Here is a 144,179-nt window from a genome sequence, read left to right as displayed (position 1 = left end):
TTCTTATCCCTGCTATATCCTTAGAGCCTAGAGCAGTATCTTCAATGTAGGAGTCACTGAGTAAATGGTTAAAAGTAGTAAGTCAATGACTTAAGAATGGGACCTTCTGAGCATTGGAATATATGCATTTGTGTATTTTTTGTTTTTGTTAATCCTGAGGATTATTTTTTCCTTTGTGTTTTTTTTGTTTGTTTGTTTGTTTTTAGAGGGAGTGGAAGAGAGGGAGGGAGGGAAGGCGGAAGAAACATCTTTGTGAGAGAGACACATGGATTGGTTGCCTCCCGCATACACCCCAACCAGGGATCAAACTTGCAACCCTGCAGTGTGCTGGCCAGTGCTCTAACCACTGTACACATCGGCCAAGGCTACATTTGTGTTTTAAAAATGGTAGATTCTGAATAGTGCCAACAAAGTAAATAATGGCAGTAGAAAATATTTGTACATTTTGATTGGGTTGTAAAGGAAGAAGCAGAGAAGTGTTGTAGAAGTGGCAGCTTTGGCTCATTTCCAGGCATGGTAGCACCTATACCTGTAAGTGAATGGTCCTGGTAGTTGCCAATGGTGGAAGGTGGGTGAAGAGGGCTAAGGAATGCCCTCCTGGGATCCTAACAGTATGTGAAATGCCTGGATTGTCTGGGTCTCAGTAAGAGGGAAGGTGCTGTGAGTCTAGAAGTGTAGGGGTAAGGAAGAACACTGTTCTATGAAGACATGATGGAGACTCAACCTGGTAAGTTCTGCAGTATTTGATTACTCAGAAAAGTATGCCGGTCATTCGTCATGTAATCTGATTGTTTATAATTACAATTTTATTTTATAATACCTCATCATTTATTTACTTGAATTCTGATAACCCCCAAAAGTGAACATTGATTTAATGAAATTTAATCACAGTAAATTGGGAGTATGCTAAAATATATGTAAACACTTTTGTGAACTAAAAAGCCACCGAAAGATGATAATGGAGGTTTAATCACCTACCACTCGTGCCTTTGAAATCACACTAGTTTGAGGAGATGTTGACTTTGGCTGCACTCTCAATTTGGCTGAACTTATAAAGAAAATTCTCACTAGTGATTAGATATTGTTCTTGTTTTCTAAATTAACACCATTGCCCAATCTTCCACGCAAGCAAAGAAGGCAGAAATGACCTGGAGTAACCGATTTCCAAATAACCTTTTAAACAGACAAGGATATCTGCAAACATCTATGAGTTTCAATGTTCTTATTTTTCAGAAACGTAATGATGTTATATAGTTCTCCTAATTTTGATATTCCTTAATAGCAATCTTTTATGTATGTTAACATACTCAACTAGTACTTCTTTAATTTGCATAGATTTCATTTTTAAAACATAAGCACAAATCTTAAGTACATTTGACATTGAAAATGGCACCAGAGCTTACAATTATAAATGACCAGTTCTCTATGTGCAGTCCTCCAAGTAAGAAGTTACTTTAATACAGAATGATATCCTGAGACACCGCAATCCTTTTGTTTTAGATATAAGGAAAATAGCAGAGAAGCTAGATTAAATTGCGTGCCACGCCTTGCCTCAGTGAGTGCTTGGCATGCATTCATTTGATCTCACCTCAGATGCACAGGACCACCGATGATTCACAAACTGTATGTATTTTTTTTCTAAATTTTTTAAAACAAGATTTTTTAAATGTAATCTCTTAGTGAAAATAAAATTATAAAAGGTGTTTGCATTTCTAGGTTTTTAAATTTTATCACTTAAGTTTTTTATTTCATACCTGAAAATAGGTCCCCTAATTCCACTTTTATGGGTGATTCTCCAATCAAAGTTAAGATTTTACTTAAATAATTAAGTACATAAAAGTTCATTGGGTTATTTTCTCATTATTCTTTCTGTTATAAATAATGGTACTTACTTTTACTCATAGACTATCTGCCAAGTTACCATTTTTGTACTATATGTATGTGGGGGTTGGGGGTAATGGTGGGATAGGTTTGTTATCTAACCAACACAGCCTCCAACCAATACATAAACTTTTACTTCCATTCTTCTTCCTTTCTTTTCTTTCTTTTCTCTTTGTTCTCTATGTATTTCTAAATATTACTTCCCAAACTTTCTGATTTACTGGGAACTTTTCTCGAAACAATAAGTTCTCCTTCCTAAAATATGTAGGGAGAAGGGCCACGTGTGAACAGGATGAGGTAGGGCAAGGCCTTGAGAAACCTGGGAGATAAACAGGTAAATGTTATCCCCATGATCTTCATGAGGAACAAAGGTAAATGCCTTGGAACAATCACATTTTGAGTAGAGTGGACGCCAGTGTCTCCTTCTTCGTGGGTGTTTCCGTTCCCATCACCTTGCAGTGCTTGGGTAACCAGCATCTCGTTTCTTATTGCTCATTTGATGTGTACACACAGAAATATCTGGATACTGGTTTCATAGATTACCACTGAAAGGTTAAGTCCTAAAAATGGATAGTCAGCAAATATGGTAACTCTTAGCTTCACCACCAAAAACATCCTCAGGTGAAATGTTAACTTACGATGATTTGATAATATTGGTCCTATGTAACATTTTTGTATGGATTACTCTAATGCAGTTCAATGTTTTGTTACATTTTTCCTCAATGTTTGCTGTCTTCCTTGCAATTTTAATACATCCGAAATGATGTGGCAGAAAAATCAGTGTTTGAAAGGGTCTGGCACTCTCTATAAGAATATTATGTCCTTGCCCTGACTGGTTTGGCTCAGTGGATAGAGCGTCAGGCTGTGGACTGAAGGGTCCCAGGTTTGATTCCAGTCAAGGGCATGTACCTGGGTTGCGGGCACATCCCCAGTAGGAGGTGTGCAGGAGGCAGCTGATCAATGTTTCTCTCTCTTCGATGTTTCTAACTCTCTATCCCTCTCCCTTCCTCTCTGTAAAAAAATCAATAAAATATATTTTAAAAAAAAGAATATTATGTCCTTTTTTAAAAAAAAAACTGGAGATATGAATATCAGATTCTTTTTACATTGATTTAGTGCAAAAATCTGGCATTCTTAATCAACTGTAAGCCAGAAAGTTTATTAATAAACCTAGAAATCTGAAAAGTTCTTAATACAACCTTTTAAAAATCATATATTAAAACATTGGGGTGGGAGGAGATGGTTATTTTTAATATAAGAAAAGAGATTACTATAGCAAATATCACTGCTTGGGAGCAATTAACAATATAAAAAATGCTATTTTTGATTATTATTTAACTTCTTTCATAAAAGGACTCCAATCTTATACAACAGTCTAGGGTGTAATATGACAAAAACTGCATTTTCACTTGCCAAAATGTATATATGGAGGGGAGGCACGTGAGGGAACAGCAATGATTTTTTTCAGATGTCATCATCTGGAAATAAATGCTGAAGGCCACAGGCCCTGTTAATCTTTACGAAGATGAAGAAGCTCCTGATAGTAAAACAAAATCTGGAGTTACCAAGTTAACAATTAGGACAGCGGTGTGTGGGAATTTGATTACTTATCATCTCCACCAGAGGGTGTGTGGGCCCTGGGAAAGGATGTCCATCGTTAGCTTCTCCTTAGCAGGTTTAATAAAATAAAGGAAGAGAATAAAAGTTACTTGTTCCGATAGAGCAAGGAATTACCTAGACATCAGTATCAGTTAGCCCTGCTTTTTCCTGACCTCCTGCAGTATAGATAAGGAACACTAGGCTAAATGTAATTAGCATTTTCTTACAGGAAACAGACTGACCACTGTCAGAGCGGAAGGCAGTTGGGGGCTGGGTGAAATATGTAAAGGGATTAAGCAAAGAAAAAAAAATACTCTTAGACACAGACAACAGTATGGTGATTACCAGAGGGGCAGGGGTGGGAGAGGTAGAAGAGGGTAAAAGGGGGACAAATTGTAATAAAATGAGACTTGGGGTGGTGAAAACAATATACAGAGGATGTATTAGAATTGTATACGTGAAACCGGTGTAATTTTATTAATGTCACCCCAATAAATTCAATTAAAAATAAATAAAACTAGCATTTTCAGAAATGTAATCATGTTTAATTGTAAAAGTATTGATAGTGTCAGTGTACTATAGGCCTTAGGGTTTTTTCAGTGTGATACTACCCATTAAACATTGCCCAGATGTTTATCACTTCGGTGTATTGCCCACTGATGATAATTTTCCCTGGAAATTATTTAAATCACCCCACTAGTGTTTCAGCTCCTTCAATTATGTGTTCTTCATTTTTATGCACTGCCAAAAATTACTCCTGAACTCTTCCCTCCACCCGTTTTTTCTTGTTTTGGCTAAATTCTGATTACTCAGATTTTAATTCTTGGATCTTTTATATCTTTGCAGTCACCACTTCTCACCACAGTGAATTCTGTTTTGATCTTTACTTTTCCCTCTTTCAAAATTGTGCATGCAACTTTACAATCATCAGGTCCACTAATAGAGACATGAGTGGCCGATTGTAAAATGAAAAGGGAGCACCTGCATAAAAGTTGGATCCCCTAAGTTCTTCATCATTCCTCTAGGACAGGGGTGGGCAAACTTTTTGACTCGAGGGCCACAATGGATTCTTAAACTGGACCGGAGGGCCGGAACAAAAGCATGGATGGAGTGTTTGTGTGAACTAATATAAATTCAAAGTAAACATCATTACATAAAAGGGTACGGTCTTTTTTTTCAATAGTTGTATTCATTTCAAACGGGCCAGATCTGGCCCGCGGGCCGCCGTAGTTTGCCCACGGCTGCTCTAGGACCAACTCTGCAGGTCCCAATTTTCTCATCTCCAGAGCAAGATTAGAACATGGTCCTTCAGTTCTTAATTCTGATTCTTTGTCAGAAAATTAAGCACTGATCAACACAACATGCCTGAAGATATTATGATGGAGTTAAAGATGGACGAATGATACAACAGAAACCAATAAAAAAAATCCAGAGAAAAATATAACTTTTGTTGCTTGTTCTCTTCCCATTGAGTTGGCTTTCTGGGGCTATCTACTAGTAAGAGAATTTGAGAATTCTTATTAAAAATATTTCCCCCTAAGCCCAGCATGCATGGCTCAGTGGTTGAGCATTGACCTATGAACCAGGAGGTCACAGTTCGATTTCTGGTCAGGGCACATGGCCTGGTTGCAGGCTCGATCCCCAGTAGGGGACATGCAGGAGGCAGCTGATCAATTGTTCTTTCTCATCACTAATGTTTTTATCTCTCCCTTCCTCTCTGAAATCAATAAAAATATAGTTTAAAAAAGATGTCCCCCTGAAACCTATATAATTTTATTAACTGATGCCTACCCAATAAATTAATAAATACATATTTTCAATCTAATATATGTGGAATAGCTGGTAAAGGATAGCATTAACAAATAGAATAGTCAATGAAAGTTTTGCAGGCCAATACAATTTTCTTAGGCCAAATTTTTAGTAGCTTTAAAAAATTTTATTAGAGTCCTTCATATGACACTATTCAGTTTAAAATGTTTAGTAGAATATTTAATGATGTGAAAGAAATTCACAATAACAGGTTAGAAAAGATTCACCATAGGATTAAAAGTCTAGTTTTAAAAAACAACAACAACAAAAACCTGCTTATCATTTCTAGCCAGAATTATGGTCTTTTATAATTCCTCACTCAAAGTAGCCAGGACTCCTGGAAGAAATGACTGATTCCAGATTTGGGAAAGGGAAATACAAGATGAGCACAGATTATCTTGGGACTGAAAGTACAGATGGTTTTAAAGACCAGTGGAGTCATGCAAAAGGGCACAGAAGCCAGGTTGAGGTCCCCACTGGCCTAATTTAATACCACTTCGGCATCAAGATGATAGTTACTGAAATCAAGTCTGTAAAAATTCGTAAGTTCTTCATGATTTACTTCTTTGTCACTGTTGAGGTAGCCATTAAATCACTTCTTTGAAATGGGTAGAGAAAAGTATGTATTTATCCTGTCTTTCTAGTAAGACCTGTATTTCTGAGCAACCAGTAGCCCTAGTTGATAAGTGAAAGCTATACTTTACAAAAAAATGGCAGCTACTATAGATAATGAAAAATAGAAATATAACATTCCCTAATGAACCACACTTTGATCATGAAACGGCCAGAATGAGCCAGAAAACACGGCAAAGTAATTTTGCTTCATGATAACGCACCATCACACACTTCAAAACCAGTTAAAGACACTTTAAAAGATCTTGCCTGGGAAGTATTAACCCACCCGCCGTTTTCACCAGACCTTGCTCCTTCAGATTAGCACTTGTTCCAATCGATGGCACACACACTTTCTGAGCAGCACTTAAAAACGTATGAAGTGGAAAATTGGGTCTCTTAATGGTTTGCCTCAAAACAAGAAAAGTTCTATTGGGTATCCACAAATTACCTGAAAGATGGGGGAAATGTGTAGCTAGCGATGGACATTACTTTGAATAAAGCATTTCTGATGTTTCTCTTGAAATTAGAGTGTTTTCTTTGACTACAAAATCCGCATTATTAACCGGTACACCGCACTATTAACCTGGCACATTGACACAGATGTCGAACTTGAAAACTCTCGGTGGTTTCCTCCCCTCCCAAAAAATGCAAAGCCCAGCAAAAACAAAACTTCACACACAAGGCCTTCTTCCTTTCGGCTGCTGATTTTATTGCATAGGAAGAGAAAGAAATATTTCAGCAAAAAAACAAAATACAACTATAATAGGACACTACACATTTCTACTTTCAAAAGCCCTGCTGTTCGGCCCTAGAGAGCTTTCCTTGACCTTTTTCCGCTGCTCCCCCAGGTTATGTCATTGCACCAACTCCATGCTCTGTGCTTGGAGGTTGGTGCTTCCTAGAATTCCAAATTCTTCCTATTAAGTAGAGCTCTTTTCTGACTCTAGTCATAAACTTAGGCCCTTAGTCAAACCAACTGAGGGCTTCAGTAGAAAAAGGTGCGGAGTTCACTCAATAGGATTTGCCTACCTTAGAAGTTGTAAATAGCATTTTCCCCATCCATTACATCATGGTTTGGATTTTTAGTGACAGTGTGGTAATGGTATTGCAATTTGTGTTGTTGTTTTTTTAACGTCATTTATTCTAGAGCTTAGAGATCTAAGACAGGAGAACTACCTCAGCCTAAACATAAAGAGCAGGACACCCAAAAAACCAAGGCTTTATGCAAGTGTAGTTTGGTTTCAATGTTCCAAACAGCTGTGGTGCCTTAAAAAAATAAAAAAGACCTTGATAAATCCTGTTCAAGGTCTGTTCTTACCAGTAAATGGCCTTGATCTTGGCTATTGGGTCCAGAGCTGAGCAGGCTCTGTATGAACCTACTGGCGCATGTTGACTTTGGAGGGTTTACAGCTTTTCAGTGAGGAAACGCTTGCCATTTCTAAGCTTCCCAATATGCACACAAATGCACACTTCATTTCTGCTGATATCTCCTTGTCCTATTGATACAGTTATGAGTTTGATACCTTTTTGTATAAATCTGTTATTTATAAGTTTTGAAAAATATGCCATTTAAAGGTAAGCAGAGCAAAAGGTGGGAAATAAATTTAACTCATCTCAGTAGAACGAATTTTGATTCCTCCTGCTTTTATTTGAGATTTTTTTTTTTTAAAGTCATAGAACTTAATGTGTGGCCAATATAACATGAACCAAGGTGAACTGGAGGCTGGAGTGTAGAGAAAGTTCTTGCTATCTGTCTTTGAGCTTCAGTTAACCAACCAACAAAAACAGCATGGCCCATCATGTCACATGCTTGAACCAGTTTTTCAATTAAGTTTTAGTAGATTAAAATCATGGTAATGAGCCCTGGCAGGTGTGGTTCTGATGGTTGAACGTTGTCACATATACCAAAAGGTTGTTGGTTTTATTCCCCATCAGGGCACATGCCTGGGTTGTGGACTCAATCCCCGTAGAGGCATGCAGGAGGCAGCCGATCAATGTTTCTTTTCTCTCCCTCTCCCTTCTTTTCTCTCTCCAAAATCAGTAAAAACACATTTTTAAAAAATCATGGCAATGAGCTAATCAGGTTACATCTTTGAAGTGGTTTATTTCTCAAATGTCTGTGTCCCCTATAGATTTCTCTAGGAGCAAGGTAGTACTAGTATATAAATGCAGCATGGCTTAGGCCAGTGATAGCGAACCTATGACACGCGCGTCAGAGGTGACATGCGAACTCATTTTTTTGGTTGATTTTTCTTTGTTAAATGGCATTTAAATATATAAAATAAAAATCAAAATATAAATCTTTGTTTTATTATGGTTGCAAATATCAAAAAATTTCTATATGTGACACGGCACCAGAGTTAAGTTAGGGTTTTTCAAAATGCTGACACACTGAGCTCAAAAGGTTCGCCATCACTGGCTTAGGCACAGGGGTGGGGAACGTCTGGCCCATGGGCCGTATAAAACCCACAAAATCATTGGGTCTGGCTCTGCCAAGGCATCAGGGGTGAGTTAATTAAATGTGTGATCAAATGTAGCAGGCTAATTTTTAAGTTGAAAATTTTGTATGGACCTCGAACGATGTTATAAATATCCAAATGGCCCTTGGCAGAAAACGGTTCCCCACCCCTAGTTGGGGAAAGAAAATGACTCTAACCTGGATCTTATTCCTTACGCCACCATTTAGCATCAGTGAGACCTTAGACAAGTCACCTCACCTCTAAAATGTTACAGAACAAAATAAATGATTATGCACCTCTCACCGATTGATTTAAGGCAATCCTTGCATGACCCACTACTGACTGTGAAATAGCGATCATTTCTTTTAGTTCTAAAATTTGTTTACATCTTAAAAGGTATAGATAGTACTTACTACAAAATTTGAAATGTGATGAAAAATAAAGTCACTATTGTTCTTAGAATCATCTCCCAAAACTCCTCTCAACATTTAATCGTAATGATAATATGCTCCTTGAGAAGCCTATTATTTCAACCAAAACAGGAACTCAATGTTGATGGGTCCTTGTGAAGATTGTTTCAATTTTGGAATGCTTTGAAGATTTCTGGGGGCTTGTGACCAGAATGCCAAGAGGTAAAACAAGTATAGATGCAGCATATTAGTCATTTATATTCTTAGTTAAGTATTACTTGAATTTTTCATTGGATGAATTATCTGTCTTATATTTAGCTAAGGTTAACTCCATCTATGCTTTTCTCCCCATTTTCCTCACTTTGTGAGAGATGTCTAAAATGTGTTTTTTCTGTTTCAATTTTTATCTCTAGACGAAATTCTTAGTCTCCGGAAGTCAGTACTGTTTAAGCTGGACTTAACCCGTTTTACTCAGAAAGCTGAATTCTGTGAGGCCAGGCTTTGCTAACCTACCCTTTGTTGTTGTTGTTGTTGTTGTTGTTAATCCTCACCTGAGGATATTTTTCCATTGATTTTTTTAAAGTAATTTTTTATGTATTACATATTTCCCTCCCCTCATCCCCCATTTATTCCTTCTAGCCCATCTCCATCCCCTGCCCCAGGCCTTCACCACCTTGTCTTTTTAGAGAGAGTGGGAGGGAGGGAGACAGAGAGAGAAACATCTATGTGAGAGAGACACATCAATTTGTTGCCTCCTGCATGCACCCTGACTAGGGCCAGGGATTGAGCCTACAACTGAGGTACATGCCATTGAGGGAATCAAAACTGGGACCCTTCAGTCCTCAGGCCAGTACTCTATCCACTGAGCCAAACCAGCTAGGGCAGTGGTTCTCAACCTTCCTAATGCCACAACCCTTTAATACAGTTCTTCATGTTGTGGTGACCCCCAATCATAAAATTATTTTCATTGCTACTTCATAACTGTAATTTAGCTACTGTTATAAATCGTAATGTAAATATCTGATATGCAGGATATATTTTCATTGTTACAAATTGAACATAATTAAAGCATAGTGATTAATCACAAAAACAATATGTAATATATTGAATATGTGTTTTCCGATGGTCTTAGGCAACCCCTGTGAAAGGGTCATTCGACCCCCAAAAGGGTCGCGACCCACAGGTTGAGAACCGCTGAGCTAGGGCTAACCTAGCCTTTTATAATGCAGCATCATTCACAATCAGACAAGTCACAGCGTCCAGGCGGACTCAAGGGGAGGGGAAATCAAAAAAAGAGAAGACTATCTTTCACCTTTAGTCTGCTTCAGTCTCATTTTCCAGAAACATCACTCTCATTTTTACCTAAAATGACATTTCAAAAAGCCAACATAGAGTCTAATAACAACATAGGCAGTGTTTGATCTAAGATACAGGAAGATTCTTGTTTTATTTTGGAATTAAGGGTACCCAGACATAATATGTAATGATGTAGCACAATGGTAATGTCTTATATGGGGGATCTATTTTCCTAATGATATGTCTTTAGAAAATACCCTCTCCAGGTTAGGATAAGTTATGTCATTAGAAGTCGTGGGTGGTTGGATAGGGAGAAAAATTAACCCTATCAAGAGTGGTTAATATTTGTATTCATATCCAAAAGTAATACTGAATGCTACAAATAATCTCTCAGGGTCTGGTAGTGGTGCTTTATCTGCATTAATAAACAACTAGTGCTTATTTTTATTTTCAACCTAGTCTCTTAACTAACATCTGAGGACCATCTAATAGCAGTTAAACAGCTGCATCGCCTGTAATGTTTAGGCTTTGCAGGTAAAAGCAGCAAGTTCCAGAACAACCTGAACAGAACTGCTCCATCTTTTTAGAGCTGCAGGTTACATAAACTTGCTTTGCCAGCTTTGACTGACGTCACTATCACGTGAACAGATGCCTAGTGGGAGCTTCCCAGCAGGTGTGCCAGGAATGGATGACGAGAGTGCAGATAGTCAGCACTTGGCAAGGCAGTTGGATGCTAGAACAGCCAGAGGCCATGGACCAATGTCCTCCAGCCTCAAGCAGGCCCTCCAGTTAATCCACATGTGCCTAAAATAGAATTATTTTCTATGTGTACCTTGACGGGGAAAATTTAAGAACCACTCACCTGGCTAACAGCCATCATCAAAATTTTAAGTATCCAGGTTGGACGGTCATCTATTCTAATAGCTAGACCAGCCGTGGGCAAACTACGGCCCGCGGGCCGGATCTGGCCCATTTGAAATGAATAAAACTAAAAAAAAAAAAGACCTTACCCTTTTATGTAATGATGTTTACTTTGAATTTATATTAGTTCACACAAACACTCTATCCATGCTTTTGTTCCGGCCCTCCGGTCCAGTTTAAGAACCTATTGTGGCCCTGGAGTCAAAAAGTTTGCCCACCCCTGAGCTAGACTAATTTATAACTAATATATGTGTTTTCTAACAACAGCAAGGTTCCAAACATTTTATCTAACCTGTTTATATTTTTGAATTGTGATAAAATGTGCATAACATAAAATTTCCCTTTTTAACAATTTTTTAAAATTTATCTTTAACAATAAGTATTACAGATGTCCGCCTTTTTCCTCCATTGTTCCCTTCTAGCCTGCACTCACCCTCACCCCCGCCCCCACCTTGCCCTCTGCCTCAGGCCTTCACCACACTATTGTCTGTGTCCAGGGGTCATGCATGTCCTATCTAATAATAGATAAACATGGTAATTAACCGTACCTCCGACATGCTTCCCATTGGCTAATCAGGGTGATATGCAAATTAACTGCCAACCAAGATGGCAGCCAGCAGCCAGGCAGCTGAAGCGAACAGGAGGCTTGCTTGCTCCAGTGATGGAGGAAGCCAAGGTTCCCCGCCTGCCACCGCCCAACTCTGAGCTGCACTCTAAGCAACTATGTTGCAATGATAGAAGCTAAACAATCCCCAGAAACCTGCTTTCAGCCATCTGGGCCTCAGAGCTGGAGTTGCAACAGTGTTTCAATTATAGAAGCTAAACAAAGCCCAAATACCTGCTTTCAGCAGCCGAGGTCTCAGAGCTGGAGCTGAGCCTCAGAGCTAAAGCCAGCTCTCAGCTCCAGTGACAGCCATAGAGGGTAAATAAATCCCAGAATAAAAAAAAAGAAGAAAGAAAGAAAAGAGAGGTTGGGAGCTTCAGTCACCCGCCAGCCTGAAAATGGCCCTCAGCCCCTCACCCAGACTGGCCAGGCATCCCAGTGGGGACCCCCACCCTGAAGGGGGTGTGACCAGCTGCAAACAGCCATCATCCCCTCATCCAGGCTGGCCAGGCACCCAAGCGGGACCCCCACCCTGATCCGGGACACCCTTCAGGGCAAACCAGCCGGCCCCCACCCATGCACCAGGCCTCTATCCTATATAGTAACGGTAATATGCAAACTGACCCTAACAACAGAAGGACTGGGAATGACTGGTCACTATGACATACACTGACCACCAGGGCCAGACGCTCAATGCAGGAGCTGCCCTCTGGTGATTAGGGCGCTCTCACATGGGAGGAGCTCTGCTCAGCCACAAGCCAGGCTGATGCCAGTACAGCGGTGGTGGTGGGAGCCTCTCCTGCCTTCTCAGCAGTGCTAAGGATGTCTGACTGCAATTTAGGCGTGCTCCCCGCTGGCAAGTGGACATCCCCCAAGGACTGCCAGGCTGCCAGAGGGATATCTGATTGCCATCTTAGGCCCAATCCCCCGGGGAGCGGGCCTAAGCCAGCAGGTGGTCATCCCCTGAGGGGGTCCCAGACTGCGAGAGGGCACAGGCCAAACTGAGGGACCCCCCTTCCCCCCGAGTGCACAAAATTTTGTGCACCAGGCCTCTAGTCCTATATAATAAAAGCCTAACATGCGAATCTACCAAACAGCAGAACAACTGGTCGCTGTGACATGCACTGACCACCAGGGGGCAGACGCTTAACACAGGAGCTGCCCCCTGGTGGTCAGTGCGCTCCCACAGCCAACCTCCCATGGTCCCTCCCCCCAGTCTGTGGGCCCCAATATAGACTGGGCAAGATGGCCCCAATTGGCCCCAATTGCCAACCAGGCCCAGGGACCCCACCCATGCACAAATTCATGCACCAGGCCTCTAGTATGCATATAAGTTCTTTGCCATGTTAACCATTTTTAGTGTACAGTTCAACAGTGTTAAGTACATTCACATTGTGCAACCAATTTCCAGAACTCTCTTCATGTTACAAAATTGAAATTCTTTACCCTTTAAACAGCTCCCAATTACCTTGGCAACCACCAGTCTGTTTTCTGTCTCTATAAATTTGACTAAGTATCTCATATAAGTGGAATTATACAGGATTTAGCATAATGTACTTAAGGTTCATATGTGTTATAATATATGTCAAAATTTTCTTCCTTTTAAAGGCTGAATAATATTTCATTGCATGTATCTACCACATTTTGTTTAACTCATTGATGTTTTGCGGATGTTTTTATTATTGATACAAACTTACTTGACCATCTGGAGTAAGATCAGGGTATGCAAAAGCCACTATATTATGATTCATTTTTATTGACTAGCCCTCTTAAGTAAATGCATCAGTTCATAAGTCGGCCACAATATTTGATTTATCTGCCTTGGCAATGTGTAATGGATGTCATATACTGAAAAGAGGCAAAAATTATTAGAACTCTAGTCCAGGCCAAAGCACTTGAGTGCCTGTGAATGAAATACCTTTGATGGTTGGATTCAGTACAGGATTAGATTAGTGAAGGCTCTGAGTTCCCAAGGATTCAATTGGTATCTTATAGCATCTAAAGAGAATCTAAGGAGTAGGAGGGAGGATTTATTAGAACCACATGAATAGCTGGACCTGTGAGCTCAAATGTCATCAGGATTTTCTCTCTCATATCTATCTGTCTCTTCTCGGTCAGCCTCAGCCTTCTCTCTATGTGTGTAGTACCTGCTCTCTGTGATTCCATCTTCACTGTGGAGCAGTGGCTGCTGGGCTTCCTCTTTTCTGAATGGGAGTTTTTATTGCAATCATCCCCAAGCCTTGTTTCACCATGTCCTCAGCAGGAAGTTAGCACAAGCAGAACCTCTGCGTGGTCTCAACTTCTTATGTGTCTTTAATCATGCAGCTCTACACAAGATGCTCCTCGGCTTAAATTGGGACACTTACAATGTTGCCGGGAGCCGGTCCATGCTTGCTGTTTCAAGGGACCTGGCATATATAGCATACAGTTCTTAATATGTTTGCTCACCTTCTTGGCGCTGTGTTTTAACCAAGGTCACCTCTCCGAGAAAGGTTGAATCCCCAGGTAGGGATTTTCCCCTGAAGTTAGGGAGGGAATAAAACCCCTCAACTAAGTGCCAGGCAGGTAATTAATCACTTTAACTATGAACAATCATGCTTAAGCTACATGATCTTTACTCCCTGGAATGGAGATAAGAAACGCCCTAACCTTTGTAATAGAGATTGATAGGATTGAATCAACTGGTATAAATACAGATGTAACAAGACAGCAACACACAGAAGTTAGAAGTCAGAACTCAGGGCTTGGAAGACAGGACCAAGAGAGACAGAGCCTAGGCACAGAACCTACACAGAACGTTCTCTAGAGACAGAACTTCGCTGGAGAGAGCATGCCGGAGGATCCTGGACAGGGACTGGCCTCGGAGCCTGGAGGCAGAGCCTGGTGAGAGAGCAAGGCAGGGGATCCTGGACTGAACCTGACTGCGGAGATTGGCAGGAGAGTCTGACTAGAACCTGGTGACTGAACCTGACTAGAGAACCTGGACAGAACCTGGCTGGAGATCCTAAGCAGAACCTCTCTGGAGATCGAGACCAGAACTTGGCTGGAGATCCTGGCTAGGCTGCTGATCAACTGAACGCTGTCTCCGTGTCATTCCTTCTTCGCCAACTCCGTCTACGCCTTTGGGAACCCCTGGACCTGCTGGGGTTGGACCCCGGCACAATGTGTCCCAATAAACCAGTGGTTCTCAACCTTCCTAATGCCGCGACCCTTTAATACAGCTCCTCATGTTGTGGTGACCCCCAATTTCATTGTTACAAATTGAACATAATTAAAGCATAGTGATTAATCACAAAAACAATATGTAATTATATATGTGTTTTCCGATGGCCTTAGGGTGACCCCTGTGAAAGGGTCATTCGATCCCCAAAGGAGTCGCGACCCACAGGTTGAGAACCGCTGCAATAAACACATCGTAAGTTTAAAATATCTTAAGTTGAATATGCATTTAATTAACCTACCAAACAGCATGGCTTAGCCTAGCCTACCTTAATCATGCTCAGAGCACACATTAGCGTACAGTTGGGCAAAATCATCCAACATAACAGATACACTGTAGCAGGAGTGGGAACCTTTTTTCTGCCAAGGGCCACTTGGATATTTATAACATCACTAGGGGCCTGGTGCACGAAATTCATACACTGGGTGTGTGTGTGGGTGGGGAGTGTCCCTCAGCCCAGCCTGCCCCCTGTCACATGCTGGGAGCCCTCAGGTGTTGACCCCCATCACCCTCCAATCGCAGGATCAGCCCCTTGCCCAGGCCTGACGCCTCTGACAGAGGCGTCAGGCCTGGGCAGGGGACCCTCATTTCCCCCCATCACTGGTTCTGCCCCCAGCCCAGGCCTGATGCCTCTGGCCCAGGCGTCAGGCCTGGGCAGGGGACCTCCATCACCCTCCGATCGCCTGATCGGCCCTTTGCCCAGGCCTGACGCCTCCGCCAGAGGTGTCAGGATTGGACAGGGGACTCCCATCTCCCCCCGATCACTGGCTCTGACCCCCACCCAGGCCTGAGGCCTCTGGCCCAGGAATCATGCCTGGGCAGGGGACCCCCATCTCGTTCTGATCGCTTGCTCCACCCCCCGCCCAAGCCTGATGCCTCTGACCCAGGCTTCAGGCCTGGGCAAGGGGACCATCATATCCCCCCAATCCCTGGCTCCGCCCCCCACCCAGGCCTGATGCCTCGGCCAGAGGAGTTGACCCTCATCCCCCTCCAATCACCAATCACTGGATCGGCCCCTTGACCAGGCCTGAGGCCTCCGGCAGATGTGTCAGGCCTGGGCAGGGGACCCCCAGCTCCCCGCGGTTGCAGGCTCCGCCCCTGCCCAGGCCTAATGTCTCTGGCTGAGGCGTCCAGCCCGGGCAGCGGGGACCCGCAGCTGCAGTGGCCCCGCGATCATGGGCTCTGCTTTAGGCCCAGGCAAGGGACCCCTAGCTCCCGGGACTGCCAGCTTCGACCGTGCCCAGCTCCCATCTCTGGCTCCACCCCTACTTCCTGCTATCACTGGCCAGGGCGGCAAAGGCGCCTGATTCTCTGATCATTTTGCCCTGCCCCCCAGCTCTTAGCTCCCCCCTGGGTTTCCAATCACTGTCAGTGGCAGGGGGCTTCTTCCTGCTTTCCCTTTCGCCTCCCTGCATTGTGCCTACATATGCAAATTAACTGCCATCTTGTTGGCAGTTAACTGCCAATCTTAGTTGGCAGTTAATTTGCATATAGCCCTGATTAGCCAATGAAAAGGGTATCGTCGTACGCCAATTACCATTTTTCTCTTTTATTAGTGTAGATTCATGGGCCATACAAAATTATCAACTTAAAAAATTTGCCTTCTATATTCAGTCAAACAATTAACTCACCCCTAATGCCTTGGCAGAAAATAGGGCCAGACCAAATGATTTTGAGAGCCTTAAAGGGCCCACAGGCTGGAGGCTGTTGCCAACACCTGCTAGAGTGTGGCTTGGTTACTGTGTAATCACTTGGCTGACTGGGAGCTGCAGCAACTGCCGATGTCCAACATCAGCAGAGCACACCTTACCGAATATCGACTATAGCTGTCTCAGGTGAAAATCAAAATTCAAAATTTAAAGTAAGGTTTACAGTGACTGCATATTACTTTCCCACTATCCTAAAGTCATACAGTGAACCACTGTAAGTGGGGGACCATCTGCATTGACCCCTTTGTCCCAATCTCCCTCCCCTGTCCTTCTTCCCCAGTTGTTTTCATGGATGGCTTAGGACGGGAACAAAAGACAGCATCCCCCCCTTTCTTCCTGTATGTTTTGTCGAGCCAGCTGGTGTACACCTCAGATCTTTCCTCAGAAAGAATTCCTTCATTTAATCAATGGCTAGTGACTTGAGATGTAGCCTTTGGCTTTCCAACATCTTTAGCATATTAATGCTGGTCTTTAGGCATCTGGTCCTGCTGAGACTCCACACATTCCAAAATTAATAGTATGTCTTCAGCACAGGCCCTGCCTCAGAGAGAAAACTGCTCCCATCCCACAACCAACTGTTACTAAACAGCTTCTGCTCTTCCTTTCAAACCAACAACAATAGAAGGTGTTTAGGGCTTAGCATTGGGGCCTGCAGGGTTCAGGTCATTACTTGGCCATGCATTACTTAACTTCTCTAAGTCTCAGTTTCCTCATCTGTAAAAAGAAAGAATAATACAAATGTTATAAGGTGGTTATGAGGATGAAATGAGACAAAACATGAAAACCCTCAACACAGTGTCTAACACACAACAAGCATGCAATCAGTTTACTACTATTAGTAATCACAGTTCAAAATATTAAATGGGATTAGACACCTGAGGCTTCCATCTGATTCAATAAATCAAGAGGTCTAATCTATGAAAATCAGCAGAATTCCTGTGTCACTTGCCATCACAAAACTTCATTAATTACAATAACTTCTAGGTGATTTATATATACCCTAGAGGCCTGGTGCATGAAATTCATGCACAGGTGCAGCCCCTATGCCTGGATGGGGATCGAAGCATGAGCATCTGGCCTGGAAGGGCAGGTCCCAGCTGACCTTTGGGCTCTGGCAGCACCTGGGCACCCCCCCCACCTGAGCCACTGGGACCCTACCCAGCTCCCTCAGTGCCTGAGAGCCAGGCAACGGCCCCATCCCCTGCCACCACTGTTAGTCGCTGTCTGCGGGGCAGTCGGTGGGGTGCTCGCGCCTGCCTTGACCTGGTGCCACCTGCTCACCTGCTCCACCATCCCATTGCAGTCCCGCTCTTGTAAGGGCCCATCGGGGCCAGGAGTGCCTCCACTGCTGCCCGCTGCCAGTGCCGCGTGGCCAATGCCCACCATGTTCCGCACCGCCCCCTGGTGGTCAGCGCACATCATAGTGAGCTGTCAAACTCCCAGTCAAGGGGACAATTTGCATATTAAGCTTTTATTATGTAGGATTCTCCAGAACACATGGATTGATGGATGAAGTGAAGGTCTTAAAGTCTTTAACATTCTCATACTGCAATGATTTGAAGAAGTCGTGTTTTGGGGACTGTACCTCTGTGCCTTCTGTGATGATTGTCTTTAAGAAGCTGGAGGTGGGTCTCTGGCTTCTTCTCTTCCTACACTGTCTAGCCTCACAGGTAAATCATGAGGGCGCTCTCCATGTTTTCTTTGCTGGCAATTGCATGGTTTTCTGGCTGGGAGGGAGGCATAGCCGTACCCTAAAGTCAATAATGACTTGCAAAGATATATTTACTTTGGCTTCAGTTCTAGCAGAATTCTGTAACCTTGGGCTAAAATGGACAGTTCTTAAATATATTTTTTCTGAAGGGCAAAGTCAAGAGGTTCCCCACCCCCTATTTTCTCCTTAGGAAGAGAGAGAGGGAACCATCAGAAACAGGACAAAGCTTCTGCTTCTCAGTTTCTGAGAAGTTAAACCTGAAGGACTTTGCACAGTGAGATTGTTGGTTCATCCAGTCCAGTGTTTCCTTCATCTGAGGATAAGGAACTCTGACTGCGCTCTGCTTGGGCAGCGATTTAGAGTTCTGCCATTCTTTCCTTATTATTTTTTTTTTTGAGGAAAGCTATCTCAATCATTTTTATTTTTTAATGTTTTTATTGGTTTGAGAGAGAGAGAAAGAGAGAGAGAGAGATCAATTGGTTACCTCCCACATACACCCCAATCAGGGATCAATTTGAAATCTGGGTTTGTGTCCTAACCAGGAATCAAACTGGTGACCTTTTGGTGTACTGGATGATGCTCATCCAACTGAGTCATACTGGCTAGGGCAGTGGTTGGCAAACTGCGGCTCGGCAAACCATGGCTCGCGAGCCACATGCAGCTCTTTGGCCCCTTGAGTGTGGCTCTCCACAAAATACCGGCTCTTCCACAAAATACCGACTTCTGCACATGGGCCACGAAGTTTCAATCGCACTGTACGTATGCGCCTGCATGTGGTATTTTATGGAAGAGCCACACTCAAGGGGCCAGAGAGCCGCATGTGGCTCGCGAGCCGCAGTTTGCCGACCACGGGGCTAGGGCAGTTCTGTCACTCTTGATGTTCAACCATTTCCTTTTTCCTTCAGTCCTAACTCTCCATGGATAATGCATTTAACAAACATATTGCCAACTATGTAAACTAGAACTGAAAGTTCTCATCTTTATCCCCATAACATTCTGAAATCTAAAGCATAAAGTAAACACTTGTAATCATAACTAAAACTTCTATAAAGATAACTTAATATTATGCAACATTTTAAACACTCATTTACTCCTAACAGCTCCATGAGGTCAGTGCTTTAATATTACCTTTTTAAAGGTAAGGAAATCAAGGCACAGAGAAATCAAGATCATGAGGCTCATATGTGGGCCAGCAGAGAAGTGAGCGCTAGCGTTTCAGTTCCAGAATCCAGACTCCTAGCCAGTGTGTTAGGCAGCCTCTAAGATGACCCCTATGGTCCCTGCCTTCTGGTGCTCATGGCCTCGTGCAGGAGCTAAAACTGTTGACTTGCTTCTAACAACTCGAATACAGCAGGAGTGATGGGATAGTACTTCTGAGGTTAGGTTATAAAAAGACTGCAGGGTCCATTTTGGAAACTCCCTCTTGCTGTGTCCTGGATGACTCACCTGGGGGTAGCTAGTGGCCATGGTGTGAAGCAGCCCGGAGCAGATGCCCACCCAGCTGATCTTGCAGATTTCTAAGGTCTGCCCACAACCGCAGAGTGAGCCTGGAAGCAGAGTCCTCAGCCCCAATCTGGCCTTGAGATGACTGCAGCCCCAGGAGAGACCTGGGGCCACAGGAACCCAGCTCAGTATGTCTGGACGCCTGGCCCACAGAAACCACAAGTTAATGTTTTTCCTTTTAAGCCACTAAGTTTTCGGGTATTTTCTTATAAAGCAACAGTACAACCACTAAACTATACCGCTAGGTTTCTGTTTATTTGTTTTAAAGTATGCATTATATTACAGTGAAAAGTTGCATTTCTTAAGAAGGCCTATAGTTTGTGAGGGTACTTCGCTGTTCGTGGTACGTGTGCTGATTGCTTACTTCAAGCAGAATTATTTCTGTAACAATTTCCTGATGGTTAATTTTTTAAAACTTATCAAAGACTTTCTGAAATTCTAAATCTCTTTACTGCTTCTGTTATCTGTTTCCTCTCCAAAAGAAATGCATGTGTCATGCATACCTTACTGGAATTATGTGGACAACTTGTGTTTAATGGGGAGCAATCATGCCCTATAGCATAGGCTCCCACCTACACCCCAGCGTGGACAGTATGGAAGTATTAGCCATAATTACCCTTTCCTACCTTCCCTAATTGGTCCTTTCACTATCTTTATTTCACTCTCTTTTTACTTTAACTTCTTCTTTATCTGTGTGTGAGTGTGTAAGTGCATGAGTATTTCTGTGTGTATCTTGTATAGGAAATCCTTTTGTAGTCTTCTCATCTGGCACAAGTGAACATGTTCTGACCATGATTATTTTTTCCTCTAGATTTCTATAAAAATATAAAATTCTTTTCATCTGGGTTCAGTCATTTTTTTCAAATACTTATCAGTTTAGCTTAGAAATACTGAACTGCTAGCATATGATCTTGTCCATCTAATTTGTACATTTTATGAATAAATTTGAGCATAAGAACCTCTTTAACATCTTCTTCAATAAAAGTAGAGGTCAAGGGTGTATTTATTCTGAGTCATCACCCTTTCTTCCTCAAGTCTTTGCCCCATAATCATGAGAGGACCCATAGAATCCTCCTTTAAGGATTTGCCAGCACAATTTTGGACGTTTAGAAAGGTCTCCCCACCATGCATAACACTTAGTACTCTGTGGGTTTGCCAACTGCCAGTTGTGTACAGGAGCATGGCATTTACCTAGTGAGTTAACACCTGGCCATCAGCCCAACATCAACATCTTAATTATTTGTGGCAGGTGTATTTTGTAGAGGAATTATATGTTACGGTTGTAGTTATCTCTAAGTGCCCAGGGCTACTTAATCTTTTGCTGTTATTGCCCTCTCGTTACTTCTTCTCAGAGTCCTTTGACTTGCATCATTTTTTAGTTTGCCAACTAGTCTGAAGATTTTTCATTATTTGAAAATACTGTTTCCCTCTTATTTTATACTAGAGGCCCGATGCACGAAATTGGTGCAAGGGGCTCGGCCCCCCGCCACGGCCCCCACCCACCACTGCCATCTTTGCCTTGGCCCCTGCCCGCCTCTGCCACCTTTGCCTTGGCCCCTGCCCGCCTCTGCTGCCTTTGCCTCAGCCCCGACCCGCCTCTGCCGCCTCTGCCTCAGCCCCTGCCGCCGTGACTTCATCCAGAAGTTTGTCCAGAAGTGCATCTGGTCTAATTAGCATATTACACTTTTATTATTATAGATGAATGCAAAGTAGTGTGTGTGTGTGTGTGTGTGTGTGTGTGTGTGTTAAACATGCCACATTTGGGCAACCACATCAGGGTGTGTGGGTTTTTTTACATTCTTACTGATTAGCCTTACCACTGCCCTTAAGTGACTTTAGAGTCAAAGACTACCTGACTTATAGAGACACACTGATGGGTACACCATTTCACCAGAGGTAACCAAGGTACCAAGGTGAATGCTTTGCAAACAACTATTGACTCTAGTTCTCCTGCCAAAATTTCAAACACCGTGAGACAGCATTGGAAGACATCCAATGCGAGTTTATAGCTTGGAGCACTGAGCACTAGGGTTGTTTTGCAGGATTCATATGGCACACAAGGGTTGATAAGGGCAAGAGTTTTGAAAATAAGGCAAACAGTTTCAGAAAAACAACCCTTGGTGTTTTGTAGGTGAGCAGTCAGGTAGAAGGGGCAGCCATCGAATCCCTGAAACAGGGCTAGCCTCTAAAGTGCATTTGTCCTCAGACCTGACTGCAGTGTCTTAGGAAGACATCCTCACCCTCTATTACCACCTGCCACTTGAAATCCTCTAATACAGGATGACGTCTGTTTATTCTGCACTTAGAGTTTACATTTTGAATACCCACCCCACCCCACAAAAAGGTATCATGTTATTTAGATCTGCCCTTCGGTATGTGAGGTATTGGAATTAGATCTTCCTGGGATTTCAAATTGTTGAACTTGAATCTTGAATCACCATGTACCATGGCTAGTGCAGCCTGAGCACTCAGCAGCCCTTAACTCCTTTGTGAATGAAGATGGACACTGTGCCCTAGCCTGTTTCACTCAGTGGATATTGTTGGCCTGTGGACTGAATGGTTGCAGGTTAGATTCCAGTCAAGGGCACATATCTTGGTTGCAGGCTCAATCCTGGCCCTGGTCGGGGTGCGTGCAGGATGTGTGCAGAAGGCAGCCATTCAATGTGTCTTTCTCGCTTTGATGTGTCTCTCTGTGTGCCTCTCCCCCTCCCTTCCACTCTCTAAAAATCAATGGAAAAATATCCTCCTCAGGTAAGGATTAAAAAAAGAAAAAGAAAGAAAGATGGACACTGTGAGATGAGGAAGGGGCCACCAAAAATAAGCCTCGCTTCATGATTGTGCCTTGCCTTGCTCTGGAGTCAGACTAAAATGATGTTGGGTTAGTCCTGCAGTTCAGTGGGGGTCGTACTGGATGCGTGAATGCTTTAGGATCTGGGGAGTTACAGCATTTACCTGTTAGGTTCTAAGGGGCCCACTGCTACATGTAAATACAAAGTACCAAAGGAGGCTGAGATTTGCTCTATGGTCCCTATAGTCCTGCACTCACCTGCTTACTCGGTGGAAAACAGGAGTGGGGTAGATATGTATAGATATTTACGCTATCTTATTCTGGGATTAGAGTGAACAAATAAGTTGACCACAAAGCAACAAGGGTCAGGATCAGACCAAGCCAAGTTGTTGCCTATGTTCTCAGAGGAGAGCTGAGCACTGAGTGGGAGAAAGGGCTCTTAGCCTCTCCTTCCTAGTTCTGAGCGGACACCAGCCATTCTCGGAATGTGCCCCTGAGGGCCTCACTCCTACCTCCACCACAAACAATTGATCAAAGAATGCTGGAGATGGATTTTGGTAAATGCACTTGTCCTCACGTTGTTGCATTTCAGTGTTTGGGGTGACTCTCCTGGACTGGCTACCGGTTTGACTTTGATTTTTATTCCAATGGAGCTGGAGTACAACACGGAGAAGGAGGCTGAGAACTGGGAAGCAAACCTTAGGTAATCCACTTGTGAAGTTGCTCCAAAGTTTTGGAGAATGAGCTATGTAGTGGACTATTGGGGTTGAGTTAGCACATGGAACCTGCTAGGATGTAAAAAAAAAAAATCTTTATAAAAGTAAATGTCAAGGACAATCAGAAAAGAAATAGAGAAGGAAAGAATCATTTAAAAAGTGAGGCAGTTTCAATATTAGAAAAAGGCTGAGGTATGCTAACATTTCAGTGACAACATAGTGCAGATTTATGTCTCATTGATGCAACATCCGGTGCGAGTCAGAAGGCCCTTCTGCTTGTCTCCAATATATGATCTGAGGTGATCATGGCAAGGGAAAAGAGAACTGGCGGATCTAGAAGGAGGTTTTTAAAGGCAAGCTGGGAGCCTCGCCGGTGTGGCTAGGCTGATTGAGCATCATCCCCGGCACCAGGAGGTCACCAGTTTGATTGCCAGTTAGGACTCATGACCAAGTTGCAGGCTCGATCACTGGTAGGGGGTGTGCGGGAGGCAGTCCATCGATGTTTCTATCTCTCTCTCCCTCTCCCTTTCTCTCTCTGAAATCAATAAAAACATTAAAATAAATAAATAAAGACCCACTGGGAGTGGCTTCTAGCACTTGTGACCTCATCCTGTTAGGCAGAACCCAGTCATTTGGCTGCAACCTAACTGCACAATAAGCCAGGATGTAGTTTTCCCAGGTTTCTAGAAAGAGGCTGTAGAGATGGAATTCACTGAACCCACAGCATTGTCTCTACAACAATCCACTCTCTCATCGCCTCACAATGATTCCTTTCTTCTCAGTGACAGAACACACCCCTTTCCAAGGGATACTCCTCGGGGCCATGAGTCCCGTATCCTGCAGAAAGTATGGGGGCTCCCTGGCATAGACTCCATCAAGTCAGAGGCACCTGCTCTTGATCTGGAGATACAGGAACACACTCAGCTGATGAACCAGGGTGGAGTAGGGGTAGGATAAGGCAAGAAAATACTCCCGTTTAGAACACGAAAGACTGGGAGACACACAGTGATCACTGCCCTGCCGCCATTCTGAAATTCTCTGTGAGACACAGGGAAGACCTTCTGTAGGTTGGGGAAGCTCTTTGACTGGTCCTGGGTCACACTGTCTGGGAGGGAATCCCTTGACCATTGCTCTCTGCTTGCCATGTCTGAAATGGGCACTAGGAAGTGTGCCCTCACTGGGGGCTGCACAGCCATCTCAGCCAGCTTCCTGTTTAATGCTTGTGAAAAAAATAGGATAAAAGTGCGCTTCACGGAGCCTGTGTGTGATGGCATTGGGATTTAAGGCCCTCAGCCCTAGAAAAAGTAAAATTCAAGGCCATGAAAATTGAGCCTCTTTAGTCACCCCCCACCGACACACACAGAAGGCCAAGTTCCATACCCCACTCCACCGTCTACCCCATGCATAAGCTCCCAGTTCTCTTCTTCCCAGCCATCGCTCTGTGCACTCTGCCCTGTTTGCTTGGCTCGTTGGCAGGACTGCAGCCTCCTTAACGTTCTTCTTGTTGCCTTTCACTTGTATAGACCAAATTGTGCCCCACCCCCAACTCCTGTGTTGAAACCCTAACCCCCAGCACCTCAGAATGTGGTGATATTTGAGATAGGGACTTTAGAGAGGTAATTAAGCTTAAATGAAGTCATATGGTTGGGCCATGATCCTATTTGACTGATTCATTATAAGAAGGGACATACATGCACGGAGGAGGTCCATGTGAGGACTCATTGTGAAGATGGCTATCAGCAAGCTGAGGGAGGCCTGAGGAAACACCGGGCCTGCCCACACCTTGATCTTGGACAGTAAATTTCTATGGTTGAAGTGACCCAGTCTGTGGTATTTAGCCCTAAAAAACTAATACTCGGATCTGTCCCATTTTCTCAAATTCTTCTCTACATGCCATTAGCCTTCTCCCTGGCAGCATCTCACCTTTAGTGAGTGACACAGCTGTGAGAAAGTAAATAAAGTGAATAAGCTTTAAGGTACAATTAGAAATAACCTGCTGCTTGTTTTTTCTCAGCTGCAAAATAAGTAAGTATTCATAACTTGGAGACTCTAGGATTCTAAGCCATCTCCTTTGAAAGTACCTAGATAACCCCAGAATCTTGATGTTCCATCTTCCATCTCTTTTGAGACATCTGTTTTCAAGGTGAATTATTTCTTAGTTGATTTAAAATATTCATATTCCACCATGTGATCTTATAGATTAAATTAGCTTTTGTTTGTTTCTCTGGACATTTAAATCCCACTTATAAAATGTAGTTTCTTAAGTAAAATATGTTCTGAGTTCTAAATATTTTATTCACAAGAGAATCTTTGGAACATCTATATATATAAAAGCCTAATATGCTAAGTGTCTGACCATTCGGTTGACGGTTCTACCAGTCACTATGATGCACACTGACCACCAGGAGGCAGATGCTCCAACTGGTATGTTAGCTTGCTGCTGGGGTCTGGCCAATTGGGACTGGGTGAGACAATCCAGACTGGGCAAGCTGGGCTGGACACTCCCTGGAGCCAATCTCCTGTGGTCCCTCCCTGGCCTCTAAAATATTTCTTCTAATTAATTTCTTTTTAATGTGCAGGAATTCGTGCACCGGGCCTCTAGTATTACTTATAAATTGGGACTTTCTAAACATGGTATAATTGAAAGAAGTCATAAATCTTGATGCTATTTGGCAATCAGCTTTAGTTATTATGAGACAAGTAGCTTGATCTGATTATAATAGGAGCAGAAATCTAAGAGGTGGCTGACATCACAGCTCCATCCTCTAGCCCTAGAAAACTACTATGAATCGGTGACTTCATCATGCCACAAGCCAAGGCTTGATTATAACCAAAAATAGGCCTAGACCCTCAGCAGGCTGAACATTTCTGAAATTTACTTCATAACCAAATAGAGTGTAAATATAGGGTATTCAGTAAATTAACGACTGAACAGAAGGACAAAGAGTTCTGTCTGAAGCTTGCTTAGCCTCAGCTCCATTTCCTGTGTCTGACACTGCCCACCTCACTGGTCTCTCTGAGATCTGTCAGCAGTTTGCTCAGCTGTGCTCTGAGCTGAGACCCTCTGCACCTCCACTTTATTTTAGCAAATAGTAAACTGCCCTATCATGCAGTGTGGGCCTGGGCTCCGGCTAGCTGTGTTCTCAATTCTGAGTGTAACTCTTTCTCAATATTTTAATAGCGTGGGAGATCAATAGAGAGAAGCAAAAAAGGTTTGCTAGCAAAGCAGCCAAATAAAACATGGACAACCTGTTGGAGCTTGGACTAAGAGAAACAGAGACCCCAGAGTGCAAAACGCCTCCACACAGATCATTGATTTACTTCATTGCTCTCTTCAGGAGTCTGAGCTCCTACTATGTGTCAGACACCGAGTAGGAGCTTTGGTGGGCCATAGCGTTGACTAAACCACTAACAATCTGCTTTTGGAGCTGCCATTCCCTGGAATCGCTCCAGGAAAGTGAAGTAAAAGCACTTCCAGCCAAATTTCTGAGAAACTGACTGCTGACTCTGCTTGATTGTCATGTTTTCGTGGCCAAAGCACACCCAGGGACACCTGCTGTCACGCCTCAAATTACTCAGGTATCTCCAGGACAGCCAGCTTGGCAGACACACTGTGTTACTTGGAGTGCTGAGTGCCTCGGTGCGCGTTTTCACCAGGCTCCCTGGAACTTCTCGGTAACCACACTCTCACCAGCACTCTCTCTCTCTCACATGCACCAGGCCCTTCTGGGACTCCTGTTGCAGGGGATGCGCTCTCCAGTGCCCACATGGCTCACGGTCCTGTGGAGCTCCACATATGAACTAATGGACTTGCATTAGCTTGGACGTTGAACTACTTCTGGCTGCAACATGAGACAGAAACTCTGGACACTGACCTTACTTTTGACTTTGCTAAACTCCCAGCTGCCCCTCTTTCAGGATTGGCTTGGGGTAAAGGGGACTTGGGAACACAAAAATGTAACTTCATGCAAAGAAAGCCTTTTTCTACACCCCACCCTCCCGTGGGGGCTTCTAAAAATGTCTATTTCAGTGGTCATGTAAGAACCACATTCCTACTTCTGTCTGGCAAATCTGGCCCATTAATTCCTCCTGCAACATAACCTTATAGATAAAGATATGGACTTCCTGGAATCTGTGAAACCTAATGCCCCTGGCTTGGAAGATGAAGTTCTTAATGTTAAATGTACCCCAGTTCATTCAGTGGTTATAGTATTTGCCATGCAAATAGGAAGTTTCTAGAGCCAGGCCTGTCCTGGAACTTAAAGTGCAACCTTTCTAACACAATCATTTCTCTTTCACCAAATGTCAGTTTGTAATTCAAATGACGGCTTAGACTAGATGACTTTGAGTGACCTATGATCCTCCATGAAGCCTCAGTGCTGTGGAGTAACTTGATGTCACTCTCTACATCCAAGTGTCTGAATTGGTATCAGCCAAGGTGGTGTGGGGAAGGGGCTGGTGAGGATGGTATTGGTGTTCTGTTATCTGTTAATGAGACCAATCCCAATGAGCCATAATCCCAACTATCTCAAACACATCCAACACTGCCCTAACTGGTTTGGCTCAGTGGATAGAGCATTCGACTGTGGACTGAAGGATCCCAGGTTCAATTCCAGTCAAGGGAACATGCCCATGTTGTAGACTAGATCCCCAGTTGGAGGCATGCAGGAGACAGCTGATCAATGATTCTCTCTCATCATTCATGTTTCTATCTCTCCCTCTCCCTTCCTCTCTGAAATAAATAAAAATATATTTAAAAACAAAACATCAAACACTGATCCTAGAAGGACAAGACTTATTAATTCCACAGTTACAAGTCCAAATTATTGGTGAGTTAGAGGAGTATCTTCCTGTGTGTGTGTGCAGGGGTGGATTATAGTTTAACATTGCAATATTGTATTTGATTATGTGTTCGTTCCTCACCGGCTCACAGTCATTGCAAGGCAGGAGTCCTCAGCTTCTTGGCAACTGGGAGCAACTGAGTGTGGCAGCTATGGTGTCCTCGCCCTCTGGCCAGATGACGCTCCCAAGCAGTGGAGACCATAGGACAGAAATGACATCATGGATTTTTATCTCATTGACGGGAGTCAAGATAGTGTGTCACTTGGACTTTCTACAGAGTGAAGAATGCTGGCTCTGGAATCAGAACAGCCTGGATCCCAATACTCCCAGCTCTGCCACTTGCCAACACTGTAACCTTAGGTCAGTGACTGACTTAACCTTTCTGGCGTTCCCTCTCTCCCCTCAGTAATACGTGATAATAGTGACAGGCGCCACCAAGGACTCATAAGGAGCAAATGAGATGACACATGCAAAATGTTTACTAGTAAGCCTGGGCCTGGATCACAGTAACCCTGAGTAAATTTATTTATATATATATGATCTTTGAGGCCTAGTTGATCCTACAACAGGTTATTACCATTTTTTCTTAATTTTAGGACCTGGTTTCAAATGGAGATCTCTTGCCTAAATAAAATGGTTCAGCCTTCAGTAAAGTTCTAAGTTGTTTACAAGAAAATCGTGTGTTGTACTTTTTTAATGTCATTTTCTCACATGTGTTTTTAAAAGGTGGAAAAGAGATCTCACGCACTAATGCATTTTTTTAAGTTGATAAAATGATAGCATCGAATAGGCTTTGAGATTGCTATACCACGGGGGTTGGCAAACATTTCCTGTAAAGGACCAGATAGTAAATATTTCAAAAGGCTTTGCAACCTCATGGTCTCCACTGTGATTGCATTGCAAGAACAGCCCTAGACAAGAGCACAAACAAATGGGTGAGCTTGTGAGAACCAAGATGGTGGCATAAGGTACAAACCTGTACGTGCTGCCCCCCACAACAACATTAAAACCACAACTATAAGACAAAACAGCTATCATCCAGAACCACGGGAAAGCTGATCAAGTGGAAGTTCTACAACTAGAAGGAAAGAAAACAGCGCATTGAGACCAAGTAGGAGGGGAGAGGCACCAAGAACAGAGGTACGGGGAGCGGGCGAGGCTGCTGCACCTGGGTGCGCAGTTTTTTTCAATCAGAAGGGGACAAGCTCTGAACTCATATATGGCGAGACACTGGGGTCCAGGCTCCTATGGGGAGAAATGGGACTGTCTTGCAGCAGGTCGGAAAGCGAAGGTGACTTTCTCACAGAGCTGCTCACAGGGATCATTGTTGCTGTAGGGGAGCACAGCACTCGGAGAGTGGCGGAGTCGGAGTTTGGGGGGGGGGGGTCTCTGACAACACCATTGCTGTTTGCCCCACCCTGGGAACTCGCTGAGACCCCGCCCCACTACATCCCCTCCCAAGCTGTGCTCAGCGGCACAAAGGAGGCACCTGTGCTTTTGCAGCCTAACAAACTGCAGTGAATCAGAGAGCTCCAAAACTTCCAAACTCCAAACAAAGAGGAGAAATCTGTTGATATTGCTGTAGTCCCTGCTGGGTGGACCCACACAGTGGTTGACTTGGAGATCCAGGAGCCAGGATACTCCGGGTCAGATACTAGATTTTAACTCCTCACACCTATAAGGGACACACTCAAGAAGCAGACTCAGTGAGCACCAAAGCCCCACTGAAGGCAGTGCTACCGCGTAAGGGTGTCTCCAGCACAGCAGTTCTTCTTATAGACACAGTGGCTCCTCGCAGTCAGCCAACAATGCGAAGACAAAGAAACATGTCACAAATGAAAGAAATGGAGGAAGCAAACAAATGGAGGACAGAGTTCAGAACCACAGCTATAAGGTCACTCAAGAATCTCCTACGAACCTCCGAGGAACTTAGTGAGACCTTCGAGGATCTTAATGAGAATGCCAAAAAAATGGAAAAGGACCAGTCAGAAATTAAACATACACTGACTGAAATAAAGAATAATATACAGAGATCCAACAGCAGACGAGAGGATCCCAAGAATCAAGTCAAAGATCTGAAATACAAAGAAGCAAAAGACACCTATCCAGAAAAGCAAAACGAAAAAAGAATCCAAAAATATGAAGATAGTGTAAGGAGCCTCTGGGACAACTTCAAACATACCAACATCCGAATTATCGGGGTGCCAGAAGAAGAGAGAGAGCAAGATACTGAAAGCCTATTTGAAGAAATAATGACAGAAAACTTCCCCTACCTGGTGAAAGAAATAGACTTACAAGTCCAGGAAATGCAGAGAACCCCAAACAAACGAAATCCAAAGAGGACCACACCAAGACCCATCATAATTAAAATGCCAAGGACTAAAGACAAAGAAAGAATCTTAAAAGCAGCAAGAGAAAAACAGTTAGTTACCTACAAGGGAGTACCCATACGACTGTCAGCTGATTTCTCAACAGAAACCATGCAGGCCAGAAGGGAGTGGCAAGAAATATTCAAAGTGATGAATGCCAAGAACCTACAACCAAGATTACTTTATCCAGCAAAGCTATCATTCAGAATTAAAGATCAGATAAAGAGCTTCACAGATAAGGAAAAGCTAAAGGAGTTCATCACCACCAAACCAGGATTATATGAAATGCTGAAGGATATTCTTTAAGGGATAAATACCACATGATCTCACTCATTTGTGGAATATAATGAACAACATAAACTGATGAACAAGGACTCATCCAGAGACGGAGAGGCATTGATTGGACTCTCGGGCCCTGGAGGGAAGGTAGGGGAGGGTGGGGGTAAGGGGGAAAGATCAACCAAAGGACTTATATGCAAGCATTTAGGCCTAACCAGTGGACATGGACAACGGGGGCGGGGCGGTGGTGGTGGTGGTAAGGGATAATGTGGGGATAAGGACACAGATGTAATATCTTAATCAATAAAAAATAATTTTAAAAAAATGGGTGAGCTTGTGTCCCCACAAAACTTTACTTCTGGATGTGGAAATCTGAATTTCATACAATTTGCATACGTCAAGACATATTCTTCTTTTGATTCCCCTCCCCGCCCCCCCCCCCCCCGATAATTTTAAAATGTGAAAACTATAGTTGGCTTTCCATCTACACAAAAACAGGTGGGAGGGGCACCTTTGGCCCATAGTTCTATCACTGGCCAAACCCTAGTCCACAAGAATAAATATATGCAAAGATGGCCCTGGCCAGTGTGGCTCAGTTGGTTCAGAGTTGTCCTATGCACTGAAAGGTTGCCTGTTTTATTCCCAATTGGGGCACATGCCTGGATTTCGAACTCAATCCCTGGTAGGGCGTGTAGGGGAGGCAGCTGATCCATGCTTCGCTCTCACGGTGATCTCTCTCTCTCTCTCTCTCTCTCTCTCTCTCTCTCTCTTCCTCTCACTCTAAAAATCAAAAAATCTTTTTAAAAAAAGATATGTATGGGTGCCTCCAGCAAGTTATGAAATAGACTAGAAAACCACATCAGAAATTTAGTTCCAAACCATCCTATATAATAAAAGCATAATATGCAAATCGACCGAACTGCAGAATGACCAGTAGGCAGGGGGTGGGACCAGCAAGCAGGCAGGTCCAGGCCAGCCAAGTCACATGCCAGCGGGCAAAGGGAGGGAATGGCGATGGGTGGGTGTGGGGGGCCAATGACCAACAGCGGTGGAGGGGCAATTGGGTGGGCTGGCACCGTCCCCTGATTGGTCCATCTGGTTGCCTCCCAGGGGAAGCGGGCCTAAGCCATCAGTAGAACATCCCCTGAGGACTTCCAGACTGTGAGAGGGTGCAGGCCGGGCTGGGAGACCCCCCTCAGTACACGAATTTTTGTGCACCAGGCCTCTATTTTACTATAAGACAGAATTTTGTTACTCTTAAACCACATCTAAATGAGTTTAATTTTCTTGATGTAAAAACCTGTGTAAGCGATAATTCCATGGTAATATGAAATAGCAAGGTTACAAACCTTTAATGAATTTTATGAGGTACGATGGGGATTTTTGAGTGAGTGATTATTTTGCTTTTTCTAAGAGATGAATAATGAACCAAATTGTTGCAGTTTATTGGAGGTGAATGTTTTAAACATTCTGAATATTTAACCACTTAAGAGCAAGGCCAGTCCTTTCCTCAGTGGCAATCAGCTATTGCAGGCCTTTCACGCCTGCAGCTCCTCCTCTATCACAGCCTGTAGTGCCCCAATCCTCCTGTGCTGCAGTGAGGGAGAGGGTACGTGGGGGTGGGGAAGGCTGCTCAAGCCCAGACAGAGCTTTGGGTACTGGACCGAGTGACCAGGACCCACCCAGCTCCACCAACCATCACATGACTTCACCCAATGGTCCTCCACCCCAAGGCACAGTGACTACCTTCTGAGGCTTGGAGTCCTGTGCCCTCACTCAAGTACCCTCCCCAAGAAAAGATGGTCAGTACAGGGCTGAGTGTCATGACTCAGAGAAATATACTGAAATCCAGGGACCTGAGGCAGGCACGTGGGTGTGGGGGTGATGGGACATTAAACAGAGGCAGAGAGACAAGAGCGAGAAGAGCCATGATGTGCTGGCTCCAAGGACTGGAGACTCCAGAGCCATCTTCACCCTTTGCACAGGTGAAGACAGACTGGGCTCTTCTCTGCATGGCCCACAGGCCAGATCTTATCTCCACAGGGGGAAGAAACGAGGAGGTAGGTCCAGTACAATGAAGATTTTCTGCAAGTCATTATAGGAGAGAAACTTTCTCAAATGCATCACCTCCTTTTTGCCACTGAGAGTAGGTACTCCAAGAGAACACACTAAAAGGCCCTACTGCAATGAGAAGACACGAAAGAGCAAAGGAGAGAGATATCAATCCGTTGCCTCCCATATGCGCCCCAACCAGGGATCAAACACACAACCTAGGTATGTGCCCTGATGGGGAATCCACCTTTTGGTGTATGGAATGACACTACAACCAACTAACCCACCTGGCCAGAGTCCTACTGGGCCTTTTTTAGTTCTTATACATACTTTTAATAAAGTCCCCCCCTACCGTCCCTTACTGCTGTAATTCTGACTGGAACAAACTTTGGTTACTCCAAAAAAATGTTTAAGCATGCACATTCACACTTTTATTTCTGAGTGATGAATCATTTCAAAATTATCAAATGTTACAATATTTTCTTAATGTTTGTAGTATAAGAGAAAGGTAAATATAATTGATATATAAATACATACAGGAATATCAATAAAAATATTACAGCTGATAATTCCCATACTTAAACTATTTTACCAAAGCATTGTTGTACACAGTAGTTAAACACTATCATATGGATTTAAATTATTTTTCTTTCAATTAAAAGTCATTTAAAGATTTAAAAAAGTAATTTATTTAAATAGAATACAATGTGAAGTCACAAACTCTTCTGATGTTTCATATCCAAAGCTTTTAAATGGTCATTTTCATCCAGTTTTAATTTTAAAAACATCACATGAGAGCTTCACTCTTTTCACTGATGCATGTTTAGTAATTCCAGAAAACCTCCCTTCTCTGGAAAATAAAATCTTCTCATTAAGATGGAATCAAATGAAAGTATAAATAAAATAACTGAAACCTGACATAGACATTAGATTTTCTAGAAAGAGTAGCTGAAATAAAAAGGGAAAACATTAAAGCCATTTTAATGTTATCAGGACAACAGATCATTATTTTAAAATTCCTGAATACTGGATCTAAGGAAACTTAAAAACATGTTCTTTTCATTAAAAAACATAACCCTTTAAAATATCCTTTATAATACACATCTACACCCGAAGAGTTCCACATCTAGTCAAAAAATGATGCAGTTTCACTAAAACGTGAATTTATAACTTTTTCACAATTGTTGGGTGGTTTTTATAAAAGCACTTTCCTTAGGAAAAAAATTCTGCCAATTGGAAAATCTTCATTTGGGAAAACAAAAGACTTTTTCCTCTGAAAATAATGAAGTTTAGTCCTTGGCTACATGAGCTTTCATTAACTTATTCAAATGAAAACACATCAGTGTGCTTCTGGAAACTAGATTCTTTCATTAACACAGTCTGAGATAGCTTCTGGAAACCACCACCAAAATGTTAGGATTCACAAGCAAGCACCGATGACCAGCACGACACCACTACATGCATCTGTCCAAGTGGACGGGGAAGTGGTGGCATTGCACACGCTGTCGTATCAGCTTATTTCCTCTTGCTCCCAGCCGTGTATTCACAAATGTTTGAATTTATATTTAAACTCTACGTCATTTAATGGTGGTAAAACGCCCAAGCCTGCACGGGACTGGTCCAAAGGGGGACATTTAACATTGCTGTCCACAAACTCTAGTTCAAAATAGGAAAGCATCAGAATCAAAAATTGCTTGATTTCCTGGACAGCAAATAATCTTCCAGGACATATCGTCGCTCCTGACCCAAAAGGCATGTAGTAATATTTTAATTTGAGTCCATTGCTGTAGAAGGTGGTCTTTGTCTTCCCATTTTCATCAAGATAGCGATCATACTTAAATGTCTGCAATGAGAATACAAAGAAAACAAACCGATAAGCTAGTTTTAAATAAATGTATCTCTTTCTTGATCTGGAAACTCCAAAGGATAATTTTCTTTTTTAAATCCAATTTATTAGTAATTTAAGAAAAACCCCACCATGAATCAGAAAGCCACAAAGAACCGGAGCTTCACAAGAACTGATGGGAACAAGAAAGCTTTATGATGCCTCCTGCCCTGCCTCGGTGACTAGTTCCTCAGTGAGGCAGAACTAGAAAGGAGAGTTCAGCTCAAAAACTAGAAGAGTCTGTATATTTATTAGTAGTCTCTAAGCCTCTAATTTCCTCAATTTGGGAGCAGGCATTTTTTAAGGAAAAGCAGAGTGTGTGTGTGTGTGTGTGTGTGTGTGTGTGTGTGTGTGTGTGTATAGATAGATAGATAGATATTCATACATATCCATATATATTTTAATTGATTTCAGAGAGGAAAGAAGAGAGAGAGGGACAGAAACATCAATGATGAGAGAATCATTGATTGGCTGCCTCCTGCACACCCTCTACTGGGGATCATGTGCCCTGACCTGGAATTGAACCATGACCTCCTGGTTCATAGGTCAACGCTCAACCACTGAGCCACACCAGCCTAGTGGCAGCAGCTTTATTATCATGGCTGCATATGTAATCTAGCAGAGATTATGTGATGACAAATATCAGAAAAAATGAAGAATTCAGGCCATTGTCTAGGCTTTTCAAAATATATGAATATTTGACATAATAAAGGAGACCTAGGGTTTCCATGATTACATCAATTCTGTAATGGTAATTTCCTCTTGATTTCCATCTGGGAGATATCACCTGGCTACTGTACTTTGATGAGCAGGCACTTACCAAAGGGTCTGGGTAGATTTCTGGATCTAAATGCATTAACTGAGGATACAGAGCTATGATGTCATCTTTGCGGATATTATAGGAACCGTCCTGGAGGTGCAAAGTGAAATCCTCTTTAGCAGTCCGGATGTTCAGGGAGGCACTGGAAAGCCTCAGCGACTCCTTGATGATACTATCTAAATAGTTTTAAAGGAAGAAAGGAGGCGAGGAAAAGAGGAAAAGTCGGGGGAGGAAGGAGGGAGAGAGGGAAGAAGGGAGAACAAATTAAGTATTTAAAGGCCGCATAATATAGAGTCTGAAATACTTCTAGCAGCTAAACCGACTGTGGGAACCTGGCCAGACACAAATTTCCCACTTTTTTCTGTTACCACTATGCTGTGATCAACAACTCAGTTTTGTCTGCATGTATCTTTTAATCTGATAATCTGCGTTAATAATCTTTTGAGAAGATATCTTGATGAATAGAAACTAGACTTTCATAATTTTATAGAAAAAAATATTCTTATTTATACATGTCACTAGACATCTAATACAATTGGGAAAATCGACAAATCACTTTTCTGTGAATTATTCAAAGTTCATCACTTTGGGGATTTAATCTACTGATAATACTTTAATATAGAAATGTTTTTCCATATGGTTAATGCAGCTTCAATTCAATGTTTACAAGAACCCATTTTTAGCTTCACACTAGTTGATGATGTGTGACAATGCCCTGCTCCCTGGTAAAGACGTCAGGGACAAACAGGACCACCCTGTCAGCAGCTGAAACATACCAACCGACTGAGAAGGTCCAACCTGGCCTTCCAGCCTCTGTCCTTTTAATTGACATGTTTTGGGTGCTCCTCACAGGATTGTGTATAAAATAATAGCTTACTAGCCATTTCTTTTACAAATGAGGAAAGTGAGGGCCCCAGAAGGGAAGTGACATGTCTGAGGTCTCCCCTGGGGAGCCCACTGTGAACCTGTGCTTCTTGCCCCCCCCACCCCTTCCACTGACACACACGGCCCCTAAAAGATAGCTTGGTTTCTTTCCTATAGACAAAAAGAACACAAAGAAAAGTCTTTCTTACTATAAAAGCATATTCTTTGTGTTTCTTTAAAATATGGAAGCAAAAATAAGAAAAATAAACTTCAGTCCCATTACTTAACCCATGCATCTATTTGTAGTTTCTTGATGGTGCTTTTTTCCTCTTGATATCATGAAAATGAGTGATATGCTCCCAATTAACTGTAAAATTAGTGTAAAAGCAATTACAAAAGAGCGAGTACAGGAGTGCAGAGAAATGGTTGCGAGTGTGAGGTCAAGAGTCCCACCCACAATAATGTTGTGATTGGTCCCACCATTCCATCCTAGACAGCAGCTTAGCCTCCAAGTGTCGGTCTCCTTATTTGTTATATGGAAGTAGTAACAGTCCCTAAGCCTAGGATTAAAAGAGACAACACATGGGAACTACTTAGCACAATGCCTAGAACAGGCAAGTGCATAACCTATACTGACTATTACTGTTAGTAGGGGCAGTAAGTGAACGTAACAGTAAGCGTACCTAGCACCGGCATGTCATTCAGTTGCATCTGATTCAAACAAATAGGTTGGTCTTCTAAGCTGATTTTTTGACCAGCACTCTCTAGTGTTTTATTCACTTCTTCAGTAGCTGCTTTCATTGCTTCAGGGCTCCTATTAAAAGTTAAGAGAAAAGAAATGTACATAAAATAAATTTTTTCTAGACCAAAAACTCTGCTTTTCCCCTATCTTTTAAATGGGTGAAACTACCAGAGAAGGTGGGAAATGGATATTTCCTTAAAAGGACCTTGCTATGTAGAAGTAAAACTTTGGCCAGATTTTTATGAATAAATCATTTTAGTAAAGATTAAATGATCAAATTAGTCACTGACATAGCAACTGAGTAGACAGATTGCATCTAGCATAGCAATTTAAAGTACTGGCTAAATTGTAAATGCAAATTTAAATTTACTCCTAAAATCTGTACCACAGCTTCAGGCAGAACAACAGCTTTTCCATTTATAACTATTCTAGCACTTTGACTTGTGAAATGAATGCTGCTTCATTTTCATGCACGGAAATTGACTGGCTCCTCAGAGCCCCGGTAAGGAATTTACATGACATGATTGCAGCAAATGACTCTCAGAAATGCTTGACTGATAAGTATTTGTGAGGTTGCCATACAATGGCTGCCATTACCCACATGACATATTGATGTTGTGTCCATATTTACAGTAAGGACAGAGCCCTCTCAAGTAAAAACTCTGGAAGACATTTAGCACTTGAGACAGATTGGTAATGGGTTTTTAAATCTGAAATTGTTTTGAGAATATTTTTTTATTACACACATAAAAATATCAGCCATCAATGGAATTTGGCATTTCCGATCCTAGGGAGTAATAATTTTGTATCTACATGATACTAAACATCCAATTTAACTGAAATAATTCAATAAACCATTTGAATGCCAAAATTCCAAAACAAAGACTTTGGAGGGAAATCATCTTTGTGTAAAATAAAGTGTTACATACAGTTGTTTTTTCTTTTTTTTGCTACATACAGTTTTAAAAGGCAAAATCTAGCTAAATCCCATCAAGAATAATTGATCCACAGCTATTTTAGTTGGTCAAATAAATAATAAGACGGAAATGACTGAGTGAAAAAAAAACTGGCCTTTTGTCCGGAAGTCAGTAATCACTTAAATATACTTTTATGATTATGAAGAAGGAACAGCTTAGGGTTAAGAGCAAGGGCTCTGGGCCCAGGTGGCCTCAGTGGACCCTGCACCAGCCCATTCCTTTCCCTGGGAGACTCTGCTTCTATAAGGCACATTTACCAGTCACAGCTGCTTATGTCTTTTTAATAGGTGACCTTCTGCCTCCTACTGAAAGAAATAAAGAACGGGAGAAGTTGCTAGTTACCTCATCATTTGAAATAAGCTCCAGAAGGTGGCCGGAATGGTGTTTGCTTGTGAGGCCCACAGGACAGCGAGTTGCGTCTTGGCCTTTTCCATGTCGTCTAAGGTGGAGAGCATGTCATTCAGAAACCTGACCAGTTCTGACATGTGGTCTCTCTTTCCCAGGTTCTCGTGCCTTAAGCCCTCAGCCAGTCTTTCCCGGGCGTGGTGTGCGGTCTTGAACACATGAATGGGGAGGCCTGCTACCAGGGCCGGGAAGATTTTGTCAAATTCCTTGAAGTTGTCGAGTTTTTTTAGAATAAGTGCCTTTTGTGCGTCTTGTCCCATAAGATCTCTGCCAAAGAGCGTTAAGTACCCAGCTTCGAACATCACTCGGTAGCAGAAGGCATACATCCCTTCTGTCACCCAGGTAGGCATCTTTGACTCAGGTGCAGCCGGAGTTCTCATGATAAGTTGCAGGTTTTCCATCATGGCTTCTGTGAGGGAATTCAAGGCATCACCCTGCAGAGTTCTGATGAAAGCTTTGTTTATGTTATCAGTGGTATTTCCGTCACTCGGGTCAATGCTTTTGTGCCCAAATGCCTGGCGATAAACAAAATGTGTCGGAAAAAAAGAAATTAAACCTGACCTAGTGCTAGTAAATGGCTGAAAAGCAAATTAGGTACTTTTATAATTGGGAAAGTTTCATTTTTTAAAAAGGGGGCATGGATATTGGCCTCTCCACATAATAAGTTTCATAACATTTTACCAGTAAATGGCCAAATCGTACCCTTTCTTTATGGCCAAGTTTAAACCCCAGCTCCTCAGTGAAACTTCCCTCCACTACTCTGTCTATTTCTTGTTTTTATTATCTAGCCCAGTGGTCGGCAAACTCATTAGTCAACAGAGCCAAATATCAACAGTACAAAGACTGAAATTTCTTTTGAGAGCCAATTTTTTTAAACTTAAACTATATATATATATATATATAGGTAGGTACATTGTTATTAACTTAATTAGGGTACGCCTAAGCTGGCCTTTGCTAAAAATGTTCTCAATCTGATTGAGGTATGTTCGCTGAGGTCAACCCCTTCCAACCCTCCCGTCCACACTCATCTTGTATACTTGTTTCGTCTATCTCCTTTCGTTCATCCTCTCTATATGTCCACCCCCCCCACTTTTTCCACCCCCACTTCTTCAAAATAGACTTGCCCAGGCCGAAAACCGACTTCTGCGCATGGGCCACGAAGTTTCAATCAAACTGTACGTTTGCGCCCGCACATGGTATTTTGTGGAAGAGCCACACTCAAGGGGCCAAAGAGCCGCATGTGGCTCGCGAGCTGCTGTTTGCCGACCACTGATCTAGGGCAGGGGACCTCAAACTACGGTCCGCGGGCCACATGCAAATACAAATATTGTATTTGTTCCCGTTTTGGTTTTTTACTTCAAAATAAGATATGTGCAGTGTGCATAGGAATTTGTTCATAGTTTTTTTTTTAAACTATAGTCCGGCCCTCCAACTTTCTGAGGGACAGTGAACTGGCCCCCTGTTTAAAAAGCTTGAGGACCCCTGAAAGGGCATTTATTTGCATATTAATTTGATACTAATCAATAATGGTTTTTAATCATTCTCTTTTATATTCTTTGTAGATGAGTTTTAACCAGACTTCAAGTTACTTACAGGCAGACACCATGTCTAATAGTTCTTTGCAGGGACTCAGTTAATGTTTGTAAATTGTTTTCTCTATAAAAAAAGCCTCTTACATTACATCTAAATGATGCCAATATATCTGGCCAATTCCTTAATAAGATTAAACAAAGGTATGGCATGAGTGTGGCAAAACTATTGTTCCATGTTCAGTTCTCACCACATGCATTCTGGGAGTTGTATAGACATGGTTGATATGAGTGAGTTTGCAATATCTTACTTATACAGTGTCATCTGTCTCAGTAAAATATTTAATGTTTATTTCACTCTCATTAGCTGGTTAAGAAATTACAAATCTATACCTATTTCAACTTTTTAAATGATTAGCACCAAGAGGTCCTATCTAATTTGATTATAAGACTCTCCTTGTTCCTCAAAATGACTAAGTAGAGTGACATATTAAAGAGTAGAAAATAAACAGAATGTTGTATAAATGCGGTATAAATGCAAAAGTGGTTACCTTTGCAGAAGTAGTGAAATGAAATTTTTTCCAATCAAAGTATTTCCCATGGCACAGAACTTTCTGGTATGACAGGGGGTTTGTGATGAAGTGGACATAGTTTCCCATCAGTTTGCAGGTGAAAACAGGACCATGTTTCCTTTGGTTTGCTCTGAGGAACTCAAGAGGGTTGGCACCAAATTGCAGAGCACACCCCAGGTAAGGGATCAGCCCATTCTCCAGAGGAGGTTCACCCATTTTTCTGTAAGGCACAACAGTGTGATGGTTATGGAAAAGTACACAGCTTTATGTTTATACCAGGTTTTTTAAATTTATACTACTGACTTGAAACTTCAAAACTACAGTTTATAGCTATGTTTTAGTGTTGATGGGGTCCTGCTCTTCCTCTAAAATAATGAGTTTATATTAACCTAGTAAGATGACATGTTGGTGAAAATGGTTACCAAATCCACCCATCCATCCATGCTTACATTCCACAACACTTACTGAATACCCACTCCATGCTAGTCACTTTCCCAGCACTGAGGATCAAAGGCTAAACAAGGCCAACAAGATGATTGCTCTCAGTACAGAGATCAACCTACATTCTAGCATGTATATTTTTTCTAAGTGTCATTTGACCAAGTATTGGATTGTTTTCCTTAAAGATATAGAATACTGAATAACAGAAAAGATTGCAGAATTAGAGTTTTCACAATCTTCATCATTTAAAGCTATTATACCATGGTGATCATTAAAGATAAGGAGAATCTCATTTGAGAAATTAGCTTATTATAAAATTAAGTAAGATATGTATTAACAGAATCATCAATTGTAATTCAGTAGTCTTTCATGCTACTTTAAGTGTTTTTATTAAGGATATAAACATCCCTGAAACTAATATAATCATGTCAACTGTAATTGAAAATAAAAAATGGCCCTAGCTGGTTTTGCTCAGTGGATAGAGCATCAGTGAGCAGACTGAAGAGTCCCGGGTTTGATTCCAGACAAGGGCTTATGCTTGCGTTGTGGGCTCGACCCCCAGTGGGGGGCATGCAGGAGGCAGCTGATCAATGATTCACTCTCATCATTGATGTTTCTATCTCTCTACCTCACCCTTCCTCTCTGAAATCAATAAAAATATATTTTAACAAAACAAAAAATAAAAAAACCTAGAAACTATCAGGCCTGAATTAAAGCATTTTAAGGAACAAAAAAATACTTGCTAAAGGTATACAACACATAACACACTACATAGCTGAAGATATGCTGTGGGCATTTCTATCTTTTGGAGATTGACATAGAGAATATTTACATACTCTCCCCTATATCCCCGAAAATACTCTTTGAGCCCATCAGAAGTTAAACTACGGCTATGCATCTGACTCTATTCGTATTTCTTGCATTCTTGGACCCATTATAAATGTCACAAAAATAAAAGCGATGTCACATACATTTAGCAGTTTCTTAATCCATCATGGTCAAATATCTTTACTAAGAAAAAAATAGTAGAATGATCGATGCAGACTCTGTGCTCTTGTCTAAACTTAGGCTGAGTCTATACCATGCACAAGAACTAGCTGAAAAGAGAATATTTATTTAGTCAGAGCATCTTATTTGAAGCACGTGATAGAAGTCCTTTTCATGGCAGAACCCACTTACCGTTGTATCCTCACTAATCCAGATTTCCTCTTTATACACACATATAAAATACAGAAATCTCATACATTGCTGTCAGTTATGTTTAACAAGTTAGTACATTTTTGCATTGCCATTGGTATGCCAAAACTAAAAGGAAAACTATCATTTTATCTTGTTAGATATAATTAAAAAGATACCACTAAAAATTTAAAGTAAAATGTTTTAATTTGAGAAGAAAATGTTAGTGTATGTAAGTACAGGAAGTCAAATTTATTGTATAACAATGAAAGTAAAAGAACATTAACTGAGTGAATTTAGATGCAATTTAAAGATAAAACTTTTTTACCTTCTCCTCATTCCAAGAATAAGCCACAAACAACAGCAGATTGCTACCACAATCCCCCAGATCAAAGATATGCTCATCATTTTGCAAATCTAATGCAAAACCTCCAGGAGGAGAATCTGAATAGAAAAGTAAGGATGTAACTGAGCAGAAGCTGCAGCTAGACTTTTATACATGGTAAAATCTTGCACTTGAGTGACCAAAGCAAACAATTAACCATTTGTTCATCCTATTAGAAAAAAAAAAAAACTGGCCTTGAACTAAGTCCACAGGTATCAGAAGACGTTCCAAAACAATCAGAGACCTGCAATACTTGATAAGTTGAAGGTCTCTCAAACACATGTTGACTAAATGTTCAGACCTGGGAATGACAGCTAATATTACAAGGTTTGTATGCTTATAAAAAAAACAAATAAACCTTTTCAGGATGAACATATTAAATAGAGATATAAAACATAATAATTGAATGACAAATGAAGATAAGTTATTATCAAGCCAATGATTTGATCTGTTACCTTTTGAAAAATAAATCAATTTAAATGATTTACAAGAGATACAGTGGTCAAGTTCAAAGAAAGAGAACTGGGTGAAATGTTTCTGGGGCTTCATGTTTCAGTGCTTTTACAAAATTATAGCTATTTTACTAGATATAGTAACATGTTACTTACCTAACAACATGAAGAAAGTATCCCATGTAAATGGTTTTAATTAAACCACTTATGTAAGCATCAAAACTTTATCAAATATTGGGGGGGGGAGCTAGAGGAGGGTATGGGGGGGTAAAATGGTGATAGAAAAAATAAATAGCTATTTTTAAAAACGTTATCAATCATATATTTCTAATTGAAAATGTGTTTATTAATTTTTATAATTGTTAACACAATTTTATATCAAACTAGAGGCCCGGTGCACAAAAATTTGTGCACTCGGGGGGGAGGGGCGTCCCTCAGCCCGGCCTGTGCCCTCTCGCAGTCTGGGACCCCTCGGGAGATAACGACCTGCTGGCTTAGGCCTGCTCCCCAGTGGCAGAGGGCAGGCCCAATCCCTAGGTGCAGCCCCTGGTCGGGCTCAGAGCAGGGCTGATTGGGGAGTTGGGGCGCCGCCCCTGTCATGCACAGAGCAGGGCGGATTGGGAGGTTGAGATGCCACCCTCAGTCACGCTCAGGGTAGGGCCAATTGGGGGGTTGGGGCACCGCCCCCTGTCACACTCAAGGCAGGGTCGATGGGGAGGTTGCGGCGCCACCCCATCACGCACACAGCAGGGCCCATCAGGGGGGTTGGGGCTCCGTACCCTGTCACGCACAGAGCAGGGTTGATAAAGGGGTTGGGGAGCTCTCCCCTGTCACACACAGAACAGGGCCCATCAGGGGGTTGGGGAGCTCTCCCCTGTCATGCATGGAGCAGGGCCCATCAGGGGGTTGAAGAGCTCCCCCCTGTTACTCACAGAGTAGGGCCGATAGGGGAGTTGGGGCACTGTCCCCTGTCACCCACAGAGCAGGGCCAATCAGGGGGTTGGGGCGCCGCCATTGTCAAACTCAGGGCAGGGCTGATGGGGAGGTTATGGCTCTACCCCGTCACACACAGAGCAGGGCCCGTGGGGGGAGAGGGGGGTTGGGGCGCCGCACCCTGTCACACACAGAGCAGGGCCGATCAGGGGGTTTGGGTGCTGCCCCCTGTCACGCTGATCCCGGTGCCGGGAGGCCTCGTGGCTCCGCTGATCCCGGTGCTGGGAGGCATATTACCCTTTTACTATATGGCATAGAGGCCTGGTGCACGGGTGGGGGCAGGCTGGTCTGCCTGAAGGGTGTCCTGGATCAGGGTGGGGGTCCCCACTGGGATGCCTGGCCAGTCTGGATGAGGGGATGATGACTGTTTGCAGCTGGTAACACACCCTTCAGGGTGGGGGTCCCCACTGGGGTGCCTGGCCAGCCTGGCTGAGGGGCTGAGGGCTGTTTTCAGGCTGGGGGTGACTGAAGCTCCCAACCGCTCCTTTTTCCCTTTTTTTTTTTTTTTATTCTGGGCCAGCTTTAGCTTAAGGCTTGGCTCCAGCTCTTAGGCCTCCACTGCTGAAAGTAGGTTTCTGGCCTTTGCTTACAATGTTGTGATCCTGCTGGCTGAAGTCCGGTGGTATTTGTTACATAGTTTCTTAAACTGCAGGCTCAGAGGCCTGCAGGCGCAGGCGGGGAACATTGGTTTCCTCCGTCACTGAGGCAACCAAGCCTCATGTTAGTTTCAAGCTGCCTGGCTGCCGGCCGCCATCTTGGCTGTCAGTTAATTTGCATATCTCGCTGATTAGCCAATGGGAAGGGTAGCGGTCGTACGCCAAAATTACCATGTTTCTCTTTTATTAGTGTAGATAACTTAAAACTATCTGAAACATATCTGGGTAGAAAGTGAAAGTCAATTCATAATTTACACTCCTTACTATCCCTCACTCAAAGGTAACCACTGTTAACTGTTTGGTATATATCCTTTCACACTTTATTTCTATGCACACATATGTATTGACTGAGCACCTATTCTGTGTCAAGAACTCTTCAAAGGTATTCTGGTTACAGGTGTTCATAAGATGGACAAATTCTTGAATAGAGGCTCTATTTCAGTAGAAACAGATAATGAAACATAAATGTTATGAACAAAATAAAACCAGGTGTGGAGAGCTATTGGTAGATCAGATCAACTTTAGATATGGTGATCAGGAGGCTCTGCAAGGAAGTGATGATTAAGATCTGTATGAAGTCTAGCCCGTTTGGCTCAGTGGCTAGGGAGTCGGCCTGGGGACTGAAGGGTCCCAGGTTCGATTCCGGTCAAGGGCATGTGCCTTGGTTGCGGGCACGTCCCCAGTGGGGGGTGTGCAGGAGGCAGCTGATCGATGTTTCTAACTCTCTATCCCTCTCCCTTCCTCTCTGTAAAAAATCAATAAAAATATATTTTAAAAAAAAGATCTGTATGAAAATGAAAATCAGAAGGAAGAGAATTTCAGGAAGAGGGCGCACCAAATGCAAAGGTTCTGATCAAAAATGAACTTGGTATATCTAAGAACCAGGAAAAGATAGATTAAAGCAGACTGAATGAGAGGGAATGTGGATAAGATATAAAGACAAAAGGTAGTCAAGACCTAGTTCACACACAGGGATGCATTAGAGTAGGGAGAGACAGATTTTGGAAGGCAACCAGTCAAAATACTATTTTGGACCTTTTAAATTTGAGAGACCTATTAGATATCCAAGGATCAATGTCAAATTGATAGTGGGCTCAAGAGTCTGAAGCTAGGGAGGAAAGCCAGGGTTGGAAATAAAAATGTCAAGTCATCAGCATTTGGGTGGTATTTAAAGCCAGAAGACACTATAAGATCACCTAGGGAGACGATAAATCCTGAGAAAAGAATAGAGCCCAACACCAGGCCACAGAGCATTCCATTAATTGAAGTCAGGCAAAGAGCAGAAGGGGAGTTGGATAGGAAAGAACCAGCAGGAAAACAAGAAAATATGGTGTCTCAGAAAGAAAGAGGAGAATGCATTTGAAGAAAGATGAGTGATTATATCATATGCTACTCTGAGGTAGATAGAGTAAGAGGACAAAGAAATGGATTTGACAACATGTAGATAGCTGGTGAGTCGCACAGAAACACACACAGATGGGGTATATGAAATAACTTTTTATGTCATGTAGAACAATGAATACATATTGTGGACATTTCCTGTGCAACACATATCTATGTGTAATAGATATAAACCTTCATTTTTAATGTGTGTATAATCTGCCACTGACTAAATGTACTATAGTTTACTGATTCCCTACTGATGGATATTTAGTTTGTGCCCAATTTTTGGCCATAAAACCCATAGATTTATTTCATGCTTTCCCCCCCCCCCCCCCCATTAAACAGAGAACACAAATCATTTTTGTGTAATTTATGGTGATAATCATTAATATCAATCACTGTTTTCTTAATTTCATTTACAGATTTCTCATTGTTAGTGTATAGAAATAAACTGATTTTTGGATGTTGACTTTTGCATTCTATAACTTTGCTCAACTTTTTTATTAGCTCTAAGAGGGTTTTTGTGTACATGTGTATTCTTTAAAAATTTCAACATAAGCAAGATTATATCTCCTGAAAATAGAAATAGTTTTCCTTTCAAATATGTATATTTTTTATTTCCTTTTCTTGCCCAACTGCCCTGGATATAACTTCCAATACAGTGTGGAGTAGAAGTGGCGAGAGCAGATGTCCTTGTCTTGTTCCTGATCTTTGGGGTGGCAGGGAGGGAGATTTAGTCTTTCACCGGTAAGTATGATGTTAGCTGTGGTTTTTTTATAGATACCCGTATCATGTTGAGGCAGTGTCCTTTTATTTCTAGGGTTTTTGTTGTTTTTTGTTTGTTGGTATTGTGTGGTGTGTGTGTGTGTGTGTGTGTGTGTGTGTGTGTGTGTGTGTGTGTGTATCATGAAAAGGTATTGGGCTTTTGCTAAATAGTTTTTCTGCATCTACGAGGTAATCATGTGGTTTTTGTCCTTATTGTATTATATGGCATATTTCATTGCTTGATTTTTGGATATTGAACCATATTTGGTAATGGTGTGCAGTGCTTTTTTGTGTGTTGCTATATTCAATTTGCTAGTATTTGTTGAGAATTTTTGCATCTGTATTCATAAAAATATTGGTCTGTAGTTTATTTACTTGTAATATCTTTATCTGATTTTGGTAACAGACAACAGTGGGTGCATAGTGAGTTGGAAGTGATCCCTCCTTTTCTAATATTTGGAGAAATGGTGAAGTATTGTTATTTCTTGGTAGTTGAATTAACCAGTGAAGCTATCTGGTTCTGAGCTTTTCTTCGTAGAAATTTTTGAAAATTTCAACTTCAGTATTTTTTCTTGTTATATGTCTGTTCAGATATATAATTTCTTCCCGAGTAAGTTTTGATAGTTTGTGTCTTTCTGACATGTGTCCATTTCATCTGAGTTATCTGATTTGTTTGCATACAGTTGCTCTTAGCATTCACGTATTTATTTTCCCCTTTTTATTTATTTAATGTAGTAGTAATGTCCCCTCTTTTATTGTTTATTTTAGTAATTGAATTTTCTCTCTCTGTATTTCTCTCTCTCTTCTCTCTTTTGGTCAGTCTATCTAAAGCCTTGTCAATTTTGTTGATCTTTTCAAGGAACCAACTTTTGGTTTTGTTGATTGTATCTTTTTGTTTTGTTTTTTAAATATATTTTTATTAATTTCAAAGAGGGAGAGAGAGAGAGGGAGGGAGAGGGAGGGAGAGAGAGAGAGAGAGAGAGAGAGAGAGAGAGAGAGAGAGAGAGAAACATTGATCGGGCTGCCTCCTGCATATCCCACAATGGGGATGGAACGCGCAACCCAGTCATGTGCCCTGACCGGGACTCAAACCCTGACTGACCTCCTGGTTCATAGGTTGATGCTCAAACACTGAGCCATGCTAGCTGGGCTCTATTTGTTTTTCTATTCTCTATTTCATTTATTTCTCCTCTGGTTTTTATTATTTCCTTCCTATTGCTTGCTTTGGGTTTATCTTGCTCATATATTTTTTTCTAACATTTTAAGGTGAAAGATGAGGTTATTAATTTGAGATCTTTCTTTTTTAATATAGGTAGATATAAGTTTCCTTCTAAGCATTGATTTTACAGCATTAATTTTTGGTATGTTTTTTATTTAATTCATCTCAAAATATTTTCTATTTTACTCTGTGTTTTTTTTTCTTTGATCCATTGCTTATTTAAAAGTGTATTTAACCTCCTAGCCAGTTTGGCTCAGTGGATAGAGCATCGGCCTGTGGACTGAAGGGTCCCAGGTTGCAGGCTTGATCCCCAGTAGGGAGCGTTCAGGAGGCAGCCAATCAATGATTTTCTCTCATCACTGATGTTTCTATCTCTCCCTCTCTCTCCCTTCCTCTCTGAAATCAATAAAAATATTAAAAAATAAAAATAAATTTTACGTGTTATTTAATTTCCACATATTTGTAAATTTCCAAAAAATTTTTTGTTATTGAACTCATTCCATCATGATTAGAGAACATACTTTGTATAATTTCGTTTTTTTAAATGTATTGAGACTTGTTTTATGGCCTACCATATATCTGTCCTAGAGAATACTCCACGTGTACCTGAGACTTTGTATTCTGCTGCTTTGTATGGAGTGTCCTATATATGTCCATTAAGTCTAGTTTGCTTATAATGTTGTTTAAGTCTTCTAGCTTCCTGTTGGCCTTTTATCTAGTTATTCTGTATATTATTGAAAGTCAGATATTGAATCTCCTAAAATTATTGTTGTTGAATTGCTTATTTCTCCTTTAAATTCTGTAAGTTTTGCTTCATGTATTTTAGGACTCTTCTGTTAGGTGCCTATATATTTATAATTGTTATAATTTCTTGATGGATTGATTCTTTTGTCATTCTAGAATATCTAGCAATAATGCTTATTTTTTTCTATTAATATGCATTTTTAGAAATATGTTCCAACCATAGCACAAACCAAAAGGAAATATAAAAATTAGTTAAATTTTAGTTGTTTGGGAGTTTTTCATTTTTGTCTCTAATGTACTAATACATTTGTGCGAGAATCTGTTTTGGTCTCATGTTTTAAGAAGTTAGGCTCATATCACCCTCTAGTGGACAACCGTGTGCACTGACACTTCCTCTGTAGTTAAATTGGAGGAAGCAGCCAACTCTGAGGGAGCTGTAAACCAAATTAATTTTAGACTTTTAAAGAATAAAAGGCATTTGTCTGAGCAAAATGAGCTGCAGCCTTGGAGACACAGATTTAGGTCGAAAACTAAATTATTTTCCACCGAGACTTTCTCTTTTTATAGAGAAAGTTCCCACCAAAGCTCCGAATTTTATACAGATGAGGTTTCCAACTTGTGCAGTCCAAATTATGCAGTACTGATTGAGGCAAATGAGGATACAATTTGTGAAGTTCTGTTTGGACAGGCAGGTCTCAGTCCATTGGCAGAAGGAGGAAACCAAGGTCTCCGGCAGTGATTCACTCAAATGCTTAATAAGTGGGTTACAGTGCAGGGACCTTAAACACATTGCGCACCGCAGAGAAATCTCTAAGACATACGCCCGGGACCGCACGTTTTTGGGCAAACTGCACGTTATTTAAATCGTCATAACTACAGGTCATAATGCACTTTAGGTGTTGTTTTTCAATAATTATAACATTTTTATTTACAAAAACAATTAAACAATTAAAGTTTCTAGTACTTTTTTAACGTATGGTACTGCGTAAAACATTTTCTTCTATGAAGAGGGACCAAACAAAATTTACGTAAGTATCTAGATTCGCTCCTTTTTCCATGGGCGGCACAAACTCTGCAGGCTCTCGTAGGAAATTTTTTCTTTTCACTCGCTGGAATGCACGTAGGTTCATGCTGCTTCATATCACCTGACAACCTTTTGGGTGGATCTTTACGAGGTGCTCTCCTTGCACCCCCAGGGGAAGGGCTGGACAGATTTGTCTCTGGTTCCGGAGAGCCTTCATTATTGTCATCCGTTATCCAGTCTCTCGCCACTGATAGCAGAAACTATACTTCATTTTTGCTTGTGGATTGAGGACGTTGTACACTCTAAATGAAAAGTCCACAGTTTATAAGGTACAGCACTACTTTTTTTGTCCATTTCATCGTTTTCCTTAGAATGGAACAACACGAAAGGAATTGATCTGCACGGTCAACGCCTTTCATGTGGGCATTGTATTCCTTGATGCAGGTAGGTTTTACAAGATTCTCTCCCGTTTTTCTATTTTTTTCCCTGTTGTCGAGACAGAAGTGTCATGGATCGTTGATATCATTCAGACAACCTGCTTGTCTTTCCATGCTAGGAGAAGAATATCGCCTTTTCTGGAAAATATGATGTCACCTTTCTTCATTCTTGATGTTTTCATTTTCAAATTTGGCGGTAAACCTCTACTCTCCCTAATAGTCCCACAGACTCTAGTTTTGTTCTGTAGCAGCAATTCAGCAGTAGATGTAGCATTGTAATAATTATCCTGGTAAATACGGTGCCATACTCCAAGAGAGGGTCCAAGGACTTAAAGAATAGTTTCTTGCAATTTCCTTCCTTCAGCAGTATATATCTCCATATTGCAGATATAGCCGGTGTCACTCTCACACACCATCCGAACAAGTAAACCGTATTTTGTTATTTTCGCTGGATTGTACGTGTAAAATTTTAAACGTCCTCTCCATGGAATCATTCCCTCATCCAAAGACCTATTGCTTTGGTTTGTATATTGTTCGAAATTTATGCAGGAAATAATCCAGCACAGGTTGGATCTTGAAAAGTCTCCCCGAGCGACTGTCCATTTTGGCGTTATGATTGAAATGCCAGAATGTCCATATTTGTTCAAATCTATGGTGACTCATTGTCTGTGGAAATATAGGGGTACATATCAAAGGATCTGTTGACCAGTAGTCTTTCAAGCTATCTTTTCTTGTTTGACCCATCAGAATAATTAGGCCAAGGAATTTCTTGATGTCCTTCTGTGTAATCAGAGACCACCTTAGTGTTCTAGATGATGTTTTGCGTTTCATTGCTGTTTGATCGTGATAGTTGGATAGCTCTTTGCACAACATCTCAAACAATTCATCACCAAAAAAGAGATTGGTCACAGAGGGTACAGAGTCACACTGAGACGGAAATGTAGTGACCCCAGCATGACCTTCAAACATTTGTAAGCATGGTGGTGTGTCAATTTCAGACCAACAATTATCAGTAGCTTCGTCAGTGTCGGAATCACTTGAAAGCACCGCCACCTTGTGCTTCCTTACAGGTCTAATAATTTCACTGTCAGTAGAATCGTCTCCGGAATTGTCAAAACAGTCATCCGCATCTTCGATCTCATTAGGAATATCTGATAAATTATCGTTAAATACTTGCGGAAGTGTATCAGTTTAGTTGGTTTCCTTCCTTTTTCTGAGAGGGCATTTCTAAAAGCGCCAGGAACTTGAAGACGAAGACTATTCGAATGACCAAAATACAATGTAACTGCAATGCTTTATGGGTTCGTGCAATTATATAGTTTTTCCTAGATTGACCTGCATGGTTTCCACCAATGAGATCGCTTCATTCCATGTGGACTGTGCCGCGCCAGCACGGCCAAGGGTGTCTCTGAGTGGGGGAGTGAAAGGATTAAGGAAAGACAGACATGAGAATAATAGCTGGGTCTCGGTGGGATGCTGCTCCCTGAAGAGACAACGCCAGCGCCCACCAGCCGTGTCTTTATTTTATAGCAGATGCCACGAGGCAAAGTAGGGGCGTGATCACGTTGTTTACAGCATTCTCGTGAGTCTCAACCCTACTCAACTACATGCACCTAAACTCTATCACAAGGCACGTGAGGCTACGTGTTCGGACCATAGGTTCAAGCTTACAACCACAGCCGTTGGCTATGATTGTGCTGGGAGGGCCCTGCCCTCCAGCTGGGACTTGCATGTGGCAGTGAGAGGACCCTGTCCTTTCATTAGTCCGAGCTTGAACCTGGCCAAAACACTGTAACTGCGCCCCATAGTGGACAAGACAGTGTGTTGACATCTAAGGTCCATAACAGATGGCGCGTGAAAAACAAGAACACTTGTGAGCGGTCCTTAACAGATGGTGCGGAAACACGAGAAAACTCGTGAGCGGTACTTAAAGTGCTACCCTGAGGTTCTTCCTGGTACACAGCGAGGTGCCTCTGTCAGCAAATGCTGCTAGAATCTTTTTATTAATAAAATCTGAGCCCTGGGTTGATCACATGGGAATTCCATCTCAACAGATAAATACCTCCTCAGGGTTCACAGAACCATGTCCTAGAATTCTAGAAAGCACTATATAAACCCAACTTAAAGAAACCAAACTCAGTTTCTCACATATTTTGGAGCCAGCAAAACCTGGTTCATGGTTCCACACTCAACCACTGAGCCCACACCAGCTGGGCCAACCAAGCCACTTTAAAATGGAATCGGAATGCCATCCCAGACAGCTACTTTGCATGTCTTACACCTCAAACCTTTGGAATGTTAAAACTGGACAAAATAACCTTTCGAGTGGGCTTAAAGCAGCATAGTATTCCAAACTATTTGCAAAGCTAACAGAAAAGCAGATATGACTATGGGACTGAAAATGTAAAACATTCTTTAGAATTGGCATCACTATGTTACTTTATCTAAACTCATAGACATTCCTTTCTTCTATTCACATAATTACTCCCCTTCCCTTTCTCATAAATATACCTCTGCCATCACCTCCTAACTGGAAAACTGAGTTTCTGCCTGAATCAGTGCTTCCCACATTTTTGTGAATCTCCAATAAATACGTGTTGCCTCTTCCTTTGGCCTTTTATTTTTAGGTTAACATTATTAACTAAAGTTCATAGCTTTCATTGGGGTTCACCCTTTGTATTGCACCGTTCTATGAGTTTTGATGAATGTTCAGTGCCATATATCCACCATTACAGAATCAGATGGAGTAGTTTCATTGCCCTAACCCCCATGCCCTGCTCCTGCTCCATCTCGTCAATACTGCCTCCCCTACAAACCCCTGGCAACCACTGATCCTCCTACTGCCTCTATTCCTTTTCTAGAATGTCAGAGTTGAAACCATATATAGTATGTAGCCTTTTCAGATTGGCTTTTTTCACTCACAATATGCACTTAAGGTTTCTCCATGTCTTTGCATGGTTTAATAGCTCACTTCTTTTCATTGCTGAATGAAATTCAATTGTATAGATGTTGTGAAGGTTCATTGTGTGTGTCAAGTTGACCTGACCCCCAGGTATCAGATACTTAGTTAAACATAATTCTGGGTGTGTCTGTGAGGGTTTATGGATGAGATTAAGATTTGAATTAATAGACTGAGTAAAGCAGGTAACCTTCCCCAATGGGGGCAAGCCTCGTCTGATCCAAACATGTCAGAATAAAACTGCCGGGAGCTGGTCCATCCTTGCTGTTTCAAGGGACCTGGCATTTATGGCATACGGTTCTTAATATGTTTGCTCACCTTCTTGGCGCTGTGTTTTAACCAAGGTAACCTCTCCGAGAACGGTTGAATCCCCAGGTAGGGATTTTCCCCTGAAGTTAGGGAGGGAATAAAACCCCTCAACTAAGTGCCAGGCGGGTAATTAATCACTTTAACTATGAACAATCATGCTTAAGCTACATAATCTTTACTCCCTGGAATGGAGATAAGAAACGCCCTAACCTTTGGAATAGAGATTGATAGGATTGGAATCAACTGGTATAAATACAGATGCAACAAGACAACAACAGACAGAATTCAGAAGACAGAACCTACACGGAGCCTGGAGACAGAAGAACTTCGCTGGAGAGAACATGGCAATAGATCCTGGACTGAACCTGACTATAGAACATGGCAAGAGAACCTGACTAGAACCTGGTGACTGAACCTGGCTGGAGATCTGAAGCAGAACCTCTCTGGAGATCCAGACCAGAACTTGGCTGGAGATCCGGGCTAGAGATCCTGGCTAGGCTGCTGATCAACTGAACGCTGTCTCCATGTCATTCCTTCTTCGCCGACTCCGTCCACACCTTTGGGGAACCCTGGACCCGCTGGGGTTGGACCCCGGCATAAAACAAAAGGCTGAGCTAGAATTCACTTTTTCCGCCTGAGGGTCTCCAAGCTGGGACATCAGTTTTTTCTGGACTCAGACTGGAACTTACACCATCAACTCGCCTGGTTCTTAATCATATATATATTTACATATATATATGTTGTGTTTTTCTGAAGAACATGACTAATACAGATGTACCACAATTTGTTTATGCATTCACTTATTGACAGACATCTCGGTTGTTTCCAATTTTAGGCAATTATGAATAAAACTGCTATAAACATCTGTGTACCATTTTTTGTGTGAACACAAGGTTTTAATTCACTTGGGAAAATACATAGGAGCGGGCCTAATGAATAATATTGTGGACTATATTTCGCTTTATAATAAATTGACAAATGCTCTTCCAAAGTGACTGTACCATTTTGCATTCTCATCAACAAAGAATGAGAGTTCCTGTTTTTCACATTTCTGTCAGTCTTTGGTGTTGTCAGTTAGAACCAGTTTTTAATAGTGCCATAATGTAAGCGATGATGTTTTAAAACTAGAATCCACTGGTGGACAATTGGGATTTTGTACTTGTCTTTCTGCGTGGTGTTCGGATTAAGTGGTTCCTTTGGGTACTTACATCTTATTGATGAGAAGAACTTACAATAAAGTCCTGAACATTCTTGGGCTTTTTCTGTCCCCAGGTGTGACTGTGAAGCAAGTGGCAATATTGCTGTAAAAAGGAAAAATAAACAAATGTAATTTTTGGTGGTGCACTCCAGGTAGGGCACCCTTCCATAACTGGGCTTGACTCCGTGTTCTGTGACTTACCATGAATTCTTAATTTAACTTTGCACATTATATTGTCATGTATCTTTTTTAAAAAAACTATTTTTTTATTGGTTTCAGAGAAGAATAGAGAGGGAGAGAGATAGAAACATTAATGATGAGAGCGAATTATTGATTGGCTGCCTGCTGTAAACCCCACACTAGGGATTGAGCCTGCAACCCAGGCATGTGCCCCAACTGGGAATTGAACCATGGCCTCCTGGTTCAAACCACTGAGCAACACCGGCCGGGCCTGTCATGTATCTTTTATGGTAGAAATCAAGTTTTACTTATTGACTCAGTTTCTAACATATATGCTCAATATATATTAAATATTTTGAAATAACACTGTGGCAAATAATGCTGATGGCCTCACAATATCCATTCTTTTTTAATAACAGAACTTTGGGAAATGTGCTTGTCTACAGGACAGTATTTCTTAGATCCACCTGGAACTAGGTATGACCAATGAGAGATAATATAAGTGTTCCCTGAAGCTTCTGAGAAGGCTTCATAAAGGGAGGGCTTGTGCCTTTTCACCTATCTGCTGTTCCTCCTTCTTGCTGTCTGGGATGTGGATGTGATAGCTGGAGCAGAGCAGCAATTTTACATCGTGAGGTGGTCTTACTTTTGGATTTCTTTTATGTGAGAAAAATCAATGTCTATTATGCTTGAGCCACTTTATTTTAGACTTCTGTGTGCAACGGAGCATAATCTTAACTAAATCAAGCATATTTTCCATGCGTGTACAGAAAAAGAAGGAAACATGGAGAGAAGATTGAGGAAATGAGGGGAAAGAGCAAACCCAAACGGTGGTAGGATTCTAGGGGTGGTGTATTCCCCAAAGTCTGTCAAATAACAAAACTGAAGGTCTGTTCTGTTATCACATGTTTCAGCAATGTGAATGAGCTCAGACACAGGGTAAATGGGAAATAATATCAGCGCAGTAATGCTGAAGTTCTATTGATTCATACACAATTTTCCCCAGCATGTGATTTCCAGGAAATCAGGAGCAAACCTCCTCTACCATGAAAGAACAAGCCTTAGCAATATGTAAACACCTTAAGAAAGAGATCCTACAGAGCTTACTTCCATTAGAGAAAGCAAGGGCCGGGTTCGTGGTTTCAAGAAGTGCTGTGCATTTATGACATTCAGCTATCTGATGAAGCTGTGAGGACAGATGAGGAGGTTGCAAAAATATTTCTCTCTGTATTTGAAAAAAATGATGAAAGTTTCTGATTCAGGTTTTTAATTTTGATAAATCTGGTCTTTTGGATGTAATGCCCCTGGGTCTCAAAGGAGAAAGTGCAAATCCAATGTCAGAGGCTGTTAGGGAGATGAACTGAGCCGTTTGTGTGTGTGTGTGTGTGTGTGTGTGTGTGTGTGTGTGTGTGTGTGTGTGTGTGTTTCACATAGATGTTTATTGCTTTTGTTGGTCTCTTATTATAATGTTGAGCAGTGTGGTGTGCCCCAGCCCTATTTATCCCATATGTCTTATTATTTTTAGTGTATGCTTTTGTAGCGTGCAAAGCTTTAAATGAATGCATGTACGATTTTATAAAAAACTGTACTAAGAAAACAATAATTCCATCAGAGTAAACGATGAGTAGGAAAATACTTCTCTTTCACATCTTAACACCAGTTCTTCAGTCAAGATTGGCTTTCTGATTTCCTTTCCTCTGTAATTTTACTTTCTTTTATCATCTAGAATAAAATTTGAAAAATGCAAAGCTTTAAGCATTTTTACCTTTCATGGTCCTTTTCTCAGGAAGCTACTAGAGGAAGTGCTTTTCCAAAATGAGCGAGTGAAGGAGGCGATGCAGGAGTCAGGGATTCAGCCTAGAATGGTGGGGTGAGGAGAAGGATGAAGACGATGGAAAGTCCTGGAAAACAGCTCTGTGGCTGCTGAAGAGCAAATCGCTCAGATGAAGCTCTGAGAGGGAGGTTCCCGGGGAAATGGAAGTGAGGGGATATGCTTGAGTTACATCCAAAGGTATTTTACACATCTTTTGGGGACACCAGGAAGAATTAGCTATAAGACCATAACTAGAGAGCCAGTTCTAACTGGATTTGAGAAACAATAACTATGACAGTGCTTGCCCCTCCCACTACAGAGAGTGGATTACACATCCTACACTGGCTCTTAGAATTTAAGAATTAAAAAATGGATGTTATCCTGTTACTTTTCAAGAGTTCCAGTAATAAATCTGTAGCTTTAATCAGAGATTCACTTATACTAAGCACATGGAGTACTTCCTGCTTTTGTGCCGTGGCATAGCTCTACCTCCCAAAATCCTGGTCAGGAAGCCCCATCTCTGCCCCTCTCACGCGGGTAAATTCTGCTCAGCCATGCTGTTCTTCCTGAGTATCCTTACCCAGACCTTTGGCTTCAGATAACAGCAGCACCTATTTCTCCCAATTTCCTATGTCCGGCCTAGAGCTCGCACCTGAAAGATTCCCCTGCTCATTTTACACAGCTGTTTAACAGATGTTAGGTTTATTGTGATGTAGGTCTTCCTTATAGAGGGTGGGCCTTCATAGAGTCAGTCACTGGAGAAGAGGCCAATCCTCAGAGAGGAAACTAGACCTCCTAAAATACCTGCAGGGTGAGATAAGGAAATCCCGCCTCCTTCTGGCCTTTGTTTTGTTGTCTTTACCAGTGGTCGGCAAACTCATTAGTCAACAGAGCCAAATATCAACAGTACGACGATTGAAATTGCTTTTGAGAGCCAAATTTTTTAAACTTAAACTATATAGGTAGGTACATTGTTATTAACTTAATTAGGGTACTCCTAAGGATTAGGAAGAGCCACACTAAAGGGGCCAAAGAGCTGCATGTGGCTGGCGAGCCGCAGTTTGCCGACCACGGGATAGGCTATGGCTTTGTACCTAGTGAATTTGAATTACTTCATTGTGTAATTCTTTTTGAAGGCATTTTCAAGGATAACAGGAATCCTAACTTAAGGTAAAAATGAAGCCCAGCCAGTGTGGCCCAGTGGTTGAGCATTGATCTATGAACCAGGAGGTCACAGTTAGATTCCCAGTCAGGACCCATGCAGGGGTTTCTGGCTCAATCCCCAGTAGAAGGAGGCAGCCAATTAATGATTCTCATCATTGATGTTGTTCTCTCTCTCTCTCTCTCTCTCTCTCTCTCTCTCTCTCCTTCCCTCCCTCCCTCCTTCCCTCTCTCCCTCTCTCCCTTCCTCTCTGAAATCAATAAAAATATATTTAAAAGAAAGAAAATGGTGGGGGAAAATGTAACAATTGGAAATGCTATAAATGCAAATAACACAACTAGGTGACAATCTGTTCAAGGGGTACCTTTGAGCATGGCTAAACAGGATAGGTGAGCAGGTAAAGAAAACTGTCTCCTCTTACTCGTTGGCCTGGCAGCTGACATAGTCCATTAACATTGATTCTGACAGAAATCTTCAGTTCTGAAGAGTTATAAGGTGAAAAACAATGTGGGTCCTAGAAACAGAAAAATAGGGGAATTCTAGAAAGTTTTTCTGCTCCTCAGGCATTGTGCCAGGCATTAAACACCATTTGAAGTATAGCCCCGGCATTCAGGAAGTTTCTGTAAGATGAAGTAATGTTTAGTACAAAATAGACCGTTTCTGTTTACAAGTAATATTACACGGTAAGGACAAAAACAAGAGCTGAAGGATGAGGGTGGGACCCAAAGGTCAAATTAATGTAATCACCCCATTATCCACACAAACGAAACTAAATGAGTGAAAGAAACGGCAGTAACTTTCCATGTAAATACAGTTCAGACATCATGCATCTTCCTGGCCGTGTAAATACAACTAGTGTGAACATCTGGAACACGTTTGGCCCTGTGTAATTTGGAGCAGAGCCTTTGGCATTCTTTTGAAGGGTGTGTGTATTCACATCTTAGAGAGGAATCCCAGCTAGAATTCTACAGTTAAAAGCAAATACAATTTTTAACAGACTGAAGGAGTACTGTCGTGTGTGGTAAGAAATACCAGCCAGTGAATTCTGGAACCCAGGGCCACCCAGATGTCAGTGTTGTGCTTCTCCTGTGACATGTGCATGTATTCAGAGAGTTCAATGATTTTACTTTCTTAACAGGACCCAGATGCTCTTAAGTATTCCAGGTAGTATTAAACCTTAATGGAAGTGGCCACGAAATAGCGTCGTTAGTGTTCCTATGGTGATCATTTTGAACCCTGATGTAGAAAGAGCTGTACCCTTTTACCAACATGGCTATTTCAACTGTACTGTAGTAAATTCTCATATATTATCAATCACCTTTGTATATTTTCTGTTAGAGGGATCTTGCATGGAGTCGGCTAACATTTAAATTTCTGTCCTTGTAAGTGTCCATGAAAGTGTTGGCATCAACTCAACACCAATGGGAATCCCCAGTTTGGGATATGGTGAAGAAGGAAACTTTATTCAGTGCAAACAGCTCAACTGTGATACATCATAGCTGTGAGGAGACCCTGGGGCCAGGTTGGGGCCAGGTGGCCCTTGGGCCAGGCCCTCTCTGGCTAGACAGGTCTGCTCTGCTCCCTGCTGGTCTGTTCTGCCCAGGTCTGGTCTGGTCTGGTCTAGTCTGCTCCGCTCTGCTCCTGTGAAAAATCTTTGGTATTTCAGCAGCAGCAGGGGAAACACAGTCTTCAGTGTTCTCTGGAAAGGAAAATTGCACTCAAAGCCAGAAGAGAGCTGACTTATACAGACAGAAGTCCCTGCTCTGTTCCCTGATTGGTTTTCCTCATGTAAATAAGGACTCCAGATCCAAATCCTTGCATTTGGTTGGTCCAAAAGACTATCCTGATTGGTCAAAATGAAACTGCTCTGACTGGATGGTTAAGAAGCTGATGGTGATATCGCTATGGCAGCTCCCATTGGATGGGGAAAGCCTTGGTCCTATTGGTTAAAATAGGATTCCGGGAGCTCCATTATAAGGGCTGGTTCAGATTACCAAAAGACCGTGCAGGTAGGTAAAGTGCAGTTCGCCTGAGAGGCCCCTGTGTAGAAATGGCTGCTAGGCACTGGGTTTTTTTGTTTTGTTTTAATTTCACCCCAAGCCACTAGGAGCTCTCCTTAGAACAGTGGTTCTCAGCCTGTGGGTCACAAACCCTTTGGCAGTCGAACGACCCTTTCACAGGGGTCGCCTAAGACCATCCTGCATATCAGATATTTACATTACGATTCATAACAGTAGCAACATTACTTTTATGAAGTAGCAACGAAAATAATTTTATGGTTGGGTCACAACATGAGGAACTGTATTTAAAGGGCCAGAAGGTTGAGAACCACTGCCTTAGAAGGTCTCTTTTTTATTTCTCAAGCTTCAAATAAATATTACTTATCACTAGAGGCCCAGTGCACTGGGCGTGGGAGTTCCTCAGCCCGCCCTTTAGTATTGTGGGATCCCTTGGGGGATGTCCGACTGATGGCTTAGTCAGACATCCTTAGCACTACCTAGGAGCCTCTCCCGCCACTGCCACTGCGCTTGCCAGCTGTCGGCCTGGCTTATGGCTGAGCAGCGCTCCCCCTGTGGAAGTGCACTGACCACCAGGGGGCAGCTCCTGCATTGAGCATCTGCCCTTGGTAGTCAGTGCATGGCATAGTTACTGGTTGTTCCACCATTTGGTCAATTTGCATATTACCCTTTTATTATATACGATGATGGGAGGCAAAAAAGGAAAGAAAATAGAGCCTTGAAACAAAATAAGTGACCCAATTGACAATTGAAATCCCCCCTCCCCTTTTTTTTAAGTCACAAGTCACTTTACCTTTGCTTGAAGAAATTTTGATAAGCTCACACAATATTTCTATTTTGTGGAAGGAAGGATTTTCTAACTATGGTCAAATTTATTTTAATTTTTTAAGAGAGAGAATTCAACACACACCTTTGAAAGCGGAGCCAAATGCCATACTATAAATTAATTTAACTTATATCTACAAGCTAAACACTGGTATGTCAACCAACCATATTTTTATCACCTGTCAAAGGTGTGGCTTATGATTGTGATGGAATTTTTAGTATAGATGACTACTTCCCTATGGCAAACTCATCTATGTTGAAAGAACTTTTAAAAATAGCTTTGTAAACATTGTAAATACCTGGGAGAAATGATCATTTAGAAACAGAAACTATTATTATTACACAGGATTGTTTTATTATAAAATAATCAGCTACACCTATCCAAATTGAAAAATTGATATTTACTAAGGAATAATTATTTACTTTCACAAGTGTTACAAAGTGACTTATTTCAATGTTCTTTTTAAATAGGGAGCACCTATTTAAAAAATGCATTTAAAAAGTGATTGAATTGACAAAATATAATTTGCAGTACATATATTTCTTTTCAAAAACCTGTTCTCTTCTAAGTGAGATTCTCTAGAATTGCAAAAACAAATTGGTTCTAGGAAAGTCAGCTATGGAGTGTTTTAAGTGGTGACTTCATTGTTTAACAAAACATTGCTCATAATCTTGTTGATATGAAACCCTGAGGAGAGAAATGTGTTCCGGAATAAAGGCTAGCATTGTAAGTTTAGGGCAGTCTGGTTTACAATGTGACTGAGATTTTTAAAAGGAAGAGGAAGTTACATAATTCAATAGTGTAAGTGACTTGCAAATGACCGACTGTTTTTGTTTTATGGTAAAATTAAATCTTTAGAAATAACAACAATGCTAATTACAATAGTACTATTCACTATTATTATTTTAGGAGCCTTAAATAAGACAAATTCCCCAGTTCTGAAAATGGAATAAAAACGTAATTATTCTCATCTTTACTCCTACCCATAAACAACATTATAAACAAGGAATAGATCCTTTTAAATAAGAGTACTGTACTTTTCCAATAGCACGGAATATTAAAGAGAGAATTTAATATTTAATACTCTAATAAAAGAGAATCAATATAACTTTGGTTAAGTGTGACCTACCATGGTAATTTTACAGTGTATTTATATTTGTGGATCTATTTTTGCATCAGACCACTGAAAACCCCAAAGAAAGTAATGTGTTCTGGAAAATAACTAATTAGCATCTGCATCTCAACTATGATCATAGCTTGGGCCTAAACTAATAACATGTTGATCTTATTATGCCTGCATAAGTATTACTCAAAGATAAGTCATGTAGAGTGATATGATTACATTTTTGTTCTTGGTCAATTTGCTTTTTTTTTTTTTTTACTGCTTTTTACTCTAATTTATTATCATTAATTCATCTCCCACCCCCAGAAGCAAGAATTCCCCTCTATGTTCACATATATGACTTTTCTTGGAGACTTTCCTCCTAAAGCTCCCCAGTTTCAAATGGGACGGCTGCTTTCTAGGCCTTTCGTGTAGTTGTCATCCCAGGTTCTTCCTTCAGCATCGTCCTTCCACTCTTTTTACCTCTCTCGCGCACTGACACCTCTGTTGTGGGAACCTTCTTGTCCCCCTATCCTTTTTCTTGTGTTCTTTTTATATTTTTTGAGCTATAAGAGAAATCTTATTTAGAAAGACACAGAGGTAGGAGAAGCAGCTGTATACCAAATGGGCTTAGGAAACAAGTTACAGAGGCAACAGGAAGGCCCTTGGAGTTTAGGAGAGAGTGGCAAGGAAAATGCACCTGGGGAAGGGGGTGGGGGAGGCATGGACGTGCTCCCTAGAGAGAGTCGCCTGTGTTTTTATTTTTGTGATGAAAGTACATGTTTACTGGCCATTTACTTCTCCACAAAGGGAGCATGAGAGATAAATCATTTGACTCCTTGTATATATAAAAATATCTTCATTCTATTACAATTGAATGTTACAGTTTGGCTCAGTATAGACTTCTAGGTTAGAAATAATTTTCCCTTATAATTTTGAAGGCACTGTTCCATTGACCTGCAGCTTCAAGCATTTAAAAAAAATTTTATTTATTTACTACTAGGGGCCCGGTGCACGAAATTCGTGCACTGGGTGTAGGGGAGGGGGGAGTGTCCCTCAGCTCAGCCTGCCCCCTCTCACATACTGGGAGCCCTCAGGCGTTGACCCCCATCAACCTCCAATCACAGGATCGGCCCCTTGCCCAGGCCTGACGCCTCTGACAGAGGTGTCAGGCCTGGGCAGGGGACTCTCATTTCCCCCCATTACTGGTTCTGCCCCCAGCCCAGGCCTGATGCCTCTGGCCCAGGGACCTCCACCTCCCCCCGATCACTGGCTCTGGCCCCCACCCAGGCCTGAGGCCTCTGGCCCAGGAATCATGCCTGGGCAGGGGACCCCCATCTCCCTCTGATCGCTTGCTCCACCCCCTGCCCAAGCCTGACGCCTCTGACCCAGGCTTCAGGCCTGGGCAAGGGGACCATCATATCCCCCCAATCCCCGGCTCAGCCCCCCGCCCAGGCTTGATGCCTCGGCCAGAGGAGTTGACCCTCATCACCCTCCAATCACCAATCACCGGATCGGCCCCTTGACCAGGCCTGAGGCCTCCGGCAGAGGTGTCAGGCCTGGGCAGGGGACCCCCAGCTCCCCGCGGTTGCAGGCTCCGCCCCTGCCCAGGCCTAATGCCTCTGGCCTAGGTGTCCGGCCCAGGCAGCGGGGACCCGCAGCTGCAGTGGCCCCGCGATCGTGGGCTCCGCTTTAGGCCCAGGCAAGGGACCCCTAGCTCCCGGGACTGCCAGCTTCGACCGTGTCCAGCTCCCATCGCTGGCTCCACCCCTACTTCCTGCTATCACTGGCCAGGGCGGCAAAGGCGCCTGATTCTCCTATCATGGCTGGGGGGCAGGGCAAAGGCGGCCCCAGGGCCGCCTTTGCCCTGCCCCCCAGCTCTTAGCTCCCCCCTGGGTTTCTGATCACTGTCAGTGGCAGGGGGCTTCTTCCTGCTTTCCCTTTCGCCTCCCTGCATTGTGCCTACATATGCAAATTAACCGCCATATTGTTGGCAGTTAATTTGCATATAGCCCTGATTAGACAATGAAAAGGGTATCGTCGTATGCCAATTACCATTTTTCTCTTTTATTAGTGTAGATCTTTTTGTAATTTTAGTTCTCCTTTCTGGAAGATATCATTGAGTTTATCTTCTAAACCTAGAAATCATTTATGCCTTTGTCATAATACTTTTAAGTATCAAAGGTCTCATTTTACAATGTAATATTTTGAACACTAGTATTGCTTAAAACTATCACCCTGTTCCTCTTTTATGAATGCAATACCTTGTTTCTCTCTGTAAAAAAAAGATTGATACTGGATTTTTAAATATTTTTGTCACTGTTTCCTCCTATTTCCTTTTTTTTCTGTTTGTTTCTTCATACTAGAAACCTCTTCAAATTGTTGGGAATCTGTAGTACCTGCTAATTTAGACTTTTGGGGCTTTCCCTAACAATAAGTAACAGGACTAAAAACAAAGATGGGGCATGTTAAGTGGAGGTCTTCATTATAAGGTGATTAGGTCAACTGTCCGAATCCTCAGGTTTTTTTCACTTGAATTTCCTAGGGAGATATCATTCAATCTGCTGCCTGCGCAGGTGCATGGGATGACTGCAACCTTTAAGCCAATGAACAGATAGGAAAAAGGGATCAGCAGTGTATAGATTTCCACTCATACTCCTTTTGCTAGGGAGTTAGTCTACAGTTTTCTGCAGATATAGGTGAGGGACACATCAAGGTGATTCTGCAGATCAAGATGTTGACAGGACCGGTTCCTTTTGGAGTTTCCAGAAGAGAATGTTTATCTTTCCAAGTTCTAGAGCAGGGGCTTGGAACATCCGGCCCTCCTGCCCTGTAAGGCGGGAGAAATCATTTGGTCTGGCCCTGCCAAGGCAACCGCAGGTGGGACTGGAAATTCAATAAATCTAGGAGCTTTCTTCATAGCAACATAAATTTATATTAAGTGAGTTATATCAATTGAATGATGTTACAAATATCCAAATGGCCCTTGGCAGAAAAAAAAAATGGTTCCCCACCCCTGCCAGCCCTGTTCTAGAGTTTGCCAGCTTCCTCTGGCTCCTGGCCACCTCATCTCAATCTCTGCTTACTTCCTTACATCTTCTACTACGCATCCACCGGCCACCACTGGGAGGACAGCTGCTTTACCCATGTATTACAGCTCTTACGAATTTTAATAAAGCTACCCGTCAGTTCTTTGGAATCAGTCCTGAATGCAGACTGTTGGGGCTTTCCCTAACAGCAAGTAGTAGGGAAACTGTGCTGTTTCTTTGTATGCTAATGCAGATGTATCTCTGTCATATAAATTGATGTTAAGGACCAAATTAGACTATATAAATCAAGGCCTTAGAACAGTGCCTGGAACATAGCCCTCAAGAAATAACAGTTTTTTAGTTTTTGCCTAAGGACATAGCTATTACTTTTGCGCACTACTACACAAACAGCCAAGGACGGACAATGAGTGATAAAAAACAAAGAAAAAAGGTATAGTGCGAAGAGGGCAGGAGTTGAGAACAGTTAGTGGGAGGCATGTTTTTGGGCCCAATGGTGGAAATCCAAGGCCGGCAGAGAAAATCGCCAAAAGGTAGGTTCCCAGGACTCTGTATTGGATGTGATGGGATCCACGTGACCCTGAGCGCAGACCAGCAGTGGACGGTGGCACCTGGCTCTGGGCACAAACTAACGATTGTCGGGGTGGAGAAGGTGAGGAGCTTAAACGGCGGCAGCGGGGAGGCTCTACATTCTCCAACCCCCGGATAGCTCCGCACCGGACCCTGCTCACCCCGCCACCCAGCTGCTCCGTTACCAAGGGGACGGGTCACCTGACCGGGCGCTGCGCGCCTGCGCGGGCGGAAGGCGGGGGCGGCGCCGTGACGCGCCTCGGGGGCGGTCCTCCCGCGCGCGCGGCTTTTCTTCCCTCGGGCTGGGGAAGTCGGTGCTAGTGACCGGGGGCAGCGGCGGCGGCGAGCGGTTCCCTGCGGCCTCGGTAAGCAGCCCTGGCGGGGAAGGAGGGGCGCTCACGCCGCGTCCCGGGCGCGGGAACGTGGGCAGAGGCGTGGGGACCCCGGGTCACTTAGCGGAGACCGTCCGGGTCGCAACGGTTTTCGGGAGGCGGCGGCGGCGACGCCCTCGCCGCGCTGGGCTCCGCGCCCTCTGCGCGCTCAGCCGGCCCGGATGGAGGGGAAGTTTGCGCGCTCCGCCTGCCCGCGCCCCTGCCAGTTTCGGGGTCCTGACCCGGCCGGGCGGGGAGACGGGGCCGGGGACCGAGCCGCAGCTCGGGGACTGTCTCATTCCGGTCCCTTTCGACTCTGTTTGTTCCTGTCGGAGGAGAAGGAGGCGCGGGCCTGCTTCCTCGGGAGCCCGCGGGCCTGGGGGCTGAGCTTTCTCACCTCCGCGGGGCTGGTCGCGGCGCCGGACGGGAGGAGGGGTGTTTGCGGAGGGCGCAGCCCCGATGGGGGTTGGGGAGCGGGGGAGGCGGTGCTGGAAGAAAGGGAGCCGGGTTCCTCTCGGGTGTGTTCCGGGAAGTGTCCCCGAGGTCTGACTCAGAGCTTTCGGGCAGGATTTCCTGGTGCGGAGGGACCTTTCCCTTTCGCTCAGTGGGCGTATTTCATCCCGAGTCTCCCTGTGTGCGCCGGCTTTACTGAGGGGAGCTTCTCGGTTCCCCTCGCCTGGATGCATGATCCGCAGACACGTTACTGTCATTTTCCATTATGTAAGCCCATTACTTAGAAAGTCCGTTTGGTTTACCACACTCTCAGCATTCACTCGCTTCAAAGAAAACACACACAATTGGTTAAAAAGGAAAATGACATTGAAAAACAGCTGCAGTCGGTTCGCTTCATCTCAAATGTGTAGACGTGATTCATTTAAACTCAAAATTATCGCCTTTAGTTTTTATTTGCGGTTGTGGGTAGACAGTAAAAAACGTGTTTTGTTTTTTAATTTTATTGTCTCTGCTACCAGCTTAGTTCTGTAAATCACTTTCCTCGTGGTGGATAGGATACATCAAATGACTTGTGCCACAAAATAAAAATAAGGAAGTGGAACGTCTTTTTAAAGGTTCAGGACATAGTCACTGCATTTACCTAAGTATAACTTAGGCAACATTCATTTTTAGTTATGTTTGTGCATTATAAAGATGTAAAAAGATCATGACCCAAGGAGGGAGAATTTCCTAATAGTTGGCTAAGTACACTCAAATGTGTACTGTTCAATTAAAAAGAAAAAAAACCACTTCCTTGACCGGAACATGACTCAACTATTTTCCCCCCTGTTTTCGCCAGATTTAGGTACCTTTGTAAGGTAGTATATGCCAAGAGTTTAAAAAAAGAAAGATTCCCCCAAACAACTTTTAAAAATACTTCCTACACCCAGTAATAGTTACATTAGTGCGTTTTAATTTCTTTCTAATTGCTGCAAATATTTTTTGTACAATTCGTTTTTGAGGAGGTAAGCAACAACGTGACTGCAAGTTAAGCAATAAAGTTAAGCAATGGTATATAGTCTCCCATTTAGTTTCCCCAGCCAACCATAATCCCTTTCTGTAGGAGCCAACCATTTTGCATTTCTTAGTTATTTATTCGGGGATATTTTGTACCTGTGTACAAATGTATTTCCACCCCTTCCATTTCATTCCATTTTTTGTTATTGTGGTAAAATACATTGTAACGTAAAGATAACCATTTTTAAGTGTACAGTTCAGTGGTATTAAATACATTGATACCGGGCAACTATCACCACCACCATCCATCCCCAGAACTTCTTCACCTGTAAAATTGAAGCTCTAGTCTATACCCATGAAACTAATTTCCCACCCCCTCAGCCCCGACATCAGCCATTCTACTTTGTGTCCTTAGGATTTTGACTAATCACCTCATATAAGTGGAGTCAGAGTATTTGTCTTTTTGTGATGTCTTGTTTCACTTAGATGTCCTCAAGGTTCATCCATGTGGTAGCATATTGCAGAATTTCCTTCCCTTTTAAGGTTGACTAATATTTTATTGTACATATATGCCACATTATGCTTATCTGTTCATCCTTCCATGGACACTTGGGTTGCTTGTAAGTCTGAGCAATTGTGAATAATGCTGCTATGAACATAGGTGTACAAGTAATCCTTCAGACCCAGATTTCAGTTCTTGTAGGTATATACCCAAAAGTGGAATTGCTGGATTACATGATAATTCTGTTTTTAATTGTTTGAGGAACTGTCATATCGTTTTCTATAGCAGCTGCAGCAATTTATACTCCCACCAATGTTGCATTTCCATAGTGATTGGTGATGTTGAGTATCTTCAGGTGCTTATTCGTCATTTCTGTATCTTCTTGGGAGAAATGTGTATTCGACTTTTTTGACAATTGTTTTTTCGTTGAGTTTTAGGAGTTCTCCAGATATCCTGGATATTACTCCCTTATCATATATATGATTTGCAAATATTTTCTCCCATTCTGTGGATTGCCATTTTACTCTGTTGATAGTGCCTTCTGCTGCACAAAATGGAAAAATTTTCATGAAGCCCAATATATATCCTTTTTCTTTTATTACCTATGCTTTTGGTGTCATATCCAATAAATCATTGTGAATCTTTTGTCCTATGTTACCTTCTAAGAATTTTATTGTTTTAGGTTTTATATTTAGGTTCTTGATGCATTCTGAGTTAGTTTTTTTTATATGGTGTTAGGTAAGGATCCATCTTCATTGTTTTGAAAGTGTCCTGGGTGTACCGGTTAATAATGGCGAATTTTGTAGTCAAAGAAAACACGATAATTTCAAGAGAAAAATCAGAAGTGCTTTATTCAAAGTAATGTCCATTGCTAGCTACACATTTCCCCCATCTTTCAGGTAATTTGTGGATACTGTCCCAATAGAACTTTTCTTGTTTTGAGGCAAACCATTCAGAGACCAAATTTTCCACCACTTCATACGTTTTGAAGTGCTGCTCAGAAAGTGCGTGTGCCATCGATCAGAACAAGTGGTAATCTGAAGGAGCAAGGTCTGGTGGATACATCAGGTGGGTTAATACTTCCCAGGCAAGACCTTTTAATGTGTCTTTAACTAGTTTTGAAGTGTGTGATGGTGGGTTATCATGAAGCAAAATTACTTTGCCATGTCTTCTGGCACATGCTGGTCGTTTCACGATCAAAGCTGGTTCAAATTGATTATTTGTTGTCGGTAGCGATCAGTATTAACAGTTTCACCTGGTTTTAGAAACTCATAATACACCACACCTTCCTGATCCCACCAAACGCAGAGCATTGTCTTCTTTCCAAAGCGATTTGGCCTTGCAGTCGATGTTGAGGGTTGACCTGGGTCAATTCATGATTTTGTGCATTTGGGATTCTCAAAATAAATCTTTTCATCGCCAGTCACAATTTGATGCAAAAAAGACTTTCATGCTGTTGAAGCAGCATTTTACTGATGACTTTTTGGTTTTCCTTTTGTCTTTTGTTCAGTTGATGTGGCACCCATTTTCCTTCCTTTAAAATTGTTCCCATTGCCTTAACCGGTTTGACTCAGTGGATAGAGCGTCGGCCTGTGGACTCAAAGGTCCCAGGTTCGATTCTGGTCAAGGGCATGTGCCTTCGTTGCAGGTGCATCCCCAGTAAGGGGTGTGCTGGAGGCAGCTGATCCATGTTTCTCTCTCATTGATGTTTCTAACTCTCTATCCCCCTCCCTTCCTCTCTGTAAAAAGCAATAAAATATATTTTTAAAAAATCTTTCCCATTGCTTGTAAATGATTGGAAATTGTTTGCTGAGCAACGTTTAATCTTTCTGCAAGTTGTTTTTGAGTTTGACACGCATCTTCATCCAATAATGCTTGTAATTGTTGGTCTTCAAATTTTTTCGGTTGACCTGGACGTCCTTTGTCTTTCACATTGAAATCACCACTTTTTAAAGCGTTTAAACCAGCGTTCACAAGTATCTTAAGATGGAGCATGTTCACCATAAGCATCCCAAAGTATACGATAACTTTTTCTTCAAAATAAAGTAATGAATTAAAACTTCCCGCAAATGCTCTTTTTTTTTTTTTTGGCACAAAATTCGACATTTTTAAGTGTAAAAATATCTATGGTGATAACACCTTTAGCAAATTTGACATGAAGTTTTGAAGCTTACTGTCAATACAGCAAAATAGCATACATATCAAATTGCATATATGTCAACATGTATGTAACTCCATCTATTGAAAAAAATCCTCATTATTAACTGGTGCACCTGGTATATCCAGTTTTTCCAGTATCATTTGTTGTAAAGTCTTGTCTTTTTCTCATTGAATGGTCTTGACACCTTTGTCAAAAATCAATTCACCAAATATCTGAGGGCTTATCTCTAGGCTCTCTAGTCTCTTCCATTGGTGTATTTGTCTTTATGCCAATATGTACCATACTGTTTTTATTATTGTAGTTTTATAGTATATTATGAAATCAGGAAGGGTGATCCTCCAGTGTTGTTATTTTTCAACATTGTTTTGGGGATTTGGGGTACCCTAAAATTTCATATGATTTTGGCTTTTTTTATTTCTAAAAAAAAGTCATGGAGATTTTTATAAAGATTGCATTGAATCTGTAGATCATTTAGGCTAGTGTTGATATTTTAACAATACCAAGCCTTAATCGATGAACATGGGATTTGCTTCCATTTATTTATATCTTCTTTAATTTTTTTCAGCATTGCTTTGCAGATTTCATTGTACAATTCTTTCACCTCTTTAATTAAATTAATTCCTAAGTATTTTATTTTTTGATGCTCTTGTAAATGGAATTGTTTTTGTAATTTCCTTTTTAGATAGCTCATTGTTTATGTATAGAAATGCAACTGGTGTGTGTGTGTGTGTGTGTGTGTGTGTGTGTGTGTGTGTGTGTAATCCAGGGTTTTCTATACCCTAACATAGATGATCATATCATCTGTAAACAGATACTTTACTTCTTTTCCAATGTGCATGCCTTTCTTTTTTCCTTTCTTTCTTTTCTTGTCTAATTGCTGTGGCTAGAACTCTGTTGAATAGAAGTCGTGAAAGTGTGCCTACTTGCCTTGTTCCTGATCTTAAAAGTATTCAGCCTTTCACCATTGAGTGTGGTTTGCTTTGGATTTTTCATATATGGCTTTTATTATGTGGAAGTAATTTCCCTCTATTTCCATTTTGTTGAGTGTTTTTATTATAAAAGATTGTTGAGTTTTATCAAATGCTATTTCTGCATCAATTGAAATGATCATGTGGTTTTCCCCCCATCCTTTTGTTGATAATGACATACTATTTTGATCATCTCACATGTTGAACGATCCTGCTCTTACAGGAATAAATCCTACTTGCTAAAGATATATAGCTGTGTAATTCTTTTAACGTGCTGTCGAATTCTGCTTGCTAATATCTTGTTAAGGGTTTTTGCATCAATGTTCACAAGGAATTTTGTAGTATTCTTACAGTACCTTTGTTCTAGCCTTGATATCAAGGTGATGCTATCTTCGTAGAGTGAGTTAGGACATGTTCCCTCCTCTTCAATTTTTTAGCAAAATTTTGAGAAGGATTGATATTAACTCTTTTTTTTAATATATTTTATTGATTTTTTACAGAGAGAAAGGGAGAGAGATAGTTAGAAACATCGATGAGAGAGAAACATCGATCAGCTGCCTCCTGCACATCTCCTACTGGGGATGTGCCCGCAACCCAGGTACATGCCCTTGACCGGAATCGAACCTGGGACCTTTCAGTCCGCAGGCCGACGCTCTATCCACTGAGCCAAACAGGTTTCGGCTCTTTTTAAATGTTTAGTAGAATTCATCAGTGAAGCCATCAGGTCTAAGGCTTTTTTTTGTTGGGAGATTGTGATACTGACTCCATCTGTTCACTAGTTATAGGTCTGTTCAGATTATATGTTTATTCGTGAGTTAGTCTTGGTAGGTTTTGTTTCTAGGAATTTGTCCATTTAGGTTATGTGGTTTTGGGGGCATATAGTTGTTCATAGTACTCTCTAGTAATCCTTCTGATTTCTATAGAGTCCATATAAATTTACCACTTTCATTTCCAGTTTTAGTATTTGAGTTTTCTCTGTTTATTTCTTAGTCCATCTAGATAAAGTTTGTCAATTTTGTTAATTTCTTCAAAGAACCAACTTTGGTTTCATCAATTTTCTCAATTCTCTATTTCATTTATCTTTGTTCTAATCTGTTTCCTTCTGCTAGCTTTGGGTTTAGTTGGTACTCTTTTTCTAGTTTCTTAACACAATTGTTCGCATATTTATAGTACAGTGCTGTAAATCATGCTTTTCTCTCCAGTTAATGATAACATATTGAACCTCTTTCAATATAGTGTATATAGAACTTCCTCTTCTATTTCTTGTGTTCTATTACAGCCAGTGCTTCAGTGAATAAACTTCAACGTATGTCACTTTATGTGCAAAAGTATTTGTAGAGTAAAGACCTGAAGTGATATTGCTGGATTGGAGGGTATTTGCATTTATAATTTTGGTGTTGCAATGTCACTTTCTATGAAAATTGTACTAGTTTGCACTTTCATGCGTAATGTGTGTTTCTTAAAGCCTTATTATCAGAGAATGTTGTCAAACTGGATTTTTGCCAGTTCAGTAGGTGTGAAATAGAATCTTTTAGATAAAATGAAATTCTTCTTAGAGTAGACTTTATGTGACATATTAAAAGGAAGAGTTCCACTGTTCTTCTATGAAATATGTGTCAACCTGGGAACTATTTTAACTAGTGCCCAGATAATTATGATCTGATGCTTAGACACATTTAATAAACATTGCTCTAGATGACCGTTTAGGACTTTATCGAAGTATACATGTTCTTTGACACTGTATATGAGCCATCTGAATGCTTATTAATTCTCAATACATTAGAAAACACAGCCATCACTGTTTACCATTGTGGTCCATTGAACATTTAAAAAAATACTTTAGGCCATTTTATGAATAATTTTGCAGAAGTGAAAATAAAGAGATAGTAAAAAAAAATTAGTAACAGTCTGAACATAAGAAACCCAGATTTTTATTATAAACTAGAGGCCGGGGCACGAAATTCATGCACTCGGGGAGGGGGTCCCTCAGCCTGGCCTGCACCCTCTTGCAGTCCGGGAGCCCTCAGGGGATGTTCGACTGCTGCGGAGGCAGGAGAGGCTCCTGCCACTGCCGCTGCGCTCCCCAGCCATGAGCCCGGTTTCTGGCTGAGCGGCACTCCCCTTGTGGGAGCACACTGACCACCAGGAGGCAGCTCCTGCATTGAGCCTCTGCCCCCAGTCGTTCCGCTGTTTGATCAATTTGCATATTAGCCTTTTATTATATAGGATTTTTCTGGTTTTGAAGGTATCTCTAGCTGAAATGGGCGACGTCTTTTGAATACAACTAATTGCTCAACTGTCATGAGTGAATTTGGAGCATATACATCTTATAAATACAATTCTACATACATCTCTAATATGTTCTGGCTTATATTACTTTTGGTTCTTTATGTACTCAGTTGTCAAAATAATATACTAATTCTAGATTTCAAATAAATCTCTAATAGGTTCTGACATTACTATCTGGTAATTTTTCTACTTGAATTGTCAAAATGCAGTACTTTTGCAAACTTTAATGGCACATGATTTTATTGAGAGGATGATCATGTTGTGTGTTCTATATTTGCAAGTAATTTTCATTTATACTTTTTATCAACATCAATTAGAATAATAAGTGCAATAAGTTTTTAAGAATATCTCTACTGTTTTCTTTTACTCACCTTGTTTGAACATCACCTTCATTTGGCCACTTACAAGTCATATCAAGTAGATTTTGCTGCACAAATATAAAAGATTGAAGAAGATGGTAATATCCTTTTGTTACCTACCGCTTCCTTGCTGGCCTTGCCCCGGCAATATCTGACACCTTTCATATGTCAGGTGACCTCCAGGTTCTTGACTCATGCAGGAAAAATTTTAAGACACAACTCTAGGTGAAAGTGAGAGTAAGTTTTTTAAGACCTAGCTCAGTGAGGTAATGGAATGGTCCCTGGGGACAGGATTAGGGGTAACTCCAGCACAAGCTGCCACTGTCTATTTCTTCCCTGCGTGCAAGCTTCATGGGGACTCTTAGAGCTTAGCTTAGCATAGAAACAGCAGAGGGAGTGAGGCTGTGCTCAAAGAAGATAGTGCACTGTCTTAGACATGTGTGTTTCTATAGGCAGGAATATTATGGGAGGTCCCAGGAGAGGATCTCAACAGAATGTTCATTAGATTTCCTGATGTGTAGGTTAGTCTGCTGATGTATAAAAATGAGCATATAGTGGGATCAGGGGTCATTCTCTGGTTAGTTTTACCTCTATCTTGGATTAGACTGGCTCTAATTGTGTGTTTTTGTTGTTGTTATCTGTCTTTCTGACTAAGGTTATTTAAATCACTGGCGCTTAGATATCTTTGGTTTGGGAAAATAGATTTAGACCACCTGCTCTTAGACATCTTTGGTTAGGGGGGATGTAGTTTTGTGATTTATCAGCCAATTGTTAATTGCTCAGCCTCAGTTTTCTCATTCCACTTGCCTGGGAACATTCCTAGTTTCTTACTAACCTGTCCCACTTTAAGTAAAACAGATCTCAGGGACTTGTTTCAGAATATTGCATGATAAAGTCATTCCTTCTGAATGACTGACTGAATGAAAAATCATATTTCTTTTATTAATTAAAGCTATATTGTTTATGTAATGATTTTTAAGTTTGAGGAATTTCAATTTTAGGCTTTCGCCACATGGAAACTCATATTTGTATATTTATATGATTATTTTTCTCATAAGAGTCTAGAATACATCTCCTTGTTTCTTTGTGTTCATCTTCTGACTTGTCTAATAAATGTCTTCCTCTTTCAGTTTTCTCATTGCCATCCTGGGTGAAAAATTCTAAATTCTCTGCTGCGTTCAATGAATACTTTTTAGAAAAAACAGCTACAAACATGGTATCTCTACACTTTACCTCCTTGGAAGAGGAGGCAGTACTTTGGGCAATACAAACTGAAGGGTGACTGTTTTAGGACCTTAAGATGGTTTTATGGTTGTACTTTAGGTTACTACCCCGGTATGCATTTCCATTATTTCCTATACAGATTAAAAAGATTTTGTACCGTTTTATTTTTCCACTAATTGAAGCTAATAGGTTACTCCTATGTTTAAATAGGGAATAATTTGACATCCTGGATTCCTGTGAAAATGATTTATGGGAATAGAATGTTTAAGCACTTTGCTGTTGAGGAGTTAAAGCAATTAGCTTATAGAAGATTTTTTTTAAAAAAGCAAGTGTGTCCTAACTTTTCTACCTTACAGAAAAGATATGTTGATTTACTAGATCAAACTTTAAGCTGAGACACTGGAAAGCAAATTAAGTTGGTGGCAGAGCTGGGGCTAGAACTTGGGCTGTTAAAAATTTTCCTTTATTTTTGAAATTCAGGAATAATTGACTTATATTAGTTTCAGGTGTACAACATAGTGGTTCAATATTTGCATTACCACAGTAGGTCTTGATAACGTCTATCACTGCACTTAATTACAAATTATTTCTTGTGATGAGAACTTTTAAGATGCACTCTTTTAGCAACTTTAAATATACAGTACAGTATTAACTATAGTTATCATGCCATATATTACATCTCCAGTACTTATTTATCTTATAACTGGAATTTTATACCTTTTGACCCCTTTCACCCATTTTGTCCATTCCTTACCCCTGTCTCTGGCAACCACCAGTGTATTTATAAGTTTAGTTTTGTTGTTGTTTTTTATTTTTCACATATAAGTTAGATTATATAGTATTCGTCTTCATGTGACTTATTTCACTTAACATAATGCCTTTAGGACCACATGAACCACAACATCTGCATCATCAGGGTATGAGAAGAAGAGAGAATGTAAGGGATCATGAACCTATTTGAAGAAATAATGACTGAAAACTTCCCTAACCTTGTGACTTCACACAAGTCCAGGAAGCACAGAGAGTCCCAAATAAAGTGAACCCAAAGAGGGCCACAGCAAGGTATATCATAATTAAAAATGGCAAAGGTTAAAGTCAAAGAGAGAAACTTAACAGCAAGATAAAGACAGTTACTTACCTTCAAGGGAGCTCCCATTACTGTCAGCTGATTTCTCAACAGAAACATTTCAGGCCAGAAGGGATTGCAATGAAATATTTAAAGTGATGAAAAGCAAGTACCTGCAACCAAGACTACTTTAGTCAGCAAGGCTATCATTTAAAATTGATGGAGAAATTAAGAGCTTCCCAGACAAGAGAAAGCTAAAGTAGTTTGTTACTACCAAACTAGTATTGCAGGAAATGTTAAAAGGTCTTCAAGAAGGGGAAGAGGATTAGTTAAAAGATATAAGTACATACCTATCAGTAATCTCCTTAAGTGTAAATGGCTTAAATGTTCCAATCAAAAGACTTGGATGGTTAAGAAAACAAGACTCATATATATGCTGTCGAGAAGAGACATACCTCAGAATGAAAGATACACTCAGACTTAAAGGTATGAAGAAAGTTACTTTATGCTAATGGAATGGGGAAAAAAAGCTGGGGTAGCAGTTCTTATATCAGACAAAATAGACTTTAAAACAAAGGCTATGGTAAGAGACAAAGAATGACAGTACCTAATGATAGATATAACCCCTGTAAACATTTCTTACCCAATATAGAAGCACCTAAATATGTAAAGCAAATCTGGATGGACATAAAAGGAAAGATTTACAGTAATCAGTTACACTAGGGCATTTTATTTTATTTATTTATTTATTTATTTTTTAAATATATTTTATTGATTTTTTACAGAGAGAAAGGGAGAGAGATAGAGAGTCAGAAACATCGATGCGAGAGAAACATCGATCAGCTGCCTCCTGCACATCTCCCACTGGGGATGTGCCCGCAACCCAGGTACATGCCCTTGACCGGAATCGAACCTAGGACTTCTCAGTCCGCAGGCCGACGCTCTATCCACTGAGCCAAACCGGTTTCGGCTACATTAGGGCATTTTAACACCCCATTGACATCAATGGGTAGATCTTCCAGACAGACTATCAAGGACAAGGAAATGGTGGTCTTAAGTGACACACTAGATCAGATTGACTTAATTGATATCTTTAGAGCATTTCATTCCAAAGCAGCAAAATATACATTCTTTTCAAGGGCATATGGAACATTTTCTAAGACAGATCATATGATAGGACACAAAGCATCTTCTCTGACCATAATGGTATGAAATTAGAAATTGATCACAAGAGAAATACTGAAAAACACAAAGACATGGAGGCTAAATAATATGTTACTAAATAATGAATGGGTTTTCAGTGAGATCAAGGAAGAAGTCAAATGATACCTGGAAACAAATGAACATGAGAATACAACAACCCCAAATCTGTGGGACACAGTGAAAGCAGTCCTGGGAAGAAATGGATAGCATTACAGGCCTATCTTAAGAAACAAGAAAAACCTCAAACTAACTTGGCATTTCAAGGAACTAGAAAAAGAACAGCAACCAAAGCCCAAAGTGACTAGAAGAAAGGAAATAATAAATATCAGAACAAAAATAAGTGAAATGGGGTCTATAAAACAATACAAAGGATTGGTGAAACCAAGAGCTGGTTCTTTGAAAAGATAATGTTGACAAACATTTTTTTTAAATATATTTTTTATTGATTTCAGAGAGGAAGGGAGAGAGAGAGAAAAACATCAGTGTTGAGAGAGAATCATTGATTGTTTGCCTCCTGCACGCCCCCTACTGGGGATTGCACCTACAACCTGGGCATGTGCCCTTAACCGGAATTAAACCCCGGGCCCTTCAATCTACAGGCTAATGCTCTGTTCACTGAGCCAAACTGGCTAGGGCAATGTTGACAAACCTTTAATCAGACTCGTCAAGAAAGAAAAGAGAGAGGACCAAAATAAAATCAGAAATGAAAGAAGAGAATAAGAGACACCAAAGAAATATAAAGGATTGTAAGAAAATATTACAAACTATATGCTAATGAATTAGACAATTTGGACTAAATGGATAAATTCCTAGAAACATACAGTCTTCTAAAACTGAATCAGAAAGCAGAAAATATGAGTAGACAGATTTTCAATTATTGAAATTGAAGCAGTAATAAAAAAAACTCCCAACAAATTAAAGTCCTAGACCAGAATGGTTCACACGTGAATTTTACCAAACATTCAAAGAAGAATTAACACCTATCATCAAACTATTCAAAAAAAATTCAAGAGAAAGGAAGACTCCTAACTTCATTTTATGAGGCCAATATTATCTTAATTACAAAACCAGATAAAGACACTGCAATGGAAGAAAATTACAGGCCAATATACCTGATGAACATAGATGCAAAAGTCTCAACGAAGTATTAACAAACCAGATCCAGCAATACATAAACAACAACAAAAATCTGAAATACCCATTTCTCTTCTTGGCTTGAGTGTGTTGGTATGTGAGTTATCTCAGAGTTTGTCAGATAACTTCAGTTAATATTTGAAAAAAAAAAAAAAAGCTTGTATGGGAGAAAATTTAGAATAATTACTCAAGTTGTTTTTTGTGTGTTTTTTTTTTTAAATATTATTGATTTCAGACAGTAAGGGAGAGGGAGAGAGAAAGAAACATCAGTGATGAGAGGGAATCATTGATTGGCTGCCTCCTGCCAATCCCCATACTGGGGATCGAGCCTGCAACCCAGGCGTGTGTCCTGACCAGGAATTGAACCATAACCTCCTGGTTTATAATTGATACTCAACCACTGAGCCGCAGCAGCAGCCGGGCTACTCATTGAGTTTTGAAGTGAACCACTCATACAGTTCATTTCTTACAAGTAAAATGGAATCTTTTAGGTTACATTTAGGTTACTGGCAGAACTAAAAATAGAAATAGTATTAAATTACCAGCAGGTACTGAAGGAGCCTGGCTGGAAAAAAATCTTTCTCCTCCAGTGTACCTTCAGTTCTCTACTGACAATGCTGCCAGCTGGGAAAAGAGCAATATGTTAAGGGCCCGTCTCCATTTCCACAGAGCAGCCAGTAATGGGTGGATGTGGATATAAAAGGTAATAAACTGGTAACCGGATCAAGAGCCTATGTTAAACCCTATACAGTTTAGGATATATTGTTATATTGGGTTTAAAGAAAGTGTCAGGTATTCATCTCAAAATAGCTAAACAGAACTTTAAAGTATATATCCTTGTAATACTTTTTAAAAATGTTTTATACTACTACAAAAAACAATTCATGGTGACTAAAAAAAATTGAATAATATAGAAATATTTAAAATATTTAAATATTTAAAATATTTAAAATTTACCTCTTATTCTTCAGGTCCTTATTCCATTTTGTTCATGTCTTCTGAAGATAAAACTATTATTAATAGTTGGTGTGCAGTGTATTTTCTATATGCAGTTAGTTGACCGTTGATCAATAAGGGTGTTAGGCTCACGGACCACTCTTGCAGAAGAAATCTGAATATAACTTAAGTCGGCCCTCCCCATATTCAGTTTTCAAACTGAAAATGGAAATACAAGTTGACCTTGAGAGGTCAACTGTACATATATTTGTATATTGGGGTGGCAAAAGTCGGTTTACAGTTGTATTAATACAATAATAAATAAAAGAATAAACTGTTTTGTGTATTCACAGCTGTAAACCTTTTGCCCACCCCTGTATATATGTATTTTCCCCTTGTGATAGAGGCTTTATAGATAGGTAAGCTAGATAAATCACATAACCCTTCTTTCTGATTTTCTAAACTTTTTAAATGAAGGACTTTTATTTGAAGGGAAGTTTAAAGTCTCTGGATATAGTTTGATAGTAGTGGTAAAGGAGGGAGAGGAGGTTTGGTAGCCATTAATCAGTAAGCAGTTTTTATATAGCCTAGATGTTCATATTTTCCCATATTTTATGTGTATTTTGCTAGTTGCGGGTACTATTTAAGTTTTGGTGAGAATTAAATTATATAAATTTTTCTTTGTTTTTTCCTTAGAAAAATCCTGCAAAAATGTCGCTGTACCCATCTCTTGAGGATCTGAAGGTAGACAAAGTAATTCAGGTACGTTTAAGTTGTTTAAGTGCTTTTTCCCATATATTACGTCATGCATTTTAGTTGCAGCTAAGGCAGAGCAAGAAATTTGAATAGATGTATTTGTTCATGTTCATGCATCATATACTTTTTTCAGTTTATTAATTGCAGACTACATAGTTATAAAAACGCTAGCTATTCCTTTTTATTTTGTGAATTAATGGGCATGGGATATTATTTCTTTAAAGCTGGACTTAAACTACTCACTGATAGGTATATTTTATGACTAAAATTTAAATACAGCATACATAAGTTGGTAAGATACACTCCAATTTTTTGATGATGTAGTTTTGGTTAAAAATTGAATGTTGGGATCTTCAGCTTTGATCAATCTTTAAAATAATTCTCTTCTCTCTGAAGTTAAAAATTACAGAAATAGTGAAGTATACATGCTGCTTATAGAAGAATAGTGATGTGAAAGCACAAGGAAAGTGTTGCGATCTATATCCTTTTAGATGTAGGCAGCAGACATTTCACGCGTTCGAGCTCTAAATAACTGTTAGAGATTACAGTATTATCTCATTAAGTCAGAACTTTCTGTGATCCTTCATGTAAGTATTAGCTCTGGAGGCATGTTTCTGCTTAAGAAAGTTTGGGGATCAAGTCTTTCTATTTGTAAATTTTTATTATGCTTTTTTGAAACGGGTGAGTCTATCTTGATTCCTGTTTACTTTCAATTTTATATCTTACAAACTTAGAATTTTTTCAGCTATTGTTTATAGCATTGACAAGATAACTCAAACTCCTGTTGTACTTTATTTCTAAAATCTTTTTAATATGATATTCTTTCTGAATTGTTTGGTACTTCAAAGCTTCTTATTACTCTAAAGATTATTTTACTTGAGACCTTGATCTCAGTTTATGTGAAGTGAGATTTACTTAATAATTAGTTAATGAGCATAAACATTTTATTTCAAACTTGTGGGAAGTCTTAAGCAACTTGAAGAATACAAGTGTTTTTAGACAAACTGTTAGCCTTTTGAGAGTGAAAAACCTTGGCAGTAATAGTTACAAATATGTGGCCGAGTTATTAACCTTGTAGTAATGTAATGTAATTAATGTGGGGAGGTCAGTGAACATATTTTTCATCATAGATCTATGGATATTACAGTATGGTTTGTAAAATCTCTCAAATCCATTGTTCAGCTGCCAAGGCTTTGATGCCTCAGTTTTAAGTGGCATGTTCAGTCATCTTAAATGCTCTATCATTTCTTTCTTCATTTTTTGTTAGTGTTTTTCTCATGTGGTTTTTATTTCCACAAAGTTCATCTGAACACACACATTTTCTTTTTGAAAAGTCCTTATCTGAAATATTTAGCCTTCAAAGAATAACAGTGAAGCCAGTAATGACATCAGCATTAAGTGATAAGGATTTGCAGATGGATTGGAAAGAACCTATTTTCTTCCTTTCCGTTTCATTTTATTGAACTTTGAGCAGAGGTTTTTTATTTTGAAAAGAGCAGAAAAAGAATGAAAGAGTTCATATTGACAAATGTTAGAAGGCTCTAGTCTACATTAGGCTGACCTACATTAAGAAGCAGCAAATTCTGTGGGGATTTCCATTAGAAGACCTTTTATGTTTCCAGCAAAAAACTGCTTAGAGATAAAATAATGAGGAAAGAGGGGGACATATAGTTGTTTTTTTTAATTCTCACTGGATTTAGAAGTATTCTTAACTACTAAAGTCTTGGGCAGTTTTAGTGTGTGTGTGTGTGTGTGTGTGTGTGTGTGTGTGTGGTGTGTATAGTTCTTTTTACACAGTAATTCATACTTAGGTTTATTTTTGTTCTTGAGATGCCCCTGCAAAGGTATTTATTTTCTAATCTTCTGGCCTTTTACACCACAGCAAAGCTAAAATTCAGCTGTAAACTGGCAGTTCATATATAGTAAACTATTCTTACAGTAGCCATTAGTCTGTGTCTTTCCACATCATATAATTCCTGAACCTCTCTATCCATTACAAATTCTTAACAGGAGCCTGTGGTTGCTGTACCTATCTAAAATAAGCTGTTAAGAAACAATGACACAGAGATCCAGTACTTAGTTTTCTAATGTAGTGAGCAGAGGGGACAATGACAATTGTAGCTTACAAGCATGGTCTGTCCACATGCTTTCTGTAATGACAGAAACAACATGCCCCAGCAGAAACTGTGCTCGTTGGGGGCGCCCCTTTTAAATAGTTTGAGATTTCAAATGAGTGTAAAAACAGTTTGTACATTTAATGACTCATAGTCCTTAGGCCCTTGTACCATCTTTCTTTTATTATGCCAGATGACATAATTATATTTGGTTGCAGAGAACTTTTTATATACAGGATGGAGCAAAAATAGGTTTACAATTGTGAGTACATAAAAAGTTTATTCTTGTATTATTAATTACTGTATTTTCCATATGAACTGTAAACCAACTTTTGCCACACCCTACATATTCTTACATATTCTTATTTCAGTATTCCTTAGGAATAGTAGCAATGAATGAAAGAATAGAAAATAATAACCAATCTAAAAAGGAATAATTTTTAAAAAATATTTTTATTGATTTCAGAGAGGGAGAGGGAGAGTGGGGGAGAGAGAGAGAGAAATATGAATGATGAGAGAGAATCATTGATCGACTGCCTCCTGCATTCCCCACACTGGGGATTGAGGCTGCAACCCAGGCATGTGCCCTGACCGGGAATGGAACCATGACCTCCTGGTTCATAAGTCCACACTCAGCCACTGAGCCGTGCTGGCCAGGCTATCTTGTCATTTTTTGTGTCAGTGATAAAGTACATGTTTTGCATACTTTGTAATATTTTTGTATTTAGTATAGTGTAGCTGCTTGTTATACTTGCTAAAATGAAGATAAAGTTTATTTCAGTAGAAAATGCTGCAATAAATATTAGCAACTTAATATTTAAAATAAATATTTAAGCCAAAACCGGTTTGGCTCAGTGGATAGAGCATCGGCCTGTGGACTGAAAGGTCCCAGGTTCGATTCCGGTCAAGGGCATGTACCTGGGTTGCGGGCACATCCCCAGTAGGAGATGTGCAGGAGGCGGCTGATCGATGTTTCTCTCTCATCGATGTTTCTAACTCTCTATCTCTCTCCCTTCCTCTCTCTCCCTTCCTCTCTGTAAAAAATCAATAAAATATATTAAATAAATAAATAAATATTTAAATATGTAGGTATTTTTCTGATATGACTTTTATATGAATACTAGAGGCCCAGTGCACGAAATTCGTGCACTGGGTGGCGTGGGCGGGGGGTGGGGGGACGTGCGAGGGTGTCCCTCAGCCCTGCCTGCACCCTCTCCAATCTGGGATCCCTCTCACAATCCGGGACTGCTGGCTCCCAACTGCTCGCCTGCCTGATTGCCCCTAACCGCTTCTGCCTGCCAGCCTGATCGACATCTAACTGCTCTCTTGCCAGCCTGATCGCCCCCAACTGCCCTCCCCTGCCAGCCGTCTTGTGGCTGTGGGTGCTGCCATTTTGAGGGCGGGTAAGTCAATTAGCATATGCCCTCCTTATTGGCTGTGGGTGCTGCCATCTTTGAGGGCAGGGCAGTCAATTAGCATATTCCCTCTTTATTAAATAGGACTAGGGGCCCGGTGCACGAAATTCGTGCACTGGGGAGGGGGGGGGGAGTGTCCCACAGCCCAGCCTGCCCCCTCTCACATACTGGGAGACCTCAGGCGTTGATCCCCATCACCCTCCAGTCGCAGGATCGGCCCCTTGCCCGGGCCTGATGCCTCTGACAGAGGTGTCAGGCCTGGGCAGGGGACCCTCATTTCCCCCCATCACTGGTTCTGCCCCCAGCCCCCTCCGATTGCTGGCTCTGCCCCTTGCCCAGGCCTGATGCCTCAGCCAGAGGCGTAGACCCCCATCACCCTCGGATCGCCTGATCCGCCCCTTGCCCAGGCCTGACGCCTCCGCCAGAGGTGTCAGGCTTGGACAGGGGACCCCCATCTCCCCCCGATCACTGGCCCTGGCCCCCGCCCAGGCCTGAGGCCTCTGGCCCAGGAATCCTGACTGGGCAGGGGACCCCCATCTCCCTCTGATCGCTTGCTCCACCCCCCGCCCAAGCCTGACGCCTCTGACCCAGGCTTCAGGCCTGGGCAAGGGGACCACCATATCCCCCCAATCCCTGGCTCAGCCCCCCGCCCAGGCCTGATGCCTCTGCCAGAGGAGTTGACCCTCATCACCCTCCAATCACCAATCACCGGATCGGCCCCTTGACCAGGCCTGAGGCCTCCGGCAGAGGTGTCAGGCCTGGGCAGGGGACCCCCAGCTCCCCGCGGTTGCAGGCTTCGCCCCTGCCCAGGCCTAACACCTCTGGCTGAGGCGTCCGGCTCAGGCAGCGGGGACCCACAGCTGCAGCGGCCCCGCGATCGTGGGCTCTGCTTTAGGCCCAGGCAAGGAACCCCTAGCTCCCGGGACTGCCAGCTTCGACCGTGTCCAGCTCCCATTGCTGGCTCCACCCCTACTTCCTGCTATCACTGGCCAGGGCGGCAAAGGCACCTGATTCTCCGATCATGGCTGGGGGGCAGGGCAAAGGCGGCCCCAGGGCCGCCTTTGCCCTGCCCCCCAGCTCTTAGCTCCCCCCTGGGTTTCTGATCACTGTCAGTGACAGGGGGCTTCTTCCTGCTTTTCCTTTCGCCTCCCTGCATTGTGCCTACATATGCAAATTAACCGCCATCTTGTTGGCAGTTAACTGCCAATCTTAGTTGGCAGTTAATTTGCATATAGCCCTGATTAGCCAATGAAAAGGGTATCGTCGTACGCCAATTACCATTTTTCTCTTTTATTAGTGTAGATGATTGAGCCTTTCTTCTTATGCAGATAAAATATTTTAAAATTCTTAAAGAACAGTGAAAATATAAAATGGGTGGTCATGCATTTTTAAAATATTACTATATTAATTTGCTACAGCAAACTATGTGGAATGATGCTTAGTCAAGTTTTTTATGATAGTGTTACATATTTAGAATATGAAAAATATTTTTATAGATTTTCTTTGAAAAATATATTATGAAATGTTTGAAACTAAACTTTCTTGAGTACAACTTTAATGTTTTAGTTTCTTTTTGGGAATAATGAATTAAACTTATAAATAAGAACTAGAAGCCTAATGCATGAAATTCGTGTACAGGAAGGGGGGGGGGCGTGTGTGTCCCTCAGCTTGGCCTGCACCCTCTTGTAATTCTGATCCCTCGCTCCTAACCACTCGCCTGCTCGCTCCTTACCACCGCTGCTGCTCTCACCAGCTGTGAGCCTGGTTTCTGGCTGAGCAGTGCTCCTGCTGTGGGAGCGCATTGGCCACCAGGGGGCAGCTCCTGCATCATAGCGACCAATTGTTCTGGTTGTTCTGCTGTAAGGGTCGCTGGGCTTTTATACATATAGATTTTAAGTACATATATGACATTGTTAGAATTTTCTTTTCTTTTTCAGGCTCAAAGTGCCTTTTCTGCAAACCCTGCCAACCCAGCAATTTTGTCTGAAGCATCTGCTCCCATCTCTCAAGATGGAAGTAGGTTTATACTTTGGATTCATTCTCCTTAAACAGAAATTTTTAAGCCTTTCTTTGAAATAAGTAATCCAAGATTTAAAATTTTTTATTTAGCATAAAATTGGTGGTTAAAGCTCTAGTAGTAAGAAGAAGAAAAATGTGTATTTCAAAGCCTAAACCTTTAATCAAGAAAGTGAACTATGAATATGAAGATGTGTTTTATGGCTTAATGAAATTAATTAAATTTTAACCCTCATAAGTTCATAACTTGAGATTGATGCATTTATGTGGACTGTGCCCATATTGCTGCTCTTAAAACTGTCTTCTGTCTTGGGGACGGAGGGGGTGCTGTGAAATGTCCAACTGCCTTGCCTCCCTTTGGGGGTTGAGGGGCTTTCCCAACTCCTAGAATCTCTACTCAGTCTCCATATCCTTCTCTTTGGTCCCCTTTCCTTCTAATTTCGTGGGGATTCAGGAGAGAACCCCTAAATATGACAAGATACAAAAGGAGTGTTAAGTACATATTTGTGGCCTCATAATGTTTATAACTTTGTTTCTTTTAGAAAATCCATTTTATTAAGTTACAAATAAATCATGTACAAAGGATCTTTTGGGAATAGTACCTATCTCTACTACCAAGTTAAATACTGTTAATATTTAAATATACTGTTTCCAAGATTTTATTGGAATGTGGTTAATATTTTTTTTAATTGATTTTTTTACAGAGAGGGAGCGGGATAGAGAGTTAGAAACATCGATGAGAGAGAAACATTGATCAGCTGCCTCCTGCACACCCCCTACTGGTGATGTGCCCGCAACTAAGGTACATGCCCTTGACTGGAATCGAACCTGGGACCCTTCAGTCCGCAGGCCGACGCTCTATCCACTGAGCCAAACCGGTTAGGGCGTTGTTAACATTCTTAAAATGCTATGACACTAAATCAATTTAAAACGTTCGATTTTATTTTAATTGAATTATTTCATAGCCATGTTTATTAAATGAGTTATAAAGTAACTGCCTCAACAAGTAGACATTTTGCTCAGTTATTCTCCACTGGAGAATCAGTGGTTTTTCACAGAATTGCTAATCACATCAGTTTATTTTAAGAAAAAGGAAAGGTAAGATAATTTATTTGGAAAAATTATTTCTACTCTTGGGAATTTTTAGAAGCCTAAGATTATTAACATAAGTAGAAGCCCATTATAACAGTTTTCATTTTGAATATTCTAATGTTTTTTTCTTTATTCACTCATTTATTTATATTAGATCTCTATCCTAAATTGTATCCGGAGCTTTCTCACTACATGGGCCTCAGTTTAAATGGAGAAGAAATAGAGGCAAATATGGCCATGGTCCCTGGAGCACCAACTCAGGGGGTATGTATAATGAACTAATTTTGAATTGTATAAAATCACACTTTACGCATAAATATAAGCTGTCATCTTTGTGGTTAACTCACAGATTTATAACTTTAACATTGACCTCTCTTCTCAGAAATTTTAGACTCCCTTCTGAATATTACTTCTAAGTAGTCCATTTCCTTTGTGCTCTTCCCACTTTTCTAATTTATTAGGAGTTAAACAAGCAGATGCCTTGACTAGTCCATTCTCCTTTGTCTTCTGCATGTTTCTTATGTTAATTTGATCCATTCCAGTCCTACTATAACCGTATTCAGAGCTTCTATACTATAATTCTACCCTAGATTATTATAGTAGCCTCTTACATCTTCTCTGGCAACTTCTTATAACAAACAGCACTAAGCCGCTGCTTGAGTAATCATTATGAAGTACAGGTCTATCATATTTGCTCACAATTAAATACCCGATATTTATTTATCAAATATTTATTGCAAACTTGCTTATATCAGTTAGGGTGCATTTGTAGAAACAAATCACAGTAGATATTTTATCAGCGATGACTTAAGAAATTAGACAAAGAGGTTGAAGTATGGAAAAAAGCAAAAATGGAATATCATTATAATTGTGGAAAGTCGTTCCACCTCCTAGGATTGGGGTAGCGTAGGGAAGAGGTTGGAGTTAGCAGAACCTAGAAGCGTGTGGGAAGAAGAGCTCCAGGGAGCTGGGCCTCAGACCTTGGAGGAAAGGCAGTGCTGGTACCTCTGAGAGGTTGCAATCTGGGAGTATCAGTAAGTTCTGGAAAATGGAATTAACTGCTGCCACCAGGGTTAAGCTCTAGGACCAGGCAATGACGACAGTACCCAGAAGCAAACAAGACAGAGCACTTGTCTCTCCTCCAGCCTTCCAGTCTCCCTCCCTCTAGTGCTTCACGTGATGGATGCTAACCTGAAACCTGCTGACAAAGCAAAACGTTATTTGCACAGTTCAACCCCCAGCATCACCAAGTAGGGTCTAGAAGGGTGGGTTTGGAGCTAACAGACATATTTTGTTACCTGGCACTGCCTACGCCCTTGACTGCGCAGTCTGTCCCTACACATCTACAAATATTATAACTTCATATGAAGCAATAACAACTTTATAGTGTTCCCTTAAAAGATGCAGTTCTTCATAAAATTGTGGTGGTTCAGTAGGGGGAGTGCAGGAAGGAGACAGCCTATCACCTATCACGTTTCTCTCTCCCTAACCTTTCCTCTAAAAATCAGCGTTTCTCAACCTGTGGGTCGCGACCCCTTTGGGGGTCGAACGACCCTTTCACAGGGGTCGCCTAAGACCATCGGAAAACACATATATAATTACATATTGTTTTTGTGATTAATCACTATGCTTTAATTATGTTCAATTTGTAACAATCAAAATATATCCTGCATATCATATATTTACATTACAAATCATAACAGTAGCAAAATTACAGTTATGAAGTAGCAACGAAAATCATTTTATGGTTGGGGGTCACCACAAGATGAGGAACTGTATTAAAGGGTCGCGGCATTAGGAAGGTTGAGAACCACTGCTAAAAATCAATAAAATAAAAAAAACAAAAAAATAAACCAATTTTGGTCAAGAAAACTTGAAAACAATGAGAAACTTGAAATATGGTACCTGGCACAAGTCCCTGCTATTCTAAGGCAGTCTGGTTTGTGCCTACCATTGGCTAATCCCCAGATGTTTATTAAAGGGGATGAGAAATAATATTTGTGGTGTGCAGCACTCACGTAACATGCCCTTTTCTTTTAATCCTCACAATGGCACTGTTGAGATAAGAACATTGCCCTTTTATAGAAACTTTAAAGGGGTAAGGAGTTTGCCAAAGATCAGACCATATAAAATAGAACCTCTGGAAAACATTGCATAAGTTTCAAAAGTGCAATATGACCTTTTAAGTTCTAGGATCATACATTTGAGTTGAAGGCAAGCCAAAGTACATATGAAAAATGGCAGTGAATTCAGAAGGCAGCAGGCAGACAGGAAGGCATTTACTCCATTGAGGTGATAAATGTGGGAAGAAGTGACCTGAGGAGTTGGTAAATAAAAACCAGGGTCATTTTTGCATGAATCAAACGATCTGAAAGAAATAATTTCCAGATTACTTTTTGGGAAACCACAACTTGAGTATATTCAAGTTACTCGTTTTCGTTTTGTTTTTGTTTTTTTCATGGAGAATGTTTGTAAATACTGATACATTGTGTATCTTTTTGTCAGCAGTTGGTAGCAAGACCTTCCAGTATGAACTATATGGTGGCTCCTGTAACTGGTAATGATGTTGGCATTCGTAGAGCAGAAATTAAGCAAGGGATTCGTGAAGTCATTTTGTGTAAGGATCAAGATGGAAAAATTGGGCTCAGGCTTAAATCTATAGATAATGTAAGTATTTTTGATGTCTATTTGTCTAAGTAGCTTATAGGACATTAAGTGATTTGTGTTGGAATAATTTAAATTGAAATGCTTTAATAAATTATAATGGTGTATTTATAATTGAGACTACTTTAAATCTAACAAACTTTTCCCACTTGGAGATGCCATACTCTGAAGAAGCAGAGTTGGGACGTCCAACATTACCTTGAAGATTTTTTTCTTTCTTTCTTGAGTCCTCTTCTTGGAGTAAAGTTCACTGGTCTGTATATATTATAACATAGTTTATACAAATAGAAATCTGGCACTGAAATAGGGCAAGGGATATGGAAGTTAAGAAAAAACTGACCAGTGAAAATCAGTGGTCTTGTGATGAGTATTTTTAAGCCAAAGAATGATTATTTAACTTGTTATGGAATGATTTTGCAGTTCTGTTATTGCCATCCTTTAATTTGAATTTAATAGGTCATTTTCTGAGCAAAGGTGACTTTCTAATTAAGGAAGCCATTACTTTACCTTTATAATTGCTTCTCATCTCCTCTTAACTGTACTGAAGAAATTAAACAGGGTTGCTCTCTAAGGAAGCACTCAGGATTGTTAAGGACTTGCCCTGATGTATGATTTCAGGTATTGCCTTATTGGGTTCCCTTTTAGTATTGAGACCTCAGCTCATTGTGTCCAACCTTTTCACATAGAAAATGAGCATGGCACATACTATTGGCTTATGACTGAGGCTGATCTTGGCAGGAGCCCCAACCCTGCCTGCCTACCCAGGGGCTGAGGACATTGATGCCTTTGAACATTCCTAGCTTATTGAAGACACATCAGGGTGCTTCTTTGGGAAGCTCTGACTTCGCTCTCTCCTTTTTCAGTGAATGAAGTATTTTCTGTCCCTTGTGCCAGGGTTTCTTCTCCGCACCTTCCTTTGTTCTAAAGAGACAAGATATTCTTCATAGGCCCCTACCCCCCACTGCAGTTATCCTTCCAGTGGGTTTGTCCATTTGTCCGTTGTCAGACCACTTACAGATGCTGCCTAGTTTTCCTGAACTGCCTAAACTGAAGTCGCAGACACACGACAGAGGTCAAGTCTTAACCCAGCTTAAGATGGTAGAAAGGGTCTAGTCTTGTAGATGCTTTCATATTTTGTCAGGTTCATTCTTCTATACTTGTTTATATTTTATTCATCTGAGTTAGAGTTTATAGAAGTAAAAATATCTTAAAACATATTTGAGTTTTCTGTATTTCATAGTGGATTCTTTATAAGGACGGGAGTGGTATTGAATGTGCCCACCTTTTTAGGCTGTTAAATAAACCCTACTCTTAATTATGCATAATTTAGCAAGTGGATAGAGAAATCCTTCAGCTCAAAAAGTGAGTTAGGACCTTAAACTATCACTTTTTAAACTGTAAAAGAAATCACAAAACTTTTAACACTTGATTTGCTTTCCCCCTAAATAATGATCATGTGGCCAAAACCTATTCAGTATTGTCAGACTCGGATGTAACATCTATTATAGTAAACCTTTGTTTTCCGTAGTCTTTTTATTCCAAAATGAAAGGAGTGATTGAGGATGGGTAGATGTGTCATGAATTGAGGTATAAATTATTACTGAGATCTGACCTTTTTGCCTTCTTGGGATTCTTGCCTTGATAAAATTTTCAATTTCTTTTTTGGGGGTAACACATATACTTATGTAATTTTTTTAACACATTTCGTACCGCTCAGGAGTTTTCTCGTGTTTCGCGCGCCATCTGTTAGGGACTGCTCACGAGTGTTCTCGTTTTTCACGCCCATGGAAAAAGGAGCGAATCTAGATACTTACGTAAATTTTGTTTGGTCCCTCTTCATAGAGGAAAATGTTTTACGCAGTACCATACGTTAAAAAAGTACTAGGAACTTTAATTGTTTTTGTAAATAAAAATGTTATAATTATTGAAAAAACAACACCTAAAGTGCCTCACGATGATTTAAATAATGTGCAGTTTGCCCAAAAACGTGCGGTCCCTGGCGTATGTCTTAGAGATTTCTATGCGGTACGCAATGTGTTAAAATTACTAAAGTAGACTCCTAACCTAAACAGTTGGTCCTAATTTTCCATCATTTTAAAACTATATCATAACAGTGCTAAATGACCAAAGTTATTTTCTTATTCTCTAGGGCATATTTGTTCAGCTTGTCCAGGCAAATTCTCCAGCCTCATTAGTTGGTCTGAGATTCGGAGACCAAGTGCTGCAGATCAACGGGGAAAACTGTGCAGGCTGGAGCTCGGATAAAGCACACAAGGTGCTCAAGCAGGCTTTTGGAGAGAAGATTACTATGACTATTCGTGACAGGTAAGTTGACTGGACAGTTCAAATGGAAATTTAAGACCAGTTTCCCTTTTTCTTGGGCTTTTTGGATTCTGTGAATATAATATTTATTTTGTTGCAGAAAATAATCAAATGTTACTGATGAGCCTTAGAGTCTTAAAATTTTTGTGTGGTGCAGATTTTTCTTACATAGTTTGGTTTTTTTAAAAATAGTGTTTTGATTTTGCATACACTTTTATTTCAGAGCTTACAGAAATTCATCCTCTAAGAAGTTACTTTCCTATCTTAATCTGTTTCTGTAGAAAATAGAAAATGGACATTGGAAAAGTGAGCAGCATGCATCTTGGGGCTCACTTTCTAATTTACTACTTAGACACCCAGTCTGCAGGGTGGAAATGCCAGGGTCCCTGCATAACTCCAAGTCTCTACAAGTTCCAAAAACAGACCTGGCTTTTTGTCTGGTTATGAAGCTCTAGTTGTCAGGGTGGGAAGATGGGACATTTTATTTAGCAGTTAGTCCGTTTAAAACGGAAACATTTAGCACATGAAATCTGGGCATCCATTTATTTTCTTGCCCCAGCCCTCACAAGTGTCAAGGGTGGGCCTCTGTCATATTGTTAGAGTTAGCTTTAGAGTTTTTCTTCTAAAACTATTATTTCTTGTGTTTCTAGTTTCTCACATGTGGAAGGTACTTAGTAAACATTTTATAGATGAATGCCATTTTTGCTTTATATCTAAGGAAAAGAGTAATAGTAATAACGTGGACCAATAGGAAGAGATGACTGTTCTGAATTTTATGAAAGCACAGGTTTATCAGAAAACCCATGTGATGACATGGCAGCAGAATTATAGAAAGGTGAGCAAGTATAACTGGCATGGTAGAGCTGTCTGCCTTATTGTAATAGCTACATGTCTTCCTTTCTAAAAGGAACTTTCTAGAAGCCATTTAAGTCTTGGATACTTAAAAGAAAAATACAGTCGACCCTTGAGCATGAGTTTGAACTGTGCGGGTCCACTATGGATTTAAATTAATACGGGGACCTGCGCAGTTCAAACCTGTATGGTACAGGGTCAACTTTTTTGAGCCACTGTTGGCAATCTGCAAATGAGGATGGCTGACGATAGTTTATGCAGAGTCAAAAGTTCTATGCAGAGTTTTGACTGCTTGGAGGGTCAGTGCTCCTAACCCCCTGCATTGTTGAAGGATCAACTGTAATCTTTTATGCTAAGATACTCTCTGAATGTACAATATCACAGCCAAACTTAGTTGCTCCTATTGGAAACACTGAGTTTATGATAACAAAACAACTAGTATGGCAGGATAGAAGTCCATTAAAATGTTTACTGTGCAATTTTCAATTGAATTCATTATGTTTTACAGGCCCTTTGAACGTACAATTACTATGCATAAGGATAGTACCGGGCATGTTGGTTTTATCTTTAAAAATGGAAAAATAACATCCATAGTAAAAGACAGTTCTGCAGCCAGAAATGGTCTTCTCACAGAACATAACATCTGTGAAATTAATGGACAGAATGTCATTGGGTTAAAGGTAAAGAACTTGTTTTTTGTCTATTCAGATGTTGCTGTTTTCATATTGACCTCCAAAATATAGCAATACAGTGGTAGATATGTGATATGGGGATCTGGGGTTCTGCTGTGCTGGCTATACTCAGGCCACTCAAAGTAGTTTTCTGGGCTATTACCAGGAATTATTTATTGTTCCTATAACAAGGGGCTGGAGTAGATGATCTCGGAAGTCCCTTGAACTAGAATTTCATGGAGACATAGGCATTAAAGGTTTGATGGCATTTTTAATGAATGCTTGTACAGCTTTTTCCAATTTGGATTATGGGCAACAAGTAATAGTTTCTATTCAAATTCCTGAGTAAGACTCTTTTAAGATCTAAAGGATTTCATTATAACCTGCTTATTTCATAATCTTTGGTTAACTGAGGGGATACTGTAATAATCTTAAGATTGTGATTCTACACTAAACTTGGTAAGGAAAACTAGAAAAAAATTGTAAATACAAAGAGTCAGGATTTTAGAGAGATTAGCAAAACATAAGAGGACATATTTCTTTAAGAAGAATAACAATTTTATGTTTTCAATAGGACTCTCAAGTTGCAGACATATTGTCAACATCTGGGACTGTAGTTACTATTACAATCATGCCTGCTTTTATCTTTGAACATATTATTAAACGGTAAGTGGACACAGTTCTTTAACTTGATGCTTATGCTAATGTGACTTAAAGGCAAGCACAGTACAGATATATTAATTCCCAAACTTTTGGTTCTTTACCTAAGGGGTGACATTGGAGTAAATTATTTAAAATCAGAGGATTTGGTTGGTAAGGATGACCCCTTACAATTTTCTAAGCTTGGAATAAAATTCATTACACACTGGAAATTTTGACATTTCCTACTAGGAAAAGGATATACAAGCAGATTTGGGCAAACTTTCTCTTCAGCTTCCAAAAATGGACTGGTTGCACGCTGCCTATAGTTCCTCTGCTCAGTAGAATTTACTTGTGGTTCATGATGACAAATTCTTACTGGGTGTTAGGAGTCACAGTTTTTACTCTCTCGGGCATCGCGGGAGGCAGGTAACGGGAAGACTGGAAAGCTAAGAAAGGAGACTAGAAAAGGGGCAGCATGGGTTACCTTCCCTGGAGCTTTTAAAATCCTGGCTCTGGCAGAACTGTTTTTGCCAACTTAGAATCCTTTTTTTCAGGATCTATTTTGCATATGGAAATAGGCGGATAATGTATTTTTGTTAGTTTCAGATGCTAGGTAGAAAGCAGCTAGCTACTTTTGGGGTATAAAAAAAGGAGTTACTGTTGCATAAGTGATAGCTGTCTCCCAGTTCATAACAGCATTTTTTTAAAAAATCATCAGCCTTAATACACAAAAATATACAAAGACTTACTTGTATCTTACCTAACTTTTCTAGCCAAGATACAGATAGTCTTTCACAGTGGACATTTGCAAAACAAGTAGATTACATGAGACCCTTAAATCAGAACTCATTAAAAAGACCTCCCCCCCACCATCCCACTTGATGCTTCATGCTAACAGCTGCTAAGTTTGAATTGGAGTTTTCTTGGATCAACATAATGACTCTCTTGTAGGATGGCACCAAGCATTATCAAAAGCCTGATGGACCACACCATTCCTGAGGTTTAAAAGTCACGACACAATGGAAACTTGGCTGAATTTCTCCAGTTTACTTCTTTGGCAACTTCACTCGATATTATGCACAGGAAGCTTCCTAGGAGCCAGAGAGCATATGCTGCATGAGGTCCTTTCTGTCTTACAGTATGGCTGGGAATCTAACTGTTTGATCTGATGATAATTGTTCAGACTTCAAAATAGTTGTAGCCTTATCCTGGTTTTACAGATGTGAAACTCTCAAAATCAAGAGACTTACTTTCCTAGATTAGTTTCTCTACTGGAAACCTGATGCTTTTACAAGCCATTATGATTAGAATGACTGATGCAGGCTTAGCTTTGTGTTGGAGCCAGTCACCTTTGTCCTATAAGTAGTGCTGTTACTTTAGTTCTATGGTATATTTGCATTTTTACTGTTACCATAGGACATTTAGAATGATTGCTTTCGATAGTTGTGTTTTGTTTTTTTTAGTTATCTCTGTGTGTAGTATGTTTCTGTAAACACCAATTAAATAACACTGGTTTCATTCCATGTAGGAAGCATTAAACAATGTATGCAAGTTGTATTAATTATCATTAAATTTTAACTACCTTCACTTAATATGCTTGAACTGCTGCCTTAACTTAAGCATCTAGAAGAAAAGCCAAAATATAACTATTGCTGCCTTTCTAACACCCATAATGCAGTTCCATATTAAACTGACATGTACGTTAGCCCAGAACAAGAGCTATATATATAGCGTAGCTGCTTAGTTGCATTTGAGATTTTCTAGTTATAGTCATTGTGTAATGAATGCAACTACTTCTCATAGTTCCTGGTATCATTTTCTGATAAATGAATTACTATATATTTAATGTAAAAATTCTTAATACTAAGTAGAATAAACTTTTGACTTTTTTTCATTCATAGGTTATATCACTTAACTGCTTTGGGATGGTCTTACAAATCATGTTGTCCTGGTGATTTGTTCTATTTCCTAACTTTGCCCTGAAAACAAAATGGCATTGACACTTTATCCTGATTTTTTTTTTCTCTTTGGTTTCTGCCTATTCCAATTAAATATGTATGTATAAATAAAGTCAAGATTTAGCCAGACTGTCTATTGCACCTTTTGGAAACTGTCCATGGCTTTCACTAAACTAGTACATGACCTAGAAAACGGACATGTGCAATTCACCTGGGACCTGTGGTGGGAGTCCTCTCTGCAGCAGCTGACGTCCAGGGGTCCCGAGAAGGCCCTCTGCTAGGGGAGTAGCAGTGTCAGGAAAGGTGTTTCCAGCTGAGAAGCTGATGGACAGGTCTGCAGCCCTCAAGGTGAGCACCAGGAACTTGGGTGAGGCTGTAGATTCTCCCTAGCGATACTTGAGACCAAGTAATGTTTAATGGCACTTAAAACTGACTGAAAATTCTATCATCCTAGTCTGACTCAAGTTTTCCCCTATGCCATACTGCCTGCAAGATAAAACTATTTTTAAAGAGTATAGAAAAATTTTAAATCCTATATTATTGTGGTTTAGAAAAGTGTTACTGCTTTGCAGCTTACCTTGTTTGAAATTTAGCAAAGCAAACCAGTGTTGCCCAGTTTGATGATCTACTTTGCTGTCTGGACTTGGATCTGAAGATGGTTCCAAGTGTAAGAACAACATTCACATCACTAAGTATGGTTTTCTAGGATGAATACTTGAAGTTCTTAAAAAGTCCTAGTTTTTGTAGTAAGAAAATGAAAACGTTGCATTACAGAAAAATATTTTTAATGTAGAAAAGATGAGCATTTAATAGTTATCATGAAATAAACTGCTCCTGTACACAGTAAACTTACTGCTGTAAGAACAGCTATTCCCTCCCCAGGTCCCTGGAATCTGGGGACAGTAGGTTATAGAAAGTAACCACACCATGAAAACACCCAGAACCCAGGGGGCAGCAATGGTGTAAATCAGGAAGACAAAGTAGTGACTCAGGAGTAGAGGATACGGCACATTTTCTTGGAAAATTCTAAATTGTTAAGTGCTTTCTGAATGTTCCCCAGCCCAATTTAGCATCTCTGCCACTCAAACCTGTCTTCTGACCATCATCATACGGGGATGATCACCTGCCTTACAAATGTAATGTTCCTCCCTAACAGTGCTGTACCTTTACCTCCCTTTCAGGATGGCAACTAACAATTTTCAATGACGTCACCATGACTTAGAAAGTTTAAAACCACAAATTTATGTGGTAAAACTTCTAATACTACCATTGCACTTTCACCAGTTCATTTAAAAGTTTGGTTTAAAAACACATTAGAGTTTTTAACATTCAGGAGAGGAAAAGGCACTTAATACTGCAATTTCCAGAACATAATTTTTCTGTCTTCCCCTCCTGTGATGATACTGCTACACTGTTCATTCATCCATATACAGGTCACAGCACCTACAAGGAAAAGACACTGGTTAGGGATGGAGCTGACAGAAGGTCCCCAAAGATACACTAAGAAGTACTGTACTCTCTTATCTGATAACAACTGCTTAGTCCGAGGAATTTGTGAGGAATAGAAACCATTTATATAAGTAAAGCTAAAAGAACTGGGAATTATGGGTACAGGACAGAATGCAGGTATTATGTACTAACAAAAATCAGGAAGCAGAGAAGGGAGAGAATTGGTGTTAATCTGATGATTTACATCTATTTCTATCGGAAAGAGTAAAAATGTTAAAGCTAGTAAGTTGGGGGAAAAGGCATAGATACATCATTTTATTAAGTTAAGGAGCACTAACCCTACAAAACTGGGTGACAGGGACGAGAGGAAGGTGAGAAGTTACTGCTCACAGTGGGAAGGTAGCAGATACTTTTAACCATTGACACTAGAAGAATTCAAAGCCATAAACCTTCCAAATGATCAGGAGAAAACAATGCAAACGTAAGCAAATATAGTGAATCTCCAGAAATCTAAGTGAAAAGACATATGACACTATTATGCAAACATCCTCTCAACGAGACACACCCTGGACTGAAACTGGAAAAGTCCTCTAAGGAAGACAAGTGGGGGGTAGGAGACAGTGGTGGGAATTTGACAGCTTTTCTCATTGTAGTTCATTATATTGTTTTAAAGTGTATTAAAAGATATTATAGCTTTTACAATGGCTTTTAATTCTCCATATGGAAGTTAATGTAAAAACTTCCTTTTTGGAGTCAAATGTCCATCAACATAAATCTAAATTCTGAAGGACCCAAGAGATACAGGCCAGCCAGGATGCTGGAGGGGAATGTTAGAGCCCAGAGGGCACAGGGGCTGAAAGAAAAGCAAGTTCGAATATTAACTGTATCCTGCTACTTGACTGAATTTGTTTATCAGATCTAATAGTTTTTGGTAGAATCTTTAGGATTCTCTCTACATAGTATGTCATCTGCAAGTAATAACAGTTTTACTTCTTCCTCCCCATTATGGGTGTCTGTTTCTCTCTGCTTGCTGTGGCTAGGACTGCGGGAAAGCAGGTTTGCGTTTGGTATTTTGGGAAGAAAGGTCAGGCTAATTAAAAACCCCTTACCTTTATGTCCCTGTATTCTCTCACAGAGTTTTCCTCCGAGGAGGTCCCAAACAAGAAGTTCACCAGACTGACTTCCGGATAAAACAGTATTTCCATCCCAGATAAAGCACCTGCAAGAATAGTCTATATATAAAAGCCTAATATGCAAAGTGTCCCCTCGGGAGTTCAATCGCTAGCTATGACGTGCGCTGACCACCAGGGGACTGCGCAGAACAAAGGAAGTTCCCCCACCAGCAGCCACTAGGGACCCTACCTGTGCATGGCTTTTGTGCACTGGGCCTCTAGTTTAGAAATAATCATTTCATTATTCATCATGAAGAAAGAGCTATATTATTCTGGCCAAAGTAAGCCCAAAGGCACATGCTCACGAACTTGTGTGTAAATGTCTTCACCGTTAGTAACCCCAAAAATGTACCTCTGGGGCTTGTCGGAAGTCATGGAGGAGATAAGCATTCCTGTCTGCACGTCTATTACATTCACACAGCTGTCTTCTCCTGTGCTGAGGACATGGCGACTGTCTGTAACACCAAGGGACACAGATAAAAGGTTACAGCTTCAGAGCGTAGATTCTGAGATTTTATTTCCGAGTCTGGTGGCCTAATGTTCATTCTCATTTTCCTTGAGCTCCTTGTTTTACTTAACCAATGACTATCCTCTTTGAAATGCTTCTGTTTTGGAGCATTTGAGATCTTGCTCACCAGCATGTGCCATCAGTTTGGCTCAAATTCTTAGGGACAAAAACAGAAATGCTGTGTTTCTAAGACACTGTGCAGGTGCAATTACAAATCTTACATACTAATTTCTCTAGTGAGTTGAGGAATAAGTAATAATATCCAATACAGTTTTTCTACTCGGTACAGATGCTACAAGTATACTGTATTCTGCCATGAAGAAGCTCTAGCTATAGGCAAAACTACTTTTATCCGCAAAGTGTTTTTCTTTTTACATTTTTATTTATTTCAAAGTAATAATTCGAGTCCCCCCAGGATCGTCTGCATTAAAAAGGACAGCAATACCTGGGCTGAAAGCAGTGTCACACACAGTCCCTGAGTGGCACTGACTCTGGTGCAGTATGGTGGCCGTCGTGAGGTCCCAGATAGTCACCTTGCCTTCTCTGGTGCCTGAAACCAACAGTGTGCTTGCAGCATTTAAACTGATGGTATCCACCTGAGCAAGAAAACATAGTATTCCCTTTAGAATTAGGCTCATAAGCTATGTTTCCCTAGGCCAGTTCAAATACGTGGGCATAATGATGCAGATTAAACTCTATGGTACAGTGTCCTGGTGTAGTCAATGCAGATGTATTTAAACATCACCTACTGAATGATAACTAATCTCTTCGTATGCTAGTCAATAAAATGAAGTGTTATTTGGGGAAATGTAATGCTGTTTTAAAATAGCCTAAACTTGTTAGTCTAATTCCATGAATGTTAAGTTGTAGAGATTTGCCAAACTGCCTGAAACACAGCTGATTGATGATTTGAGGAATTTGGGAGGGCGGGGGGAGGGGGGGTAGTATCTCAAGGTTATACCTAAATACTCATCTTGAGTTACATACTAAATATTTCTTGACTTCAGTTGATCTGTCAACCATGCAAACTAGGCATCAATTCCCAGCATCAGAGAAAAGGCAGTACGAACTGGGAGCAAGAACCGAGTGGGAACCAGTGGAAATAGCAATGTGAGAAAGGGACCAGGTGCCAGCCTGGTTTTGCCCCTGACTGCACACACTTGGGCCAAATAATAAGGTCAGTGTCCTCTGTGGTGGATGTGCATTATCCTAGAGCAGTGATGGCGAACCTATGACACGTGCGTCAGAGGTGACACGCGAACTCATTTTTTTGGTTGATTTTTCTTTGTTAAATGGCATTTAAATATATAAAATAAATATCAAAAGTATAAGTCTTTGTTTTACTATGGTTGCAAATATCAAAAAATTTCTATATGTGACACGGCACCAGTTAAGTTAGGGTTTTTCAAAAATGCTGACAACACCGAGCTCAAAGGTTCGCCATCACTGTCCTAGAGAGATGGTCCCTTCTACCTTCTGTGTCAGAAAATAGGAAAGACGATGGGGCACATCTTGTTGGCCCAGATCCTCTGAGGATACCCAGATATTCAATGCTGTGCTCAGGGAAATAGCAAACGGGAGGAAAAAGGACAAAGTAGACTTGGAAACCCAAAGAGTCAACTCGAAGAAAAGAACTGAGAGTCTATGATCAGTAAGCAAAATAACACAAAGCAAAGGATCATAAACACGTAGGTAAAATCAAGAATCTGGCCCCCAGACCTAACCGGTTTGGCTTAGTAAGAATCTGGCCCCCAAGTTCCTGGACTGAGAAGCTCAGCTTTCATGCACTCTTGTTGCCGGTACTCAGTACTCACACTAACATCATGTTCCAGCTCGGCCAGCAGGTCAAACTGGTGTCTCTTGGTGCCTGTCATTTCTGCAGGAACACTAGACCACACCTAGGATGGAACAGAGTGCAGAAGATATTTGCAAACATGTAATATAAGATCATGTCTAACACATTGAAGAACTCTCGACTAACCAACGTCCATTGAACATACTTGCCCCAACTATGGAAGCTGCCTAATGCTTCTGTTTCCTCTCCCTCAGCGCCCTTATCCCGCCATTCTGTGCTTACCAAGAGGCGGCTGGACCTGTGTCTATTTCCATCCCTTGCACTTGCTGTCAGAAATATGTAATTTAAGCATTGTTTGAACTAAGGAAATACGAGTGCATAAGTGTAGTGTCTATTAATGTCTTGAGAAGACTCAAAAAGGCAAGGCACTAAATTGCATCAGGTGTAAGCAAGAAACTTATCTACAAGAATGGGAGGAAAATACTGAAAAAAATTTGAAGGAATTCTAATGGTTTTAGGTTTTTGCTTTCTTTTTACACAAATGCAGATTGGAAACCAAAGATGATGAGTACTGGTCTGGTATTCATATATGGTCCTACCTCAGCAGGATAGTGAATAAATGTGCATTTGTATGTTTTAAGTTTAATAAAATGCATTATCAATGATTCTCCACTTTCACTTGACATTTTCTATTTAACTGATCAATTGCTAGTCCCAATTGTGTTAGATAAAAGGCGCTGCATTTCTCCCAACGCCCAGTGGAACACAGCAGAAAAATCATGAAAAGTTCCTATTATATTGAAAAGTGTACATGTTTAAAAAAAAAGCAGTAATATTCAATATCCTTATATATCACTTACATGCTTTGTGAAAAATACTGAATTGAACACGTTAACAGTTGAACGGTTTATATTTTTATTATCCAAACATTGTAAGTTAGAAATTATATATAAACCTTCACGGTAGAATCCCACGATGCAGAATACAGCCTGTTGTCATGCCAACAGATCTTGCTAACAGCATCATCATGTCCCATTAATGTGCCTTGGCTCCTTCCAAATGCTATAGAATAAAAATAGCTAACATAAAAGATAACGAGAACTATTAAAACAGCATTCAACTTAATTTTAAGCCTCTTAAACACATATTCAAGAAGCATTATGTTGTTTTATACTTACTAAGGCCCACTAGAATTACAAATTACTTGTTCTCATAAAAATACTGAAAATTTTAATTTAAAACTAGAAATTTCCAGGTCTAGCTCTTAATATGATTTCACCTCAATTTAAAACAGAGAAACAGAATCCAATTGGAGAAATATTAGACTCAAATAATTATGTTCAAATCCAACAGTTTCATCCTCATCCAATATGTGTTCCTTTTTAAAAACAACAGTGTCCTGCCAATGGGGGACTCGTTTGCTGCTTGGTGTCCCAGAGGCAGTTACATGTGAGTGGAATGACAAAGAAGCATGCACAGATACCTACACATTATTATCCCATGAGGAACTTAGGACAGTGTCATCTCCTGGTAAAAGTAAACAAGATGATAACGCCTGAAATACAAATGATTCGGCATTAATAATTACAGTAATTAGTAAGTCCCCAACATGGCAAAACCACCATACAAGATTCCCCCAAAATTAATGCTCAGATTCTGTTTGTTAGCCTTTTGAAATAGGCAGTTTTTTTCAACTGGCTAATTCCAGATGCCATATTTCCTCCCAATGGCAGGGAAGTCTGTATGTCAAGCGCACGAGGACTTGTCTAATGCTCAGGGCTCTGCAAGGCCCCGGAGCACTGGAGGGACCCCCTCAGCGGTGGGAAATCACGGGGGAGGGTGGCCTGGGGACTGTCAAGAATGCGAACACCCTCTCAGGATTACAGATTCATGTGCGTAAGGAAAACTCCCAAAATTCTTCAGGGAATTTCAAAATCAGGTGACTGACATTAACAGTAAAACGCTCTTTCAGAATCACTGGGGTTCTAGTATTAGGTATCCCACCAACTCAGAAATGCATTAAGTTATTTTAGTAGCACATACACATTCATCTGATGGTTCCAAAACAGGAATGATTTATTAAGAATTCTGCTGGGTAGCAGTTCATGTTGTTGAGGCTACCAATGAAATCACATTATTATGAGAAAGAGGCAACTTGAAAAAAAAATGTAAATTTAGAAGTAATCTAAGGCATTCTGTCAATATCACACAGGAATCAACAATTGTTTGGGGGGAAACAATGTCACTACACGAGTGTGTATAAAACAAAGTGCTACATGGATTTCTAGCATGACTGGAAATGAAAATGAACTCACCATATCTGAAAATGATATACTTCTTTGTAGCATTTTGGATTCTGTAGAAAACATTTTCAAGGTGTTATCTAATAAGGAAAAGAAACAGGTAAGAAGGACTTCCTGCCTCTTACAGATGACAACGACGCTGCCTTCCTCTTCCGGAGGCTCCTCCCCAGCAAGCAGGTGGGGAACGTGCTTTCCGCCCTTCCCCTTAAAGTTTGGGAAACCTCAGCCACAGAAAGGCTCTTCATGACCTTTTGGCAAACCACAATGACACTGTATGTACTGTGCCACAAATTAATTGCTCCGAGTTTATTTTATGTGGGGGCAGCACATGCAAGTACAGTCAGTCCTTGAGCTGAAAGTCGTGAAGCTTGGACACTACGATCCTCGGAAAGCCATTTTTCAGGTGGGAAAACATACCTTGTGACGTCGTAAAGACTGATGAGCCATTGCAAGAGACGGCTATTCCAGTGACCGCCCTGTTCAAAAACAAAGCTTTATGAATGGCCTCAATCATGCACAAGCACACTGGTCTCCTTCAAGCCCTTGGTTTAATTTTACCAAGTTCCTGTGATTTTTTTCTAAACAGCTTGCCTGCTGCATCTGTCCCACCTGATACCTGCCCTTACCAAAGCATCACTAGGCAACTTCTAATTTTGTTCTGGCAGGACTTAAGGCTGGAAAATATTCCCACTCTTAGCTTCCTGAGCTGCCACATTCAAAGTGTAACACATTTCTGACAGCTGGAAAACTGCTTCTTCAATTCCCTTTTATTTGAACATCACCCAAGGACTGAAACTCTTATTTAAAATCAGTTCTTTTGCTTGATCACTGAATTGGATTTACCAGCGTCTGCACAATGTTGAGACCACTGTCCAGACAGAACTAGTCTAGCACATCCTGTAAAAGGTTCACTCGTGTCGTCACTGCCTTGGATTCATGCCATTTAGAGAGGTTGAGAAAAGGCCACTGTTACAATGGATAAGGAACTGTATTCTTTTTAGGAGGCTGCACTCTGATTTTAAACCACTAATCTAAAGTAAGCTGGCATGTTTCACCCATTTGATTTCAAAATGCCAGACAGGATGTCTATGGCGGAGGAGCAGGTCTGGGTCTGTGTTGGTTTTTTTTCATCTGTAACAGGATGGATCAGGTGACTTCAGTGCCTCTCCAGTCTTTCTACCAAAGTATAAAAATATCCTTAATAGCGGAAGACGGGGAACACCTGTAACCCCTCCAGGTCCAGCAGGAAGCCCAGTGTCTTGGAAGTACAGGCCTTATTTTTAAAATTCTAGGTGGACCAACTATAGAAATGAGAACATGGGAGGCCGACACAAATCCATTTTGTTCCACAAGTTCCCTTGCCACATTGACATCAGGTGGCTGATCACTATAAACACTTGAAGGAGATAAAAAAAAAAAAAAACCACAAGATGACATTGAAAGAGAACTTCCCCCTTGATTCAGCTTAAAACAATTTTTTTAAAAAATATATATTTTTTATTGATTTCAGAGAGGAATATAGAAACATCAATGATGAGAGAGAAACATCAATAAGCTGCCTTCTGCACACCTCCTACTGGGGATGGAGCCTGCAACCCAGGCATGTGCCCTGGCCAGGAATTGAACTGTGACCTCCTGGTTCATAGGTCAATGCTCAACCAAGGAGCTACACCGACCTGGTTTAAAACAATTTCACCCCAGGCAAGACGCCAACTTCTGCGAGGACAACACAGACATTCTTACTCTTTGTGGAGTTTATGTTGCTCGTGCAACTGCAGTTTGGCTATGTTATTCCAGGCCAGTTTTTTGCTTTCTTCAGTCAGGTCCTCAAAAGACTCTTCCCCTGGAGAAGCACATTAGATTATTGCCAAGTGAGTCAACTCCATCACTAACAAGCATCACAAATAACACGTATCCGAGTCACAGTGTCTTCTATTAAAATAAAACAACCAAGAAAACAAAATAGCCCACCAAAATGTAATAGCTTTGAAATGTGTTAGATAGCTCCGTGTTAGTTAAGGAAAAATAATAAAGTATATAGTAGAAATAAAGTAAAAACCATTTGGAGAAAGATTAAAAAGTATATTTAAATACTAGAGTATTTTGTTACTTTTATCAATGTTTGCCCCTAATTTAAGAACTTCAGGAAATACAAGCCCGAATAACCATTTTCTTGTCAATAATATTTGCAAACATCAGAGGGTTCACTAAGAATGCTGCAGTTGTTTTGGTTTAGCAGGGGAGAAAGCAGAGATGAAAGCAGTGACTCCAAGTGCTCCTGGACAGGACTAAGTAATCCTTCACTTCTGTTTTCAGTAGGGCTGGGACAATTACCCTTTAAAATAATCACAAGACAGTGATGTGAGCCCGGTGAGTAAGCAGAGCACGGGTTTAAGAGGCGTCACAAGATAATCCTATGATCTTTATGACTTAACTCTATGGGGTTATCGCCTTGAGACATACTCCCAGCCAGCTCTGGGTCACGTGACTCTAGTGAGCTATTCCTCCACAGCTGAGAGCATGCTCAGCAGTGTGTGCCTATAAAGTCTGAATGTGCCTGGAACAGAGAGCAGAAGTGGAGGTAAGTGATTTTGCTCCCAAAGTCCCATGTAGTGTAAAAATCCTGAGCCAGGAGGTTGGAGGCTGTTTTAGGTGAAACATAAAACAAGGGTAACTAGATGAAAGTGTGGGAACATTCCACCTTTTCCAAATACGAGATGTGAGGACAGTGTCAAGTTCATCTTAGCACCTGGCATATGCCTGGCACAGAACAGATACTTAGCAAGTGTTTGTCAATTGCTTGAATAATACAATCAAATAAAGACAGCAGAGCACCTTGAATTCAAGGTCTGTAAGCTGGGGATGGAGAGGAGAATGAGAGATGGTGGAAGTAATTTTGGGGAAAGAGTAGGGCGGAGGGTGACAGTTAAAACAGCCATGGCCAGGATGTATCAATAGAAAGGGAAAAGCACAGAGAAGAAACGGAACCATACAATCGCAATAAAAATCCTGCCAGGTTTCAATGACCAGAAAACAGAAGTACCTTGTCTTTAAAGTGAATAGTTAACAAACAAAACACCAACAAAAACAGGTGGCTCGGTTTGGTTTTTGTTTTGTTGTTGTTGTTTTCAGGAGAACCGCAATAAGATGGTAAAGATATTATCTCTAAACAGCACAACATTCGTGTTTCCTCTTCAGAATCATCAGAAACGTCTTAAAGAAAAACGAAAGGTGCTCACATTTATTCTCTTTGCAAAATTTACCTGGAGAATCTGCTATGGAAACGCTATCACAGGAGGTTTGGGGCAAACTTTTGAACTTTTCGGTGATCCTTTGAGGATGTGGTGTCACAAAGAGCTGTTTTGGTGTCTGCCCAAATTCCAAGATTTGGGTCAGCATGGCTACTTTCTCGTCCGGATCCTCGATGCTTTAGGACAGAACACAAATAATGCCGTGAGCCCCAGGATTCCCATCTCCTGAAAGCACACATTTCAGATGGTACAGATCAGCCAGAGAGTTTCAAACACCCACTGTGTGTCAGGATTGTCTAAACCTTAGCACAGATTTTAAAAAATTTTTCTGAGGCTCAGTAACTCACAGAATAGTAAAAGCAAGATACAATTCACTGTAAATTTCCCATATCTTAACATTATCAAATAAGCGCATCAACCATTTAGTTAAAGAGGTATTTTGTTCAAGTCGAAGCTCCTTATAGACATAAGTACCTGTTCAAGTCCACACCTCCTTCATAGGTCAGGGGATGAAATACTGGAAGGAGAGAAATAAAACACCACTGAGAGATGTACTGTTGAGTTACACACTCTGTTCAAAAATTTAAAACTCAGTGACAACTTTAAACTTGTATTCAAAGTAACTGATGGTTCACTCTGCAAAAAAGACTAGTAAGATCCAACTTTTCAGTAAATATCAACTTGAATTATCCTTTGCTGAGCAGAAATCTCACTGGCAGGTCAGAGGAAATACACCTCAGTGTATTTCTCAGTCAGCTTATCTTCCCCTGGGGGGAAGCAGGTCACTCGGCCCTCTGCTCTGGCTGTGAGAAATCAGGCCTGAATTTCCAGCTCCACTTCCTTGTCATCAACCCTGAGAAACCTGGAGGCAGGTGAGAACCGAGACCGATGAGGAGGTATATTACTGCTGGTTTCTTCCAGCTCAATTCAAAGGAAACTCTGGCCCTTCATAGCAACTGAGGTCGCTGTTCCATCATGTTCTGATTGAGTTTTAATTGAAATTATTGAATGGGATAGCGAGTTCTTGCTAAAATTAGAAGACTTTAGAACAAGACCTCTTGGGATCATGCTGAAATAGATGTTCTTTAGGCAAAAGGACTTCCTCCTCTCTCACTTAGTATCTAACCCAGGGTCCCTGAGCCAGTAGGCACTGTTTGCTGATAGAAGTTTCTGCTGAAGGAATAAGCTTGACTCTGCCCTCATTTTGTGTTTTGTTTGTTTCACTTTCATCGAACACTAATGAACTTTCAATGACTGTGACATACCATTATGGGCCCCAACAGCCTCGCTTCCTTTTTGCTTGTAGCCAAACACGAGGTCAATCCACTCGTGAAGGTGCTCGGACACATAATTGCTTTCCAGTGCCTCTTTGCTCTTCTGGAGGAAGTCCTCGGGACCTGGCAGATTAGACTCCATCAAAACACGGCAGCGCCCACTTCACTTTCTCTCACTTCTGTCCTCTACCCACAGGCACATAAAGCTTCTCGGATAGGCAGGAGGCACATATTTCTTAATGACATTTTGTCCCCATCGTGTAAAATATAAATTTTGTGGCGAGAAAAAGTGGCAAAATCATTTTCCCAACATTTAGGTCTCTCAAATATATGTCAATATTTTTACAGCCTAGATTCATAGAATATTTTTTATTTGGAATAGGACTGGTATTGCCTCATTTAGGTAGAGAATGACACCGTTATTTTTCTTAAAATCGAGGCAGCTAAGTAATTAATCACATTGAAACTGCACTGTCAGGGAAGGACTTTCACAATGGCACACTGCTGAGGTACTCACTCCGTGCCCACGGCGGAAGCTCCACGTCATCCACCATCTGCCCTCCTTGTCTCTTCCCCAAATCCAACTTCAGACTATTGACCAAGAAGCTGACATCATCACCATAGAATTCTGGAATCAACTGAAGGTGCCAGGTGAAAAACAAAAAAAACAACAGCAACAACATTTTTTAAAGCAGTTAGAAAACACCAGCCCCATGAATCATTACCTTTTTAAACCGCTTACCTCTTTAAAATCTGTGGCACCATCCAAACAATTTTTCCAAGTTTCTGCAATACTAAATATAAAAAAAAATTAAACTGACTTTAACTCAGGGGTGTAGAAACAGAGCTTTCTCTGCACCTAGGTGTTGTTCTACACTTTACCTGTATTAACTCATTCTCTCGTTAGCGCAATCCCCCTTTCACAGAAGAGAAAAATTCCCCAGCTCACATGGGAGACAGGGGGGTGAGCAGGGAGTCAGAACAAGGCCCAGATGGAATGTCTCAAAGGCCACGCCAGGAGCCTCTGCGCCCTATTGCCTCACTGAAGCACCAATGGAGGCAGGTGCTTAACCACTAGAAAATCAGCACAACTATGCGAACAGCTCATCTCAAAAAGGAATGGTAAACAAACATGTGTAGAGCTTAAACAAAGATTGGAAAGACACAGACCAAAGACGGATAATGAAAATTCTCTCAGTGTGGACGGATGCCAACTGAACTTTATTTTCCTCTTTATATTTCCTGATTTTTTTTTTTGTAAAGAAGTATTACTTTTATAATTTAAAAAAAGTTATTTACAGACCCACAGGGAACTGTACTCAACTCATAGCAAAATTATCGCCCTATGAACCAGGATTCGATTCCCGGTTGGGGCACATGCGCAGGTTGTGGGCTAGATCACCAGTGTGGGGTGTACGGGAGGCAGCTGATCAATGATTGTCTCTCTTCATTGATGTTTCTATCTCTCCCTCTCCCTTTCTTTCTGAAATCAATGAAAATATATTTAAAAAAATTATTTAGAATAATGAAATAATTTTGGAAACATTCCAAATGTCCAATAATAGAGAAACAGTTAAAATATATTCTGGCATACATTAGAATGTGATATAATATTTAAAAAAATGAGATGTTTTAAAAAAACTTCTAATAACATGGGGATAACTTCAAGATCTAATATGGATATAAAAAGTGGGACACAAACTACTTAAAATATGTTCTCACATTTATATGTGTCACACACACAACTAGAAAAAGCCTGAAAGGAATAGATATAACAATTAGTGATTTTTTGCATATCTTTACATTTTTGGCCCTATATACTAGTTTTTTTAAAACAAACACATTGTGCACATATATAATTAGGAAGTTTAAAAATGGTAGGTGAGGCATTTATGTCAAACCTGTTGAACATTCTATCTGCATTATCAAATCTTCCATTCTGTAGGCACAGCATATACTCTGGTGCTGGAGGGGGGAAATCGGAGGTAATGAGATACAGATACACTGAAGAGTCCCCGTGAAATAACATTGACTGGGGGTAATGACAAAGAACCTTACCAATCCTGACAAGATAAAACAGCACGTAACCTGGGGAAGAGTAGTGACTGCCATACATGAACTTTGGCTCTAGCATCTCCTGGTAGCGTTCCTATAACATGTGAGAAAAAAAGACTACTAAGTGGTGGCTATGAAAATAACAAGTGACTCATGTAGTAAAAACCTAAAAGAAATCACGGCATGAGTACATTATACTCCTTAATTTCTTTCTTAAAATAGGAAAAGGAAAGATAAAAAGAGGGTGGAAAATCTGAACAAATACAGCATTCCTGTGACAAGTATTTTGGTTTTCTTGGCGCAGTGGTAACAATATTGGGACTGGATTGAATGGAAGATGGAAGGGATTTTATGTGTCTCTTGTGCAATTTACCAGAGAGAACCCTCCATGAAAGTAAGTTATACACTGGTAATCAGGTCAGCCTCCTACTTCCTGAATTGTAGGCAAAAAAATGCAAATAGTGAGCAGCTATATTCATTGGGGAAGGCAGCAAGCAGAGAGGCAGGAGTAAGAAAAAAAACAAAACATGATCACTCTGGACAATGTTTGCCCTAAGCCTTGATGAAATGAGTTTCAGTTACTATAAAAATATAGGAAGGTCCTCATAGACCAAGAATCCTTAAATCCACGCACCAGTAGTCTCTCCAGTCGCTCCTTATTTAGGGCCCCCACTGGTTTCCCAAGATCCCGGAAGGTTCCTGGGTTTGACAAATCTACATAAGTAAATAAATTTTAAAAAATTAATTAATTAGAATAAAGCAAGCAAACCTATACTTAATAACATTACCTCCATGAACTGATTCACATGCACACATTTCCACAAAATAAACAGTTTTAAAAAACTGAGACAGATCCATTAGAATTACAGTATTTCTGGTAGTTACTTATATAGCTGTAAAGGTGAGAACTTTTGAGTTTTAATTTAGCAACATCCATTCAAGGGTGATTCCCAATTTGAAAACATCATAAATATGGATTTTTTTTTTAAAGGCCTACTGAAACAAGCTATATTCCAAGTAAAACAAAAAATAAATAAAAAATAAAAACAAAGTTTAAAAGCCCATTATTCTTCTACTAAGATTTACTTTGTAAGTTTGAATTACAAGCATAATTTGAGAACTGGAGACCTGAATATTATCAGAGAAAGCAATTACCATATTCCTAGAAAATCTGTTATCTCTTTCAAGTACAGAGTTCAATAAGTGAACTGTCCAAAGGAATTTATTGTTCGCAATATATAATTTTTAAATATTAAAAAATAAAATCACAATACTGCTGGGAGCCGGTCCATCCTTGCTGTTTCAAGGGACCTGGCATATATGGCATACGGTTCTTAATATGTTTGCTCACCTTCTTGGCGCTGTGTTTTAACCAAAGTCACCTCTCCGAGAAAGGTTGAATCCCCAGGTAGGGATTTTCCCCTGAAGTTAGGGAGGGAATAAAACCCCTCAACTAAGTGCCAGGCGGGTAATTAATCCCTTTAACTACGAACAATCATGCTTAAACTACATAATCTTTTCTCCCTGGAATGGAGATAAGAAACGCCCTAACCTTTGTAATAGAGATTGATAGGATTGAATCAACTGGTATAAATACAGTTGTAACAAGACAGAAACACTCAGAACTTAGAACAGAATCAAGAAGACAGAGCCTACACGGAGCCTAGAGACAGAAGAACTTCGCTGGAGAGAGCATGCCGGAGGATCCTGGAGAGGGACTGGCCTCGGAGCCTAGAGACAGAGCCTAGCGGGAGAACATGGCAAGGGATCCTGGACTGAACCTGACTACAGAGATTGGCAGGAGAACCTGACTGGAACCTGGACACTGAACCTGACTGGAGAGCCTGGACAGAACCTGGCTGGAGAACCTAGTGAGGGAACATGGCTACAGAACCTCGCTGGAGATCCGAAGCAGAACCTCTCTGGAGATCCAGACCAGAACTTGGCTGGAGATCCTGGCTAGGCTGCTGATCAACTGAACGCTGCCTCTGTGCCCTTCCTTCTTCGCCGACTCCGTCTACACCTTTGGGGACCCCTGGACCCGCTGGGGTTGGACCCCGGCACAATACAATCACTATTTTTGTTAAAATAATTTGAGAGAAGTACATATACCACAAAATTAAAATGGATTTTAAAATAGGATAATCTGAGACAATTTTCAAAGTGAAAAACTTGGTATTTCAAAACTTGGTATTTGTAGATAGTAATGATAATATGGCTTAAAATTATATGCATATGGGGTGGGGGTGGCCAGGGAGAGGTCAATGGGGGAAAAGGGAGACCTATGTAATACTATATGTAATACTTTAAACAATAAAGAATTTTAAAAATTATATACATATTTTCTGGGCATGTCCTTTAAGAATATGTGAGTACTATTTTTTGGATTAAGAAAATTAAGAGACAGTGGAGAAAACATAAAAAACACATATAATTTATATTAACATTGAAATGACAACTAGCAATCTTTAGTAATAAAGTTAAAATGGGTTCTAATCTATTCAAAGATCACATCATAAGTCTACAACAGAATATTTTTCTCTCCTTTAAGAAGTAACTTTGAGGCGTTTACCCAATTCTGAGCTGCAATAATCACTGATGATCCACGGGAACACCGGGTACTGCGACAGGTCGTTGCAGCTGCGGTCGGCCAGGTTGTTGAGGTGCAGCAGGTACTGGTAGTTGGAGAGGTGCCCGCGCTGCCACTGCAGCGTGTAGCTCTCGGCCGTGCGCTCCGCCACGTGGTGCTCTGAGGAGGACAGGCCGCAAGGTCACCACTGAACTTGGCAGATGTTGGCTAAGTATGTAAACACTAGCTACTTTAAGTGTAGTCTTTTCAATGCATTAAAAAAAATGCATTTTAAGAAAAAGAAAAGTAGGGTACAGTTTGTTTTCGCTATATATCTCAGAAATGGCTTCACTGTGCACCAGAAGAGCAAACGAAATTAAGATGGTATTAATAAAATCCCAACATCTATTTTTAGAAATCATTCTATTCTAGTCATCTAGCAACTTTGTAAACAAGAATAATTACAGTCAGCCATACAAATTAATATATTTACGCATGAAAAGAAAAATACAGGTGTTCCCTCTAACAAGGGTGGGAAAATGTACACTTCCCATGTAAGACTGAGAAAATATTAATTAAAAGCAAATTCAGTCCCACAGGTACTATATTGAGCCTCGAGGTTCACGTGTTTCTTTTGTGTTGTTTTCTAGGTTCGGGATTAAGGCCACAATTAATGAACACAAACATACGACTGGAGAGTTCACTGCCTCACATTAAGGAACTGAATCGTGGTTTTCATAAACTAATATGAGACATGACTGGACATAGAAATAATTAAGTGGAGTCTTTATAATCCATTCAATTTGTGTGTTGTTAAAAATCCAAAAAAATTTAATATTTTTATCAAGTTTTTAAAACACACAGTGAACTATTACCAAAATTCAGTTATGTTTCCCTTAGTTTTTTAAAATGCCATCTTGCCAACTGTAGTTACTATGGAGAAGCAATGGGTAGAACCACAGAGAGGCGATTCTAGATCCAGCATTTTTCTTTTTCCTTCTCTTATTTCCTATCCTGGTTACTTAGGAGTTGAACTACCTTCATACGAACAGAACAAGGAAGGGTGAACACCAGACCTAGATACGTGGCAATATAAAAATAGAGTTCATCTCTATCTTGAGGGTCGTAGAACTTTAGGTAGATGTCAGAACACAGGTCATCTTCTGTGCAAAACACTTCCAATCCCTATAAATTCAGAAAGAAAAGAATAAAACAAGTAGCATTTCATTAATCTTACAATTGCAATATAAGCTATACAATCACAAAAGCCTCCCAATTAAACATCTACATTTTTAACTTGTAGCTCTTGTATTCATTCTCCAGCTTTAAATTTGATTCAGCGATGCATATACATATAAATTTCCTGAGAACAAGACTTGTATCTTTAAATTTTGTAAAATCCCTTTTAGTGTTGATTATTTTTATTGATAATACCTTTTGTGAATTTAGTATTTTGAAATTCAAAATTGGCTTATCCATGTCTTCACACATCTTCAAATATAAATGTTTAGCTTTCTATTATAATTATTATGCCAATCTAACAAACTGATAATTGAATAGCTATTCAACTAATAACTTGCAGTTATTTTCTTAAATATGTTTTTATTGATTTTAGAGACAGAGAAGAAAGAAGAGGGAGAGGAAGAGAGAAACACTGATGAGAGACTGCATCCTGCACGTGCCCTACTGGGGATTGAGTCAGCAACCAGGCATGTGCCCTTACTGGGAATAGAACAGGCAGGATGATGCTCACCCAACTGAGCCACACCGGGCAGGGCGACTTGCAGTTATTCTTAAGAAAACTATGAGCTTTGTGAATGTTGTATTGATAAGCCTGAGATACGACAGGAATAGACAAAGAAATGACAAAAGCAGACTTGTTCTTGGTTTAAATACAGGCTTTTACCATTTACTAGTTAAGGAACAGAGGAAATTAACTCTTAGAATCTCAATTTCTTTATAAAATAGAATATCATCTACCTCACAGGGACTGTCATGATAATAAAATATTGTACATAAATTGCCCAGTATACAGAAGACACTTAATGTCAATTTCTAGTCTTTTTCTGACTGTGTCTTTATACCCACAGGAGGAGATTTTCAATAGTATGCGTCCATAATTCTCTATTAGCACTAGAAATGAAGAGTATCCTTTTAAGTTAAATAGGTAGAAAAGGCAAATTTCACAAATATGAAACAAAAATGAGGTGCTTAACATTCAACAGTGCTTTGGTAATGCTACCTACCAGGTGACTGGTTAATCTTCAAAGAAGAACAAATGAATTTATACTGATGTCAAATTAAAACACCCTGGAATCACGCCTTATGTGGGGATTGGTTTCCAAGGTCAGCATGTAAGACTAACATAAGTATGGACATACGCCTCCCTAGGGGAATGGTAGGAAGAACTGCCCAAATGATTTAATCGGTTATTTTGTTCATTTCTCTCCCTTCCAAGCTGAAGGCTGAATTACTCTAAGCTAACCGAAGACACTACAGATCCACTGAAGAGTTAACTTTGTACTAGCTTCCAAATTTTACTCTGAGATCTAGCTGCTATGAGCAGATGGTGCAGGTCACACTGGATTGCTCTGCATAGCTTATCCCTGCATAACCCCAGGAACTCCTAGTATACAGAAGTGAGGAACTCAAGGCAGCACACCCTATCTCTCTTGCTCTTAGAGCCAAAAACATTCCTCACGGCAGCCTTCTTGTGCAGAGAAAGGGGTTATTCCTTTATAAATTTCTAGGTCATCCAAAAGAAAGAACAGCATGACCAAGAGTCCACTTGCTTACAATACAGCATACTTACACTTCTCAGACAGGTGTTTATACATTAACTAGAGGTCTGGTGCACAAATTCATGCACAGGTGGCATCACTCGGCCTGGCCAGTGATTGGGGCCAATCGGGGCTGGCTGGCCAGGGGGAGGGACTGTGGGAGGTTGGCTGGCCGCGGGAGGTTGGCCATGGGAGTTCACTGACCACCAGGGGGCAGCTCCTGCATTGAGCATCTGCCCAATGTATTATTATACATTAATAATTCACTGGTTAAACTGAAACTAGGACAATCATTCACCTAAAACTGACATTCCACTTGAACTCACCAAAGGCATGAGGCCGTGCCTCCTTTTGTAAATGCGGCAGACGTCTTGGAGTGTGATCTGGACCACAGGTTTCTGTAAAAGTAAAAAGACTATCTCAAAGGTCAACATTCTGACACAATTAGAAGTTGATCTTTAGTATCAGAAAGCGGAATCAAATGACCAAGTCTTGCCTTCCTGATGTGTTACAAGATGAACAACTGGAAAGGGAGATCTTAAATGACGTGTATCTGGTTTAACACTCCAGCCTGCCCTTTTTTGCTTTGTGACCTTGGACAAGTCTCCCTACCTCCATTCAGCACCACAAATATGGTAATGCGTCCATCTTTCAGGTTATCGCAAGGTGGTTAAGTGTTATAAAATGCTAAAGGATTGGTCTAGAGCCTGGCCGGTGTGGCTCAGTGGTTGAGCATCCACCCATGAACCAAGAGGTCACTAGTTCGATTCCCAGTCAGAACACATGCCTGGGTTGTGGGCTCGATCCCCAGGAGGGGGTGTGCAGGAGGCAGCCAACTGATGATGTCTTTCTCTCATCAATATTTCTCTCTATCCCTCTCCCTTCCTCTCTAAAAATCAATAAAAACATTTTTTAAAAGAAGGATTGGTTATAGATAACTTCTCAGGAATTTTGCTATTCTTTTATAGAGCAATGGTTTCCTTAGTCCTCACTCATTTTAGAATCTTGTTTTTTGTCTCCTTAAAAACTATAGTGTATTAAGGCTCACAAACAATTATAGTATAAAGCAGGGCTTCAAAACTTTTTCTTTCATAAGGAGGGTAATTTTCTCACTTCTTTAAAACCTTAAAATGCTAGTAAGAGATGAATGAGGTTAGAAAAGGCAATGAGGTTGGCTAAAAGCTGACAAGTTTATTTTCCTATTTCTGAGTGGAAGGGATCAATGCTCATAGTATGAATCCTGAAGCTATGGCACATATTCATATTTTTCCAAAAGTTTTTGACCCTGAGCTATGATAACAGTAGTGGGTAAGCCAATTTTATTGCATGGCTAGAGAATGCCCATCAGCAATGAGTACTGCTTCTATTGGAGGGTTTGGCAAGCGTGCCCCACCACCTGGTGGACAGAATTATCACAGCATTATCTTTCACTTAGAAAAGTATTGGAAGTTTTAGGGCCATATAATGACTGACCAGCTGGATTATTTCCACGGTAGAGCCTGTGGCAGGAGACACTCCTGTTCTTTAAACTTCCCTGCTAAATGGTCCAGTGGCACCATTAGAGCATATTAGGATTTCTGTTCCTTCAGTGAGCCACTCCCCAAAGGGGCTAGATCTAGATAAAGCAGCCCGTCTCTATAACATGTAGCGTGGAGATCTGAGTTATTTTCGCTTATCGGCCTAGGAAGGCTAACATCACTGTGAAAGGGAGACTAGTTCCATCGCCACAGAGGCGCCCTGCAGCTGCCCCCGAGCATCGCTGCGTGCACCTGCTCTGGCGGGGCCAGGACCACTCCCACTGCCTTTTTGGGAACGATTCAGATTTCCTGACTTGGTAATAAAGGAAAAACAAGAAGTACCAACACAGGCATATATGTAAGCAGATATACAGAAAACATTCATTTCTTCTTAATCTTAATGTATTTCATTTGTCTCTTGCAGAAGTGCCTCCGAGTAGAAAGGTAGAATGCTCTCATGACCCTCTATTAAAGTCGGGAGGAGCAGGGTTCCTTTTCATAGCACTGAGAGCAAGTGACCCCGAAAGGAAAACAGATCAGAAGAGCTCACACTCAGATTCCTCAGGATTCCACAGGGAGCCTGTGACAGAGACAGGCGATGGAGGGGCCGGGAGGTCATTCTGATCCTCACCAAAATGTGAGAACACTGAGATGGTGAAGTCAAGCTCACAGGAAAGAGCGGAAGGTGAAGGGCCCAGTGCTAACGGGGTTTCCACCTGCACTGCAGTCGTCACGTACCGGGTACCCATTGAGGGGCTGAAAGTACAGGGTGGTGTCAGTGATGCACACATGTCCGGGGTTTGTCACCAGAGGGGTCACCATTTCTGCTTTGCATTCCATGTGCAGCTTTTCAGAAACACTTTGGAACCTGATAATTTCAGCAAAAGCAAAAAAAAAAAAAAGGAATCAGAAAATCAGAAATCGATCTACTTTCTAGGTTTAACTTTACCTAAGAGAGTTACAGTGTGACTTTGCATAAGATTTGTCTAAATACCGACTTTCTACAACATAAATGGTAATATAAATCAGTACTGCTTCTACTGGAGGGTTTGGTGAGCATCACAAAAATCGGCCACAAATAAAACTGACATTCTTTTAAATGGTATAATGAAAATTCAATTTTTAAAAAACAGGTGAGGTTATGTACTGCAGAAGGAAAGACAGACAAGTAAATGAAGCCAAATAACCCATTAGCTTAAAATAAACTGACGTAGAAACTACTCTTAAATTAACAACATTTTCTATTTTTTCTGTCATTAAGGCCTACTTTCATAGTCATATAGGCCATTTTTGCATAGGTAGCATTTATTTCACACTACACTTCATAAGACTATGAATACACAATTACAATAACGTGAATGTCAGTTCTGAAGTCCAGCTGACCCATGATCAACACAGTTTGAACTACAAGGATCCACTTACCTAATGATTTTTTTCAATAAATACTGTAAATGTATTTTCTCTTCCTTATGATTTTCTTCATAACACTTTCTTTTCTCTAGCTTACTTTATTGTGTAGTATATAATACATATAATGTACAAAATATGCATTAATCAACTTTATGTGATCAGTAAGGCTTTGGGTCAACAGTAGCTACGAGTAGTTAAGTTTTGACTATGCAGGGGTTGTCACCCCTAACTCCCACATTGTTAAGGGTCAACTGTACATTCTTTTGTGGATTTACTACAGTAAAACTAATCAAATAAAGATGATTTCTCGACTAGCCCACTGTAAATTATTTAGACAGTCAAACAGAGAATAGGTTAATATTAAAGTATAACTGTTTTCAGAAAATACACTGTACACTTAGAAAAGCTAAAAAAATCAATAATAATTTAAAAAACCCACATTAGACCAATAAAAATGTAGTCTCTTGGGCCCCATAAGATACCTCCAGAAGGTACCTATCACAATTTGAAGGGCCAAGAAAGACTTTCTGGAAACACTGACAGATAAGCTGAAATCAGAAGAATCAGAAAGAGTTAGCCAGGTGCAAAAGAGTTGAGTACTCTTAGCGGAGGGAAGACGCACTAAGTCCTGGAGGTGAGAGATCATGTGGCTCACCCAGGGACTGCATGCAATGCAGAGCTGGAGCATGGAATCCAAGAGCAAGCAGTGACTGGAAGTTGTGAACAAGGACTAGACCATAAGTGGACTGTGCGCCAACTAAGATTAAGATTTTACCCTGAAGGCAATGGGCAGTCTTGAAGAGTTTAAACAAACCAGTGATATAATTAAGTACATTCTTTAGAAATAACATATATTCTATTTATTTATTTAACTTATTATTTTTTGTTAATTGTCACCCAAGGACATTTTTCCATGGATATTTAGAGAGTGGAGGGGAGGAAGAGAGACAGAGAGAAACATTGATGGAAGAGAGATGCATCATCGATTGGTTGCTGCCCCAAGTGGCCTGCAACCGAGGCACATGCCCTTGACCAGAATCAAATCTGAGACACTTCAGTCCTGGGCTGATGCTCTAGCCACTGAGCAAAACCGGCTGAGGCAGAAGAACATATTTTAAAAGTACAACAGTTACCATGGGGAAAAGGGGATTGGAGAAGGGAACACTGGTGTCAGGTAGACAGGCTAGAAGCTGTCACAGTGTTCGGAGTGGGAGGTGATGGTGGCCTGAGGCAATAACAGTGGGAAAAGACAAGCTGACAGACAGGAAGGATGTTAGAGAGCCTCACCTACTGTCCTGACTGACAGGTGCCAGGATGGAGAGAGTGGAGGAAGCCCCTGACCCGGCTCCTGCACTGAGGTGGGGCCATTCCCTCAGGGAAGCAGGTGAGGGGTGAGGAGGATGACAGCATCAGTGCGGCCATGCTGAGCAAGGCAAACAGATGGAGATGTCCACTGCTTTTATAACCCGTAAGCAAAATCATTAAACACCTACCTGTTCTTGTCAAATGATGTTCTTGCCAAGCGTGACTGCAAAATAGCTGTTATCTATGAAAACAGAACATTTATAAAGTATGGATATAAATATTTATAAGTAAAAATCAATACAAGTTAATTCATAATAAACTGAAATAAAGATAGAGATCTTCAGAAACTCTTACCATAGCAGTTTGGTCCCCTAGTTTGTCAAGGCAGGATGCTCTGTGAAGCTACAATATTATAAATATACATGAATTTATTTCTTTCTCTCAGATGATATAAAGATATTTCCTTAGAAGCAATGAAATAACAGCAAGCATTCTGTTACTTAGTAACAGTTAAGATCGCTTCTGATGTATGTCTGGCTTTTTCCTAATATACAGTTTTCAAATTCAACATAACCAAGTAAATCTGATTCATGTTTATAAAAGAGATTAGGGTTTCAGTAAGATGTATACATAGAACATTTTTAAGTTTCTGCCTGCGTTTGTTTTGAATTATCAGCCCAGTAAATGCCTGAGTTAGGCACTGGCTTACCTGAAGCAACGTCTCCACAACATCTTCCACTTTCCCTGAAACATCCAATTCAAAGACATATTCCATTCTGCCCTACCAAGAAGAGAAAGGGATAAAAACAGAGGAAGAGATGAAGCATGTCCACCTCGCGTGAAGAGCATTTGCAAATCCCTGGCGGAAGGCCACACGCATCCGCCTGGTGTGTCCTCCCTCACGCCGCCCAGAATGAGAGCTCCGGGGAGCAGAGCCCATCGGATTTACTGCTGTATTTATGCTGCACTTGCTTCTGCTAACTTTGGGCTTAGTTTGCTGTTCTTTTTTTAGTTCCTTGAGGTATACAGTTAGATTTGAACATTTGAGATCCTTTTTTAATGTAGGTGCTTATCACTATAAACTTCCCTCTTAGTACTGCTTTTGCTGCATCCTGTAAGTTTTGATATGTTGTCTTTTTGTTTGTCTTGTGATATTTTTAAATTTCCCTTTATATTTCTCCGTTGACTCACTGGTTGCTCAAGAGCGCTAATTTCCACATACTTGTAAATTTGCCTTCTGCTATGGATTTCTAGTTTTGCTTCATTGTAGTTGCAAAAGATACTTGGTATGAGTTCAATCTTCTTAAATTCATTAAAACTTGTTTCGGCCCTGGCCAGGGCAGCTCAGTTGGTTAGGCATCGTTCCATGCACTGAAACGTTGCCGGTTTGATTCCAGGTCAGGGCACATGTCCAGGTTGAGGGATCAGTCCCCAGTGGGGGATGTGCAGGAGGCAGCAGATCGATGTTGTGCTCTTGCATCAATGTTTCTCTCTCTCTTCCTCCCCCTTCCTCTCTCTCTAAAAATCAATATGAAACAGAAAACTTGTTTTGTGACCTAACATGTGATCAACCCCGAAGCATGTTCCACGTGTACTTAAGCCTGTGTATTCTGCTGCTGGTGGGAAGAATGTTCTCTGTGTCTGTTCGGCTCATTTGGCCGATAGCGTCGAATCCTCCGTTTCCTCATTCATCTTCTATCAGGATGTTCTATCCACTATTGAAGTGGGGCATGAAGTCTACCATGACTGTGTTGCTGTCAATGCCTCCCTCCAATTCTGTCAATGTCGGCTTCGTACGTGTGGGTGCACACACTGAGGTTGGATGCCTATATGTTGTGATGGTTAATTCTGTGTGTCCCATGCTCTCCTTTTCCCTTGCGCCCGAGGGAGAGTCTGCTTCGCTGCACAGGCCTCTGTGTGCGTCCTCAGGGCCTCTGGGGCAGCGGCGCGATGCCCCACGCTCTCTTGCTTTCAGTGGTTCCCGGCCGGGTACTGTCAATGCTCCAAGGCAGGCAAGACAGAAGCCAGTCCCTCAGGCAGCTGCCCCGAAGTCAGAACAGTGGCCATATGGTTGTGGTTCCCTCCCGAGGGAGAAGGTGGGAGCTGGGCGTTCCTCTCAGTCATGGCACTGTGCTGGGGGCGCTACCAATTTTCCCGCCGGCTTCAGTGAGGCTGACCTGCGGTGCAGCAGGCTCTTCGTTGGTTTTGAGTTGCTCACGAAGGGAACTGGTCCGTGGATGGTTGTTGAAGTATCTCCATGACAGGAATGAGGGTCTGGGGCTTCCTACCCGACATCACCGTTGATGTCACTACCTCCCCCCTTTTTTAAATCTGAGGATCCTTGGCTTTCTAATTCACATTGGAATAAAAGACCTCTTCTTTGCTTCAACCTCACTCATTTCCTTTGACCTAATTTTTCCACAGCCGGAGCGCAGCTTTGCACTTCAAGGTGGCTACTAGGAGAGCCTTCAGAGGAGGAGCACCCCAGGCAGTGGCTCTCAACTTGGGGGGGAGGGGGGGCATGTGGTGCCACACACAATGGGGGAAACAGTGTATTAGGGCTTTCCGTGGGTGAGAATAGGCTGTATGAGAGACAGCCCCACCCAATAAAGCACTATCCTGCCCAAAATGCCAACAGCACCACCTCATTACATCTCAGCATTTGTAGTTCTGGACTAACTGGTGCATGCACTACTCCTTGTCTATAAAACCCCAAGGCCACCACATGTAGCTCATGCATCCCACAGGCTGCTGGCTGAGAAACTGCGGGCTGGCCTGAACTGCCCTGAGATCAGCCTGTGTTTGCCCAGAGAGGGCGACTTTTCCTAATTCACAGAGGTGTCAGCATAAGGAGCACTGGCCCTGACGCCAGGTCCTGGTGGAATTATCCCTTTCCTATACATTAAGCTGAAGCATAAGGAATGAAATAAAACACAGGATGGTTAAATGTAATTTCTAAGCTTACTTAACAGATACTGTATTCAAGTCTACTCATAGCTTCCACCCAATTAAGAGAATTTATAAATTATTACCGAGCTCTCAAATAAGGGTATTAAAACCCATATTTCTGCCGAAACTGGTTTGGCTCAGTGGATAGAGCGTCGGCCTGCGGACTGAAAGGTCCCAGGTTCGATTCCGGTCAAGGGCATGTACCTGGGTTGCGGGCACATCCCCAGTGGGAGTGTGCAAGAGGCAGCTAATCGATGTTTCTCTCTCATCGATGTTTCTAACTCTCTCTCTCTCTCCCTTCCTCTCTGTAAAAAATCAATAAAATATATTTAAAAAAACAACAACAAAAAACAAAAAATAAAAATAAAACCCATATTTCTCAAAAAATAAATTCTCAATAATATGTAGTAATCTTAAAAATGATGTATGTTTGATTTCAATTTCTATTCTAATAACCTAAGCTCTTTTTTGTCTATTAAACACTTTTTTAAGTCAAAAAGTTCACTGAAATCTCTTGGACTAAAATCTGTGATTCTCTTGGGTAATTTTGTCATAACTGTTAGGTGACAAGCTTTGAAATACCCATTATTATTATATTTTAATAAAGATGTTAACAGAGTTACAAAACCTTATTGTTCAAAAGCACTATATTAATTCCTGGGAATAAATAAAAAGCTTTACTTACTCTTTCTATTTTATATGGTGCAACAATGTTGTGTTCTTTAATGAAATATACCTGAGAAAAACAAATCAATATTTGTAAAATAAAAATTTTCATAGTCATACATTACTATAAATTCAATTATGAACTGAATTTAAATCATTGTTACACAATCTCCACTTTCCAAAACCACTTACATTAATATTAGTGCAGTTTTAAGATTCTGATGTTAAAATAACAAATACTAAATTAAAAAGAAACGCATCAAGGCAACAAGGCATCACTGGTACCAAGTAACCAAGCAGACAGGTGAAGGAAGCTAATGTAAGTGCCAGTTTTCTAAAAATACGGGTAAAACAAATCACTGGGCATGAAATACATTCATTAACACCAAGAAACTTCTCTTCCCTGGAGGCGATCTGGTCACACCGTGCTCTTACCGGCCACCTGTCCTTACCCTGCGTGTTAGTAACTGTGTCAAACAAGCAACGCCATCTGCCAGAGCCAGCAATGTCCTCTCTGCCTGCCTTCTCTCCTGCTGGGGTGGAGGGTCCGCCGGCTCCCAGACCAGGCACCTCCTAGGGCACAGATATGAACCCCACCCCACCCCTCACCCCCGCCCCCAACCCAGCAGCCATTCACTTTGCTCCCATGATGCTACACTGCACTCTCTCCCATTGGAAACAAACCACAGTAAAAAACCTCTCCAGGAGGTCACATCCCCTTGCCATGTCTCCATTCTTTTCTGTGGTAAAACTCTATGCAAGAGCCACTTCACTTTCTCTTGCACCCAGGACAGGTTTCCACCCAACCACATGACTGAGAACATTCCTGGAAGGTCACAGAAGCTGCACAAGATCTCCAGGTCACCAAAGCCAGCGAGCGTCCCTCCGCAGGGCGCCCTGGACCAGCTTCCCAGAGCATGTGACAGAGCTGATGGCTCTTCCCTGGCGCAGCTTGCACTTGGCTCCCCAGGCACCTGCTCCTGGTTCTCCCGACCTCACCCCTCACCCGCTGCTCCTCCAGTCTTCCTTCCAACCCTGCGCTCTCTCCCGCTCTCTCCTGCCTCTGAGGTTACAGAGAGTGGCAGGGCCTCCCCAGGCCTCTGCCCACACCCGTCCTGGGAAACCTCATCAGTCCCAGGGCTTAGAAAGGAATCTGGAACCTGCTGACCTCCAGCTTCTCTGAAGCCCAGACCGGCGCTTCCACTAGTAAATGCTGCCAGACTTCCCCTCCGAGAGGTCACATTCCAAGCAAAGCTGCTCCTTCACCACAACAAAGGGCACGGCCACCCACCTCGCCAGTCATTCCTGACGGTTCTCCTCTCACTTGCAACTAGCCCAGCGCACACCTGATGGGTTTTTCTTCAGAACTGACCAGCCTCGCCCTTCTACTGCTACCGTCCTGCTCTAAGACGCCGGGTTTCTGACACCAACGGGTCTCCTTGCTTCACACACACTCGCCCCAACAGCATATCCTCCAGCTGGCCTCCAGAGAGATCTACAAACACACACAAGTCAGATCGCGTCCCTCCTCTGTCTAGGGACTTTTCTTTGGTGTTTCAGTCTAACTCCTGACTGGCCCCAAGGGCCTCCGTGACCTGGTCTCTGCCACTGCTTTCACCTCCCTTCCAGGCACTCTGACTCCCAGGGTCCACGCTGCACCCACACCCTCACTGCGCCTCCCAGCGGCCGCCTCCCAGCTGCCGGAGACATTCACATCTCAGGGCCTCTCCCAGGCTACTCTCTGCCCCCAAACACCATTTCTTAGGATGGTCGCAGGGCTTGCTCCCTCACGCCTTCTGAGAGGAGGGACCTTCTCATCGAGGCATCCCTGACCATTCTATCCAGAGGAGCACGTGTCCCTTGTCGTATTCTATCCCTTTGTCCTGTTTTCATTTTTTTCATGACATTTATCGCTGCCTGACATTATAGAAGATAATTGATTCTTGTCTGTTTTCCCTCATGAAAAGTAAAATCCACGGGGAGAGGAGCTCCAGATACTTTGTTCTTCCCTATATCTCTAAAACCTTGAGTATAATACTTATAGAGTGCATGAATTACAACTATTATTCACACACACACACACACACACACACACACACACACACACCCTCTATATCTGCCAGTAAGAGGACATTTGGAAGCCAAACTCTCTAAATCCAAGGGACCCAACATACAGTCACCCCCCTTTCCAAGGTTTCACTTTCCGCGGTTTTAATGACCTGCAGTCAACCTTGGCCTGAAAATATTAAATGGAAAATAAACAATTCATCAGTTTAGAACGTGTGCTGTTTTAAGGAGCATTATGAAATCTCACACCCTCCTGCTCCACCATTCAGACGTGAATGGCCCCTTGGTCCAGTATAGCCACACTGTACACGCTGCCCGCCCTTAGGCACCGGGTAGCTTCCTGGGTTATCAGGGGACTGTCGTGGTGTCCAAGCACTTGTGCTCAAGTCACCCTGATTTCACTTACTAATGGCCCCAAAGCACAAGAGCAGCAATGCTGACGATTCAGAGATGCCAAAGAGAAGCTGTAAAGTTTCTTTAAGCGCACGCATATGATGCGTAGAAAGAAATATGGCATATGTAGGGTTCAGCACTATCTGCTGTTTCGGGCATCCACTGGGGGTCTTGGAATGTATCCCTCACAGATAAGGGGAGACTACTGTGTTTCTGAAACATTGTGACCTAATAAATAATAAAAAACATAAAAGTTGTATTTCTAGGTTGTGTACTTAACCAGGAAGCTTGAAATGATACTTGAGAGAGTAGCTTGTGCCTAGTCACCCCCTAGTGTTAAGCTGACTTTGAGTTTGTTTAATATAAGACCTCTTCTACAAACTATTAAAAATAGGTGGAAGGATTTGGGGGCTTTATTTCTAAGACCAGTTATTAAAATTTTACCAAAATGTGTATTTTTTTCTAGTGGAAACCAAGAAAGTACTTCCTTTCAAGATACAGACCTTCTAGAACAGGGGTCCTCAAACTTTTTAAACAGGGGGCCAGTTCACTGTCCCTCAGACCGTTGGAGGGCCGGACTATAGTTTAAGAAAAACAAACTATGAACAAATTCCTATGCACACTGCACATATCTTATTTTGAAGAAAAAAATAAAACGGGAACAAATACAATATTTGTATTTGCATGTGGCCCGCGGGCCGTAGTTTGAGGACCCTTGTTTTAGAATAAGGCAAAGATGCCGAATGATGCTGTAGGAGTAAGGAGAGCACAGGGGCAGCCCAGAATTAGTAATAATGGTGTTCCTTCCCAGAGGAATAGATGGCTGTAACTGTTTTTCATATATGCCAGTTACAACAGCATAAAGTCCAAGGTAGCCTGTGAAATGTTTTCTTCCTTGAAATCAATGGAATCATGGATACAGATCCAGAAAATCACGTAATCTGATATCTCCCAGCTTTTATAACAGACTCGTCAGTAGACATGAAAAAGTGTTCCACGATCAAAGGTTCTGGCGATCTGAAAACCGCGGGGAGCACCCTCTGCCCCTAACCATTCGCCTCCTGGACTCTTAGTGCACTTCTGTGTGTTAAGGCTTTGAGTCAAGTCCCGAGTCTGTGTGTCTTTGTTCCCACAGCATTCCCTACACTTACTTGATCACAGGAAGATTTTTCTTTGAACACTTTAAGGAACGAGGGCTCTCACTAATAGCTGAGGCAACACTGATCTCCTCTAACCCTTTCATTTTAAAGATGAAGGTGAAGTCAGAGGCAAAGGAAAGTGGTAGATGATCTCTCCTCCATTCTTATTTCCAATTTTTCAAATATCTACAGACAAATTAAGTATATATAACAGGAGAAAAGCCCTGTTTCACTTTATTTCTGTATTGCCAGTATTAGGCACAGTGCTGGGTGCATAAATGCATACCAAGTGACTTTGGAATGAATAGCAAGTCATGACCCCAAGCGTCATAATTATACAAGGTTACACATCCTGAGTCGCTGCCTTGGCTGTCAGCATGCCTCAGGCTGAGATCATGTAAGTGGTGTGCTGGCCTCCTCCTTCTCAATGACGAGGAGGTCATAGGAGGAACCACAGTCCTTTCATTTCAACCCTCAAACATGGCCAGGACTCCTAAAGACGAAACCACAAGCCTGCAGGTTATCACAGCCTTAGTAAACATTAAAGATCTCATTAGGGATCACATCTTTTAAAATATGTATTTCTCAATAATTATTTAAAAGCATTCAAACATTTATTCTAACTATCTCCATTTGAGATTCCTACAAATAATTTAATTATGCTTAAGCCCACATGTGCATGTGCGCGCTTGCACGCACAAGCGTGCACACACACACACACACACACACACGCAAAGTGTTCGTTCAGGTTAGAACAAAACATTTACTATGTTACTCTTACCTGACTGAAAATGAGTGAAATTCCCCCAGATTTTGCCCTAAAATGCAGATAAAAGTTATTAAACATATATAAGGTTTTGGTAGACATGAAATCAAACAGTTAGTGATGATGACATACTTTGCAAAATGTCTATTGGTTCCATTTTCTCCATGTTTTCCTATTTTTATACAATCTCTCAAAGGAATCTGGATAAAATCAAGAGAGAAATGTAAAAATAAGCAAAGATAACATATACACAAAGAATAGGAATGTCTCTATGTTTTAAATGCATTTACCTTAATGATGGGCTGGGATATTGCATCTGGTTCAAAAATAACAGATTTTGAACATATTTTTAAGGAGCCTCTGACTCTCCTAGAGATCAAAGTACAAAATATTATTATTAGTGAACATTAATAAAAGTCACAAAAGAATCATAATACATTTTAAGGAGAGAGTAGTTGGCTAAAGCATCAACTAATAAAAGATCAACAACAGAATTAAAGAGAAGGGTGTGAAAGGTTGGAAAATACAGCAAAATAATTGTCCTCATCTCCTAGAGGTTAACAAAACCTGCATGTATTCTAATTTTGGTGAGCTCTGTCCCATGCACTTCATTTGTATGACGTCATTTGGAATTCACAGCTACACTGAAAGGAAATGAGGATCAGAAAACTGATCCTTAAGACACACTGATTCTACCCTGTCTCTAGAAAATCCTTTTGACTTGTAATTCCCTATATCTAAAAGAACTATTCAGAAGGCAACACTAAATATATAAAATTGACCATGTAAGAGATTTTTTTCTTACTTATCATAATGAAAAAATAAACAGAGTTTGAAATTATCTCATAAAATGCTTTTAATGGTGATTTTGGGGTATGGAGGAATTCAGGAAAAAATTTGTTCATAATAATAAGCAATTTTAAGATCAATTCAAACGTTAGATTTAGGGCTTTTAATTCCACTTCTTGGATTTATTTCTGCATGTCTGTATACTTTAAATAATCTAGTGGTTGGAAATTTACAGTATTTAAAAAAACAAATCACAGTGAGAAATATAGTCTTATAGTCTGAGTCCCACCTCCCTTCCTCCTACCATCACCAGATTAACACTCCCTGTTCTTTTGTTGGCAGCAATATTTCTTTAGCTTTCTATCTTTGGTGCTTAATACATATGATTTCATTTGCAATTCTTCGTCCTCAGAGGATATTTTACATCACTGATTTTACATAATTTTTTCCTGCTGTTAAATGCATGTACTTTTCTAACACCCTAAATTATATAATAATAACTTAAGAAGTACTTTTATGGAAATTTTTTAACATATACTAATAGACAATAGAAAACTTGCAAGTATCAATTATCTAGCTTCTGCAACTGTTAACATAAATAAATTTCTTAGACTCATTAAATAAATGACCTATCATTATCACACCTACAAAAATTAATAATTCCTTAATGTCATCAGTATTTAGTCAGTGTTGAAATTTTTCTATTTCCTAAATAGGTTTTAATAGTTGGTTTGTTCAAATCCTAATCCAAAGTCCATATTACATTTAATTGATAATGCCTCTTCTATCTCTTTACTCTAAAACAATTTTCATTTTCCCACATTATGAATTTTGCAAAATTAAAAGACGACCAGATTCTGGTTTGATTTTCTGACAAGAATGCTTCAGAGGCAGTGCACATGTACTCCCTTCTTATCAGGAGGCTCGCTGGGTTCAGGTGATGTCAACCTTGGCGTATCCATTATAAAATTTCTCAGCAGCTTCTCACCTGCTGGTTTAGCAGCCATTGAAGATTCTGTCTAGATCAGCAGTTAGCAAACGTTTTCTATGAAGGGCCAGATAGTAAATATTTTTTTCCTTTGCAGGCCATATGCATTCAACTCTGTCACAGCATTCAACTCTGCTATTGTAGCAGGAAACCAACCACACACAATACATAAACAAATGAGTGTGTGTGTCCCAATAAAACTTTATTTACAAAATAAATGTTTTTACCTAAGAGCTGTCATTTGCATCTACCTAATGAATGTATCTCCATTACTCATTGGAGATTGAAATTTTTATCATTCCTCTGTGTTTATTATCCAGAATTTTTTAAAGAACATTTTTAAAATTGAAGGTACTGATTTTTATACCATTCTGTGTTTTATGATCATTACTTTATAACACCATCACCCAAATAATTGAGTGTATAAGTACAAAAGGGATCAAGAAAAAAGTGATGGAATGAATCAGAGCCCTAGCCAGCTGATCTGAGGTACTCACAACCTTGGAGGAATTAGTACACACTGATTCTTAGCTTTGGGAAATATTCGAAGTGTGACAACAACTTATAAACGCTCCTCTTCTCATTACATTCCCAATACGAACGAAGGGGTGAAAAAAACCTCCATGATCATACATTTAATTTTAAAAACATCAGACAACAGAAAGGTTTGCTAGTCCATAGAGATACCAAAATCTTCCTTACCTTTCTTTCTGACTGCCCTTATGCTGAATATGATGAGCTGTATGCTGCTCGAAGAAGTATTCCTCCAAGTTAAGAAGGAGCAAGGAAAACCTAGATTGAGGGGCAGGAAGATACCTCATGTTTATTTTTTTTAAGTATAAGAAAGCAGAATATTTAAAGCATCCATTGCCAAAGCGCTTTTCCATTTATTAAATCAACAGATGCTTATTAAGGTAGATTATATGCCAGACATTCCTCACTATCCAGTAGTGAGGAGACAACACACAGACCAGCTGGCTATGCCAAAAATAAATAAATAAATAAATAAACAAACAAATAAATAAATAAATTTTTTACCAGGCAGATTTACTTTTTCTTTAGAAAAACCCAAAATTTCATGACATAAAATTTATTCTTGCCTGAAAAAACTTGGAGCTTTCCCACCTGAGGAGTTTTGATCCTGTTTTCCCATCTCTTCCCCACCACCCAGAAACCCTCAAACATTAAGACTTGTGATTAGATGAATTTATCCTGCTACTCCTACAATAGCCCCTGTAATAACCAATCTAATGATTTGTACACAATGAGTGTTTAATAAATAAGTAAACTGAACTGAATGGAATTCAAGATATAGTTCTTTTTAAAGTTTTGAGTGCTTTAAACTTTTAAAAACAAATTAAGGTGATAAGGAAAAGTACAAATTTAGTTGTATGGCCACAGAAACAAATATATGACAAAGAACTGCAAACAAATGTTTTGTTTGTCTTATGATAAGAAGCAGGAAATATCAACAGCATCTAGAGTTACGGGGAAAAGCTTTCATGAAAAGTGTGGGACTTAAGATGGGTCTTGAAGGTCTGGTGTGTGATGGAGGAAGATATTTAGATTAAACATTTATTTCTGTTTCCTCTGGAAAGTCCACTTTAAAAAGGGGAACAAAAACACTTTTTCAATGGTAAAACCCACAGACTAAAGAAAATTACAGACACATAAAAGCAGATGAGAGATCTCAACAAATGAGTAAGAAATGGAAAGCAGATAGGAGGACTCAGGAGTGATCTGAAACCAGAACAGCAGATGCCTCCAGAGAAGGTCCGAATTAGGAGAAAACCAAGACCAGTCTCAGGTCTTCCAGAAAGTCCAAAGTTGCAGGTTTCAGTCCTAAGGAGGAAGGATGAAGCATGAGGTGGAGGACGCAGAGCCTGAATGAGGAGTGGTCTAGGTTCCTCCCTTGATGGTTATCCCTATCGCACTCTGGCACACGGTTTTTCTATAGAAAAATTGAACAAGAGGCTTCAAACTACACATCAGCACAGGAAAAGGAGGGCTATGGAGCAAAAAGAGGGTGATTAAGCAAAACAAACAAACAAAAAAAACAGGAAGACAACACACAGACCAGCTGGCTATGCCAAAAGTAAGTAAATAAATAAATAAATAAATAGCCAGTCAGATTTAGTATTTATAATCATTACTTTATAGCTTCCAGCAGCAGTCTGTTGGGTTGTTTTGGGGAAAAAACTAACTAGCAGGAGAAAAAAGACCTATGGATTTTTGAAAGAGCCAGGTTCTCTACAACATCATCCCCAGAGAGAAGAGCAACAGATAAGGCCTGCCCAGAGTGACACGGAATTACACACTTCACACTTCAATATGAATGGACAATTCACGATCACCAGCCTCTAACATGAAAGAACTAAACCAAAACAAGCAGAAGAACACAATTTGAAGGACTGGAGACAATGTAGAGAACAGAAGAAAAGGCTAAAGGACTATAATTAATATCCTTACAAAGAAGAAATTACACCCATGAAATAAGATGTTGCTCATTAAAAAAATCTGAACCAAAAGAAACATAACTCACAATTAAAAATAACAAGAACAGGAACCAGTTTAATATCGTAACCAGCAACTCTTAATGGCCTGTTCTACATTTTAAAATCCATGAACAAGAGTTAATCATAGGCTAACCTGCTAGAGCTCAATGTAAAATGCTCACTATTAACACTTTTATCAGGATGATCATCAAGTAAGTTATGTAATGTCTAATCATTGTGGTGTACACCTAAAACTAATGTAATATTGTATGTCAACTGTAATTGAAAAATAAAAAATGATACAAAAAATGACCAGGCAGTTATAAATGACCCAAATAAAACTAGAAATGTGTAAAAATACAGTAATCGAAGTTAAACTAATGGAATAGACAGAAAATTAGGCAACTAGACAGAAAATTAGTAAATTAGAAGATGGATTTAAATAATTCACAACACAACACAGAAAAATAAATATTAAAGAGTGGTTATAAGGCATAAAAGAACTAGCAAAAGCAGTATTCCAAGAGCTAAAGGCTTGGCTCCAGATAGTTCCGAAACTGTTTCAGCTTCAGGACCCCAATCAGGATGAATAGAAAGACATCCCTATATAGACAAACACCAAAACACTGCAAAGAGATCGTAAAAGCAGACAGAGAAAAGACATTACTTACAGGGAACAATTAAACTTAAATGATATGGGTTAACTGCAGGCTGGTCTCCCAGAATAGAGACACAAGCTACATAGAAACCTGTGATGGTCTTGTCCTGGCCAACCACAAGGCTAGGACCCCAGTGTCTTACTCTACCAGAGAAAGGGCTGGCGGTTTTTAACCATGAACATGGATACAACAGATACTGCCCCATCCTGCCACATCCTACAGACCCAAGTGCAAGGCCAAGAGAGCCCCCAGTCAAGCCAGGAAAGGGGCAAGGCCAACCCACAGCCACAAAAACTGAGCTGGACATGCCGAGCCAAGGTTCCATCGCAGGTTAGCTCTCCTGTATCCTAGCCCAGGCTAGTCCTTGGGATCCCAGGGTCTCCTGGAGTCTGAAGCCCGGCCCTGCGGGACAGCTAAGTGCTGCAGCAGGGGCCATGGCACATGTGTTACTAACCCTTTCTCTGCTGAACTTCCTCCCTGGAATGCTGCTCCAGCAAGCATATTCCCCAGCCATTTGCCTTCGTTTGCACCATTTCCAAAATGCGGAATGAATTATACATCTAGCAAAACTGATTTTTCAAAACAAGGACAGCATAAAGACAGGTTCAGACAGACCAAAGCAAACTTAGTTTAGGATCACCAGACCCTTCTCAGGGGAACGTCTAAGGGCTATTCTTCAGGAAAGAGAAAGTAATTCCAAGGGGAAGATGTGATATGCGAGGAAGAATGCTGAACTAAATATGCATGTAAAACAGAGAAGTATTAACTAGACAATTATACAGCAGACCCCACCCCCCGTGTTGGCAATTTCACTTTCTGTGGTTTCAGTTACCTGTGGTCAACCATGGTCTAAAAATATGAAATGAAAAATTCCAGAAATAATTAACTCATAAGTTGTAAACGGTGGCACTGTTCTGAGGAGCGTGCTAACATCTAGTGCCTTCCCCCTGGGGCCAGCTCAGCACGCGAATCATCCTTTGGTCAATCTTCTCCCACCCTGTTAGTCATTTAGTAGTGGTCTCAGTTACCACATCGGCTGTTGTGGTACTGCAGTGCTTGTGTTCAAGTAACCCTTGTTTTGCTTAATAATGGCCCTCAAATGCAAGAGTAGTGATGCTGGCAATTCAAATATGCCAGATAGAAACTGTGAAGTATTTGTATGTACAAGAAAAAACATAGTTAGTACTAGTATACTGTATACAGTATTCGGTACTATCTGCAGTGGCAGGCACTCACTGGGGTTCTTACATTGTGTTTCCCCGCCCCCTCACCCCCATAAGGAGGGAAAACTGAAATGTTTAATTTATAGTTTTGAAATACAGATGGAAAATTCTGGACAATGCCAGGTTATAATTTAGGATGGGACAACAGGAGTCAACTATTCCAAGGCCCTTATATTATTACGGAGGACGGTAAAAAGAATGATTAGCTTCAGTATAAACATTAAAATTCAAGGGTAAGCACTAGAAAAACAAAATATGTAACTTCCATATGCTTCAGGAAAAATGAAAGGGAAAAAGCAGGGTCTTAATTCAAACTAAGGAAAAATATAAGACAAAATTAAAGAACAAAATAAAAAAGTAAAAATGGATCCAAATATATCTGTAACAATAATAAACGTAAATTAACCAATCTGACAAGACAAATATTATCACTACCCTAAGCTTAAAGGGTGTGAGTGAGGGATACACCCAAGACCTGAGTCCCCAACTCCTGCCTAAATTTGTGCTTAGTCTAGTTATAACAACAACAACAAAATCCCAAATACATTGGACCTAGAAGAATTTTCTTCAGTTCACCAAATGTGACTGCGGCCTACCCACAATGCCTCGACTTGCTCACTTGCTCCCCTCCCTGGACTAGTTCCTACAGCATGCTCCCTGAGCCCCTTCCGAGCTCCCATTAGGCTTCATCATTATCCCCTGGATGCAAATTCATACATGTGAAGACATACAAACAAAAGGAAGCCCTAACTTCCTTTCCTCCTGCTCGCACATGGCCTTCTGGGAGGTCTTTCCTGGCCGCTCTACCTGACCCCGTGTACCCCTGTCTTCTGCTCACACTGGCAGCCCCTTCCCGGCCTTGTGCCCTCCCCTGTAGTGATCATTCTTTAACACACTGTACCCTTTACTTGCTTGTCTATTTTCTGCCCCTAATAGAGTATAATATTTCAATTTTTAAAAATTAAATGAATAAATCATAAAATCCCACCCCAAACGAAAAAGTTATCAGAATAAATTATTTCAAAGTCCAACTATAAGCTTTAGAAAAAATATGTCTAAAACCTGAGGACACACAAAAGTTAAAAGCAAAAGAATGAAAAATTCTAAATAATGCAAATAACCAAAAGAAAACTGATATAGTTATATTAATATCAGACAAACAGAAAAATATCATTGCTAGAAGAGTTTATTATATATTGGTGAAAGACTCAACTAAGAAGATATAAATTCTAAACTTATATAGACTTAATAACATACCCTGAAAATATATGTAGCAAAGATTGATCTTAATATAATGTCTTTCAACCCATCAGCAGTCCTGATTAAGTAAGTACTGATTCTGCAATTTGTCTCCATTTTCAACACTTGGTATATCCCATAAAGACATTTAAAAAATAGGATGATCAGTTTTAGAAATAAAACAAATGAGTATAACAAACCACTTTGCTCTCTAACAAGTATAATGAATAGTCAATTGATAAACACATGAAGCAAAAGACACTTAATGTCAGCCAAGAAATTTAATATCAGCATCACCAAGAGAATTACACACACAGAATGTCTGAAGTAAAGCTGAAGTCTAAAAAATGCCTGTAAAACTATTAATATAATATGTATGCCCAATATAGAATTCACGATCACTAATGTTTTATCCTGGAATGACAGCTTACAAGCCGTAGCTAAGAAATTTGTTCTATGACACTATAGAGAGAAAACTCTGACTCTTCCCCAGCAGGAACATGCCTTCACTATCTAAATCTCTACGTCACCCAAGAAGAAAATAGCTTTAGTCCACCCACACCACTTTTAGACATGAAGATAAAAAGCACTGAACAATTATCCTATCTTAAATCTTAAAACAGAAATATTTTAAATAGCAGCAGTTTGTAGAATATGCTCATCTGCTAACCCACTGTACACATGGGTGTACAACAATTCCAAATGAAGATATATAATTGTCCTTTAGAAATGTTTTCCCTTTATCTTCTTTAACAACTGCAAGGGACATTAAAAAAACAACAAAACAACACACACAGTAAAATCAATATGGTTCCTGCCATCTAAATCTTAACCAGGCACTGGCCAGTTTTACTTAGTGGATAGAGCATAGGCCTGCAGACTGAAGCGTCCCAGGTTCAATTCCAGTTGCAGGCTCGATCCCCAAAAGGGGGAGTGCAGGAGGCAGCCAATCAATGATTCTCTCTCATCATTGATGTTTCTATCTCTCTCTTTCTCTCTCTTCCTCTCTGAAATAAAAATACATTTAAAAAATAATAATAAAAATAAAATAAATAAATCTTAACCAGGATACTAGTGTACTTAATTTGAATGGCCAAGTATCTCTTTGTTTTCGAATACTGAAAATGATCAAAGCATCTCTTTATAAACATCACCAATAAATGGCACTACTTAGAGTTGTTCAAACCAGAAACCTGAGAGTATGACTGCCATGTTTAGTAAATAAAAATGAACTACACCTAGTTAAATTTGAATTTCAGATAAATTACAAATATTTTTCAGTATAAATATGTATCAAATATTGCACAGGATATACTTATTCTAAAAGATTATTCACTGTTCATCTTACAACTCTAGCTGGGATTCTTCCTGTATTACCTCCTACACAATCTACCACACCAAGAATATAAAAAATACATCCACTTCTCCATTTCTTCTACCACCACCTTGATCTAAGCCACCAATCCAAGAATCTGCCAGTCTCTGCTTCTACTCTGTAGAAACATCACTTACTCTAAATGCACTAGCATCAACTTAACAGTGAAAGAAATAAACGCTAATTTCAAGTTTTTCCTTTGCTGGGGTCACTATCTGGTAGCAGTAGAAATCTAAAATCTCTAAAGCAGCATGAGAAGGGCCAATGAACTCATAACTCTGAAGAGGTGAGGCCTTTCATGAAACAGTCCCAAGGAAAGTAACAGTTCTCTTGGATATATGCCTGAGCCAATGCCCCATACCAATCATTCGGCAAACTGGTGTTTATTGACACCAAAGGACTGAGCCATGAAAAATCTGTGCAAAAATAGTAAACTTGGGGCTGAAGAAAGTTCGTTGAAATATTCTTGTCTTTAGGCATGAATTCTATGATTTATATAGAGACTGCTTGATTCTAGCCCACATTTGATTGTGAGACAGATTCCTGTCATTCAAACTGATATTCTAAGGACATCATCCTGGTTCAAGTCCACCCATCCCAAAGTTGCAAAGCCATGGGGCAGAGAGCATTAAAGAATTAGGGTAAATTAATTTGGCAATGTAGCAGGATACAAAATTAACACCCAGAAATCTATGGCCTTTTTATACACTAATAATGAACTCACAGAAGGAGAAGCGGGGGGAAAAAATCCCATTTACCATCGCGCCAAAAAAATTAAGATACCTAGGAATAAACTTAACTAAGGACGGAAAAGACCTGTACTCGGAAAACTACAGGACATTGAAAAAAGAGATAGAGGAAGACATAAACAAATGGAAGAACATACCATGCTCATGGGTTGGCAGAATCAACATCATTAAAATGTACATACTACCTAAAGCAATCTACAGATTCAATGCAATCCCCATTAAAATGCCAATGGCATATTTTAAAAATTTAGAACAAAATCTCCAAAAATTCATCTGGAATAAAAAAAGACCCCGAATAGCCATAGCAATCTTGAGAAAGAAGAACAAAGTTGGAGGGATCACAATACCAGATATCAAACTATATTACCAAGCCACGGTTCTCAAAACTGCCTGGTACTGGCACAAGAACAGACATATAGACCAATGGAACAGAACAGAGAACCCAGAAATCAACCCAAGCCATTATGCTCAATTAATATTTGACAAAGGAGGCAAGAGCATACAATGGAGTCAAGACAGTCTCTTCAATAAATGGTGCTGGGAAATTTGGTCAGATACATGCAAAAAAATGAAACTAGATAACCAACTTACACCATACACAAAACAAACTCAAAATGGCTAAAGGACTTAAATGTAAGACGGGAAACCATAAAAATCCTACAAGACTCCATAGGCAGCAAAATAGCAGACATATGTCGTAGCAATATCTTTACAGACAAAGCTCCTAAGGCAATGGAGACTAAGGAGAAAATAAACAAATGGGACTACATCAAAATAAAAAGCTTCTGCACAGCAAAAGAAACCATCAACAAAACAACAAGAAAGCCCACTGTATGGGAGAACATATTTGCCAATGATATTTCTGATAAGGGTTTAATCTCCAACATTTACAGGGAACTCATAAAACTTAACAAAAGGAAGATAAACGATCCAATCAAAAAATGGGCAAAGGATCTAAATAGACACTTTCGAAAGAGGACATTTAGAAAGCCAAGAGACACATGAAAACATGCTCAAAGTCACTAATCATCCGAGAGATGCAAATCAAAACAACAATGAGATACCATCTCACACCTGTCAGAATGGCTATCATCAACAAATCAACAAACGACATGTGCTGGAGAGGATGTGGAGAAAAAGGAACACTCGTGCACTGCTGGTGGGAATGCAGACGGGTGCAGCCACTGTGGAAGACAGTATGGAGTTTCCTCAAAAAGTTAAAAATGGAACTCCCATTTGACCCAGTGATCCCACTTCTAGGAACATATCCCAAGAAACCAGAAACACCAATCAGAAAGGATATATGCACCCCTATGTTCATAGCAGCATAATTTACAATAGCTAAGATTTGGAAACAGCCCAAGTGCCCATCAGCACATGAGTGGATTAAAAAACTGTGGTACAGCCCTAACCAGTTTGGCTCAGTGGATAGAGCATCAGCCTGCGAACTGAAGGGTCCCAGGTTCGATTCCGGTCATGGGCATATACCTTGGTTGCAGGCACATCCCCAGTAGGGGGTGTGCAGGAGACAGCTGATTGATGTTTCTCTCTCATCGATGTTTCTAACTCTCTATCCCTCTCCCTTCCTCTCTGTAAAAAATCAATAAAATATATTAAAAAAAACACACAATACTGTAGTACGTCTACATAATGGAATACTATGCTGCTGCAAAAAAGAAGGATCTTTTACCATTTGCAACAGCATGGATGAAACTGGAGAGCATTATGCTAAGTGAAATAAGCCAGTAGGAGAAAGATAAAAATCACATGATCTCACTCATATGTGGGATATAAGGATCAACATAATTTGATGAACAAGAATAGATCCAGAGACAAATGGTAGGGGAAGGGGGGTGGGGTGGGTAGAGAGCAACCAAAGGACTTGTATGCATGCATATTAGCATATCCAATGGACAAAGGTACTGAGGCGGTGGGGGCTTGCCTGGGGTGGGAATGGCTGGGGGAGGGGGGGGTCAATTGGGGAAAAAGAAGACATATGTAAAACTTTAGACACTAAAAAAATAGATTACCTTAAAAAAAAAGAATTAGGGGAGCCCTAGCCTGTTTGGCCCAGTGGATAGAGCGTCGCCCTGCGTACTGCAGACTGAAGGGTCTCGGGTTTGATTCCAGCAAGGGCACATGCCCAGGTTGCAGGCTCAATCCCCAGTAGGGGGCGTGCAGGAGGCAGCTAATCAATGATTCTCTCTTACCATGTTTCTGTCCCCCTCTCCCTCTCCCTTCCTCTCTGAAATCAATAAAAATATATTGATTTTTTTAAAAAGAACTAGGGCAGTCAGCAAGTAGGCTTTAAATAAATATAAAATAACTGGCACCAACTTTTCCAGACTACTGGGGCTCAGAAACAGTTGCTGCCTCCTGCCTGATGAATAAATGTTTTGGTTGTGAGAGCTAGTTCTACCGGGTGCTGCTAGCCTGTCACATCTGATCAATGAATCCCGACAAAGCCGACTATACACAGAAACTAAATGCAGACTTGTGTGACATTGCAGAGCTGTACAAGTTAACCAAATACAACTCAAATTACTGCCATGGAAATACCTGGCAGATCTAAAGAAAACAGGTTTTCCTGTATATCCGCGAGGCAATGGAATTGTTACAAATGACTCTTAGATCACAGAGCATGACGGGCAATTCAAAGTGCTTCAAAGTTCTTACAGTGTAAATGTGAACATTCACGTACTTAACACAGAACACCAGAATGTCCTACTGTTGCTACAGAACAAACTCTATTCAAGCTCTTTCCACGTGAAACAAGCATTACAACCGAAGGCAGAAGAACCTCTGCAGGTGTGAGTCCTTTATGGCCGCTATGATGGGATAAGCAAGACTTTCTGCGGATAAAACCCAATCGTACTGCCAAAATGTTATTGGGAGCCATATCCAAGATGATTTTTGGTGTATCTTTATCTCCTTCTCTACACCTAGGGAGACAAAATTTCAGACTACCGATAGATATGCTGGCCAGGCCAACAGTAGAGACTGGAAAGGAAAGTGAACGTTTGGACCAAACAGGCCCAGGCGACATCTGTAGAACAAGCGTGGATGCCGCAAGCTCACACAGACCTTAGAGCCTACGCTTGCGTGTATCAGCTGCTTTGCGGGCGTCCAACTGAGGACACAACGTGACAGGTGAGCAGCACTGCGACAGAACTAGCTCCCTCTGCTCAAATAACGTGTCAAATAATCCAGCCCCACTTCCTACTGCCCGGGGACTCCAGGCCGGGGATGAGCCTGTTGTTTCGGTCCCCACCAATGCACTGGGGGGCATACTTTGGGGCAGAAGTGAGCTTTCTTATGAGACACTTCCCCCGGAGACTGAGGATCAGGAACTCCGAGAGGGCACTGCCCTGCGGCTCCTTGAGCTCCTCCTGGGACCCCAAGTCCCTCCCGGGTGCGGAGGGGACTGCAGTGCCCCCCACTAAGCTGTGTAAGGTTCACCGGTTAGGAGAGAACATGTGGGGGTGGAACCCTGGCTTTGCTCAGAATGAGGCCTGGTTTGGGGCCCTCCTCCCGCCCGGCCCAGCAGGGCATCGGCCTCACAAAGTCTGAGCCAAGTGCAAGTCGGCAGCAAAAAGCCCGTGCTGTTAGGCGGGTAGGTCTACACCCCACCCCGGTGCAGCCTCGGGGTCACCGATCCGCGAGCCGCCCGGCTGCAACCCCGCGGCGCCCGGGCGGGGGCTGCGACCTCCCCCGGCTCCCTGGGGGCGGGGGGAGGGGTGCAGTGAGAACGCGGGGTGTCCGCCGAGCTCGCTCCCACTCCCCCGCTTCCTCCGGACGCAGGGCGCGCGCCGCGGAAGCCCAGGCGCTCAGGTGCAGGGCGCCCCCGAGGAGCCCGCCCCGCTCCCGCACCCGCGCGGCCTCTTCCGGGAGAGCCGGGCCGCGGCCGCCGGGGCCGCAGGGGCCGGTCGGGCTCCCCGTGGGTTCCGGTCCGGCCTGGCGCCTGCCCCGGCGGCCTCAGCCCCGATCAGGCCCGGCCCCCGCCCCGACGCCGGGCTTGGCCGCGGCCCCCTCCCGGGCGCCGAAGGTGCGCGCCCGCTACGCCGGGCCCCTCGCTCTCCGCCCGCAGCCCCCCTCCCCGCCCCCCGACCCCCGGCCGCCGCGGCCCCGGGCTCACCGCTCCTTGGAGTAGAGCTGCAGCTGCTGCTCCTGCTGCTTCTTCCGGATGAACGCCATGGAGGGCGGCGGGCGCGGGACGCGGGCCACCCGCCGCCGCCCGCCGCGCAGGAGCCGGTCTGGAGGCCGCCGGGAGGGAGCGCGCCGCCCGCCGGCTTCCGTGTGCGGCCCTGGGCGGCCCCGAGGCCCACGCTGCGCCCCGGCCCGCGGCGTCCGGCCGCGCTCACCGCATCTCCGCGTGGGGACTCGGGCGCCGTGACTCAGGCGGAGGGGGCGCGCGGCCCCGGTGCTGCCCGGCGCCCGGAGATCAGCTGGGACCTGCCCTCCACGCCGGCCGCTCGCGCTTCCCGGCCGGCGCTCGGCTCCGCGTTTAACCTTTCCCCGCCGGGCGGAGGCCGGCCCTTAACCGATACCACTTGGCTGGCCACGGGCCCTCAGCCTTTGGGAATTGAAACGCTAATTGGGCGCAAGACTTCTCTTTCTCTTAACAGCTTTACTGAGATATCCCTCACACGCCAAGCCACTCACCCATTCGAAGTGTGCCATTCGAGGGTTGTTAGTCTATTCACAGATGTGTGCAACCATCACTGTCATTTTGGGACGTTTTTATTACCCCTCCCAACTAATACCCTTCAGGCATCACCAAGCCCCTCTCCCCCACGCTAGCAAATACTCATCAGCTTTCTGCCCATGAAGTTGCCTAGTCTGGACATGGCACGTACATGCAATCGTACAATATGCAGCCTTTCTCTGCCTGGCTTCTGTCAGTGAGCATAATCTTCCGACGCTTAGCTGTGCATCAGTACTTCATTCTTTTTTTTTATTGCTGATGAGTATTCCACTGTGTGGATAGGACACGTTTTGTTTATCCATTCACTAGAAATTCTGGGTGTTTCTACTTTTCGGCTATAATGAATAATGCTGCAATGAACCAGTTTTTTATGTGGACATATGTGTTCATTTCTATTGACTACACACCTAGGAGTGGAATTGCTGGGTCATATGGTCACTCTCTGTCTAAACCAGGGGTGGGCAAACTTTTTGACTCGAGGGCCACAGTGGGTTCTTAAACTGGACCGGAGGGCCGGAACAAAAGCATGGATGGAGAGTTTGTGTGAACTAATATAAATTCAAAGTAAATATCATTACATAAAAGGGTACGGTCATTTTTTTTTTTTTTTTTTAGTTTTATTCATTTCAAACGGCCGACTCCGGCCCGCGGGCCGTAGTTTGCCCACGGCTGGAACATTTGGAAAACAATTCTTCTCCAAAGTGGCCACACCATTTTACATCTCCATCAGCTGTGTATAAGGGTTCCAGGTTCTTCACATCCTCGCAAAGACTTGTTAATTATAGGTATCCTAGTGGGTGTGAGTGGTGTTTCACTGTGGTTATAACTCCTTAATATAGCCTGAGTGTGATCCCATGATTGTTTACCTTTGAGGCATCCTTTAATAATGAACGTTTAAATTGTGTAGTAGCCGACACATCTCTAATATTGCCTTACAGGTCAGGTTCTACAGGGTTAGGTTTTTTAAAAAAGCTTTAAGGCCACTGTGTATTTTGAGCTCTCTAGTATGTTGTTGGACTCTAATGGGGAAATGGGGGAGCCAAGAATAAAAGTTGGGGCTGGGTCTTACTGAACTTGGAAAAATGATATGCATAATCGTGAGACCCATTAAAATTTTCTGGAATGAATGAAGGCGCATGGGTCCCCTGTGACTTGGATTGAGTCTCTTCCATGTGACCAAGTGCTGCACAGAACCTTTAACTGTAAAAATATTATCGGTGGTATGCCCTCTGTGTCCCTACCTGTAACTGGTGGAAGTGAGATGCTTGGGGTGCCACGGGAACAAGAATTTCCTGAGGCCCCCATGAGAGGATGTGGTATCATGGAAAGCTTTATTGATGTTGTGAAATTAAGGGAGTTCCCCTTCAAGGTCCAATCTCCCTCCATCCCACCATGGAAAAAGTCCAACTGTATCTTGAGCAAGCTAAGATCAAGGCCACCGCCCAGAGCAGTGATGGCGAACCTTTTGAGCTCGGCGTGTCAGCATTTTGAAAAACCCTAACTTAACTCTGGTGCCGCGTCACATATAGAAATTTTTTGATATTTGCAACCATAGTAAAACAAAGACTTATATTTTTGATATTTATTTTATATATTTAAATGCCATTTAACAAAGAAAAATCAACCAAAAAAATGAGTTCGCATGTCACCTCTGACACGCGTGTCATAGGTTCGCCATCACTGGCCCGGAGCCTTCGCTCTATATTAAAGCACAGTCCAGCCCAGCATCTGGCTAGCTTAGCTTGTGTTCCCAGCTGCAGTCCATTGTGTGTGGGGTCCACATGGCCCACAGATTCTTGGGCCACTTTACTATGGAGGAAGTATGTGCTAGTGGGGGTCACAGAGCCAGCGAGAAACAGGAGCACAAGAGAGTACTCCTTTGTCTTGGGGTTATAACCAGGAACTTAACCAATGAACATTTTAGGATTTCGTGCTTGCAGTGGCTCTGCCCCTCTAGGCAGGTTATACTGACAGACAAGCATCTTTCCTACATCACCCCAACTTCACTGCATATACACTCATTCCCTCATCTCCCCCCCCCCCCCCAACAATCCAGGAGCAGGGAAGGGAGGTGTCTGAAGCTGCAGCTTCTTGGCGAAGCTGCCCAGGTGATCATGCTTACAATGTCTGGCCCTCCCTTTGCTCTCTTCCTGTTATCAATATCAACTAATTACTTGCAGCAGTAATAAAAAGATGTTAGAGCAGTGGTTCTCAACCTTGGCTGCACATTAGAATCACCTGGGAATCTTTTTAAAATCCTGATTTCTGGGCCTCATCCTCCAGAAATTCTGTTTCTTTGTTACTAATGTTGCGGCCTCATCCCATACCAAAGAAACAGAATTTCCGGAGGACGAGGCCCAGAAATCAGGATTTTAAAAAGATTCCCAGGTGATTCTAATGTGCAGCCAAAGTTGAGAACCACTGCATTAGCCCAATGTTCTTATAGGCAATTGTGACCTAATCAGGTAGCTGAGACAAATGCATGAGCAGGTACACGATAAAATAAGAGAGTAAAATTTGCTAAGAGGTACAACAGTAACTTTCTACATGAGCAGTACTATAACAGGTGCTATTAGTTCAGAAGAGAGAAATCACTTTGGCTGGAACAGGGAAGGTGGGAAAACAGCATGCAACTTTTTTCTTTGAGTTAAACATTAAAGGATGATGTGATCCTGGTAGGTGGCAAGTGACAAAGATTCCTTCCCTGAACAAATTCTAGCCAATACTCTGAGCCGTCTCCTCAAGTAGGTCTCAACCTTGGCCTATAAAAACTACAGATTCTCTTGGCACAAATGATTTCGTCCACTACCCTCCCCTCACATTGAAAGACTTAGCTAACAGAGTTTCTAAGAGCTGCAAGGCCTCATCCTTAGGATGACCCTAGCCCACCTTAAAGTTCCTGCCTGAGGAAGCTCAAGGCTGCCCCCAAAATGTATTGTTTGTTCTACCCAACACCAGACGTAGGCCCCTGACTTCCGTTTCTTAGAGC

At 41.2% G+C, this 144,179-nt stretch overlaps 4 protein-coding genes across 9 annotated transcripts in view; 2 read left to right on the top strand and 2 right to left on the bottom strand.

Annotated features, from left to right (window-relative positions):
* UBXN2B (UBX domain protein 2B) overlaps positions 1–1,610 on the top strand; it is a 29,230-nt gene extending 27,620 nt beyond the window's left edge. The window contains exon 9 of the mRNA XM_059673133.1: positions 1,501–1,610. Within this exon, the coding sequence (XP_059529116.1) occupies positions 1,501–1,532 (32 nt within the window). The 3' untranslated portion in view covers positions 1,533–1,610. The remainder of the gene's footprint in view (positions 1–1,500) is intronic.
* Positions 1,611–33,183: 31,573 nt separating this feature from the next.
* Positions 33,184–42,681, bottom strand: LOC132220166 (cytochrome P450 7A1). The gene is made up of 6 exons (XM_059673121.1): positions 42,523–42,681; positions 40,557–40,797; positions 38,414–38,991; positions 37,036–37,166; positions 35,489–35,664; positions 33,184–34,626 (listed from the first exon to the last, which is right to left on the bottom strand). Exons 1-6 carry the CDS (start codon positions 42,600–42,602, stop codon positions 34,327–34,329), a joined length of 1,506 nt encoding a protein of 501 aa, XP_059529104.1. The 5' UTR covers positions 42,603–42,681; the 3' UTR covers positions 33,184–34,326.
* A 22,991-nt stretch (positions 42,682–65,672) lies between these two features.
* Positions 65,673–95,729, top strand: SDCBP (syndecan binding protein). Of its 4 annotated transcripts, none has more exons than XM_059673128.1 (9): positions 65,673–65,801; positions 79,795–79,860; positions 85,321–85,399; positions 86,646–86,755; positions 89,000–89,158; positions 91,305–91,480; positions 92,838–93,009; positions 93,575–93,666; positions 94,594–95,729. In XM_059673128.1, exons 2-9 carry the CDS (start codon positions 79,810–79,812, stop codon positions 94,646–94,648), a joined length of 894 nt encoding a protein of 297 aa, XP_059529111.1. In that variant the 5' UTR covers positions 65,673–65,801; positions 79,795–79,809; the 3' UTR covers positions 94,649–95,729. The 4 variants fall into 4 exon arrangements, with proteins under 4 accessions (XP_059529111.1, XP_059529110.1, XP_059529112.1 ...); XM_059673127.1 differs by having other exon boundaries at positions 88,997–89,158; XM_059673129.1 differs by lacking the exons at positions 65,673–65,801; positions 85,321–85,399 and having other exon boundaries at positions 79,802–79,860; positions 88,997–89,158.
* Positions 95,730–96,368: 639 nt separating this feature from the next.
* NSMAF (neutral sphingomyelinase activation associated factor) lies at positions 96,369–141,093 on the bottom strand. 3 transcript variants are annotated; one of them, XM_059673122.1, is made up of 31 exons: positions 140,621–141,086; positions 129,448–129,537; positions 127,259–127,337; positions 127,101–127,168; positions 126,984–127,020; positions 122,623–122,673; positions 119,698–119,769; positions 119,343–119,390; positions 119,177–119,229; positions 117,012–117,141; positions 115,083–115,154; positions 113,053–113,161; positions 111,980–112,156; positions 110,042–110,121; positions 109,411–109,501; positions 109,254–109,317; positions 108,095–108,146; positions 107,870–107,990; positions 107,344–107,475; positions 106,553–106,595; positions 106,091–106,254; positions 104,571–104,670; positions 103,245–103,303; positions 102,840–102,907; positions 102,012–102,079; positions 101,480–101,603; positions 100,544–100,627; positions 99,175–99,325; positions 98,574–98,676; positions 98,159–98,268; positions 96,369–97,043 (listed from the first exon to the last, which is right to left on the bottom strand). In XM_059673122.1, the coding sequence occupies exons 1-31, from the start codon at positions 140,677–140,679 to the stop codon at positions 96,949–96,951; spliced, it is 2,754 nt and encodes a 917-aa protein (XP_059529105.1). In that variant the 5' UTR covers positions 140,680–141,086; the 3' UTR covers positions 96,369–96,948. The 3 variants fall into 3 exon arrangements, with proteins under 3 accessions (XP_059529105.1, XP_059529107.1, XP_059529106.1); XM_059673124.1 differs by lacking the exon at positions 115,083–115,154 and having other exon boundaries at positions 140,621–141,093; XM_059673123.1 differs by lacking the exon at positions 119,343–119,390 and having other exon boundaries at positions 140,621–141,092.
* Positions 141,094–144,179: the final 3,086 nt, after the last annotated feature.

This window comes from Myotis daubentonii, chromosome 17 (genome assembly GCF_963259705.1).
Source record: "Myotis daubentonii chromosome 17, mMyoDau2.1, whole genome shotgun sequence".
Lineage (NCBI taxonomy): Eukaryota > Metazoa > Chordata > Mammalia > Chiroptera > Vespertilionidae > Myotis > Myotis daubentonii.
This window is presented reverse-complemented; position numbering and strand designations above follow the sequence as displayed.

Excerpts from the sequence above, each read along its gene's own strand:
- NSMAF (XM_059673122.1), bottom strand. The coding sequence starts at position 140,679 with ATGGCGTTCATCCGGAAGAAGCAGCAGGAGCAGCAGCTGCAGCTCTAC. Across the intron at positions 127,021-127,100 it reads ACCAATAGACATTTTGCAAA|GGCAAAATCTGGGGGAATTT; the intron begins GTATGTCATCAT and ends TCTGCATTTTAG. Across the intron at positions 102,908-103,244 it reads AGTCTTTACGACGTCACAAG|ATAACACCTTGAAAATGTTT; the intron begins GTATGTTTTCCC and ends TTTCCTTATTAG.
- SDCBP (XM_059673127.1), top strand. The coding sequence starts at position 79,810 with ATGTCGCTGTACCCATCTCTTGAGGATCTGAAGGTAGACAAAGTAATT. Across the intron at positions 86,756-88,996 it reads CTGGAGCACCAACTCAGGGG|CAGTTGGTAGCAAGACCTTC; the intron begins GTATGTATAATG and ends TCTTTTTGTCAG. Across the intron at positions 93,667-94,593 it reads TTTGAACATATTATTAAACG|GATGGCACCAAGCATTATCA; the intron begins GTAAGTGGACAC and ends ACTCTCTTGTAG.
- LOC132220166 (XM_059673121.1), bottom strand. The coding sequence starts at position 42,602 with ATGATGAGCATATCTTTGATCTGGGGGATTGTGGTAGCAATCTGCTGT. Across the intron at positions 40,798-42,522 it reads ATTCTTGGAATGAGGAGAAG|AAAAATGGGTGAACCTCCTC; the intron begins GTAAAAAAGTTT and ends TGTGCCTTACAG. Across the intron at positions 37,167-38,413 it reads AGCTTATTTCAAATGATGAG|GAGCCCTGAAGCAATGAAAG; the intron begins GTAACTAGCAAC and ends AACTTTTAATAG.